The 140,890-nt window shown below is 49.1% G+C and overlaps 6 protein-coding genes across 15 annotated transcripts; 3 read left to right on the top strand and 3 right to left on the bottom strand.

The window, feature by feature from the left end:
* Positions 1-6,150: 6,150 nt before the first annotated feature.
* TMEM54 (transmembrane protein 54) lies at positions 6,151-13,047 on the top strand. 4 transcript variants are annotated; one of them, XM_082612638.1, is made up of 6 exons: positions 6,151-6,415; positions 8,689-8,882; positions 11,270-11,329; positions 11,488-11,676; positions 11,806-11,940; positions 12,365-13,047. In XM_082612638.1, exons 1-6 carry the CDS (start codon positions 6,400-6,402, stop codon positions 12,437-12,439), a joined length of 669 nt encoding a protein of 222 aa, XP_082468764.1. In that variant the 5' UTR covers positions 6,151-6,399; the 3' UTR covers positions 12,440-13,047. The 4 variants fall into 4 exon arrangements, with proteins under 4 accessions (XP_082468764.1, XP_082468765.1, XP_082468766.1 ...); XM_082612639.1 differs by lacking the exon at positions 6,151-6,415 and having other exon boundaries at positions 7,641-8,882; positions 11,877-11,940; positions 12,282-12,436; XM_082612640.1 differs by lacking the exon at positions 6,151-6,415 and having other exon boundaries at positions 8,646-8,882; positions 11,877-11,940.
* A 403-nt stretch (positions 13,048-13,450) lies between these two features.
* HPCA (hippocalcin) lies at positions 13,451-18,391 on the bottom strand (the record flags this gene model as incomplete). Its single annotated transcript, XM_082614762.1, has 3 exons — positions 13,451-13,548; positions 13,686-13,791; positions 18,014-18,391. 3 exons carry the CDS (start codon positions 18,389-18,391, stop codon positions 13,451-13,453), a joined length of 582 nt encoding a protein of 193 aa, XP_082470888.1.
* A 16,617-nt stretch (positions 18,392-35,008) lies between these two features.
* On the top strand, positions 35,009-41,048 carry FNDC5 (fibronectin type III domain containing 5; the record flags this gene model as incomplete). Its single annotated transcript, XM_082616285.1, has 6 exons — positions 35,009-35,096; positions 36,662-36,777; positions 37,242-37,440; positions 37,800-37,889; positions 39,972-40,105; positions 41,010-41,048. Exons 1-6 carry the CDS (start codon positions 35,024-35,026, stop codon positions 41,046-41,048), a joined length of 651 nt encoding a protein of 216 aa, XP_082472411.1. The 5' UTR covers positions 35,009-35,023.
* Positions 41,049-48,196: 7,148 nt separating this feature from the next.
* Positions 48,197-77,744, bottom strand: S100PBP (S100P binding protein). 5 transcript variants are annotated; one of them, XM_082611907.1, is made up of 8 exons: positions 77,535-77,744; positions 73,983-74,116; positions 71,277-71,393; positions 69,722-70,563; positions 68,977-69,062; positions 67,367-67,470; positions 50,679-50,766; positions 48,197-48,462 (listed from the first exon to the last, which is right to left on the bottom strand). In XM_082611907.1, exons 4-8 carry the CDS (start codon positions 70,559-70,561, stop codon positions 48,321-48,323), a joined length of 1,260 nt encoding a protein of 419 aa, XP_082468033.1. In that variant the 5' UTR covers positions 70,562-70,563; positions 71,277-71,393; positions 73,983-74,116; positions 77,535-77,744; the 3' UTR covers positions 48,197-48,320. The 5 variants fall into 5 exon arrangements, with proteins under 5 accessions (XP_082468033.1, XP_082468035.1, XP_082468032.1 ...); XM_082611909.1 differs by lacking the exon at positions 77,535-77,744 and adding an exon at positions 77,379-77,525; XM_082611906.1 differs by lacking the exon at positions 73,983-74,116.
* A 78-nt stretch (positions 77,745-77,822) lies between these two features.
* YARS1 (tyrosyl-tRNA synthetase 1) lies at positions 77,823-109,401 on the top strand. Its single transcript, XM_082611898.1, has 13 exons — positions 77,823-78,042; positions 80,941-81,087; positions 81,224-81,399; positions 90,334-90,463; positions 93,566-93,646; positions 97,715-97,807; positions 100,243-100,378; positions 100,856-100,941; positions 104,046-104,181; positions 104,954-105,051; positions 105,918-106,111; positions 106,654-106,795; positions 108,546-109,401. The coding sequence occupies exons 1-13, from the start codon at positions 77,878-77,880 to the stop codon at positions 108,654-108,656; spliced, it is 1,695 nt and encodes a 564-aa protein (XP_082468024.1). The 5' UTR covers positions 77,823-77,877; the 3' UTR covers positions 108,657-109,401.
* A 281-nt stretch (positions 109,402-109,682) lies between these two features.
* On the bottom strand, positions 109,683-139,014 carry NHSL3 (NHS like 3). 3 transcript variants are annotated; one of them, XM_082611896.1, is made up of 7 exons: positions 138,650-139,014; positions 116,252-116,422; positions 116,111-116,166; positions 115,695-115,818; positions 115,002-115,118; positions 112,375-114,909; positions 109,683-111,944 (listed from the first exon to the last, which is right to left on the bottom strand). In XM_082611896.1, the coding sequence occupies exons 1-7, from the start codon at positions 138,879-138,881 to the stop codon at positions 111,922-111,924; spliced, it is 3,258 nt and encodes a 1,085-aa protein (XP_082468022.1). In that variant the 5' UTR covers positions 138,882-139,014; the 3' UTR covers positions 109,683-111,921. The 3 variants fall into 3 exon arrangements, with proteins under 3 accessions (XP_082468022.1, XP_082468021.1, XP_082468023.1); XM_082611895.1 differs by having other exon boundaries at positions 116,252-116,425; positions 138,650-139,013; XM_082611897.1 differs by lacking the exon at positions 138,650-139,014 and adding an exon at positions 137,629-137,710.
* Positions 139,015-140,890: the final 1,876 nt, after the last annotated feature.

Below are 140,890 nucleotides of genomic sequence, written 5' to 3'. Positions count from 1 at the left end.
TATCAGAGAGGTGAGTGGGGACCTCGGCATGTTGGACATTGTAAGCTGTGGTGAAGCCCTACATAGGCCACTAAAGGGAGGTGTTTATTTTGTTTTGTTTTTAATTTCTCTTTGGCCATGCTGTATGGCTTGCAGGATCTTAGTTCCCTGCCCAGGGATTGAACCCGGGCCCTTGGCAGTGAGAGCACCACCAGGGAATTCCCAGGGAGGTGTTGATATGACCTGATTTATGTTTTTGAAAGATCACTCTCTTTGCAGTGTAGAAAATAGATTTTAGGGGTAGATTAGAGGGGCCAGTTAGGAGGCTACTAGACGCAAGGAGTGACTGTGGAGATGGAAACAGGCTGTTTGATTTAAGATATATTTTGGAGGTAGGACGACAGGACTTGTCGACGGAGAGAATATGGAGAATGAGAAAAAGGCAGGAATCGGAAATGCATTTTATGTTGTTGCCTTGAGCAACTAGGTAGATGATGGTGCCATTTATTGAGATGGGGAAGACTGGAGGGAGAATGAATTAAGGGGAGTGGAACTAAGGGCTCTTCTTGGGTATATTCAGTTTAGATGGCCATTAGATGACAAGGAGGCATTTGGGTACACAAGTTTGGCACTGAGCGAGTGGTCAGAGTTGAAGATATATATTGTTGTTACTGACATTATCATTGACACATTGGTAGTATAAAAGCCAAGAGACTGGATGAGATCACTCAGAAAGAGGGTGCAGATGGAGAAGAGACCTTTGCCCACATTCTTAGGCACGCCATCATGAAGCATCAAGAGAGTGGAGGCTCTTAAGGAGCTGAAGAATTGAGAAGGCAATAGAGAAAGTAATCTGGAAAGATAGGAGATAGGTGTCAGGGAGTAGGGTGCTGAAACGTAAGGTCTTAGAGGTAGTATAGTTACTGAAGATGACAAGGTCAAGGGTTTGACCTTAGAATGGGTAGTTGAAAACTACCATGCAGGGTCTTAGCAAAAGGACCTCCCAGTCCTCAGCTCAGGGCCTCCAGCTTCACCTCTGCCTTGAAGCAATTGTGAACACCAGGCATGCGGGGAAGGCACAGCTGGCTGCCCCTGACCACTAGGCTGCATCCCACTGGAAGGCTCTTTACATGGGGTCACTGTCCTCTTAGTGGGAACAGGTAGGAAGGGTTTGGGAGGGGTTGTGCTTCCTACCTCCCTGCCTTTATTCCCACTCACTTTAGCTTTGACGTGAACAGATGAGCTTTTTCAATCCTGCAAAGCATGTGACCGTCAGACTCTGCATCAGCTTGGATTGCTGGCTACGGGCTACCTCTCTTAGCAAAACTGTAGGTACATAAGCTCAGAGGTCATGTTGCCTGGATTCAAGTCATAGCTCTAACCCTGTCTAGCTTTGTGATCTTGGGCAAATTCTTTCATGCCTCAGTTCCTCAAATGTAAAATGGGGAATAACAATGGTACTATTGTTATTGTGAAGATTAAATGAGTTCATATGTGTAAAGCACTGAGAGCCTGGCCCACGACGAGTACCTCAGAAAGACCCACTGTGTTGGATCTTCATTGCTGTGCGCAGGCTTTCTCTAGTTGCGGCCAGTGGGGGCTACTCTTCGCTGCAGAGCGTGGGTTTCTCATTGTAGTGGCTTCTCCTTGCGGAGCACAGGCTCTAGGCGTGCGGGCTTCAGTAGTTGTGGTGCGTGGGCTCAGTAGTTGTGGCTCGCAGGCTCTAGAGTGCAGGCTCAGTAGTTTTGGTGCCAGGGCTTAGTTGCTCCATGGCATGTGAGGTCTTCCCGGACCAGGGATTGAACCCGTGTCCCCTGCATTGGCAGGCAGATTCTTAACCACTGCGCCACCAGGGAAGTCCCTGTTTCTTTTTCAAGATTGTTTTGGCTTATTCTGGGTCTTCTGCATTTCCGTATGAATTTTATGATCAGCTTGTCAATTTCTGCCAAAAAAAAAAAGGCAGCTTGGATTTTGGGGAGAATTGCCATCCTAACAGTATTAAGGCTTACAATCCATGAACACAGGATGTCTTTCCATTTAGTTATGTCTTCTTAAATTTCTTTTATGTTACTGATTTTAAGCAGAAGAGTGACGTGATCTGATTTATACTTTAGGAAGATTACTCAGTAGTATGAAAAAACAATTGGGGAAAGAGATGCTGCGTGAACAAGGACAATAGTAGCAGAGACAAAGAGGAAGCACTAGTTACAGAAATATCTATGATGTAAATCGGCAGGACTTGACGACTGACTTTACGTAGAAAGAGAGGAAAGAGGGCTTCCCTGGTGGCGCAGTGGTTGAGAGTCCGCCTGCCGATGCAGGGGACACGGGTTTGTGCCCCGGTCCGGGAAGATCCCACATGCCGTGAAGCGGCTAGGCCTGTGAGCCATGGCCACTGAGGCTGCGCGTCCGGAGCCTGTGCTCCGCAACGGGAGAAGCCACAACAGTGAGAGGCCTGTGTACCGCAAAAAAAAAAAAAAAAAAAAAAGAGAGAGGAAAGAGTAAAGAATGAGTCCCAGGTTTTTGGCTTGGGTACCTCATGATGCCAACCCACTGAGGTAGAAAATACACAAGAAGCAATAGGGGGTAAAAGTTGGTACATGTTGAGCTTGAGGTGACTGGACACCCAGGTGGAGAGGTAAGATCATTGGATATTTAAGTCTGATCCTCAGGGGAGCTGTCTAGTCTGGGAGAATCATCCTATAAAAGGGGAGCCATGAGACTACATGAATTAACCAATGGGACCCATGAAGGAAGCAGCAAGGATACAGAGGAATACCCATATTTAAAGTTGAGCTGTTGACAAAAAGTCTACAATGGAGACTGAGAAGGAACGGCCAGAGGTAGGAGGAAAACCAGGAAGGAGGTGTGTTACAGGAGTACAGAGAGAGTGGCTGATAATAATAAGTTAGGAACTGAAATGCTTCGTTGGATTCAGTGTGGTCAGAAGTCACTGGTGACCCGGAAGAGGGCTCTTCCAGAGGAGGGCTGAAGCGCACTGCTGTGGAGTGTGGAGGGGGTGGTAGTTGAGAAGATGGAAACAGCATGTAAAGATAATTCATTTCAGAAGTTTGGAGGGGAAGGGAAAGGAAGTACAAAAGCAGTAAGTAGAAATGTAAAGGGAGCCAAGGGTAGGTGTGTTTTTTTAGGGTAGAAGAGACTTGGGTATGTTTATAGGCTGACGGGAAAGACTTGGCAGGAAGGAAGAGGGTGAGGAATGAAGTGTGGTCCATGTGGAGCTGTAGGAGTGACTGGGAGAGAGAGTGAGGTGAGTGGATTTAGAGCCGTGCTTTCCACGTTTTAACATGCAGACTAATCACATATCTCAAACCTCCCCTCTTCTCTCCATCTTCGTAGTCACCATCCTGTTCCAAGTCCCCTACATTCCTCATTTCTCACCTGGACTAGTGAGCTGGCCTTCATATGCTCAACCTTGTGATGTAGGCTTGGTGGGAAAGAAGCCAGGAGGGGGTTAACTGAACAGAAGAAAGGAGAATGGGCTGGTGGCCTCTGGGAAGTCAGAGGATGAGGTCATGGGAGTCAAAAGACCAGCATGGTGCAAGAGAAGTCTTTGTGGGATGCTCAAGGCTGGGATTTCAGAGGGGACCGTTCAAGGCATGAACCCAGACAGGATGGCTGGGGTCATGATGAAGGTCACTGAGGAGGTCAAGGAAGAGTATTGGAGGGTCCTTCACATGGATGAGCAGGACAATTTGGAATGACTGCCTCACCAAAATCTGGAAACCCAAGTCCTTGATAGATGGAAGGGGATGGCAGAGAGGGCAACAGATCAAGGTGATGAGAAGGGGTGACAGAGTAAAGCCAGGAGTCAAGAGTCTCAGAGGAGAAAATTACATACACACATAGGAAAAAACCCTCCAAAATGTGAATGCTGATTATCCGTGGGGATAGGGAGGATTATGAGTAGTTCTGATTTCTTCTCTATACTTTCCTGTTTTGTTCCTCTGTTTTCTACAATAAGCTTTTTTTTTAAAAAAAGAAAGAAATGTAAAAGATAGAAAATATACAAAGAATAACAAACTCCCCATTCACACCATGTAGAATTTGTCATTGTAAATATGCCTAAATCCCCTTCAACCACCTCCTCCTCTCAGCATGACCACTTGGCTTTTCGTTTTATGTATGTGTGTGGAAAGACACAAAATTGAATATGGTAGGGTCCGTGTGTGATTGTTCTACTTAGAGGGAGGAAGTATTCTAATAATCAGGGAGGAAAAAGCCTTTCTCAGGTGAAGAGGACTTGCACAAGGACTGGAAGCCTGAACCCCCTTCCCAGCTGAGCAGCCCGGCGGGGAGGCCATGCCCTTGGAAGACCCAGAGTCCAATTTAAGTGTACTGGGCCACACCTGGTTGTTAAGTGTTCCAGGAAGAAAGAGAATTTCTATTTGTATTTCTCTGGCTAGGTTTCAACCAACTCTCATATCTCTCAAGTCTTTTTATGGCTCAGAAATCTGGGAAGGCAATCACTATCTCCATTTGACAGATGGGGAAACTGAGATCTGGGGAAGGGCTGTGAGCTGCCAGGGTGTCACAGTGAGTTGGTGGAGCACAAGGGGCTAGTGCTCTAGCCTGGGGTTCTTTCCAGAACCCCAGAACCCTAGCCAGTGTGCAAAAGGGTGAGGCGCAGGCAAGGGACACTGGACAACTCAGACGAATGGACTTTGGTCACTTGGCAATAAGCAAAGAGAAATGGCAATAACTTCAGGGCGCTTAGGCTGGACCATGGCCGAGAAACTGTCAGAAGAGAAACAGGTGGGCCGTTCCCTCCTCAGAGGGCCCAGAGAGTAGGCCCACTCCCTGGAGACTATGGCTCCCCTGTCCCCCACCACACTCAGGAGCAGCCTTCACAGTTAAACAGATCTGGATTCAAGTCTCAGCTCTACCAATGATACATGCTGTGTGCTCTTTGAAAAGCCCCTTTACCTTTCTGGGCCTCAATTTTCTCATCTGTAAAATGGGGTAATAATCTTTAACTCTCAGTATTGTTCTAAAGATAGAAAGAGAGAACCCTCATTTATTCATCTGAAAGCAAAGACATTTAAAAGGTCTGGGTCCCCAGCCTAATTCCAGACTGCCCCAGTTGGGGTCAGTGTCAAGGGGACAGCCTGACACTGATAGAGAAGCCACATGCACGCACATGCATGAGATTTGACATTGGCTTTGCAGTGACCACACGTGCTCTCCAGGGCAGCCCTTGGGAGGTGGACTTGGTCATCAGTAAGTTGTGTGCCCCACACACAAGGCACATGCATTCAGTGGACAGCTGGTGTTAGATGCATCAAGCCAGCCCCTACCCTCAAGGCCACTGACCAAGTGGGGTAGGGGGTGCAGACTGTGAATTGATGCTGCCCAGATACCACGGAAGTGCCTCCCAGAGGCCTGCCTGAGGGCCAAGAGCCCAGGCTGGCAGCCACAGCACGGCCACATTAGAGAAAGGGCACTGAGACCCCTACTCCACCTCTTCCGCTGGACATTCCTGTGTGAGTCCATTTCTACATGTTGAGGATGAAACAAAGGGTCATTCTGGCACATTAAAGGGGCACAGTAACCAATAGCCAGGAATAGTAAAGCTCTTGTTACATGCTCCTGCTAAGTCTGCACTTTGCAAAGATACTCTAGAGGGTTTTCAAAACATTTTCTTACCTCACTTTTGTATCTCACCATGACTTTAGGGGACAGGAATTATTATCCCTGATTTTCTGAGAAGGGAACAGAGACCCCCCCCATCCCCACCCCCACAAGTAAAGCACCTTGCTCAGCATGTGGCCGAAGACCCTCAGGCCACGGCAGGGAGGAAACCTAAGGTCACGGCGCAGGTCAAGGACAGAGCCTGGCTCCCGAGGTAGTGCTCTTTCACCACCCACTGTTGCACTTCCCCACCCTCTAGAAAGAAGTGGATTCCCAGCCCTCACCCCGGGGCTTTCGTGTCCAGCTGCCCACCAGGTCGTGACAACCACGCATCAGGCCCCCATCTCACTCCCTAGCCGGGAAGATCGCAGCTCCTCTAGGCTTCAGTTTCTATCTGTAAAATGGGCATCACTGGAGTGGGGTGGGCTGCGGGGAGTTGCTGGCCGGGTGCCGGCCGACATCGAGGCGGGTGGGTGAGACCAGCGCTGTGACTCAGCCGGGCGGGCCAGGAAGGGCTGCCCAGCCGGTCAGACCGGCCCGGGATGCAAACGAGCCGCCAGGGCCCTCCCGGGGCCGGGCCGCCCAGGGGGTGACGGGAAAGGAGGCTGGCCGGGCGCCGGGCGCTCCGGGCTCGAGGCGGGAAGTGGGCGCGGCGCGGGCTCTGCTGGGCACTCGGCAGCTGCGGACCAGTATGGGAGTGGGGCCGCCCGGCCGCCCGCAGCGTCTGGAGCCCCGCTGAAGCCGCCGCGGAGACCCCGCTCGGGAGCCGAGATGTGTCTGCGCCTGGGTGAGCCGCGGGGGGACGGCCCGGGAGACCCGAACCCGCCCCAGATCCTCTGGCAGGGGCGGAGCACTGTCGTGGGCGCCCGGAACCCCGGGGTCCAGGCCGCCTTCTCTGCAGGTCACTTTCTGCTCTGGGCCTCAGTTTCCTCAGCACTGAGCTGGCGAGAGGAGGGCTTCTGGTATCTTCCGATGTGGGGTAGCACCACGGCCTCTCGCCCGCCCCCACTGCTCCCCGCTCTCCTTTCTTGCGGAGGAGGCACCCCCAGGTGGGAGGAGAGCAGCCAACCCCCACTGCCCACAGAAGGGAGAGCACAGGGAGGGCATTCAGTTCCGAACCAGAGGCTGCCTGCCCTCGGCTTCCTCAGCCTCCCAAAGGGCTCCGGCTCCCACACCCTCCACTCCCCCAAACCGGGCCAGGTGAGAAGGGCCACTGGCAAACACGATCCAGACAGAGGAGTAGGACTGATGTGTCCCCTCCTCTCACTCCCTGGACACAATGATGCTGCTCTTGGGCATCAGACAGACCTGGGGAGTCCCTACTCTCTAGCCAAGAGAACTCGTGAGCCTTGGTTTCCTCATCTGTAAAGTGGCGAGGGAGCACCACCTCCTAGATCCCTCCTGAGCCAGGGACTGCCCTGAGACTCTGTCCAGTGCTCCAGGCACAGCCCCACGCTGGCACTGTACCTCCAGTTTGACAAGTCTTGGTCCTGGGATGCTGTTGTTCATGAGCTCAGCCCTGAGCCGGGTGGTGTCTGGGTGGCCAGGTAGGTGGGTGGATGGGGTGAAGTGGGTCAGGCCCCTGGGACAAAGCTGCCATGCCCCTTCCTGTTTGGCCAGCAGCTAATCTTCATGATGCCATCCAGTCCCACGGTGCCTGTCCAGCCCATCGTCTGCCCTCTGCTTCTCCTCGATCTGGTACAGCTCCAGAGGGTCCTGAAGGCTCCAAGGATCTCAGAGACCGGCTAGACCAACCCCTTCCCATTTTACATATGGGGAAGCTGGGGCCCAAAAGGGAGAGAGGCTGGTGTAAAGTCGCACAGAGGGTGTGTGTGTCTGAGTAGCCCCAGCCCTCTCTGCTCCCGGGGGTTCCTCTGGGCGCAGCGCCCCCAGGGACATCCGGTCTAGGGATTCCTTCCTTCCTCTCTCTCTTTCTCTCTGGCTGCAAAACTCCCATATATGAAATATGACCCAATCCTTGCTGCCACAGATGGGGACACTGAGGTCTAGGAAGGGACTCACAGGTCCCACAAGGAGCAGCTAAAGGAAGAAGGGGGTGCTGCTTAGTTCTAGGGGCCAGGCCAGTCTTCCAGTCTCACAGAGCTGGCTAGAGTGAGGGGGCTGGTGGGCCTAAGGGGCCAGCATGGTGCAGAGCCAGGACCCAAAGGGGACATTCTGAAGAGCAGATCTGGAACAGCCGGAAGGAGGGCTCCTGATCCTGGGGGTGTGCAGATAGGGGCCGAGTAGCCACTTGGACACTCAGAGGGGATTTGCGTATGAGTCCCTGATGTTCTTTTGACCTCAGCCTCCTGCACCTTGCCGTGTCCCTGCCTAGTGCCCCTGCACCAAGAGCTCGCTTTTCCCAACACCCCCCGGGTATGCCCCACTTTCCCATCCATCTCCTCATGGGACCCTCCTTCCCCACTGGGAAACAAGGGTTATTCTTCCCATTTTACAGATGGGGAAATGAAAACTCAGAAGTTTGAGTACTTTGCTGGAGTCAGTTCAGCAATTGTGAGTTGAGTATCTACTGTGTGCCAGGCTCTTTACAGCAAACTGAATCCTGAATAGAACCTGATCCCTGCCCAGTGAACTAGGGGCTCCTTGGGGCCTGGGCAGTGACCATCAAGCTCTCTGTGGTACCTCAGGGCCTGGCATGGAGCAGGCACTCAGTGAACATTGATGTAACAAATGTATGGATGAAAAAAATCAGTGGATGCAAAGCTTAGTGGAAGGATCATGGGTCTAGAGCTAGAGACCTGGGTTCAAATCCTAACTGTGCCACGCATGACCTTGAACACTAACAAGGACTACTACCCTTTATTAAGTACCACCTGTATGCTTTTCCAACCTTAGAGATCCAAGGACTCCCATGAAAGCACTGTGAACCCCTTTTCCTGATGAGGAAACTGAGGCACAGAGAAGACAAGTTACTGGCCTCGAGTCACCCAGAAATAGATTTAGAAACCAATGTCCATCACTCCTGCAGGGGCCTCAGTTTCCTCCTCTGCCCAGCAGGATAAGCCCTACCCATGGCCCTGACATGGCTGTCCCTCACAGGTGGCCTGACTGTGGGTGACTTCCGGAAGGTGCTGATGAAGACGGGGCTGGTGCTGGTGGTGCTGGGCCACGTGAGCTTCATCGCAGCCGCTCTCCTCCACGGCACGGTGCTGCGCTATGTGGGAGCCCCCCACGATGCTGTGGCTGTGCAGTACCTTGTGGTCAACATCCTCTCTGTCACTTCCGCCATCGTGGTATGGCCAGGCTGGGAGGGTGGCTGGCAGGAGGGGGCTGGAGGGTGCTGGAAGGGGCTTCGATGAGCCCACCCACAGCCTGGGGTGGGCAGGCAGAGAGCCCCAAGTACTAACCCCTGTTCCGCCACTTACCGACGGCACCAGTCACCCAACCTCTCTTTGCCTCAGCTTCCTCATCTATAAGATGGGGATGGTAACAGTGTCCATCTGAGAGGGTCCTGATGAGTATTGAATGAGATCATCCACATAAAGTGCTGAGCACAGTGCCTAGCACATGGTTCACACACTACTGTGAGCTTGGATTATTTTTACAATAGGGAAATAGTCAAGGCACTGTTGGCCAGAAGGAAGGAGCATCAGCTCAGCTTGGGAGGGTTCCCAGAGGTGGAGGCCCCTGAGGTGGGTATTGATGGATGAATAGGAGTTCAAAGATAGGCTGCAATTACCATATCCTGGGTATGAAGCCTGCTAGGGCCAGCAGGTAGGAGAGGAAGCTGGGATGGCTTTCAAGTTTGGAGAATGGCAAATGCAAAGGTGTGGAGGTGGGAATGGATAAGGTCTGCTCTGGAGACACTGAAAAAACTAATTTGGGGGCTTCCCCGGTGGCGCAGTGGTTGAGAGTCCGCCTGCCGATGCAGGGGACACGGGTTCGTGCCCCGGTCCAGGAGGATCCCACATGCCGTGGAGCAGCTAGGCCCATGAGCCATGGCCGCTGAGCCTGTGCATCTGGAGCCTGTGCTCTGCAGCGGGAGAGGCCACAACAGTGAGAGGCCCGCGTACCGCAAAAAAAAAAAAAAAAAAAAAAAAAAAACAATTTGGCAGGAGTTTAGCATTAGGCCTGGACTATAAGTGCTCAATAAATGGTAGACATGGTTATGGCTGGATGTCAGTACCTGTTTGATGAATACCTGAATGAAGGGGCCTGGTATTCTCAAGTTCGTAAAGCCCTTTCCCAACTGTCAGAAGAGGTGGCTACAGCCTTTGGGGAACATCTGCACATCAGTGTCTTGAGTTCCATCCCTGCCACCTCCTGGCTGAGAGATTTCTTTCTCTCTCTAAGCCTGTTTCCTCCCCTGCAAAATGAAGCTCAGACAGCCTGCTGGCCCTAAAGCAAGGATCACGGGCCCCGGCAAGTAGGAGAGCCTCAGTCAGTGGGACAGAGCTAGGCTGTACAGACATGTGCAGTGTCCCTTGGGGTTACTATTATTGTTGTTTATTCGTCTCACCAACCTTGTGAGGAAGGCAGGCAAGGCAGTGAGCTCGGGGTGAGGAGGTCCACCACGGATGGGCTCTGGGCTGCACCACTTTAGCTGTGCTCTTATTTCCTCAGTTAATCCCCACAGCTCCCTGCAACACGGGGCCATTATTTTCCCCACTTTACATAGGGGGAAACTGACTCAGGGATTCACCCAACCTCTTGCTGATACAAAGAAGCCAACCTGGATGTGAAACAATCTGTGGCTGACACCAAAGCCAGTGTCCTTTCCCTGAGCTCATTCCTGCTGAGTGGGCTTAGCCCAGAGAGTTTGAGGCACTTACTAGTGGCTGCACAGTGAATTACAGACATTGCTGGGCCACCTATCATCTCACCTGCCTCCCGCGGGTCCAGCCCGTGCCTGGTAAAGTGAGGGAACTGAAGGAGGGAGCCCAGCTGAGTGGAACCCAGAAGATCCAGAGGGCAGCTGGTGGGCTTAACAGTGAGGTGGGCCCGCCTCTTGGGGCTGGGGGTGGTTAGGGGGGCCTGCAGGAGGGAGAACCCAAGCAGGTAAAGAGGAGCAGGAAAGGCCTTCCTGAGAAGGCGCTGTGTAGGCGGCATCAAGCGCAGGCTCTGTGTGGGTGTCCGTATCCAGGGCGATGAGGAAAGAGCCTGGCCCAGGGTGGAGTTGAGAAACTGATGGGACAGGGGCCAGGTCACTGAGGGCCTGCGATAGTTAAAAATACTCCTAGGGATTTTGAATTCTACTCCATAAAGTATCCTGGTTTATTTTAAAGTAACAATTTTGTTTTTAGTTCCCTGCCAGTTGAGTTACTGAGTTTCTTCCAAAATCTTTTCCACTCCAGGAAAACATGTCATATATATCCTGTGACATGGCTCTGTGGCCCTGGGATACACAGGTCCCTGCTTGAGAAATGCAGCTGTAGGCAGTGGGGAGTCATGGAAGGTTGTAGGCAGGGAGTGACTGTGTTTTAGAAACGTCACTTCGGGGCTGGACCATGAGGAGGCAGTGTCCCCCTGCAGATGGAGGTGATGAAGCCAAAGCTAAGCAGGGGGTGCGGGTTTGGAGGGCTAGAGTTGGTGTTGCTGGAATCTTTGCTGGAGAGGGGCCCTGACCCCCGCCCACTCTCCTCCAGCAGGGGGTCAGAGCTGACTTGAGCCTCCTCCACAGGTCATCACCTCAGGCATTGCAGTCATCGTGTTATCACGCTACCTCCCCAGCATACCTCTGGTATGTGGTACCTCCTGGGATGGGGCTGTGCGGGTAGGGGCAGCAGCCACCCCCAAGGGCCTGGCCTGCTTGGAGGGGGTGAGGCTGACCCCATGGGGGCCAGAGCTGCCCATGGGGCCGAGCCTGATGTCCACTGACCAGTGGCTTCCTCCATCCAGCGCTGGGCAGTGTTTAGCTCGAGCGTGGCCTGTGCCCTTCTCTGTCTGACCTGTGCTCTCAGCCTCTTGGCCTCGATTGCTGTGACCTTTGCCACCCAGGGCCAGGCACTGCTGGCTGCCTGTACTTTTGGGGACCCCGAACTACTGGAACTGGCGCCCAACTGTCCCTTCGACCCCACTCGCATTTACGTAAGTGCTCAGGCCTGGGATGGGGTGGGAGGGCCGCGAGGTGCTCATCAGAGGTGGGTAGGGTTCTTGGAGTCCTGCCCTCCATTCCCCAACCCCAGGCAGCCATCACTGCCCCCTGTCCCCCTACAGAGCTCCAGCCTGTGTCTCTGGGGCATCTCGTTACTGTTCTGCGTGGCAGAGAGTGTGTTTGCTGTCCGCAGTGCCCAGATCGCCCACCAGTTGCTGGAACTGAGGCCCTGGTTGGGGAAAAGCAGCCATCACATGGTAAGGCCTGCCATCCCCCCAAGCCCTGACTCTTCATACTTCCTGGGAGCCCCTGCTGGGGAGCTCAGGCTGATCTGTCCCCACCCCTCTGTAACGGGCCCCCACCTTGAAAACTGGGGCAATAGTTTTCTCCCCAGGACCAAAAGGAGAGACTTGGAGGCTCAGAGAACTCAGATCTCCCAGCTAAGTCATACAGCTGACACTTGGCTCTCCCAAGGCCCAGGATGAGTCTTGGGGAGGGGGAGAGGTATCTGGGCTGGAATTGGGGGCACTCCAAGGGTATGGCCTGACTCTTGCATAGTGGAGAGTAATGATGTTCCTTCACCCAAAAATCCTCCCAGACCCCCACCCGTCCCACTTTCTGGATGTCCTGGAGGAGGAGACTCAGACCCAGTGGGCCTGGTAGCCTCTGACGTCTCCACAGATGCGGGAGAGCCCAGAGCCTGTGGAGGACCATGACCTGCCGAGCTGCACTAGCTCTGGGCTGATGACCCTTTGACAGCTGTTGCCTCACCCAAGCCCTGTGGCCACTGGGGCCCTCCAGCCAAGTCTGCACTGTGATCAGGCCAGGATTCCTGGAGGCAGCCAAGAGGGCTCAATGCCACTCCAGGACCCTGGTGGGTCTTTCACCCCTCTCCTCCAGCCACCCAGCCCACTGCACTGAAACGAGACTTTATTCTGAAGATATTAAAAAGAACAGAGATGTTCCACGTGGATGCATGCAGCGGGGGAGGGGGCTTGGCCGGGGGCCTGTGCTGCTCTCCCACACAGGACACTGTGGGTGGCGCTCTAGGTGTGTCTGCCCATCTGTCTGTGGGCCTGTGTGTGTATCTGAGAGAGACAAGACACACAGAGGGGTCCGTGGGTCTGTGTTCATCAAAATGCTGAAACGCAGGCGGGGGTTCATGGGACTCACAGCTGGGGGGCTGGAAGCAGGAGGTTTTCCTTTTGCATCATGGCCTCTGGGCCAACAAGAGCAGGAGCAGGCAAAGTTGAGGCCCTCCTGCAGGGAAGGATGGCTCAAGGAAGGTTTCTCCTCAAGCCCCCAAACCTCTGGAATCCTTCTCTCCGTTCCAAATAAAAAGACAGGCATGATTCCCAACTCCACCAAGTCTGAGATCTACAAGGGTTGGGGTGGAGGCAGGGAAGCTTGCCCCGTGGGTGGCGGAGGGAAGTCTGGCCTCATGGCTGGGTGTGTGCGGGCGTGGGGGAGGGGGAATGGCTGACGTTCTGATAGCTAGGTAAGGGAGGGCTGACTGAGGGGCAGACCAAGCCAGAGCCTGTGTCTCTATCATTGCCGAAGGGAGATATTGCCTCCCGGATGGGGGGTGCTAACCACTTGCTGGCTTGGGACTTGGGGGGGCTGCAGGGTTCCTTTCTCCATAGGCCCCTCAGAGTGCAGACCCTGGGGGTGGCAATCTGACCCCCAGCCTGGACAGACACAAGGGCGAGGAAGCTGAGAGCCGGGAGAGGGCCAGTGAAGGCAGGGAGGGGAAACCTGGCTCCTCGCTCAGAACTGGGAGGCGCTGCTGGGGTCGCACTGCAGCAGACGCACGATGGACGGGTCGCTTTTGGCCCCGCGGATGAACTCCTCCAAGGACAGCTTGCCTGCGGGGTGAGGGAAACAGTGACGGAGGAGAAGGCAGCAGCAAAGCGAGGGGCTGAAGAGCCGAGCCGCGGGAGAGGAAGAGGGGTGGCTCCCGCCCCGGGCTGGCTCCCGCCCCGCCCCGCTCCTGCCTCCTCACCGTCGTTGTTTGTGTCCATTTGGCGGAAGATCTTCTCAGTCCTCTTTTCCGGGGTCGACTCGTCCTCCGGCATCTTCATCACGGACGAAACCATCTTGTAAATGGCCTGGGGGGCGGGTGGGGAGGGAGTGAGGGGGAGCCTGCCTGATCCCTCCACCCCCAACTTTCCAAAAACGTCCCCAGGTGCGCTGATGATCGCCGCTCCCGCCAAGGTGAGGCGGAGAGGGGGTGACGGAGGAGTGGGGGAACTGAGAAGTTCTGAGACTGAGAAGGTTTCCAGAAGAGGGGGCTATTGGAGAGAGCCCTGAACAAGTTCCCCTGGAGCGCTCGGTGGGAAAGGAATTGCTGGCAGAGGGATCTGCATGTACAAAGGCCCCAGAGCGGGCAGCCCTGAGTGGACGCCGAGAACTTGGGGATGGCTGAATGCAGGGGGTCAGGAGAGATGTTGGAGGACATTGGGGCCCAGATGGAGAAGGGCCTGGAACGCCCGGCCAAGGAGCTTGTGCCGGACGCCCCAGGTTCCCAGTTAAGTCCCAGGTTGAAAGAGCTGCTTCTCAGAAACTTCGGGGCTCCGGGCGGCCCGCCCTCGATGGCCGACAGGGGGCGCTGGGCGAAGGGGATGACACTGGGCTGCGATGCCACTGTGGCCGGCAGGGGGCGTAGAGCCGCCCTGAGCGCTGGAGGGCCGGAGGCAGCTGGGTCCACAAGGAGCGGGAGATATTATGCAAATAAACGCACGTGAGTACCTGCCCGGGGCGGGGACAGCCTCGGCTGTGCTGGGCCGAGGACGGCTGCCGCCAGATGCAGGAGCTTCGGAGGCGACTCGAAGGAGGGTTTTTGCGCTAAGCGTACACAGAGCACAAAGGACTTGGCCTGTGGGCTGGGTCCCGGCGCCTCAGTCTGCCAGCTTTTTGCTACTGACACCTCCTCCGAGAAGCCTTCCTTCTCCCATCCCATAAACTTCCCTAGCCTCAGATCCGGCTTTGGCCTCCGCAGTGGTCTCTTCCAGCCTCTCTAGGGTCTGTCCCCAACGCTGCCTCTGAGACCTCTTTACAAACACAGATCTCCACCGCCACGTCCCCAGCCCAGGGGCCGCCCCCTTGTTCCCAACATCCACAGGCCTCCCTCCGGGCCTGCCGTGCACCCAGCTCCTTCTGGATGCTGCCCCACGCTCCTTCTGCTGCCTCCCACTCCTTGGTGCTCAGCTTACATGGCGCATTCTTAGGGAGGCCTTCTCTGATCCAGGCTGGGTCAGGGCCCATATGCTGCCCCAGAGCCTCCTTTGGGGACAACTCTCCGGAAGTAATTATGCCTTTGTAGGATTGCTCCTCGGCCCCAGCATACAGATAAGGACCATGGACATCTAGCTAGTGCCCAGATCCACAGAATTTAGCACAGTGCCTGGCATCTGACAGGGACTCCCCTGTTTAAAAGCCACTGGCACCTCCCACTGCCCTCTGTTATCAAGTCCAAACATTTGGCCCTTGGCATTCAAGGCATTTCACACTCTGGTCCCTGCTGACCTCTCCACCATCAGGCCTCCCCTAGTAGTTGATTCTGCCATAACCAAATACCCCTGCGCCTTTCAGGTCTCCCAGGGTTTACAGTCTCTGCCTGGAACAATAATACTAACTACCATTTACAGACACCCACTATGTGCAAGGTCCTTTACATACATTATTCTCACCCTTGCAATAGCCCTGAAAAGCAGGTACTGAGATCCCCATTTTCCAGATAATAAATTGAAGCTCAGAAAGGAAATTGAGGGCAGACACCAGATTAGAAATTGCTCCCTCTTAGCCACTGGATAGATGCTTGTGGAGTGCTAATGACCCCTCAAAGCAGGGTATATGAAGTAAGGTGGCCTGGTTCCATTAATCACTTGTTCTGTAGCCTTGGATAAGTACTTAACCTCAGTTTCCTCATCTGTAAAATGGGGGTAATCATACCTCCCTCATTTGGACTGTCTAGAGTATTAAATGAGATACTGTGTATAGCTGGCTAGAGTAAGTGGTCAGTAAACATGATCATAGTATAACCATTACTCAACCACCAAAGCCTCAGGTCTTCCCTGCCCTTCAGTCCCCTGGACTCCCAGATGTCACCTTTACACCCCTGTCACCGAGCTGGTCAGTGTGGCCTGCACACTTGTCTCTCCCAGCAGACTGGGAGCTCCAAGAGGCTGAGGTGAGGTCTCTTCCCTTCCAGTGTGCCCACCACCTGGCACAGGGCTCCGTCCTGAGAAGGACTGAGCAAGTGACTTAGGGAGTGACTGCTCCCCTGTGACAGCCCTTCTCCTGGGCCTCCTAATTAATTGTCTGGAATTACTGCTCACTCATTGTTTCAGTGGAGACGACTTGTAATTAATCGGTCACTAGGGTTTGCAGAGTTCTGTCTGCACCGGTCGTCTGGAGCCGCTGGGTTGCTGTAAAGGAACCCAGGGCTTAGATAGCAGAGGCCAGCCAGGAAGGGGTCCTAAAGATGCCCAAAGAATGGTACTGGCTTGACCAATGCCCTGGGTTTGGAGCTTCCAGCAAGGCTGACATTTACCAGTATACACCAGGCAACCACACTAAGTGGTAAAACATGAACATCCATACAGATTAGTTGGTATCCAGCTGCTGTCCAATCCCTGAGTGATCTTCCACCACCCTGGCTACCCCAACCCTTCCACCAGGACCCCCAGAACCCCCCATTATCCATCAACTAGAGAGTTAAGCCCTGGCCCATGGGAGTCATTGATAATCATTAAGTCTTTTCCCTAGTGATAGACATAGGGAGAGCACCACATCCTAAGGCAGCCCAGTCCACTCTAGCTGGAGAGAGCAGACCCAGAAGCCAAAGTCAAGAGTCCACTAGTGGCTGGATGAGTTGGGAGGGGGAGCAGACAGCAGAGCTGAGGGACCAGAAGGGAAAGAATTCAGAAAGGCAGAAGGAAAGGGAGCGAGAGCCTGTACAAAGTGGCACATTCCGCGGATGTTGAAAAGGCCATTCTGGCTGGAGCAGAGAATGTGCAGAGGAGAAAATAATAACTGACAATCGCTGATGTTTACTGGGTGCCAGTTATATGCCAGGCCATCTACTAGAGTCTTTATCCTGCTTTATACCCACAATAGCCTTGGAAGAAGGGGTTAACACCCTCACTTTATAGGTGAAGAAACAAAGGCTTAGGGAAAAAGTGAACAAGGAACTGGTAGGCAAAATAGGACCAGATCCCTGATGGACCTCAATGCTTCTGAGGGGATGGGCACTCTGGAAGGTTTTTGAGATAAAGCTAACGTACTATGCTTAAATTTGTTCTAAGAAAGGACATTCCTATCAGGTCCTTAAGTCTCCCTGTGAGATCAGCCTCACCATCCCCGTTTTACAGATGAGCAACTGAAGAGTTGAAGCCAACTCCAGAACTGAAAGCCAGACCCCTTTTAAGAGACAGCTCTGAGTGTTGACCAAGTTGAACCTGACTCCACTTAGATGCTGCATGACCTTGGGCAAGCCACTTCACCTCTCTGAGCCTTATGGGGTTGTTGTAAGGATGCACTGAGCTCATGGGTATAAGCATCTCACAGTACTAGGCTCTTAGTGGGCTCTCAATCAATTAGTTGGAAGGTGGCTGGGTATCCAGCTGGAATGTGGGCGACAGAGCCAGGTGGCCCATTCACAGGCTGTGTGATCTCGGGCAAGTGTCTTTACCTCTCTGAGCATCCATTTCCTCATGAGTAAATGAGGATCAGTGAAACATAACTGGCCTGTACTCTGCAGAAATGTCAAGTCTTGAAAGACAGAGAAAGGCTGAGGAACTGTTACAGATTAAAGTGGCCTAAAAAGATAAGATGACTAAATACAATGTGTGATCCTAGACCAGAGCAAAAAATGCTATAAAGAACATTATTGAGACAGTTGGCAGAATTCAATATGGTCTGTAAGTTAGATAATAGCATTGTTTCCATGTTAAATGTCCTGACTTTGATAATCATATTATGGGTTATGTAAGAGAATGTCCTTGTTCTTAGGAAATCTGTCCTGATGTATTCAGGGGTAGAGGGTCATGTTCAGAACAACAAAACATTACACACACACACACACACACACACACACGATGATAAAGAAAATGTGGTAAAATGTTCATTGGTGAAGATGGGTAAAGGATATGTGGAAGTTTTCTCAACTTTAAATTGGAAATTACTTCCTATTAAAGATTTCTTTAAATGGGTCGTAAGAATAGCACCTGTCACTGCCTACCCACAAGGGCTGTTGAGAGGGTAAAGAGGGCTGGCAGGTGCAAGCTGCTGGGCCCTGTGCCTGCCATTCTGAGGGGCCCAGGGGCCCACCTGCACGATCTCCAGCATCTCCTCCCGGCTGATATAGCCGTTGCCGTCCAGGTCGTACATGCTGAAGGCCCACATGAGCTTCTGCTCCAGGCGGCCACGTGAGGTCACACTCAGCGCGATGATGAACTCCCGGAAGTCGATGGTGCCATCGCTGTTGGTGTCAAAGGTGCGGAAGACATGCTCCGCGAACTTGGAGGCATCACCGTAGGGGAAGAAGTTGGCGTAGATCTTCTTGAACTCATCCACGTTGAGGATGCCCGTGGGGCAGTCCTTGAGGAAGCCCTTGTACCACTCCTGCAGCTCCAGCTCTGAGAACTCTGTATTCTCCCGCAGGTCCTGCAGCATCTCGGGCCGCAGCTTGCTGTTCTGCTTGCCCATGGCCACCGAGCCAAGTCCCACCTGGGTCCCCGAGGGCGTCAAGGGACAAAGAGGAGTGGTCAGGCCCTTCTGGCCCCTTGACAACACTCCAGGAGGGCCCCCAGACACCAGCCACCCCAGCCTCTCTTTTGACCCAGTGAGAGAGAGGAGCTGGCCCAAGATCACATAGCTTACATATACCCAGGCACCCTGCCACTGTGTCAGCTCCACACCATTTCTCCAGACCTTCTACTTCCCCAGGGAACAGACCTGGAGACAGAGGAAGAGAAGGGGGCTCACCTTTACTGAGGCCCTTCCCAGGGCCAGCCACTGAGCCTTCCCAGGGTATACCATTTCACCCTCACAAAGTGAAGCCTGGGAATTAGCCCATTTTACAGATGAAAAGGTAGGCTCAAGGAAGTGAGGTGACCTTCATAGCCATGAAGTGACAGGGCTAACTCCCAGAGTTGCCAAGGGAAGTGCAGAAAGGCCCTCTGGTCTTCCTCCCTCCTACCCCCTGCCCCCTTACTGCCTCACATACACCTGCTCACACAAAATACACCTGCAACCCAAACACTGACCTGTTCTCCCTCCCACCATGTGTGCTTGACAAGAGGCAGAATAAGGTAGGTGTTAGCCTGGGCTCCAGAGCCAGATCACATGGGTTTGAATCCCAGCTCTGCTTCTTACCAGCTATGTGACCTTGGGCAAGTTCCTTAAACTCTCTCTGCCTCATCTGTAAAGTGGGGGTATTAGTACCTACCTCATTATTGTTGTGAGGATTAAATTAGTTAATACATATGAAGCACTTAGAAAGATGCCTGCACATATAAGTGCTACCTAAGTGTTAAATAAATTTAAAAGATTTACATGTGTCCAGATGCCAACAGTAAACAAATGAATACATACTGACACATATTATGCTACACAGTGCACCAAATCCACACATGGATCCCATGCCACTCACATACCAGCACACACACACCCAGGGTCTCCGTGCCTCCACACACAACAACATTCTCTCTGTTCCACAACTCACATGTACTGACACAGCACCATGCACGCACAACTCCCATACCCTGTGCATCGAGACACACCAGCCCACAACCCCACATGTCTCACACATGCCATCACAAGCCAGCTCCCATGCCTACACCTCTCACATGGCCAGCTGCACGTGGGACCCTCAGACACCCTTGCCATCTTTCTTTCTTTACCCAGGGGTGCTGCCAGGTGCCAGGAGAGGGAGCTGCAGCCCTTCTCAGGCTTATGACAGCCCCCTCTTCCAGGGAGACCCCTAGCCAGTCAACCCTCCCCCAACACTTACCTTTCATCTAGTTCAGAAAGGTCCCCTCAGTGCAGGAGGTTAGACTGTGGAGGGCTGAGGGGAAGGTATTGGAAAGGAGACAGCCAGGCGGTTCTGGACAGGGATGAAGGGATGTGTGTAGGTGAATCTCCCCCCAGCTGTGAGACAGAGTGAGGGGGTTATTCCTTGTGTGTGCATGTGCACATGTGGGTGAGCGTGTGTAAGTGCATGTGCTCATGTATGCGTGTGTGTCCCCGGCTTCTGCCTTGCATTTGTCTCCCCGTGTATTTCAATTTATATCTGTGCATGTGCATATATGTGCATGTGACTAGGTATGCACCCATTACAGTGTGAGGGGCATGTACCTGTGTGGCCATTTGGGGGACCTGTGTGTGTCCTCAGCAGTGTGTCACATGCATGTTTCTGTAAGTTGGTTCCCCTCCTTTCTAAATCAACCTCTTTTGCCCCAGGCTGAGGATCCACTGAACAACTGTGTGGGAGGGCACTGAGGAAATGCCTGGGGCCGGGGTGGCCGAATGTGTCCCTTAGTCCCCTCCTCAAGGTCCAAGGAACTGGGTCATCTGGGCGGAGGCAGAGAGACGCGCTGGGCAGGAGAGATCTTCTAGTGCCCCCTCCTCCCTGCCACCCTCTGAGTCCGTCCCCCTGCCCCCAGTTGGAAGAATGGGAAACGAGGGCGGAAGAAGATTCTGCTGTCTCCGCAAAGACCCCGTCCCCAAAATGGGAAGGACCTAAGCTCGGTCTGAGAAACCCGCCTCGGGGACCCTCTCCAGTCCTCTCCCCAGCTCTCGCCCTGGCCCCCGCCTCAACCCTTACAGCACTCGGGGAGCGCCAGGCGCGTGGCCCTTCCTGGAGGGGGCGTCCGGAGGCGGCCGGAACGCGACTCCCCAGGCTGGCCACTCGGCGGTCAGGACCCTGGAGAGCGCCAGGCGTTTCCCGGCGGGAGCCCCACTCCCTGAGTCCCCGGAGGGAAAATTCCTGGGAGGCACGGGAGCGGCGGGTTTGGGGAGCCCTAGACGTGGCCCCCTACCTCCGGGATGCCCCTTCCTCGCACCCCCTGGCCCCGGCCGAGCAGCCCCCACTCACCCAGCGACGCGGAGACACCGACTGCGCAGGGAAGGTGGCGCTGCTGCAGCGCGCGGCGGCAGAGGCGGCCGGAGGGGCGGGCGGGGGGCGGGGGGCGGGACTGCGAGGGAGACGCCCCGCAGCGTTAGCCCGGTGCCCCTCCCCTGGGGGGGTGTCCCCGTTCCGCCCTCTGCCCTCGAGCCCTGATAGTGCTTGGAGCAAAGGGTTAGGCCCGCCCCCGCCCCTGCCCGGGAAAGGGAAGGGGACGCCCTCACCTCTCCGGCCCCCCTCCCGAGGGAGCACCCCGCCGGGGGAGGAAGGCAGAGGTCCCCATCTCCTCAGCCTCTGACTCAGGTAGCCCGAATACGGTGGACGATGGGGGTAGTCAGTGCCCAGACACCTCTTTCCTAAGCCGGGGACAACCCCCGACAGCTCCACCCTCCTGCCTCCCCCATCCCTACCTGGGCTTGGAGCCGCAAGTCACAACGAGGGCGGAAATCGGATCCTGGGCGGCTCGATAGGTACCCTCCCTGAACCTGCGCCTCAACTCCAGAACTAACTGAACTCTTCAGAGAGGGGGCAGCGCCCACTCTTCCAGTCCCTGAGGTCTTGGGGGGCAGACACGCCCCCTACCCCGCCTCTGCCTTAGAGAGCCCCACCCCCTTTTCCCGCCCGCCACACCGGGTCTCTTGCCCAGGACCCCTCTCAGAATGAATTCCACCTCTTAACGTGGATCTAAATTGCTCCTCCCATTCCCCCCCACTCCAATCAAGAAGCCCTCTCCCTCCCTCCCCAGTCTCCCCAGTGCCTGTACTGGATTGCGATAAGTGAGGGCTGGGGAGCATCTCCAGCCTGGGGGGTTCTGAGGTGTGTAAGCCCCCTGCCTGCAGACAGGTCAGCCCCTTTCCAGAGTCGCTGAACTCTATCAAAGCTTCTCCTGCCAGGATGGGGGATGCATCCTCCTTCCCACAGCCTCAGCAACAATCCTGACCTCCTGGGCTTGAATTTTGCTCTTTCTGTATTTCCGGGGGGGTGTGGATCCTTATTGTCCCCACTTCACAGATGAGAAAACTGAGGTTCAGAGGGGTTAAATGATTTTTCCAATGTCTGACAGCAAGCGAGTGGGCTTGGACTTGAACCCATGTGTCCTCATCCATTCATTGCACAAACGTTTATCAAGCATTAGTTCTGTGCCCAGCACTGTTGTAGGCAGTGGGGTTACAGGAGTGGACAGTAAGGCATGAATATAATATACAAGTCAGTTCTGTAGTGTATTAGATAAGTGTCTGGGGAAAAGTTGAGATCAGTGTGCGGAGGTTGGGATAGTGGCAGTGCTTAGGACCATGCCAAGGACTTTAGATTTTATTCCAGGTGAGATGGGAAGCTCTTGGGGCTTTGAGCAGACTGGAAGCTTACTCAGATATTCTGTCCTCAGAGGAGTGGGGTCCAGGATGGGATCAGGGGGCCCTCTCAGGGTGAGAGATGACCAGGGCGGCAGAGATGGGTCTGGTTTCTGGACCTACTTTGAAGGTGAGCTGAGAGCACTTGTCACTTGACTGGACAGCTCCTCCCACTTCCTTGGCAGCAGCTAGGACCCTCCTGACTCCCTAGGGCTCAGACCTCCAGGTTCTCAGACCAAGCCTCTCAGGTGGTCCAAATCTAACCTTAATCTCTCCTGCTAGAGGACAAGCGGAGGGTCTCAACTGGAGGAATTGGGGAGCCAGGCCATTGTGGGTGAGGGCAGCTGGACCCTCCAGAACATTAGTTCCTCTCTGTACCTTGGCTCTGGTGTTGGGACCCCCAACACCAGGGAGGCGCCAGACGTGTGTGGGTGGTTCCCAGCTGCCTCCTGCGAGAGGACCTGGGGGTGGGGAGAGACTTGCCACTCAGGCCCCTTGAGTGACAAGCTCCCTCCCCTCTCCCCCCCAGGTCTGGAAGACCAGCTCAGCTTGGGGCTGGGAGAGGGACCTGCCCTTGGGTCCTCCTCACTCTCCTCCTCTTTCCTCTATCCCCTGCCAGCAGCCTGAGAATCTTCCCAGCCAGGATGCTCCTCTCCATCCTTGTGGGGTCTCAGCTTTCCCTCACTGGGGACTGCTCAGCCACTCTGCTTCCTCCCGCTTTCCCCCTCCCCCCAGCTTCACCTCCAGTGGGCTGACTCCCTGGTTCAGCCTCTCGGGAGCCTACCTCCCCCACCCCACTGTTTTTCTTCTCTGTACGAGTGACTCTGATGCCCTGCCCTCAGGACCTCCAGTCTGCATTTCTGTCTCCCCAATAGATGGGGCTTCTGAAGACAAGGCTATGTCTTGTCCTCACCCTGGGTACCCCACACCCCTTTGACTTTCCATACCTCAAATGAGTAGGGTGGATGGCAGGGACAGGGCAGAGTTTTGGCTCTGGGAGCTCTGCTGGTTACTTCCCATCAGCCACCTCTCCTCTCCTGGGGGCCTAAGAAGTACTGGGAGCCCCCCCTGAGCCAAAGGGGAAGGCTGGGGTCTCCCCATACTGTACCCCAAGGCCACTGGCCCACGAGGTATAGCCCAGAAAAGGGGGGCAGAGGGCAGTTGTCAGAAGGCCTGGGTCCCTCACTTTGAACGACCTGGAGCAAGTCTCTTCCTCTTTGTGAGGAGAAAGGTTAGACAGGTGACCTGGGTGCTCTGACATCCCTTATGAAAAACCCTAGCCAGAGCACAGACAAGACAGGCCTCACTGGCCCCTGGGGGAGTGTGGGGACATGAGTTTTACATAGATGAGATCCCAGTGGCCCAGGAACCCTGCAGATTTGAAGGATTCTGTGAAGGCCTGTTGCAGGGGTGGAGGTGAGGGGTGCCTTTGCTGATGATACTCAGCGCCCCAGCCCCCAACCCAGACTGAGGCGTCTAGGAGGGAAGGAAATGCAGAAATGAATTATTGAGAGAATCAAGCGAGGGATGAGTGGAGAGGAGACTGCATATCTCTTGAGCACCTACTGTATGCAGAGTGCTTTGCCTATGTCACCTCCTTTGATCCAAACTAATCCTGAGGAGGCAGCAATGTGACTGCTGTTTTATGGATGTGAAGACTGAGGCCCAGAGAAGTGAAGTCACCTGTCTGAGGTAATACAGCAAGAAAGTGACAAAGCCAGAATTTGAGCCCAGTTCCATGTGACTCAGGAGCCCAGGTCCCTCTCTGGAACCTCTCAGTGAGGTAGGTGGATGTAGCCCCTCCCCATCCCCCTCAGAGGCACAGCCCCCAGCCTCCCTCTTAGGTCCCAAATGGTTTGGAAAATCCTGATGGGAGCAGATGGTGGGGACAGATGGAGGGAAAAGCATCTCAGGGCTGAATTACACAAACAAACATTGATAAAGTGATTAAAACCTCAAGCCACCCCTTTCCAAAGGGCCCTGCCCACCCCAGCCTGGAGCACAATGGACCCAGAGGTGGAGACCTGGGGGTCTCTGAATGCCCGGCATCTTAGCCCAACTGATCCCAGCTTCTGCTCACCTCCCTCACTGCCGGGGACCACCCCCGGACCAGAGCCCAGGGCGGCAGAGCTGCCAGGAGCACAGCCGGAAGGGGGAGGGGGTGGGCCTGGCTGTTCCCGAGGGAGCTGGGCTGAGAGGAACAGAAAGGGGGGAGGGTGGGGAGGGTGGGAAAGTCATGGGAGCTGGGAACGCAGACCTGAAGTCAGTGGCGGGCATGGGCGTGTTGCGGTGGAGCTGGCGTCCCTCAAGCAAGCCACACTTTACAGATGGGGCTCAGCTCCCACTGAGCAGGGCCGAACCCGGTCCCACCACCCACCCCCATGGTGGAGGGGGGCAAGACCCTTCACTTGCAGAAGGTCTGGTCAGTTTCTCCATCTGTAAAATGGAAACTATAATATCAGCACCTCCCTGGAAGGGGCTTGTGAGGATTAAGTGAGATGGAGCCTGTAAAGTTCAGGGCACTGGGCCTGCACACAAGCAGCACTCCAGGCTGCTAATAGGGCCTCCCTGCTGTAGGAGGATCAGGAAGGCCGGGGCTGGTTGGACAGTCCCTCTCCAGAGCAGCAGTCAGGGCTTGGAGATCCCGCTGCAAGAGCCCCTGAGGCTGCTGGGCTCTGCAGCAGGGGGATCCTCCTGGGTAAAAGCAGCTGAAGAGCACCAACTCCCTCCTGAGTAAAGGCAGCTGATGACTCTGCCCAGCCCAGAATCCAGGACCCCCAGGGAGAGAGAAAGGGGCTGCGTCTTTGCTGGTCCCTCACTATGAAGGAACGGACTTCAGAGGGCAATAGACCCAGGCTCAGATCTTGATGTGGCCGCTTCCCAGACTTGGGAAAGTTGGCAAAAACAACCCCTCTGACCCTCTGGCTCCTTCTCTGCAAAACCTGCATTTTCAGCTGCTTTTTGGACTTGCTCCCACAAACCCACAGACACCTCAGACTCAAGCCAGTCAGTATCCAATTCATCACCTTCCACCACAGCCTGCCCTGTGCCTGGGTCCCCCTCCATCACCAAACAGGCCCGAGATCCACCATCCAGGACCCCTCTCTTCTCCTCACCCCCACACCTGCTTCCTTTCCAAGTCAGCGTGTCTACTAGGTACATCTCTCAGGCCTGACCTCCTCTCCCCTTGCCGCCTCCCCTTCCCCACGTCCTCATCGGATTGGCCCTGTATGATGGCTCTGGCCCTTTTACAGCTCCTGCCTTCAGTTTCTCTAAATCTAATCCCCTTCCTCCCTGCTTAATAACCTTCCACGGCTCCCCACTGCCTACCAAAGTAAGTGGACATTCCAGGCTCTCCATGACAGACCCCAACCCTAGCTTCCCATCTCAGCTCTTCCCGTCCACCTTCCTTCAACAACTCACCACCAGCCAGCAATCCTCTACCAGGCTGTTGGGATCTCCTACACCAAGAGAAGAGATCTAGAGTCAACGCTGGGGAAAGGGGGCTCCCCGCTCCCCGACCCCCATAACGCTGCACATGGGTTTTAACCTAGTTGGGGGTGGGGTGAAGTGAAGCAGGCAGCTGGGATCACGTACCAGCCAACCCTTGTCTGCACAATAATCCCTCTGCTGGTTAAAGCAACTCCTAGCTGGAAGGGCCTCCGGCTCAGCCAGGGAGAAACAGTCACTTGCTTGAGGTCACCCTGCCAGGGCACCCTTTTGTCCACTCCCCAAGTAATAAGTGACCCCTTCTGTGGCAGCTTTCCTGACAGATAAGCATTCAGATCTTTCTCACACATTTCCATTGCTGGTTTGCTTCTCCTGGTCCATCTCTGACTGTCTGAAATTTGTTGCTGGGTTCACAGCAAATAGAATGGTTACTCTTGGAAGTAGAATAAAGGGCAAGAGGCTGGGTGTTCACTTGTGACTTCATAAGCAATTCTGCCTGGACGTATTACAACCTGCATGCAGGACATTTGAGACTTGAGTCAAAATCTAAAGAGTCAAGATTTCTTTTTTTAATTAATTAATTAATTTAAAAAAAAGTTTTGGCTGCGCCGCATGGCATGTGGGATCTCAGTTCCCCAGCCAGGGATCGAACCCGGGAACCCTGCTTTGGAAATGAGGAATCCTAACCACTGGACCACCAGGGAAGTCCCAAGAGTCAAGAGTTTTAAAAGATGGTTCGGGCTTCCCTGGTGGCGCAGTGGTTGAGAGTCCACCTGCCGATGCAGGGGACACGGGTTCGTGCCCCGGTCTGGAAACATCCCACATGCTGCGGAGCGGTTGGGCCCGTGAGCCATGGTCGCTGAGCCTGTGCGTCCGGAGCCTGTGCTCCGCAACGGGAGAGGCCACAACAGTGACAGGCCCGCGTATGGCAAAAAAAAAAAAAAAAAAAAAAGATGGTTCTTCCTCCACTGGGATCTGCTTCCCAGAGGTCTTCCAGCAGCCCAGCTCTGCCCTAGGGGGTTGCCCAGGCTGAAGGCTGCACGCAGCACCTGTGGCCAGTGTGACTCTCCTCCCAGCAGACCTGACCCCACCACTGGCCAGCTGTGTCCTCCTAGAGCCCCGGTTCTACTACTGGGAAAAGCCTCCTTCCCAGAGTTGCTGTGAGCAGCCCACGAGACACTGGGAGGGTCGTGCACATGAAGGAGGCTGCTCTGTGACACTCCAGGGCTCTGGAGTGGACACTCATACAGCCTTGAGGGCGGGGGCCCCCAGCGAGAGGAAAGGTAACATTCCAGCTCAAGGATTCTGCTGGCACCTGCGATTATTCCCATTTTATAGAAGAGGAAACAGGCACAAAGAGATTGAATTCCCTGCCTGAGCCTGTGCATGGGGTTAGAGCCAGATTCAAGATGGGACCCGGCTCTGTTTCCTGAGCTCTTTCCAGTGGGCTGGGATGCCTTAGAGAAGTGAGAACTTCCTAGAGGATTCAGAGGGACGCAGAATCCCAGAACCCAACCCCCAGAGGCTGAGGTTGCCAAATCCCAAGGCCCTCATGCTCTGGATCTGTCTTTCTTGCTGGGAAGACTGGGTCAGCTCTCGTTTCTGGCACCTTAAGCTCTTCCCGAAGCTGGGGATTGCCTCTTTGTTTCCATAGTAACAGCGAACAGGGGGGCCTCCCGAATCAGTGCAGGGATACTGCACAGGTACTGGCAGGTATGCATGTGTCCTGGGAATCCCTGGGATGGACAGCCTGAGGTACACGCACACATACCCACGCACACCCTTGCACATGCATGCACACCCAGTGCATGTGTGTGCACACCCACTCCCCCTTGCACATGAAGGCACATGTACAATGTGCCCACTAGCCGAGAAGTGGGTCAGGACATCACCCTGCCTGACACGATCCACTCTCACAGCCACCCTGGCCCACTCAGGCAGGGGGAGGGTTTGGGGGAAATGAATGACTTCTACTTTATAATAATACATTTATAGATACTTACTATGTGCCCTGTACTGCATTTTCCTTTTCACATATAACATCTCCTGTACTCCCCACACCACTCTGAGAGAGGTGCCTGGTGAGGAAACAGGCTCAGAGAGGTAGAGTGATTTGCCTGAGGTCACACAGTAGCCAAGATTTGAGCCGAGGACTGTTTGGCTCCTGCCCTCCCCAACAGACCCCTTGGTGCCAGACCCAAGAGCACTCACCCTGGGACCCACAAATACAGATGGGGGTGCCTGGCAGCAGGTGGAACCAGAGCTGAGGCCTCCCAGCTAGGATGCCAGGGTTCCTGGCCTTGTGGCTCTGGGCACTAGGTTCTCTCTCTGGCCTCCAGCCATTCTTGAGACTGAGGAGAGAAGGGAAGCCCAGAGGGCCGCGAGGGCTTTCCTTCCACTGATTTCTCCCAGTCAGCAGAAAAGGAACTTTGAACAGCCAGAGAAAGACCCACTGGGAATCTCCTGCTGGTAAAGCCACCTGGGTTCACTTGTGAGCTCCCTGCCCTTCCTCCGGAGACAGGGATCCAGCTGCCAGGGACCTGGCTTCTCGACCTCTCGGGTCTCTCAGGCAGAACTTGGGGAAATGAGGGGGCCTGAGGCTGGAGGCTGGGCCAACTGAATCATCCTGAATAGGAAGCTGGGAGGTGGGCTGTCTTGCAGGAGGCAGCTTTCAGCAAAAAGATGATGTGACAGTGAAAATGGGCTGCTGGGGAGGGAGTGAGCTCCCTGTCACTGGAGGCATCCCAAGATGGTAGGCACTGGATGCTCCCCATTTAGGAAATACAATATAACCAGCAACTGAGTGCTGCGTCGTTCTCCTCATCACTGCCGTCACAGCAACACTGATTAGACACCCTTTGTGTCAGGCACTTTAAGATACAACTGCCACCACTGCTAATAAAAATAGCAGCTCCTGTGTAGTCAGCCCTTTTGTGCTTGATCATCATTGACTCCTCACAGAACCCTGTGAGGCAGGCGCTATCGTTAGGCCCATTTATGGATGAGGAAACTGGGGCTCAGAGAGGCACGGCAGCAAGATTCAGCCTCTGCCCGGCTGCTGAGTCTGTGGTCTGCTCACCTGGGAGTTGGCCTCCTGGCACCCAGGAAGAGGGAGCAAAGCGGGAGGCAGGGCGGCCTCCCCAGCTAGGGCTCTGGGTCCCCCCAACCCCAGAGCCTTTCCTGTTCTGGGCAGCACTATGGCCCAGGTGGGCGCCCTCTGCTGGCCATGCTCTGGTTCTGCAGAGCCATGTTGTTTTCAGGCTGAGGGAGACCCTGGGATGTGGGAGGTGGGTGGGCTCTTGAACCTAGACCCTCACTTTACATGGTGGTACCTGAGGTCACCCAGCCAGTCAGGGGCTGAGCTAAGGCTTGAACCTAAGCGCTGTCTGATTCTCAGCCTCCCGTCCTTCCACCCCTCCCTGGTGGGGAAGGAGTTTTACTCCAGCAGCCTGCGCATCCTGCCACCCCCTCCCCGCATCTGGACCCCCTAAAACAGAGCCTCTAGCCCCACTTCTCCTGAGGGATCTTAGTGACTGTGGTTTGTAGCTGAGAATCTGTCTCCAGAGGCAAATCTGGGGTCCACGATTTGAGGCAATTTGAGGCATGGAGATGCTACTGACTAGCTGTGTGACATTGGGCAAGATTCTCAACCTCTCTGAGCACTGTCAGATGGGAGTCAGTTCCTCTGTAGACTCTGAAGAACTGAAGAAATTGGAGGAGGTCTCTTTTACCCATTTGGAAGGCCTTTGCTCAGACCTCTCCTCTACCTCTTCCCTCCTCCCCTCCCTTCCCCCTCCTCCTCCCTCCCCCCTTCTTTCTCTCTTCCTCCTCTTCTCCACTCCCCACTATCTCTTCCACCACTCTGTGGTGTGGATATTATCTTTCTTTTCAAGAGGAGGCATTTGAGGCTCAGAGAGGTGGAGTAACTGGCCCAGCGACACCCAGCCAGGTGTTTTGGCTTAGAATCCAGACTTTGGCAAGCTGACCCCTCCCCTGTTCCCTCTTCACCTCCTCTCTCCTCACTCATCGCATCTCATCCAGCAGCTCCTCCTACAAAACTTTCCCCAAATCCTCCATCAACTTCTCTCCTTGTCCCAGGCCAAGACCCATCTTTTCTGGCCTGGTGACTGCAGCAGCCTCCTTGCTTCCTCACAGGTCACTCGGCCTGGTTTTCTGCAGTCTGGCTTACACCCTGCAGCAGGTGAAGTGACCCTTTAAAAATGTAAATCAGATCATATCACATCTCTTTTTGAAAGTTTCCACTGCAAGTGGAATAAATATAAGCTCTATTCCACTCCCCCAGGCCCTGTGCTATTGATCCTAGCCACCTTTATTTCCTCCTTCTCCCCATGAAGCCCCAGTCTCACTGGCTTCTTTAAGTTTTCTGACCATGCCAAGCCTGCTCCTGCGCCAGGGCCTTTGCACTTGCTGCTCCTGTGGCTGGAGCACCCTTCCTGTGATGTGTGTTGTGCCTGCCCCCCTTTCCTTCTTAGTTCAGATGTCGCCCCCTCAGACCACACTACCTAACATTTTCCCACTCAGCCATTCTCAACCATATGCCCCCATTTTTGCCATGTGAGTCTCTGAACATATTTTACTGTCATTAGCTCCCTTGTTTCTTGCCTGTCTCTCCCACTGGAACATGAGATCCATAGGGGCAGGGACCTTGTCATCCTGTCCACAGCTGTGTCCCCAGGACCTAGCATAGGACCTGGCAGTTAGTAGGTGCTCAATATGTGTTAGTTGAATGCAGAAAGCCCTCCCCAGCCCTGACTTCTTTTGCAAGCTCAGAGCAGTCTTTCAAATCCAATCCTATTTTTCCTGCTCCCACTGTCACAGCCCAGAGCTTGTAGCAACCCCTCCCATCCCTCCCTGCCACCCTACTCTGCTTCCCTTCCTTCCCCTCCACATAGACACTATGCTCTCCCAGGCCTCAGGCTAATGGTTCTTTTTTCCCTCTGCCCTTTTTGCCTCATTTGACTAATTCCCACCTGACTGTCAATACTAATTAACTGAGGCGTCACCTCCTCCCAGAAGCCTTCCCTGCTTTCCTTTTAAGTTAATACTCTCTCCTGGCCCCTGTAGATCCTTGGTCCCTCCTGGTCCATAAGGTAGTCCTCTTCTTGTATATTAAGAATAGCTCTCAGGGGCTTCCCTGGTGGCGCAGTGGTTGAGAATCCACCTGCCAATGCAGGGGACGTGGGTTCGGGCCCTGGTCTGGGAAGATCCCACATGCTGCGGAGCAACTAAGCCCGTGCACCGCAGCTACTGAGCCTGTGCGTCTGGAGCCTGTGCTCTGCAACAAGAGAAGGCTGTGACGGTGAGAGGCCCGCGCACCGCGATGGATAGTGGCCCCCGCTCACCGCAACTAGAGAAAACCCTCGCACAGAAACGAAGACCCAACAAAGCCAAAAATAAATAAATAAATTCATTAAAAAAAAAAAGCTCTATTAAAAAAAAAAAAAAAAAAAGAATATCTCTCTCCTTAAGGAGCTCCTCAAGAACTTGGACCAATCTGGTTCATCACGATGTCTTTGGCACCCAGCCCAGGCTGCCTGGCACAAGCATTCAAGAAACATTGAGCTGGGCTGGCCTCATCCTTGCTGTGATGAGGACTTTGGGGGATTAGACCAGACCAGTGTCTCCCAGCTGTATGACCCATGGCAAGCTACTTCCTCTCTTTAAGACTCAGTTTCCTCATCTGTAAAATGAGTATAACATTCCCAACTTCTTAGGGTTGTGAGGATTCAAGAGAAGCTTCTCTAGTGTATGTAATGCTCTGGCACGTGGAAACTGTTGGGTGAGTGGTGGGTCCCTTTTCCAGTATGGACTTGGGCCTGGGCTTAGCAACTGCCTCTGTGAGCAGCCAGCCCCCTCAAGCCCTTTAGGGGAGGAAAATGTATATCCTCTAGTGAGCCCTGGGCCCAGGACCTCTGAGGAGCCCTCAGAGCTGAAGGGAAGATATAGGCAGACTGGATCAAGCCCTGAACTTGAAGCCGCATCACTGAATCTAAGACATGGCTCCATAACTCACTGGCTGTGTTAACCAGTGTGAGTCCTCACACCTCTCTGAGCCTCAGCTTCCTGATCTGGAACAGGAGCTAATAACTTATCAGCCAAAGACTCAAAATAACATGGACAAAAAGCCAAGTCTGGGTAGGTGCTTGATTACTGGATCCTCAAAGCAGTCTCCTTCCCTTCTCCTAATTCTTCCTGTGATTTGGGGTTTGTGTATCTAGGGGACCCCCTAGACAGGGCCATGACCATTCTAGGTGGCAAAGAGGAGCCTTCCCATTCTAAATGCTTACCTGCAGCCTGGGTTAGGGCCTGGGACTCTGGACAGCTCTGGACACTCAGGAGGATCCAAAAGCTGGTGACCTCACCAGGTGCCAATGTGTAAGTGACCAGTCAGCCCCCTAAGAGGTGTCTGTGGAGTCCTCCAAATGCAGATCATCTTTGGATGACAGAGGCCCACCCCTCACGCCCCCCACCCAGATCCCCGTTCATGCATTTAATCATTCTTCCACTGCTGTATTTCCAGAAGGTTGCACAGAGCCTGGTACATAATAGGTCTCAATAAATATATGTTGGAAGAACAAGTTTTTATGTTCAACACACACTTATTGTCTACTGCTCTTAGCCCTGTGCTAAGAGATGGCATACAGATGGTGCACACAAAGGAACTGGTCCTGACAGCTCTCTCCCAAGATCACCCAGGGGGCCTCTAAATCCTCCCAGCTCTTCCCACCCCAGACCCAGCTTCCACTGGTTGCCAAGCTCCAGGCATCAGGACTTTTCCCAGAATCGAGGTAACGCCCAAGCACCCCATGCATCATGGGGCCTGGGAAGGCTGCACGCCTGCAGCCACAACTCTCCAAATCCTCTCTGTCTTTCATGACCCGTCCTCCAGCCACGCTTCCCCATCCCTCTCAAAGCCTCAGACACAGCCATCTCCGCCCACCCAGTGCCCTACATCTACCTGGGGTTATACCCAACGTGGCCAGCGGGTGGCGCTGAGACTCCCCTTTCCCCCTCGCTGGACTGGACTCCACACCCCACCAGGACCCTGTCCCTCACTCATTTTCTCCCCCGCACGGACAGGAGCGGACTCTGTGACCTCTAACTGACCCCTCTCTTTCCTGCTGGCTCCTGCGATGAGGCCTGAGGAGACTCCAGTTGCTCCTGCAGGCCCCGGGTTGTCTTTTCCTGCCTGGTGGGTGAGGGGGGGTCCCCAGGGGCCAAGCTGCAGCTGGTGGGGCGGGGCTGGGCGGGGTGAGGCTGAAAGCAGCTGCCGGGAGAGAGAGAAAGGAGAGAGAGAGAGAAAAAGAGAGAGAAGAAGGAGAGGGAGGGAGAGGTGCTCTGGTTCCCTGGCTCCTATCCCAAACAGGTGGAGGTCCCAGCTGAGGCTCGCCCCAGGATAAGGTATGTGGCTGAGGAAGCAGAAGGGGCCGGGGTGTCAGCCTGCCAAGCAGAGCAGGCCTAGGGGTACTGAGGGGCTAGCGGGTTAGGTTCTGCTGCTCAGCAAGAACCCCTGAGCCCCCTCCCATCTCACCCCTCCCAAGGTGACCAAATAGAGACTTGGGGGCAGTACAAGGAGTCGAGGGGTGGGCATTAGGAGACGAAGGCTCTATTGCTGCTCTGGACTCAATACGTGAATTTGCACCAAGCTCTTCCCGTCTCTGAACCTCAGTTTCTTAATCTAAAATGGAGGCAGAGGCCAGGGGCTCTTGAAGATGTTTTGTGGGATAACCTTGCAAGGTATCCCTTTTTCAAAAAGAATTCGTTCTTTCAGGGGCTTCTGAAGACCAGAAGCCTTTTAAGACCCAAAGGGATGCCCTCCTAGTGGTGGAATTTCAGGCAGTGCGGGGAGGGGGTCATTTAGAAAGATGGGTGATCCCTCCATGTCAGGGGCCCTGAGGCCCTGGTCTGTGCCTCTCTCCTCAACCTAGTTTCCCTGACTGGGACTCAGGGTGGAGAGTGACACAGGGTGGCGGGTGGGAGCTTCCCCAGGTGTCTGGTGCTCCAGAGGTCCTCTCATTAGGGAGAGGGTGTTGGGCGCAGGGTGAGGGTATTTCTCTGCCACTCCAAGATCAGAAAAAGAGTGGATTAGGCAGCAGGGTGTGTGGCACCAAGGTAGGGACAGTGGTAGGCATATGGATGTCCCCAGGGTAATGAGGGAGGGGTCACCCGAGCCCTTTTGAACTGTGGCTGCTGGCCACATCTCCAAAGTCCCCTGCACTTCAGAGTCATTAGCTCATTCACTGCTCATATCCTTCAACCAGTCCAGAAGGGTGGGGGCAGGGGGGCTGGAGCCATTCCTCCCTCACCCTGCTCTTGGGAAGAGATTGTTCCAGTTTGTTCTCTGGCTGGGGAGAAGCTGGCACGGGCAAGTGCCAGCTTGCTAGGATCTCAGGGATCCCAAGGTGGGAGACAGTCCAGTCAAGCACATGATGGGGAGTCAAATCAGCCTGTATTCAAATCCTGGCTCTGCTGTGGGTCCTTGGGGGAGTCAAGTAACCTCTCCCAGCTGCAGTCTCCTCCTGTGCAAAATGCGGACAACAGAGCGGGCCCTTACAGGGTTGCAGTGAGAAGCAGTCGACATGATGCAAGTAAAGCCCCCAGCGTGCAGCTGGCACCTAGGAGATGCTGTTGCTCTCATTATGGAGGGAAAAATGGAGGCCAAGAAGGGAAGGACGGGCCTGGGGTCACAGTTAGGCCCTCCAGTGAGTCAGAGCACTCTCTTCTCAGCCCCATGGCAAACGCTGAGCACCTACTGTCTGCACCCCAGCACCTACGGAGCACGCTATAGTCACCCCCATCCCTACTAGGATTGCTCCCCTCTGCTCACTCCTGCCCCAGCCTGAAAGGCCTCGGGTCTGGGGCTGGGGCGGAGCGAGGGGTGGGGGCCCCCAGGAGCGGGAGGGCAGGTCAGCTTTGGGGCGGGTGAGATGGGAGCCCAGAGGAGCGTCTCCGTGGCACTTGTCCTCCCTTTCCCTCGGGAAAGGGCAGCGGTGGCGGCCCGGTCAGGGCTGCGCGGCGGGGAGAGAGGCTGCGTGCGAGGCTGGGGCTGAGCACAGTGGGGCACGGAGAACCCCGCTCGGGCTCCGGCACAGGCGAGAGGGTGGCAGCGCGGGTCGGCGAAGCCCCGCGGGCCGGGTCATCGGGGGTCGGGGCGGCGAGGGGGTGCCCTCCGCCCCTCACCCCGCCCCCGCGCCTCTCCCCGCAGCGGGGGCGCCCCGCCCCTCGGGCGCCCGACGTGGACGCGGCCGCCGCCGCCGCCGCCGCCGCCGCGCGGGAGTCGCTGTCCGCGGAGCCGACATGCAGGCGGCGCGGGGCGGCACGGGGCGGCCGGGCCGGGCGGGCCGCGGGCCGGAGCGCCAGCGCGAGCGGCTGCCGCACGCCGAAGCCGCCGCCATGCACCCCGGGCCGCCCCGCGCCGCGCTCCGCCTGTGGCTGGGCTGCGTCTGCCTCGGGCTGGTGCAGGCGGGTAAGGGGGCCCGGGCGCGGGGCGCGGGCGGGCATCCTCGGGTCCCTTGCCTGCCCCCTGGGGACCCCGTCTCAGGCCCGCTCACTGCTCCCCTCGCCCCACGCCCCAGCCCCTTTCCTGCTTGCTTGACCCCAAGACCCGACCTCCAGCTCTCAAACCCCTTCCCACCACCCCTGCTCTGGGATCCACGGTCTTGGGATTCCCCAGCCCCCGCATCCCATTGCCCTGACCCCAGGCCTTTCCTTCAGGAGCCCTAGCTCCTTTCTCTGGCCCAGGGAGCAGCTGAGGACACCGGTCCCCCCACCTTGGGCCTCTCTCCTTGACCCAAAGCCCTGCAGGACAACTCTGCAGGTCGAGCGGGATGGGGTCCCACTGTGTGAGGGGGATGGGGACCGGCACCCGAGGGCACGGGGACAGGTGGGGTGGACCCGAGCCTGGAGTCTGGCCTGCCCCCGGGGACCTGGCCTCCTCCTCACCCTGCCCCTCCTGACGCCCTGTCCCCGTCCCTTCTGGCTGCTGCCACCTTGCTCATCTCTCCTCCGACCCAGCTCTCCTTGGCTGCTCAGTGCTGTCTCCCTGCTTCCGTCCTGTGTCTGTCTCTGATACCCGACTTGTCTGTTCTCCGGTTTTGCGTCTGCTGCCCCTGTCTGTGTCCCTCTGTCTCTCTCTGCCTCCACATCTGGCTTTGTCTCCCCAGGCCCCAGACCTATGAGGTGAGGGGTGAGGTCTTAGGCTTAGGTCTTCTTCCCCTTTAAGCGCCTGCCTCTTCGGGATACAGAAGCTGTGTGAGTCCGCTGCCCCTCTCCTAGAAAGTTCTTCCTTCCCTGACCCCCACCATCCTCATCACTCTCCTCTCATCTGGTCCCCTTTGTCCTCTCCTCCCATCCAAGAGGCCCTACCCTGTTCTCTTGACTCCACTGAGGGGCCGTGCTCTGAGTGACCCCATCTTCTTCTGCCGCCTTCCCACCTGCCTCTTGGGGCTGGTGGGGTGTGGAGAAGAGGCCTTTCCCCAGGCTTCATCCTGCCTGGGTCTCCACAGTACTGGGGCTTCTTTTCTTGGTCCTCACTCCCATCCCAGGGCTCACCCAGCTAGGCTCTTCTCGACCTCTGGGTCTTTCTCCTTCCCTCAAGGTCACTCACTTGACAGTGCAGTTCTGTAGAAAGAGCACTGGACTGGGGAGCCTTCTGATTGCTTTGCACCAGACTAACCTTGAGCTCCTGCAGCCCGGCCACCTATGTCTCCCCCATGCCTGTCTCCCCACCTCTCATTCCTCCTCCTTTAGACCTGGCCCTGGCTTGGGCTCATCAGTTTTAGCTCGAAACCTAGTGGGGCCAGTTGTGGCCAGCAGGGGTTCCCACCCTGTTTACAAGGAGCCTGGGGCCTCTCAGGCCTGGCTCTTCAACCACTAAGGAACTGAGACCCAGGTGCCAATCCCACTGGAAGGCCTGGGTTTCTTCTTTCCCACCTCATGGCCATCCGCAGGTTATCTTGTCATACTGACGAGACCATGGGCCTGGACCTCACAACAGGGGGTGCTCAGGCTCAGGTGCCTCCCCACCCCCAGATAGCCCCTCGGCCCCAGTGAATGTCACTGTCAGGCACCTCAAGGCCAACTCTGCAGTGGTGAGCTGGGACGTCCTGGAGGATGAGGTCGTCATTGGATTTGCCATCTCTCAGCAGGTAACCCTTGAGGGTCCCTGGGAGGGAGGAACACATCAAGATAGAAGTGGTGGATGGGGGAGGAAGGGGTGCTGAAAGAGAAAGGAACGAGGAGCAAGAGAGTTGGGCAGAAAGCTGCACACGTGGCTGGGAAGGGAGGCCCCAGAAGGGAATCCTTTGGTTGGAATCTGGGAATTAAGGGCATGATTTTGATCTTAAACAGATCTGAATTTAGGACCTTGCTCCAGTTCTTGCTAGTTGAATGGCCTTGGGCAATTTCCCTAACTTCTGTGAATCTGTCTCCTTACCTGTAAAATGAAGATATCAATACCTACCTGCAGGGATGATGGGATGCTTGAGTCAGATTGTGGATGTCCGGGGTTTAACATGGTAGCCAGGTGAGGCCTTATCACCGCTGGAGAGGTGGGCAGACGTGGGGTGGGGGCCTGGGCACTGAAACCTGGGGCCCGGCTTTTGCTCCACAGAAGAAGGATGTGCGGATGCTGCGCTTCATCCAGGAGGTGAACACCACCACCCGCTCGTGCGCGCTCTGGGACTTGGAGGAGGACACCGAGTACATCGTGCACGTGCAGGCCATCTCCATTCAGGGCCAGAGTCCGGCGAGCGAGCCCGTGCTCTTTAAGACACCACGGGAGGCTGAGAAGATGGCCTCGAAGAACAAAGGCAGGCCCGGGCCACCTTTAGCAAGGGACGGGGTGTGGGGAGGGGCAGTCAGGGCTAGCCCGGCAGGCGGCTGGAGGAGAGCGTGAGCTCCCCATCCTCCCCCAGCCCCTGCTGCCTAGCCAAGCAGCCCCTGAAGAGGGAGGTCCACTCTGGTCCCCCAAGCTATGGGATACAAACCTTCAGCTCTGGATTAAGTCTAGTCGCTGCCACCCAAGTAGCCATCAGCATGTTCTAGAATCTCTTTTTGTTAGGTGTGTGGGCACCTGTAGAAATAAGCCCTTAATATTTTGCACTTGGCCCTAGAAACGTGGCTGGCAGGGGCCCAGGGAGTCCTGGAGCTAGTATCTCTCTCCACACAGATGAGGTGACCATGAAGGAGATGGGGAGGAACCAACAGCTGCGGACGGGCGAGGTGCTGATCATCGTCGTGGTCCTGTTCATGTGGGCCGGTGAGTCTGGCCCCAAGCCCTTCTTCACTTCACCTCGGGGAAGTGGAGGACCCTCACCAGACCCTTTACTCACAGAAACGAAGGGTAGGGGGCTTGGAGGCAGTGAGAGGACTTAGGAGCCTAAGTTCTGCTCTGGGGGCCAGATCTGATCCCTTCTCTAACTGACCTCTCACCAAAAAACGAGCAGTTCGGTAGCTGCCTCGTAAGATTATGAGTGATTGCCCTCTCTAATGAGTGGCCAAAGCCCCTGGCCTTCCAGCCCTGGCTGCAGCAGCCTCTCCGTATTCTTCCGGGTTGCTGTGCCTCCAGGTGCTTCAGGCCTGGGCAGCTCAGGCTTGGGACACCCTCTTGACCCACTCATCCGTCTTGACACAGCTCGGAGACCGGCTGCGTGAAACCTCCCCAACCCATCCATTAGAATGTTCCTCCTGCCTCAATGCTCCTGCGGCACCCTGTGTGCTCCTCTCTAAATTTAGCCCTTCTTAGCTAAGTTACTTGGGTTCCTGTCTTTCTCTTTTCCCACTTGTCTGTGAGCTCCCTGGGGATAAAGACCATCACCTTTGTACTCAGCTCAACCAGAATTTACTGAACAGCCACTCCGTTCCAGAGAGTAGGGCTACAGTCGTGACTCAGAAGAGCCATGTGCTTGTAAGGAACTCAGTCTGGGAGATGCCAGGCCCGTACTTAACAATAATTCAACGTGACGAGTGCTATAATAGCACCATGTATGGGAGCAGAGGATGGGGAATGAATGAATTCTGGGGCTAGGAGTAGAAATCAAGAAAAACAGAGAGGAGGTAAATGGGGATTGAGCTTTGAAGGATGAGTAGGAGTTCACCAGGCAGCCAAAAAAAGGAAGGGTATTCTGGGCATGGTGTGTTCAAGAAGGAAATTAAGCTCAGTCTGACTCAGTGCAGCTGTGACCCAAGAGAGAAGATAGAAAGTGAGGGGTAAAGGCTGTTGAGGCTGTCAAGTGGACTGGAGTCCTTCTTGAGGGAATTAAACACCATGTCGAAGTTATATGAGCATCGTGGTTGAGAGGACAGGCTCTGTTGTAGAAGCATATGGAAGAATATGTTCCGTAGACACAAAGAAAAGCAGACACTTGAAAAAAAAAAAAAGCTGGAAAAACAAAGGATTGTACAAAAGGGGAGGTTTGCTTCTGGTGCATTATTAGACTTGACACAGACAGTATTCACATCATTGTAACAATATAAAATAGTGAATTAACTCGAAATTGTGATGTAATTCTGCTAGGATGATGAGGAAGGAAGTAGAGGGAGTGGTTAGGCTCTATATGCCATGGTGGGACGTCAACAGATAATCTCTAAAACAGATCAGGAAATAGCACTATAGAGTTCCCTGTGGCCTAGTGGTTAGGATTCTGGGCTTTCACTGCTGTGGCCCGGGTTCAATCCCTGGTCAGGGAACTAAGATCCTGCAAGCCGTGTGGCGCGGACAAAAATGAAATAGCACTGTAAATCAAGTATAGAGGTAAAAATGGGGAAAACACCTACGAGAGTTGGAGGTGGTTGCCTTAATACTATTGGACTTTCAAAAAATATTAGTTTGATAACGATAAACATTTAGGAGAGTGCAGGCCCTGGAGTGCACACCCCCACTCCACCGTGTGACCTTGAGTGAGTTATCTAAGCTCTTCATCACTGTCCTCCCTCGTAACCTGGGGATGGGAATAACCAGTGCTCTCAGAGAGCTATGAGGGCTCAGTGAGATGGAATGTCAGGGCCCAGCACAGGGCCTGGCACATGCTAGACAAATGCTATTGTTGCTCTTTGCCCTAAAGGAAAGGGGAGCCCTCTGAGGTTTAAAAGAAGGAAAGGGAGGAGACACGATCAGAAGCATGTTGTAGGAAGATCAGCCCAGCAGCAGTGAAGGGGCTGGTGGGGAAGGGGACAGGTGGACACAGGAGCCAGAGGCCAGAGGCAGCCTCTTGCAGTAGTGCCGGTGAGAGGCCATCTGGAGCCTGGTACCCACAGGAGCTCAGCCTGGTCTAGTGGGCATGAAGTGGAGAGGCAAGGACTGGGGCTCTGGCCTCTGACTGGTTTCCCTCGTCCCCTGCAGGCGTCATCGCCCTCTTCTGCCGCCAGTATGACATCATCAAGGACAATGAACCCAATAACAACAAGGAAAAAACCAAGAGTGCATCAGAAACCAGCACACCAGAGCACCAAAGCGGGGGCCTTCTCCGCAGCAAGGTGAGGGCAAGACCTGGGCCCGGGCGGGGGCCCCATGGCTGGCACCCTGGTAGTCCCCGGGCTGCAGAAGGGGTCAGCTTGGGGCCTGGCATGGCTGCAGCTGGACAGAGCCAAGCTTGGCCGCTGCCTGTGTGACACCGGGGACACTGCAAATCGATTTTGGATCCTCTCCTTTTGCAGGGTGCCAGGAGCCAGTAGGGCTTTAAAAAGAGGGCAGTGAGTGGGGCGGGCAGAGCTCCCGGTAGGTGCGGGACAGCAAGAGTAGGGGTTCTGGGCTCATTCATGCTCCTGCTGTGCTGTATGACCTTGGGAAGGTGCTTCACCTCTTTGTACCTTCATTTCCTCTTCTGTAAAACAGATATGAAAACCTTTTCAGTGCTTGCTTTGAGCAGCTCAGAAGAGAGACATAGAGAATGGAAGAGAATCTCATGGTTCTGACGATGATTATCCAACAAACAAACATCTGGCTCTCTCTACATCTCCTCCTTCCTCCATCTCCACCCTCTGGCTTACTGTCCTCTCTCTTGGCTTCTCTCTGGCGCTCTCCTGAAGCCTCTTATTAATCCACCATCTCCAGAAGCACCTCAGCAATGTCAGTGGCTGAGGCTACGCTCAGAGGCAGATCTGCAGGATGGGAGAGAACCAGCCAGCGGGATGCTCGGCTAGGGCCCAGGACCCAGTCCTGGCCATTCAGCTGAGTGAAGCCGAAGGCTGGGTTTGAGAGGCAGAGAGATAAGACATCCAGGCAGGGCTCCTCCTTTCTTTCCACCTGAGACAAGAGCCTGGCTTTTAGGCTGCAGCCCTGCTGCTCCCTTCCTTCTGGTGTCTTCTCCCTGTTTCCATCCTTGCAAGAAGTCTGTTCAATTTAGCCCTGGCCGCTTCTCTCATTTTTTTTTCCTCCCAGTTTCCAAACAAGCCCTCGGTGAACATCATCGAAGCATGACTGCCTGTCTGCAGGGAGAAGGATTTCATTTTTCTTCTCTGCTGGTCCCCAGGTCCATGGGCACAGGGAGGAAGCGGACTGCCATGGCGGGGAGGCACAGCTAGCTGCACAGTTCTCCCTCTGCCCCCCATCCTAGTCTGGTGAAGAAGGCTGAACTGCAAACCCAAATTCTGCAAAAAAATAAGCCACAAAACGAAAAGGCCTGGCCCTGTTCTGGAAAAGGCAAAGCTGCATGAGACACAGCCTTCTTTCTGCCTCCTCGCCTCTCCTGGACTGGCTTCCTCTTTGAGAAAATGCACAAAGCTCCTGGGAGGTGACAAGCACCTAGATTGACAGAAGCTGTGTCTTTCAGGGACGCTGTGGGGCTGCCTGCCGGGCAGGGGCCTGGCTGCCATCAAACATTTGCTGGATCCAGCCATCAGGGACTTGTTTGTGGCGCGATGCACAACTTTGCGAGTGTGTAAGATGTTATCTGTTCTGTCTCTTTTGGAAAACACAACCGAAGGGCTTCACTCCAGAGGGCAGAGGGATTCCCCGAGCTGGTTGCCTGTGTCCTCTGTCTTCTTTGGCCCTTATTTTTGACTGTAAGATCGTCAGTCTGAGGTCTGAAGGAGACAAAGTGGGAAAGAGACCTGGAAGGTACTGGCCCCATTTCTTTAGGAAAAGTCTCTTGGAGTTGCAACAGTGCTGGCTTGCACAACTGAAAAGGTACATCCACATGGGACACCCTGGGGGCTGCTAAATCACCCCCTCTGGGGTGGACGCTGCTGGAAGGCGGGCCCGAGCCATTCACCATGGACAGTCAGAGCAGTCCTGACCTCTGGGGTCTCCATATCTTGCCATCTCATCCAGGGTTTGTGAAAGCTACCCAGGGTCCTCATGTCCTTCCCTAGAGCCTGAGTGGTGTGAGGTGACAGGTCTCTCCCTCCACTGCCTCTTTCTGGTTTAAAAAACAAATGGTGCTTGCTAAGGAAGGCAGACCCTTCCCTAGGACTGACACGGCGCGGCTGCTGAATGCCTGCCTGGGAAGAGACGGACCTCTGCGTCTTCCATTCGTGGCTAAGGACGACAGTGTGGGCAACTGCGCTTGGCACAAGCCTGGCACGCAGTCGGCGCCCAGTGAGTACCTGCTGAACTGAATGAGAAGCGCGGTGACCCCCAAGCCAGAGAGCTGAAAGCCATTCCCCAGTGACCACGGTCTACAAGAGCTCTCGGGGCTGGGGCAGCTGCCACTCTGCTTTGCCCGAGTGTGGAGCACAGAGAGGGAGGAGAGACAGGGTGAAAGGCAGATGTCAGCAACACTAAGGGCTTCCTCATGGGAGGGCATGAGGCTCCACTCATTGTCTTGTGACTTCCATCCCTGCTGAATGGGGCTGCAAGGCCAAGGCTCCTTAGGGGAGAGAGGTCCTTACCTCTGATCCAGTTAGAGCAATAACCACTTTTTAAATGTAAAATAAAAAGACATATGAAAAGGCACATCCTTGTCTTCTGGTAAATGCCCAAGTGTTGCCCTCTTTTTCTGGCAGTTGGCAGCAAATCAGGACGTGTGGAGGAGGGAGTCAGTTCTCTCCATTTTGGCCTGCAGCTTCTTAGGGACAAGCCTGCCAGCCAAGCTGGAGTTGGAAGGGAAATCTCGAACAGATGGGGGTGCACGTGTAGGAGGAGAAAATAGTTGCTCTATCATCCCATTACTGAGCCCCGCCCCCCCCCCCCAACTGAGCTTGGGCTGCCTCACTGCATAGGTATGCAGGCTGGAGCTCAGTTTTTAAAACAAAGGGTTTTCCCCTCTGGATGGGGTTGGTGCTTTTCCTGGCCAAAGGGAATGCAGTCCTGCTTCTCCCAGCGTGAGGGGGAAGTAAAGAGGGACTGCAGAAGCTGCTTCCTGCAGCTCAGGATTCACAGCAAGCTGTTCGGGGGGGATGTTAAAGGAACATCACTCTGATCCCGCAGCAGGCTGAAAGGTAGAGGAATGATGCCGTTACCCAGTGAGCAAACCAGTAAATGGGGCACCTTGAACATTTCTGTCCAGAGCCGGGAGGAGCTTAGGAAATGTCAGGTGAGTGGGGCTTAGTGTAGGCTGTTCTGGAAGGTTCTGAGAGCAGAGGGGAGCAGGTCTTACAGGCTGGGTGGGAGAGTGGGTAATCGATTAGCACGCAGAACTGCCAGCCAGACCTCAGAGAGGTACTTCCCAGGTCCTCTGTGCCTGTTTAGTGCCAGATGATGGAGAAACTCCAAGTCAGCATCAGGTATAGACAGCTGTCAGTGGGGTCCAGGGACTGCCGCTAATGGGAGTTTGCTGTCTTTACCTTATCTGTGCCTGTAGCACATCATCTTAGGGTATGAGGGGAGTGGAGTGAACAACACGCCTCACTAAACTCCATTCCCTTTAATCACCTCCCTAAACCCCCAAGTTCTACAACAACTGAGCTCTTCCCGAATCAACTGTAGTGACACAGTGGAAGCCTACGGCTGTGACTTGGGCTGTGGTCTTTTCTTCACCCCTCACTTAGATCTGCAGATTCTCCACAGCTTGGGAAGGGCCCAGGCAAGTTGTCTGAGACTGAGAGATCCGCCCTGCAAGACCACAGCAGGTCTGTGGGAGGAACGGTGGACTGAGGCAGGAGACCCTCAGGCCAGTTACTTCTCTGATGGGGCCCTGGACTCCTTATCTGTCAAAAACCAAGGGGTAAGAACAGAGGATTCCCAGACCCCCACCACCACCACCTAGAGTAGGAGCCAAAGGGCTTCCTTATGGGACAGGAGGGAGACCCCGGGGTCTACAGAAAGGAGGACTGGTGTTTCTATGAGGCAGGAGTCTTTCCTCTCTCCAGTCCAGTCCTCTCAACCCCAGCTTTTCAGCGTGGGCCTCCTTTCGAACCCACTTTTATGATCTCTAGTTCAACGCTTTACAGAAATATTTAACATCTCACCACCCCAGTCACGTAATGTTTCAGACTTCTACTTTCTCACCCTCTTTAAACCTATTTGACAGATTTTGGATTTTCCTTTTAAAAAGTAGCCTCCAAGAACAAAATGCTTTTGTAAATGGGACACCCCACCCCCCAAGCTCCATCGGTACAATACTCCCAAACCTTCAAATGTTATTTGAAGCTGAACTGAAGGAGATCTTTGTATACAAATAATTCCTTAGTGATACAGCATTTCAGGACTAGATGGTTTTAAAGGTTGTCCAAAAGATTACATTCCACCGCTTCCCAATGGGTGCTGGGAGGGTCAGATTTTTCTGTCTGTGGCATGTTCCAGTTGTCATAGGGGGAGGACAGGTGGGGAGGAGTGACAGGGTGGGAGCTTTTAGTTAAGGAATTCCACTGTTGGCCAGCTGATACTTCCTGTGACAAGTGGACATTTTTTTCCTGACAGGTGCTCTGACCTACAAAACAAGCATACCCTAGAATCAGCTTAGGAATAACTGTTTTCTCTTAGAAAAGCAGGAAACTCTGCTTTCTAGTTTTAGGTGGTTGAGACTTTTTCTTCCCGTAAAAGTTCACAACAGGCTGGTTAGAGAATGAGTTGTTAGAGAAGGTCCATTTCTCCTCCTCCTCCTTTCTCCACAACATAAAACGAACTGAGGGTAAAGGACACCACCACCAGCTCAGAGAATCCAGCCTGGTCTCTGAAACCTTTGAGGCCTACGATAACACATTGCTAAAAAGGAAATAAGCAATTACTGGACAAAGGAACACCTACACCTGAGAGGACAAAATGGATATGTGTATGTATAGGTCAAGAGACCCTTGGATTCAGACAAGGATATTAAACAGCTGAGTATTTAGAAAATTTATGTTGAGGCTTTCACCTGGACTGTAGGCTACATGTTAAAAACTTACAGGACAGCAGGACAGAGAAGCCTATCCAAATATGTTGCTACTCAATGTCTCAGCACGAGCTGAGACTGTAAAGCATTGGCTAATACAGGTGACAAGCTCTTACTTCCTTCCTTTTCATCTTTGCTCCTGGGGTGAGTCTAAGAAGCCTAGGTTCACAAAAGGGATCTAAGGAACGCTGTCTCCCACATCTACCCACACTTATCCAACCTTCACCCCAGGTTCTAGGAACAATTTCTGGAGAAGTTGGGTTAAGAACAATTATCAATTCTCGTTTCTCACATCCCTTTCAAAGGGAGAATGCCCCAGGTAGCTCAGTTTCTTCCGTTATCAGTGCTGGCTCTGGAGAGGCAGAAAGACACAAGGGTCAGCCATCAGCCACAGGAAGGAATGCGAGGCAATGCCTGTGTGATGGGGCTGAGCCATTCTCCCCCTCTGCAAAAACAGCAGCACAGTGATATTTAAGGCTCTCCCTATGTCACGCTCCTGATGTGCACTATATGTAGCTGCAAATCCCAATCAATTTCAACATTTCTTAACTGCTGGAACACCTTTCTTAACACTGTAATTTACCCTCAAAAGAACAGGGAACACACACCCTCGCCTCCCCGGTACCACATTCCACTAACTGCCGCCCCTCCCACACCCCACTAACCTACCTGCACAAAGAAGGAAGGAGCCCTCCTTCAGAGCCCGCAGTAGACGGCCACGGTGCAGAAGCCACCGACAAGAACTTTTATTTCTTTGTAATGACATTAAACACAACTGCTACAAGGGGAAAAACATGATAAAGAGGAGGCACCAAACTTCAGTTTCATAACTGATCCTGACAACAACCAAAGTAAATTGGGGTCTGCATTAGATGCAAAACTACGGTTATTTCAGGCTCTTTACTTACAAGTAAACTATGTAAACAGCACATTCCTACTCTGCATTGTCAAGACCCCCGTGTCAAGAATGTCATCACAGATAAAGAAAGCTAGGTAGGCGGTTAAATGCACACAACCCTTATGTAAATAAAACAACAGGGCAAGAATTCTACATGAAAATTAGACTTACAGGCCAACACTAAATGTGAGATATGTAGCTTTTAAAAACAGATTAAAACTCCAGATTCTACCCACTACCATCTTTAAGGCGAACATGCCTGATAATGAGTTTTCTTTGGCTTTGTTTTTCTTCTTAAAGAATACCACGTTAACCGCTAGGGAACAGTTCTCTCCTCCCCCAGTCCAACAGATTTAATTAAGCTGCTAAAGCTTGAAAAACAGAATTATTTGAGCAAAGAGGAAATGTGATTGTCACATTTTCTCGTTAACCTGTCACTCATTTGATTTGGCAAAGGCGAAGCTCCCATTACACATCAGTCTTAAACCCTCCAGTACCAGGGAGGCAGGAGCATCAGTCTTAGACTTTTGCCTAAGCAAAAGGCTGTCCCTTTACTCCTTGGTTATCTGTGGGGAACAAGACAACTGCAATGCTAATTGTTCCAGCAACAATGAATTCGAACTATGCTATAGTTCCAAAGGTGGATGTTTGTCCCACTCCATCAAGCTAATTTACGGAAACCTGGAGAAGTGACTGATATAGGCAATGCCAACTGAAATAACAGATTTCGACTCTTGCCCTTGAACAGAACTTCTCCTTTGCATTTTGGTCCCAGACTCTAAACCAAATGTCGAAGGAAAAGAGAATCCGTGACTGGATAGACATAGTTAACACTTAGGGACGTCCATCTAAGTTCACTGGTAACTATGACCACGTTTCTCCCAAGTCAGTTTCTAAAGCAGGGTAGGGTGTTTAAGACGGGTTACTGGCATACAAAGATGGGGCTGATGGAAGAACAAGACCAGACGGAGGCAGTGAGCCCAGTGTCACAGGCTGTGCTATAGCAACCAGGTACAACCTTCACACAGAGTGAACAACAGCACAAATGCCAGACTGCAAAATCTCCCAAGAGGTGTCTAGAGCTGTCGGTAAAGAGAATAGCAAACTCCTAAGACATCCATTAAGACAGCTGCACACAGCATTGCCCTTAAGATCAGGTAACGCTTTGTGCACAGGCTTAATCAAAACTATTTTAGATTCACTTTAGTAGTTGTGTAAAACTGTACATCAGAGGTGTGACCAAGTAAGGAGATCCTGGATCAAAAGGCACCTCTTATTAACTAATAATGGAGACAAAAGACAGCTTCTCCAAAGTCTCTCCCACAGGATGGAAGCTCACTAACACGTCAACTCATACTTGAACTGGAGTTCAGCAGATGAAACTGAAGACCAACTGACACCTCTCAATAGCACTGCTTTCTGGCCTGTCCTAGAGTCAAGACTCTGGGTGGGCGGCTCTTCAATAAAGAGCGCAGTAAGGCTGTTCTTAAGAGGCATATCTATGTCTAACAGGATACAGAAATATGCCGGTAGAGCCCTAAGGTCACTGGGGAAAAAAGAAGGAATATCCTTGAAGAAAGGCAGAGAAGGCAGACAGTCACAAGATCACAAATCAACAGGGGTTGTTAGTCACCAGTCTTCTGTTAGAGTTAAGACGTACAAGATTTGTAAACACTACTGTGCAAAATAAATTTAATGAAGAATGAAAAAAACAAAAGCCAAAAAATAAAGGCAGGGCCTCCCTGGTGGCGCAGTGGTTGAGAGTCCGCCTGCCGATGCAGGGGATACGGGTTCGTGCCCCGGTCTGGGAGGATCCCATATGCCGCGGAGCGGCTGGGCCCGTGAGCCATGGCCGCTGAGCCTGTGCGTCCAGAGCCTGTGCTCCGCAACGGGAGAGGCCACAACAGTGAGAGGCCCGCGTACAGCAAAAAAAAAATAAAAAAATAAAAAATAAAAAAAAATAAAGGCAGCTAGTAGGTACAAAAAGAAGAAAAGATTTACACTTCTGATTTGTCCTTTCAACTACTTCAGATGTCCTGGATTACCAACTTTAAAATACTGACAGGTATTCAGAGATTCAAATAAAAAAGGTAAGAGGGGTTGTTAAAAGTGACTTGTATCCATTTATAAGTCATCAGCAATAATTAACACTGGCTTGCAGCCTGATAAAGAATCTCTTCCTCATAGGAGATGAAAAGATGATTTCTTTTGGGCACCAGAAGTAGACTTCACCTCTGCACAGAGGTGGGTGTTTTGCTTGAGCCTGGGTGTTTTGACTTAATGTGGGCTTTCAGGCGGCAGCCACCTTCAATTTAAATTAAAAAATTAAAACTATTATCAACTCAACACTGCTTAAATGCATACACACACATAAACAGGAAGGACCTTATACAAAAAATTTCAAGTCAGCAATGGTCATTTCCCAAAGGTGACAAGTTCTTTAAATTAAAGTGTTGTGAAAAATAAATTTCAAAATCTACAAAGCACAAAACAGCAGAAGATGAGACGCTGCTCTGGACAGGACCCTGGATAGGGACCTTCACTGCTGATGGGAGGAGACAAATGGACTGTACGGGATATCTGGTAGACGCTGGAACCGATGGTGGCTTCGCATGTTCTGGTCAACCCACTGAGTCAGACTGTATCTTTGCAGAGACTTCTGTCGGAACCGGGCGTAGTTTCTATCAGCAGAGAGGGAAAATAAAAAGAGGATAGATGAGGGTTTCAGCTGGAATGGTTATTTGTATACAAAAAAGGCCAAGAAAACTATTTAAAGAATATTGTTACTTTTGGAAATTGGATATTCATTTTATATTTCGATTCTCATAATTTTAGAAATTTTATATTATTTTCCTTATATGAAAGTTACACTATAAGTTCTATTTCCTTCCACTTTCCAAAGCCACCTAATTCCCACACAGGTATTATGGTGATATGGTCCATATACACGAATGTTCTAAGAAAACCCAATGTATAATGTATAATAATGTTTAAGCAGGAAAAACCCATTTTCTCCCTCTGGAAACATTTAGAACAGGATCTATATTTTATTGCTTGCATCAGACCTGTACCTCCAACAGGACTTCACTGTCTGACACAGCTCAAGGTTGCTCAGGACACAGCAGTTAAAATTAGAATAAAATTCCCAGAGAAGGTAAGCATCACGTGAGAATCACACTGCAAGTTTAGAAACTGAACAGACTCAAAGTTTCTTGAGAGCCTCCTTTAGTCGTGTACTGGGCTGGGGTTCTGAGCAGGACCCTCTGAGATAATTTCATCCCATTCTCAACTCCAGCTGGTCCTAATAACCACCTGGGAAGCTTTAATGTAAAGATATAGATTCTTGGCCCCTCTCTCCACCCTTAGACTTAATAACTTAGAATCCCTTGAGTCAAGCCCTGGACATCTGTATTTTTAGACATCTCCATAGGTGATTATGGGGAATAGCCCAGGTCGAAAATAATCTTAACAGTACCTGGTGTTTATCTAGCCCTATATGCAAATACTTGCTGAATTCTTTAAACATCTCACACCATTTAATCCTAATGACAATCCTACCAGAAGTACTCTCATTAACTCCTTATACAGGATAGGAAACTAAGCCTCAGGTAAAATAACTTCCCCAAGGTCACAGAATGGAGTAAGTAGAAAAGCCTGGATTTGAATTCACATCTGACTGCAGAATTTAATAACTATTACACAACACTGCCTTTCCGAGTACTGCTGTCAGTTTGGCAACTATAGAGAAAACACTAAGTTTAAAGGCCCTGATGTGGGAGCACGTCTGACATACTTGAAAAATAGCAAGGAGAGACTTCCCTAGTGGCGCAGTGGTTAAGAATTCACCTGCCAATGCAGGGGACACCGGTTCGATCCCTGGTCTGGGAAGATCCCACATGCTGCGGAGCAACTAAGCCCGTGCACCACAACTATTGAGCCTGCGCTCTAGAGCCCGTGAGCCACAACTACTGAAGCCCGTGCACCTAGAGCCCGTGCACCATGACAAGAGAAGCCACCGCAATGAGAAGCCCAAGCACCGCAATGAAGAGTAGCCCCCGCTCGCCACAACTAGAGAAAGCCCGCGCATAGCAATGAAGACCCAATGCAGCCAAAAATAAATAAATAAATAAACTAAATAGTATGAAAAACAGAAATAGCAAGGAATCCAGTGTGACTAGAGCAGAGTGAGCAAGGTGAATAGTAGAGGAGATGAGGGTGGTGAGCTAACCAAGTCAGCCTACACCAAAACATATAGGCACTTGTGATCATGGAGATGGGAAGCCACTGGAAAACTCTGTGCAAAGAAGAGAGAATCTGACTTATGCTTTAAAAGAATTTCTCTGGCTGCTTGAGTTGAGAACAGTAGACAGGCAAGGGCAGAAGTAGGGAGACCATTTAGGAGACTTGCAACAATCCAAGTGAAAATGATTGAGAAAGGATCAGGTTTTGGATATATTATACGTAGAGCTTATAGAATTTGCTAATGCACTGACTATGGAGTAAGAGAGAAAGGAATCACAGATGACTCCAAGGTTTCTGAATAATTGGATCAAGTAACTGAATAAATCTGTAAAACCATACTGCATCAAGAAACCAGAAGATTTCAGGACTAGAAAGGCTCTTTGACATCAATTAGTCCAATATCTTAATTTTACTGTTGTGAGGACCACAGAAGTGAAGTGATTTGATCAAAATCACATAGCTAGTTAAAAAGTGCAAAGCCAGTATTAGAACCCAGGTTTCCTGAATTTCAGTCCAATTCTTATTCTATTATACTATATCACTTCTTTTTCTACCTCTGGAATTAAACAACAATTACAGCCCTACCAAAGCCCTACCACATTTCTCCTGTAGCAAAATTCTACCCTTTTCTTCCTTCTTCTAAACACCCACTCACCGCCTGGTGAGGTCCGAAGGATGCTGCCATTTTGGGTTCTGCATGTGATGAACTTGACCCATCAAGGCACACAGCTCCCCCAAGGTACCTGTGATACAGAGAGATCAGTGGTTAGGAAGCAGCTCAGTGAACTACCATGTCAGCCTAGGTCAAAACGTGTGCTTTTCTCTTTCAGGGAAAGAGAAAACAGGCACTGGTCCTAATCCTATCTATTTATGATTATCACAAGCAGTCAGCACAAAAACTATAAGCCAGAGAAGGGAGCTTGCTCTTGGACGATATGATGATATCATATGATGATATGAAGCAGCAGCAATAATGACAGCCACCATTCATTCATTCAACATTAATTTATTAGCTCCTATAATGTGTGAGAAACTTTACTGGGTCCTAGAGTATGGTACAGACAAGACACTGGACCTGCCCAATGAAGTTTATACAGAAGACGGGCAATTCCAAAAACTTTGATAAGTAGTGACAGGAGAAATACATGCTGCTATGAGTACAGAGACTGGGGAGTGGGGGTTAGAGAAAGTCCCCTCCAGGGGAAGTAAATTATAAGCAGGGATCTAAAGGATGTATAGACGTTAGTAGGAGGGGTGGGAGGTAGGGGTATCCAGTAGAAATAGCTAATATAAAGGCCCAGAGACACAAGACAGCAAAATACATTCAAGAAACAAGAGAAGTTGAGAATAGAAGGCGGGTAGGGGCTTTTTGCTTAACAAGAAAAATAACTGGAGGCAATTTCTCAAACACCTGGGAGCCAGGCAAGGTGCTAGGTACTTTACATGTTATCTTACTAATTCTGAAAAAGTACCTTGTAGGGAGATAGATTTTTATTAACATCATTTTAGAGATGGGAAACTATGGCTCAGGGAGGTGAACTTGCCTTAAATGACTATTAAACTGGACTCAAAACTGGCTCTTGTTAGATTCCATGCTTTTGCCACTATTTGATAATGCTTATTGTGCACTGAAGGGCTGAGACTTCGGCTGAAGCTCACAAAACCAAAAATTATGGTTAGAGAGAATAATTCCCCTAGACCAGTGGCTCTCAAATTTTAACATGCATCATAATCAGCTGCAAGTATAGAGCAGGCTGCTGGGCCCCAACCCCAGTTTCTGATTCTGTACGTCTGGAGTGGGACATGGGAACTTGCTCTTGTAACAGACGCCCAAGTGATGCTACGGCTGCTGCTGGTCTGGGAGCCACATTGTGAAAACCACTGCCCTAGACAGTGGAGACCTTTCTTTCAGCTGGTTTACATACTTCTCATTATCGTATCTACTCTGCTCTCAGGAACCAAGAGCTGTCAAACTAGGCGACAGACCATCTTTTCATGTTCTGGTAAAAGACATTTACTTAACTTTTAGGACCAGTATAATTTATTTGAAGCCTCAAGAAGCCCAACTCTGTAGAAAAAGTATATACTTTGGAGTTTAGGCAGACTTGAGTCAAAATTCCAATCCAGCCACTAACTAGCTCTGTAGCCCTGGGTAAATCATTCCTCTTATCTGGACAATAATAGTATTTTGCTTGAACTTAAATATTAGGGATATAGTACATAAAAGACCTAGCATATCTTCTGGCACTCAGGCAGTGTGCAGTAAGTGGTAGCTATTATTATTATGGTGTTACAGCCTCGGGACTATGTTATCTTTTAAAGACTCTTCAAAGCCTGTGACAATCAATCACCTATTTATAAGGAAAAAATGCTTATTAAATGGATCAGTCTACATATAAACTATGACATGCTTTATAACACTCAGCAGAAATTCTCTAACCATAATGAGATGATACTTTTCAGCAAAAATTTATAGATTCACTACATTAAATGTTTCTATGCAGTTAAAGTAAAAAAGCACAACCAAGGGTAAAAGAAGACAACTGACAAAATGAAAAATGTACCTGAAACATATTTGCAAGGGTTTACTGTCCTTACTCTGCAAAGATAAGTCTCCTCATCAAACAAACAGAACAAAAGAGGTCAAGGACATGAATAGGTAATTCTCAAAACTAATACAAGTAATCAATAAATGTAATGAAAAGATGCTCAATCTCACTAATATGGAAATAAAACATATTAATCTCACTTCTTGAGAAGGAAATACAAATCAGAAATGAGTTTTCCCGGTCTTCCCGGGTGGCGCAGTGGTTGAGCGTCCGCCTGCTGATGCAGGGGACATGGGTTCGTGCCCCGGTGCGGGAAGATCCCACATGCCGTGGAGCGGCTGGGCCCGTGAGCCATGGCCGCTGAGCCTGCGCGTCCGGAGCCTGTGCTCCGCAGCGGGAGAGGCCACAACAGTGAGAGGCCCGCGTACCGCAAAAAAAAAAAAAAGAAATGAGTTTTCCCTTTAAGAGAGAAGTAGCTTTTGATTAGAAAATCCCTTGCCTATTTGATTTGTTAAGCTAAAATCAAAGGTCTCTACTCAAATTGCTTTTCCTTTACCATACTTTCATATCACTAGCATCCCCCTCCCTCTAGCCCCCACAAAAAGGACATTTCAATGGTGAAGAAATCAGCTTTCCAAGAATTTCAAGATACATTTTTCCTGCCAAAGCATCACCAAAGGAGGGCTGGCAAGATATGGAAAGTCTGGTGTCCAGTCTCAAATGGGACAAGATTATCTGCAGACCATGTCCTTCAGCTCACTCATCTCTTACCACGTAGACTCTATAAAACTGTCCTGACGATGGAGACTAAAGATATACCTATAAACCTCCTACAAAGAAACCTATTCACTTTAAACTAAAAGAAGAAAAAGACTGATCGATTAGGCCCAATGAGGCTTCAAGTATTCAACTGCTAGGCGTCATAATCTAGCAGCAGCAACTTACATATAGCATTTACCATGTATCAGGCAGTATCCTATGTGCTTTACATATATTAACATATTTATTCCTTACAATAATCCTACGAGGTATTTCCTCCAATTTACAGATGAAGAGGCACAGAGAAGTAATTGGTCCAAGGTCACACAGCTAGTGACAGAGCCCAAATTCCAATAACAGAATACCATCACAAGGCTGAGTTTCCTGAAAAACGTACGAGGACTGACATTTCACTGTGGGGACTAGAAAGCAAGAATCATATTGCAATATGTCTTGTATACCCAGTGCACAGCGCTGAGTAAACAAAGGCTCAATAACTATTGTCTCGGCTTATGTACCAAGAAATGTTAGTTTTCATTAGCACTAAGAACTTACTGATGTACCAGGGTAACCTTTATTATTAATAAGAGTTAACGATCTAGAGATAATGGGAGCTAATATTTATCAAGCATTTATTATGTGCCAGGCACTTTGCTAACTGCTTTGCATGTATCCTATCACTTAATCCTAACAACCACATGAGGCAAATACCATTATCTCCATTTTATTCATGAATAAACTGAAGCTTAGAAAAGATACTCATCTATCATCTAGTAAATGGGAAAGCCAGGATTCAAACCCAAGTGGGGCTATTAATCCAAAAACCTTATTTCAGCTCATAGCTTCAATCTCTTCTTCCTCCAAATTTAGAGATGCTAACAAGAATAGAAACATTTAAATTTTCTCTTTTCATAGTTTCCAACAGATGGGCTTTCTTGGACCAACAATCAGTACCACGGGTTTATTTTAAGTTGTGGCTAAAAGGTGGTGAAGACTGTCCTTTGTTTTGTGGCTAAGAATGGAATTCATCTAAGAATGAAATTAGGAGAAAAAAACCCTCAACATTTCAGAGATGAGATCAGCAGTTCACCGAAACAATCTATAAATATGCAGCTGACTGATTTGGGGAAAAATCCAGTCTAGTAACTATCCTTAATAGGTTAAAAGTTAATCAATTTTTATAAAGGAGGAGTAATGATAACGCTGAATGCTTGCTATGCCAATGGCCCTTCTGACAGGTCTTATACATCACCATACTTTGTACCGCATGACCAAGAACAGAGACTCTCTCTGCTGGCTAATGACCTAAGATCTGGCCTGGCACCAACAGGTCATTAAGTGAATCAATCAGATACTCTCCCTTGGAATGTGAATGTGAGCTTTAATAATGAGAACAAGAGAGAGAACAGCACACAGAGGCAGGGCTCTAGGAGAGGACAGACACTTGAGATAGCTAATAGAGAGCAGCAGAAGCACTAGTCATAGAGATAGATAAGATTACAAGTACCAGAATCACTAACTCAGCAGGGAAAACCTATTGAAAAGGAAACAAAGGCATCCATTTCTGAGGGGGCCTGGCTCTATGGTTGATTCTTTTTATTATGAGGCCGAGCTATGTTGTTGAGCCTCTAATCTTCATCTTTTCCTGTAAATCCTTAAACTCGGTTACTTAAAGGCAATCACAATGTCTTTATTCAATGCAATCAAAAAACTACCTAATACAGGGGAGGGAATGAAAAGAGAAGGAAAGAAAAAAAAATGTGCTACAGGGGTATAGGCTATTGCTTTTACAAAAAGATTAATAGAATAGGAATAGGGAATTCCCTGGTGGCCCAGTGGTTAGGTCTCCATGCTCTCACTGCTGATGGGCCAGGTTCAATGCCTGGTCGGGGAACTAAGATCCCACATCCCACAAGTCACACAGTGTGGCCAAAAAAAAAAAAAAAGGAAAAAAAGATTAAGTAGAAAGCCAGAATGCAAACATCCAGGCCAACAAAAGTGTGATGATCTAGTACAAATCTTGACTTATTTTTTCCATGCATATAAGGCAAAAAACAAAAGAAAGAAACAGGAATTATTATATAACTCATTTCTGCAGTTTGTATTGTATAGGGGATATTGAACAATGTATGAATGTTCACAACAGTAATGGCAAATGTAGAAACAGAATTTACATAACCACTGCTGCTTATGGTCTTCAGTAAAAGTCAAAGCAGACTTCCACTTCTAATCATAATGAATGGGCATACCTCCACTGTAAGCGACTAGAGACTGGGCAAAATGTATGAAACAACTGTATTCAGACTGCTCAGAACTGTAATCCCTAAGGGAAGGGAAACAACTGAGGTGAGACTCAAAACTTCTTATGAGTCTATGAGTTTATAATTTTTCAGAATAAAAAGGTTTTTTTAATGAAGGCAAAACAAATATAAAATAAGTAAACAAAAGCAGAGAGACTTCACAACAGCAGACCTGCACTGTAAGACACTAAAAGGAGTTCATCAGGAAAAAAGAAAATATGAGATGGAAAGGAATCAAGAGCACTGGAAATGGTAAATATGTGAATAAATACAAAAGCCCTTTTCTCATTTAAAAAGTGTCTTTAAAAGATAACTGTTTAAAGTAAAAGCAATCATCAGGGACTGCCCTGGTGTTCCAGTGGATAAGGCTCGGTGCCCCCAATGCAAGGGGCCCAGGTTTGATCCCTGGTCAAGGAACTAGATCCCACGTGCATGCCGCAACTAAGAGTCTGCATACTGCAACTAAGAGTCTGCATGCCACAGTGAAGATCCCACGTGCCACAACTAAGACCCGGAGCAGCCAAAATAAATAAATAAATTAATTAATATTTTTAAAAAACAAAAAAATAAAGTAAAGGCAATAATGTATTGAAGAGTTTATAATATATGTATAAAAACAGTAACAAAAAATGGAGATTTGGAAGGGTACTATTGTTAGGGCCTTACAGTATATGTTAAGTGGTATATTATTTGAAGGTAGACTGATTAAAGTTAAAGATCTGTATTGTAAACTATAGAGCAACAGTTCTCAGAGTATGTCCCAGGATCCGTGGGAGTCCTCAACACCCTTCTGAGGCTTCACAAGATCAAAATTATTTTCATAACAGCACTAAGATGTTATTTGTTTTTACTACTTGCAGTCTCTCAAAAGCGTACTGGGGAGTTTTCAAGAGGCTACACAACATGATATGGAATGCAGAACCACATATGAGAATCTGGTAGTTTTCTATTAAGCCAGATATTAAAAGAAATTTGCAAAAATGTAAATCAATGCATTCTTCTCCCTAAAATTTTGGTTTTGTTTTGAAAATTATAGTTATTTTAAATAAAAACATTATGTTAACATGCAATGAATTATCTTAAAATATATTAATAAATATTTTAACAATTTACCAGTTATAACTTTTAATATGGTTGCGTATAGATAGATACAATGCAAACAAACAGAAACATTCTGGGGTCCTCAATTTTTAAGAGTATGAATAATCTGTAAGAGTATAAACAAGTCCTGAGACTAGAAACTGTGAGAACTACTACCCTAGAACAGCCACTGAAAATAAAACAAAGAGGTATAGGTAATAAGTCAAGCATGGAGATAAAATGGAATACTAAAAAATACTCAAAAAAAAAAAAAGCAGGAAAAGATGAAAGAAGAAACAATGAACATATAGACAAATAGAAAACAAGTAGTAAGATGGTAGATTTAAATCCAACCATACTGATAATTACATTAAATGTGACTGGACTAACACTTGAATTAAAAGACAGATTGTGAGACCAGGAGGAAACAAGACTCAACTATATGCTGTCTACAAGACATCCACTTTAAACATATAGATAGTTTAAAAGTAAAAGGATGAAAAAAAATATCATGCAAACACTAGTCAAAAGAAAGCTCAAATGGCTATTTAAATCAGACAAATTAAACTCTAAAACAAGGAATATTACTAAGAGTAAAAAGAGACAGTTCATAATGATAAAGGGGTCAATTCTTCACGAGAACATAATGTTCCTAAATGTATATTCATCTAATGGCAGCGTTTCAAAATACATGAGGCAAAAATGACAAAACTGAAAGGAGGAACGAAAACATCCACAACTAGGGTTGAAGATATGAACTTTTCTTTTAATGAGAAAATCCGTAAGGATATAGAATTGATCACTACCATCAACCAACAAAACCTTATTGAAATTTATAGAACACTCTACCAACATCAGAATATATATTTTCAAGTACACATGGAACATTCACCAAGATAGACCATATGCTGGCCTATAAAGTAAGCCCCAGTATATTTAAAAGGATTGAAATCACACCAAGTATATTCTCTAACCACAACAGAATTAAACTAGAAATTAATAATAGGAAGATAGCTGAAAACTCCTAAATGTTTGGAAATTAAGCAACACACTTCTAAATAACCCATAGGTCAAAGAAGAAATCAAAAGGGAACCAAATGAAAATGAAAACACATCAAATTTGTGAGATGCACCTAAGTAGCACTTAAAGGGAAACTTGAGACTTAGAAAGGTCTCAAATCAATGACATAAGTTTCCACATTAAAAATCTAGAGAACAAGAACAAATTAAACCCAAAGTAAATGGAAAAGAAATAATAAAGTGAAGAAAAGAAAACAGCCAACAACATAGAAATATGAAACTAAAAACTTACTTTGGGGAAAAAATTAATAAAATTGATAAACCTTTAACTAGATTTGTTTAAGAAAAAAAAGACAAATTACCAATATTAGAAATGAAACAGTGAACATCACTACAGATCCTACAGTAATTAAAGGAATAATAAGGAAATTTTTAATGCATAATTTTATGCCAATAAATTCATCAGCTTAGATAAAATGGACAAATTCCTTGTAAGACACAAATTACCAAGATAAAGAAGATAAAGAAATTCTGAAAAGCCCTGTATCTATTACATCTGTAGTTACAAACCTTGCCAAAAAGAAAACTCCAGGCTTTATTGGTAAATTCTACCAAACATTTAAAGGAAGAAACAATACCAATCCTGCACAAACTGAGAAACTGAGGAGAAAATTCCCAACTAAATTTATGAAGCCAGCATCACCATGATACTTAAACCAGAGGAGGACAGTACATACAAGAAAAATTGAAGACCAATATTCCTCATAAACAAGACATAAAAACCCTTAAAAATACTAGCAAATTGACTAAAGGATAATTCATCAAGACCCAGTGACTTTACCCCAGGAATGCAAGTTGGCCTAGCAGTCAAAAAAAATCAATAAATGTAGTACACCGTGTTACAAAATAAAGGAGAAACACAATATGATCCGAATAAATGCAGAAAATTCATTTGACAAAGTTCATCATTCATTCATGATAAAAACTCCCACCAAACTACAAATAGAAGGGGAACTTCCCTACCTGATAAAGAGCATCTATGATGAATCTACATCTAATATCATACTTAATTTACTAGAGACCCTAGTCAGTGCTGTAAGGCAAGAAATAAAAGGCTTATAGATTGAAAAGGAAGAAATACACTGTCCTTATTTGCAGATAGTCATGTTAACATAGGAACTTCTAAGGGGTCTATTAAAAAGTTGCCAAAAGTAATAGAAAAACTTAGCATGGTTGTAGGACACATGGTCAACATAAAAAGTCAACTGTATATCTATATGCTAGCAATGACCAGCTAGAAATTGAAAATTAAAAATTATCACTTAAAATACCATAAAAAAGCATAAGATACTTATGAATTAATTTAACAAAATATGTACAAGACCTGTACAAAAAACTGCTGAGAAATTAAAGACATAAATAAATTGAGAACTATATCCTGTTCATGGATTGGAAGGCTCAATATTGTTATGATATCAACTTTCCCCAAATTGTTCTACAGATTCAACACAATCCCAGTGAAATACCCAACAGGTATTTTTTTAACAAATTGACAAGATGAAATTGATTTTAAACAACTATGGAAATCCAAAGGACCAAACATTTTAAGACTTACTATAAAGTTATAGTAATCAAGACAGTGTAATATTGACATAAGAAAACACACATATATTAATAGAACAGAATAGAGAAGTCAGAAATAAACCCATAGAAAGAATAATTTTTTCAATAAATGGTGTTAAAACACCTAGATATTCATATTTAAAAAAAAAAGAACCTAAGCTTTGCCTTACAAAAGCCATAAAATAGTATAATCACTTTGGAAAACAGTTTGGAAGTTTCCTATACAGTTAAAAAAACACATACTAAATGACTCAGCAATTTCACTCCTAATTATTTTCCCTAGAGAAATGAACACATGTTCACACAAAAAAACCCATATATGAATGTTCATAGATGCTTTATTCATAATAACCAAAAGCTAGAAACAGAAATGTCCATCAACAAATGACTAAACTGCGGTATATTCATACAAGGAAAAATTCAGCAGTGGATGTGTAGAACATACATGCAACAACATGGAGTTGTTTCTTGTTGTTTTAAAAAACTACTCCAAGTAAAGAAACCAAACACAAAAGAGCACATACCGCATGACTCCATTTATATGTAACTCTAGAAAAGACAACTCTAATCTATAATGACCAAAAAGAAATCAGTGCTTTCTTTTTTTTTTTTTTTTTTTTTTTTTTTTTTTTTTTCTTTTTGCGGTATGCGGGCCTCTCACTGCTGTGGCCTCTCCCGTTGCGGAGCACAGGCTCCGGATGCGCAGGCCCAGCGGCCATGGCTCACGGGCCCAGCCGCTCCGCGGCATATGGGATCCTCCCAGACCGGGGCACGAACCCGCATCCCCCGCATCGGCAGGCGGACTCTCAACCACTGCGCCACCAGGGAGGCCCGAAATCAGTGCTTTCCTAGAGCTAAAGTGGAGGCAGGGACAGGTTGACTGGGATGGAACACAAGGGAAATTTTTAGGGTGGTGGGAATGTTCTATCAAGCTTGATTGTTGTGATGATCTCACAAGTGCATAGTTCTGTCAAAACTAACCAAGTACACTTAAAATGGGTGCATTTTACTGCATGTAAAACATACCACATTAAAGCTGATTTAAAAAAAGAAAAAAAGTTAATGCATACTTCCAGATAAATATAGCAGGTTGACTGCATGAGTTTATCTCTTCTTGCTCCTAACATCCCTCACTAAATTAGAAAAGAAAGGTCTCAAATGAATGATCTTAGCAACCGTCTAAAGAAACTAGAAAAAGAAGAGCAAATGAAACTGAGTAAGCAGAAAAAAGGAAGTAATGAATATCAGAATGGAAATTAATGAAACAGAAAAACAGAGAAAAATCAATGAAAAAGCTGTTTTTTTAAAAGAAAAATAATAATGTTGATAAAGTTTAAGCCAGACTGATTAGAAGAGAGAAAACACAAATGACCAATACTAAAAATGGGAAAGATGGTATCACTAGATGCTATATAAAAGGTTAATAACAGAGTATTATTAACCTTAACACCAATAAATTTAACAACTTAGATGAAATAAACAAATTCCTTGAAAGACTACCAAAGCTCACCCAAAAAGAGATACCAGTTTATCTATACAAATTCTTCCAAAAAATTGAAGAGGTGGGAATACTTCCCAATTCACTCTGTGAGGCCACCATTACTCTGCTACCAAGACCACACAAAGAAATTACAAGAAAAGTACAGACCATATCCCTTATGAAGATAGATTCATAACAAAATTCATAACAAAATTTTAGTAAATCAACCCAACACTATTATTACAAGGATAATACTTTAAGACCAAGTGCAGAATGCATAAGACCAGGAATGCAAGATTGGTTTAATACTGGAAAATCAAATAATACAATTCTCTAACATTATATGATTATCTTAGTAGATGCAGAGAAAGTATTTAATAAAACCCAATATCCGTTTCTAATAAAAATGTACAAATATCAATTGAATTTCCATATACTAGCAACAAACAATCTTGGCAAAGATGGGAGTAACTGGAATTCATACACTGCTGGTGGGTATATAAAATGGTACCACTTTGGAAAACAGTTTGGTAGGTTCTCAAAAAGTTAAACATACCTACCGTATGACCCAGTCATTTGAAAGCATATCCATACAAAGATTTATACATGAATGTTTATAACAGCTTTATTTAAATAGCCAAAAATTGGAAACAATCCAAATGCCCATCATTAGATGAATGGATAAACAAATTGTGGTATATCTATATAATGGAATACCACTCAGCAATAAAAAGGAATAAACTACCAAGAAAATGATTAACTGCAAAATAATTATGTTTAAAGAAAGAAGCCAGGCTCAAAAAAGAGCATACAGTGACAGCAGCTCAGCAGTTGCCTGGGGAGTGGAGGGAGCAAGGAAAGGCAGGAGGGAGGAATCACAAAAGGGCACGAAGAAATTCTGGGGTGTTACAGTATGTTTATCTTGATTGCAGTGATAGTTTCATGGGTGTTTACATATGTCAAAATTCAACAAACTGTATACTTTAAGTTTGTGCAGTTTATTGTATTTCAATTAAAACTTAAGAGAGAAAAAATATCTTGAGAGAGGTAAGAAATTAATTCATAAAATAAGAACATAAAAAAAGAGAACAAAACAGGAAAGAATTTTTTTTTTTTTTTTTTCTTTTTTGTGGTACGCGGGCCTCTCACTGTTGTGGTCTCTCCCGTTGCGGAGCACAGGCTCCGGACGTGCAGGCTCAGCGGCCATGGCTCACGGGCCCAGCCGCTCCACGGCATGTGGGATCTTCCCAGACCAGGGCACGAACCCGTGTCCCCTGCATTGGCAGGCGGACTCTCAACCACTGCACCACCAGGGAAGCCCGGAAAGAATTCTTAGAAGTCATAAATGTGAATGTAAAAATAAAGAAGTTAATAAGAATAGAAAATATCCCAGAAAATAGAATAAAGAGACAGAGACAGAAAAGGGAAAGAAAAGGTTAAGAGACGTAGAAGATCAATCCTTGGAAGTTCCATATCTAACTATTAGGAATTTCTTAGAGAGTAGATTATACAGAGAAGAAACAATTATCAAAGAAATATAAGAAATTCTCAGAACTGAGAAATATATATCCAAATTAAAAAGGCCCACTGAGGACTTCCTGGTGGTGCAGTGGTTAAGAATCCATCTGCCAATGCAGGGGACACGGGTTCGAGCCCTGGTCTGGGAAGATCCCACATGCTGCAGAGCAACTAAGCCCGTGCACCACAACTACTGAGCCTGCACTCTAGAGCCTGTGTGCCACAACTACTGAAGCCCGCAAGCCTAGAGCCCGTGCTCCGCAACAAGAGAAGCCACCGCAGTGAGAAGCCCGTGCACCACAACGAAGAGTAGCCCCCACTCGCCACAACTAGAGAAAGCCTGCACGCAGCAATGAAGACCCAATGCAGCCAAAAATAAATAAAATAAATAAATTTATTTAAAAAAAAAAGTAGAATGGTGATTACCAGGGGCTTTGGGGGAGTGGCAGGGGAAGGCTAGTTATTTTTTAACGGGTATAGAGTTTGGGATTCGCAAGATAAAAAAGTTCTAGAGATCTGTTTCACAACAATGTGAATAAACTTAACACTACTGAACTATACACTTAAAAATGGTTAAGATGGTAAATTTTGTTACTTTTTTTTACCACAATTAAAAAAAAAAAGACTAATGGGGTCATGTCAGAAAACATAGGAGCCCGTTTGAAGGATTTCTCATTGGTCAAAACTGGGACAAATTGAGCATCAAAAAGAATACTGACTATAATTGATTAGAAGACACTGATTTTTTTAATTCATGAGGTAATAGTGATACTAAAAAAAAATTGAAATCATCATATAAGTATGCTAGCTAGTAACTGTAGAAGAAATGATATATTTAGAAAACAAACATTTTCTATGCAACTCTCTGTGTAGTAGCTGATTCAGGCAGAGATCACCAATGAATGCTCAAACCATTAGGTGAACAATTGTTGTGGAACAGAGTATTCAAATGGTACCAAGGAATCACCCCACAGATGACTTACTAATTACAAAGGGGAAAATGTACCTAAGAATGGAAAGATATGGCAGTTAACACTTTAACAAAGTGATCAAACTTAGCATCACTATTAGTAGAACAATCTGTCATTAGGTGGTGCCTCCTTATTTGATATGGGATGAACACACAATGGTACCTATGAATTATTCCAGCTTATCTTAAACGCTTAGTCTGAATCTAATCCCTCCTCTAGACCCAACTTCCAGTTTACAGGAAATACAGGGGATGGGAGAACAAGTTAAACAACGTCACAAGGAAACAATCAGACACAATTCAGAAGGTGGGACAAACTACAAACCAAGTGACCTAGTTTAAGAGAGACTAAAGAGACAATAACTAAACACATGAACCTTGATTAGATCCTGTTTGAACAATTTACAAGAAGACATTTTTGGGAAAACGGGAAACTGGAATATGGACTAGATATTAGATAATTTTAAGAAATTATGATTAAATATAAATTGCCAAGAAACATGTGAAAAATGTTTAACCTCATTAATTATTAAAAACAAAATTAAAATTTACCTGTCAAATTGGTGACAAAAATTAATACAATTTTTTGGGGCAGGACAATCTGGTAACGTGTAACGAAAGTTTTAAAAATGTTTATATACTTTACCCAGCAATTCCACTTCTAGGCATTCATCCTATAGAAATAAGAGTTGTACATAAACATTTATGAACCAGAATGTTCACTGCAGCATTACTAATGAAACTGGACATAAGCTAATTATCATGATGGAATAATAAATGATACTTCATAATCATTAAAAATCTTAATTTGAGATATTTAACATGGAAAGGTCCCTAATACATTAAGTAAATGGAAGAGAGTAGTTATTTTTTGTGATCCTAGAGGGCAGAACTAGGAGCTACCATTGGAAATTATAAGGAAGCACAGTTTGGCTCAATGTAAGGACTAATTTTCTAACAATTAGAATTTTCTGAAAAGAATCTAAAAAAGAATGAACATATGTGTATGTATAACTGAATCACTTTGCTGTACACCTGAAACTAATACAACATTGTAAATCAACTATACTCTAATTAAAAAAAAAAAAAAGAATTTTCTAAGCAATGAATGGTCTGCTTCATGAGGTGATGAGCTCTGCACTATTAGACTCTAAGCAAAGGCTGAAGGGTCACTTGGCAAAGATATACAGAACAGATTTATATGCTAGGAGATTAAGGAGATCTTAATGGTCCTTTCTTACTCTAAGAATTTATAATCCCATATAAAGTTAACCATTAGCTGGGATGTCAGAAAGGAAGTGGTTGGTATTTCTTTGTAAATGCTAGTAAAGACCCATGTGGCACTAAACTAAAAAGAGATTATACCTATATTACAATAATAGAGTTGAAGAATGATTTACATTATTGTATTCTGTTATCAATAATATATACATTATTGATAAAGTAAAAGAAGATGATTGATTAATCTAATGGAGAGGATTCAAACTGAATGGATAGGAACTAATTTTGAAACTGCCCCCTATTAATTTCTCTGTGTCTAATAAGGAACCTGAAGAGTTATACTTTTCCAAGGTGAAACAGCACTAAACATCTCAAAAAGAAGGGCGGGAGACGCTCTGCTCCTTCTTTTTGCTTCTAGCTGCCCAGTAATTCATATATAAAGAGAGGAGAGAAAGAATATGCCCACACACCCCCTGCAATATGGTTTATAAAATCTTTAAATGCTGGATGTATGACTATTAGGCAGTGGAAAGTGACACAGCATTTACTATCACACTCGGTTCCTGGAAGGCAGAAGCAAGCACTGGAGGCCCATGAAGGTTTTAGAGTAACTCGTAATGTTGAAAATTCTTAGATGTAAAAAAGAAATACCCTAAAAGATGCACTTAAAAAACCAACCAAACAAACAAACAAAAACCAACCTTTTATTATGGAAATTTTCAAATATACACAAAAGTAGAGAATAGTATAATAAGCCTCCCCCTCCCCCCCAATCACTCAGCTTCATTTATCAACGTTTTTGTAAGGCTGTTTTCTCTAAACTTCGGGTTGAGTTTTTTCGTTTTGTTTTGTTTTTAGATTTAAAAGCAAACACCTGACATCACACTATTTTTACCTATAAAAACTTCAGTATGAGAAGACACACCTCCTTGCTAATAATACTAATTATTTAATAAATGTTAGTTGCTATGGCTAGGTAATGTTCTATGCATTATACTACTACTTACACATATAATTTTCACATAAACTAAGCCTCATTGTTATCTCCATTTTATAAACGAGAAAACTGAGTTTTTACTGGCTCAAGGTCACAAAGCCAGTAAGCAGTGGTGCTAGGATATGAACCCAGAAGTTAACTCTAGCCCAGACTTTGTTTTCCCGACCACTAAAGCAGGCTGACTTTTCTCTATTCTAGTTATTCTAGCCGTTCCTTATGGCATATAGATTGTTGTGATAAAGTGGAAGAGGGACTGCTGAATGAGGAAGAGACTGGAAAAGATGCAATAATATGAGCAGCTGTTCACTGCTCTTCTTGTGAAATTTTCTTTTCTAAATGCCCCAAATGAGAAAGAAAAATGTGATTGGATATCATCATTGTCAACTGCCTAGGATACAAAAGAAAGTAAGTCACCACACGGTGGGAAAGCAATGATCAAGTCTCTTCCACAGAGGCTGAATACAGACGAACTTCTTTTAATTTGCCCCCCTAATGACAGCGGGGGTGGGGGTGGGGATGTCTCTAGTTCCACAAGACCTTTAGTTCAAGCAAAGTAGAGGCCGAGCAATCAGTATGAGTAGTATTTGATTGCTTAATGAAATCTCTGGGTAAAAAATAAAAGGACCCCGGAATATAAAATTCTTCTGGCTGATGTCTCAGAGTTCTAAACCTTTCACTCACAGCCTTATAAAAAGAAAAAAAGAAACTACTAAGTAATTCAAGATTTGTCAAAGAAAGGGGAGTTCTCCTTTGATCTTCAGCCAAAAATTCTTCTAAAACCCTCCCTACTGATTTACAATAGATCTTACAGTAACTGAACTACATCATCTTCTCTGTGGAGCCTACCAAGGGCACCCTCCTTCTCCATCTTCCGCTCTGCCCAAGCACAAGCAGAAGGGCTCCTTCCCTGCTCCTACTGCATTTTACACGTAATTCTACTAGAGCACTAATCAATACTGCAGTGTAATTATCTTTTCCTCTCTGGATTATCAATTCCCAGAGGTCCAAGACCCTACCTTACTCTTTACATTTCCAATTCCTAATCTTCAAACTGAGCACCACTGAAAGTACTCAAGAAAGGTGTGCTGAATGAATAGAGAAAAAAGCTAAAGATGATAGAATATGGAGTGATGTTTATAAGAAGGAATTGTTTTACCAGTATTTTCTAATCTCTACACCTTCAGTACAGTTCACAAGCTTCCCTTTAGGAATTTTCCCATCAGCCAATAGTTTAGGATGAATGAATGAAAAAATGGACTATAGTCTCTTGAGGGCTGGAGAAAGAATTCAGCCATTTTGGTTTGCAATAGCTTTTAATGAACTAGGGAGAACTCAGACTGAAGGATCTGGAAGATAGTCAAAGCCTTTCAAGAGCTTTTATTCAGATGCCAAGATGCAAGATGGTATTTGAAATGCCTGCTTTTTACATTTAAATGCTGAAGGCAACAGGGAAAATAAATCCAAATAAAAAACCAATGATTACCAAGCAGTGCCTGGTCGTCCACTTCTACTAATTTTTAGACAAAAAAATCCGAAGCAAAAAAATCCCTAGCAAAAAAGGTCTGGTTACAGCCCTCAGCCATGGGGGAGACACTTTTCATGTACTGGTATGAGTCTCCTTGGACCCCTCTCTAATACTGATTAGCCAAACCACTTTGAGGATTATCTGGTTAGGCAATCCCTTGAAGTAAAAATCTTTGGATAAGAAGTTATCTTTCTCACCAATTTACAAAAATTCAAGACAATCTCTCAGTTTAAGCTATATTACACTGGAAAAAAAAGTCTCATCACATTTTTTATATGCCATTCTTTGATTACTGTGTTACCTTGGTTAGAGTCCACTGGGTCTTCTATATGAGCAAAGACATTCCTGAGGTAACTTTGCTTCTGCTTTTCTAGATCTGACGGTGAAAACGTCGGAATATTAGTCCTTGAACCAAGCAAACCAGGAGGAAAAACAATCAGTTAGAACCATGAATATAGTGCTTTGTACAGAGAAGACACATACAGCTGATGGATTAGAACAACTAACTCTCAAAACACTCTCTAAGATCCAATGACAAAAGACAGTGTTAGTCACGTAATATGAAGCTGCAACCAAGTATGGAGTTGAGAGAAAAAAGAAATAGATATAACCTGCTGTTAACAAGGCATAGGGACTTCCCTGGTGGTGCAGTGGTTAAGAATCTGCCTGCCAGTGCAGGGGACAGGGGTTTGAGCCCTGGTCTGGGAAGATCCCACATGCCGCAGTGCAACTAAGACCGTGCGCCACAACTACTGAGCCCGCGTGCTACAACTACTGAAGCCCACGCGCCTAGAGCCCGTGCTCCGCAACAAGAGAAGCCACCCCAATGCGAAGCCCGTGCACCGCAACAAAGAACAGCCCCCACTCGCTGCAACTAGAGAAATCCCGCGCACAGCAACGAAGACCCAACACAGCCAAAAATAAATAAATAATTAAAAACCCAAAACAAACAAGGCATAGCAAAGCGAAGACTGCCTACTCCATAGAGACAGAAAGCATTTGTTGAGTAATTCAAGGTTAGTCAGGAAATAGCTAACTTCATAGAGGCACAGAAAAACTGAGTAAGATAAAGACCAAAAAGAACCAGCTGGATCTGGCAATTAAAACATTGGTGACCTTGGCAAGAACAATTTCTGACCCTCGCTCATGCTGATTACACTGTACTAAGGAGTCTGTGGATGAGACAGTGAGTTTATTACTGCTCCAAGTAGCCTTAATTTCCACTGTATGCAATTCACAAAGTTCCTTCAAGTAACCAAAGCAAAACAAGGAAAAAAAACCCAGAAAACTGGGATTAGGGGTGGTAGGAATAAATTTAGTATCTCTGTAATCAAAATTTTTAAAAGAATCTCGTTGTAAGGAAGCCAATCTGACTCAACCTAAAAAACAGCTTTGCTAATTGAAAAGGCCCATGTAGGGATACTGCCATCTCCTGGCAACAAGAGAACAGATTGAAAAGGTGACCCAAATCTGCAAACTCTATAAAATTTTCTCCCCAAGGACAGTTATATGCAAGTTGGGAGAGATGACTAAATGATTTTCTACATAGTTATATCTTAACATTTTGTAAGAATTATTCTAACTTCCTATATCTGTGACCAAGCTTCCCCACACGCAGGGAAAGAAATCTTACATTTATACAGTGCTTTCACTAATATGTCTTTTTTTCGCTTCAAAATAACCCTGTGAGGCAGCAGGGAAGGCATCATTAGCCTCATTTTATTGACAAAGAAACCAAGGTCAGAGAATATTTGACTTGTTCAAGGTCACACAGTTATTGGTAGTCCCAGAACTTCAAGTATGCTTACTTCTGGTGCAGGGCTTTTTCCCCACACTAAGGAGAAACTCAGGAGAGGAAGAAAGCAACTGAAGAGAACCAACAGAAACCAGAATACTTCACTATACCATTACCTTGTTTTGGTTTGCAGAACAGGAATGACTTTGCCTAGTCTTTTTTCATGGACGTTCAGCTTCCCAGAATCCTTGTCAAGAACATCCTGCATTTTTTCAGAGCAGAAAGAAGAAGCAAAGATGGCCCTTAGTTATAACAAAACATCATTTATGGAAATATTCTTGAACTAACAGCTACATAGGCATACTCGTGAACCCTAGTGTGTACTGGGCACTAAGGGAGGTGCTTTAAATGAGATAAGGACAGTAATCTCAAGAAAAAAAAAAAAAAGAAACCCTAAACGGTATGGACTGTTAGACCCATTTGACAGATAGGGAATCAGGCTCAAAGAGGTTAGGTAAATTGTCCAAGATTTTTCAGCTCTTCAGTGGCTGACTCAGAGCTGTTTTATCTAATATATACAGCGTGGCAACCAAAGATTGAGACTTAGGCTGAAACCCAAAGAAAGGAGAAATAATAATAAAATCATCATCATCTTAGTCTATTCAGTAAATGGTTAATTTAGTACTATGTACCAGTTACTGTCAATACATTATTTAATTAATCTTTACTATACTGTAAAGTATCATTTACTCCAATTTATAGATAAGAAATTGTGAGGAAACAAAGAAGCTAAATAATTTGCCCAGGGTCACAGTGCTAGTCAGGATTTAAACCCTAATTTATTTGAATACAAAGCTCTGCTATACAGCTTCTGAATGAAAATAATTTCATTCCTCTCTTCACCTTGAAATATATACTTACTTTGTTTGATGAACTGGAAACAACCGGAAACCTCATTTCAAAACTTGATTTATGTGATCCATTTCTCCAGGCTGACCCCGTATTAGAAGTCTCTGAATGGTCCAAGATCTGAGAGAATACAGGTGTAGGTTTCTTACTGTCAGACATATTTTTATCAGAGACAGTTTGTTCAAAGTTACTGTTTGAAGAAGGGAGTGGGGGCCCATCATAGGCAGAGTTACTGAGGCTGATCCCTTCAGATTCTGTGCAAATTGTGCTCTCATTTAGGCTAAGACCATCTTCTCTCATCTCTTCTCCAAGGGAGGAGGGTTTTTCAGTAACTTTGGATGTATCAGTCTTGTCCTTATCAAGTACAACATCACAAACTGTTGGATCAAATGGTGCAACTGTAACTTTTATAAGACTCTTTTCTAGTGCAAAGCGTCTGTTCAATGGTTTAGTAGGAGTTGGTCCATGACCAACTGATGTATTTAGTTGAGGTAGTTTGAAGAGGCTAGGGGTCTCAGCTTCTGGTCCCGAGCTGTACAATGAACTTTTCTCTTGGGGAGTATCAAGTGGAATTTGACTCCCTTTCCCCCCCTTCTCAACATTCCTGCTGTCATCGTTAGGCAAGCCTCCTCCCCAAGAAAAGTGCTCATTTGATAGGTCATCATCCTTCAAGAGTTCCTGAATCTCTTCCTCCGTGAAACTAAAATGGCCATCATCTTCCCCATCAGACAGCTCCAGTAAGGAGTCATCCAATCCGTCCTCATCCAAGGAATCCCAAGAAAATGGGGCATTGTCTTTAGGCAAAAGAGAGGTACCAGAAGACTGTTCAGAGGGCACTAGTGAGCACGGCATATCTGGAGAAATAAAAGGCAGTTTCGCTGAGGAACAGGAAATACCCTTATATCAATTCCAATCTTCTCTAGAGAGTGGTGGTGTCTTAGTATTTCAAATTCTTTGCACTATGACTTGTAACATGAGACAGTTTTAAGATATTTAAGCTTACCAGAATCATGGAAATATATATCAGAACAATGAGATACTTTTTTTCCTATCAAAGTGGCAAAAATTAAGATGACACAGTAATCTTGTTTGGTGAGAATGTGAGAAACAAGGATCCTCGCACACTATCAGTGAGAGTATAAGTGAGTACAATATTTTGTGGAGAGAAATTTGGCAACAGCATTTGACCCAGCAATTTCACTTCTGGAAATTTATCTTGCAAAAGTACCTGTACAAAGGCACATAGATACATTTACAAAGCAGCATTATTCAAAACATCCAAATATTGGAAACCTAAATGTCCATCACCAGAACTGTTCAGTAAAATCATGGTACATGCATGTTATAGAATACTTTACTATTATTTAAAAACACAAAGAAGTGGATCTGTATATACTATCATGGAATAATATCTATAACATACAAACAAAATAAATATGTATGTAAAATGTTTGGATTTTCACAGTTTACACTTTTTAGAAAGCAAACATGTATTACTTCTGAAAATGAAAAACAAACAACAAAAAATCTTTAAGCATACAATAAGATAAAGAATTGTCTTTCATACTGTGTGGAGCTGCTGGTGTGATCTCTGCCTTTGCCACGAGACCAAATGGAAAAAGGGTTCAGCTCCTGCTAGCTGTTCGTTTCAGGAGACTTGTCAAAATGATTGACTCCCACCTTCCTGCAGACACAAAGAAAATTAGAGGATCTTCTCATCACTTTCAACTCTGCTAATTACAAAGTCAACTGCATTATGCTTTTAAGGTGCTCCATCTATTAATTTTGATCTTGATTTTTTTTAAATACCACAAAGTTGGATTTCGAGTCAAGAACACCAAAGAAAAATCTTTAGAGGAAAAATTATGCAACTAAGGAACTAATTTTCCTCCTCCCAACAATTTATACTTTCTGAAGAATATCATTTGCTCTAGTAGGATGAGTACTGTCGTGAGAGTCCAAAGACCTGGGTTGTTGTCCTGGTTCTGTCAATAACCAGCTGTGATAATTTGGGCAAGCCACTTAACCAGGGACTTGTTTCCTCATTTACAAAATAGGGAAGGGATGGAGAACAGGGATTAGGTGATGTCTAAGATTCCCCCAAGATCTAAAAGTTATTATTATGACCATACATATAAAAGTTATAATTATGACCATACATAATACATACAATATATGTATTATGACCATATATATATACATATATAATTATGACCATACATTTTCAATACATATATAAACGCAAAGAACAGGTCTGGAAAAATACAACACAAAATTGATGACTGTCATAACCTGCAGGGGAATCCTGAGAGGACAAGGGGAGACTTTAGTATTTCACTTTTTTACTTGAATATTTATATATTACTTGTATAATTAAAACCTAGTTCTTAAATAGCTAATGACGGACCTAATCTCTAATTATTTTCTAGATGGCAAAGGTGATAGAAAACTGATATTCACATATCACATGTCAACGGCTAAGAAGCTATATAAGAAACACTTAATCACCGAACTCAATAATTTGGAAAATTCTTGTAGCCTTTTAACTGTGAATTCTCCCCCACCCCACTTCCCTCCCTGAATTTTAGTTTTGGTTCATGCACTCTTTCAGGAAACATTTTCTGAGCTACTATCCTCACACAGCACTGAGCTAGATAATTTGTCTCTATAAGATTTCTAAGAAATAAAGATATGATTTCCACCCTCAAGGAATGTATAATCTTCCTACAGAGACAACACTGAAAGTTACGTACCAATATGAGAAAATACAAAATGCTATGGACAATAAAGTACTAGAGAAAGAGGGAATTCCCTGGTGGTCCAGTGGTTAGGACTCCATACTCTCACTGCCGAAGGCCTAGGTTCAATCCCTGGTCGGGAAACTAAGATACAACAAGCAGCGCAGTGTAGCGCAGCGGGGCAGGGTGGGGCGGGGGGCGGGGGGGGGTAGTACTAGAGAAAGAGCTAGAAGGAAATGGGAAGGATTATAGAATTTTAGAATTAGAAGGGACCTATGTAACGTATAGCATGGTGACTATAGTTAACAATAGTGTATTTTTTATTTTAAAGTTGCTAAGAGAGATCTTAAAAGTTCTCATCATTAGAGAAAAAATTCCTGTGTGAGGTAATGTAAGTTAACTAAACTTATTGTGGCAACCATCTTGCGTTATGTACATATATCAAATCACGTTGTATAACTTAAACTAATACAATGTTATATGGCAATTGTATCTCAAAAAAACTGGGGGGAAAACAAGTTAAAAAAAAAAGGCTTGTCCATCTTAGAGATGAGATGGGACAAAAAGGGAAGAAATATTAAGCACCTGTTATAAACTACGCACTGTGAGACATATTTTACAACTCTAACCCCTCAATATAACTATAACACAGATCTTATCAAAGAAACTAAGCTGTTATATTTAAACTTAAGAGTTGCCATGGCTTTTAATCTTATTTTACCAATATTTCAGCAATTGGGGGACAGTTCTAGGCACTGAAGCAGGTGTCTCTATGAAAAGTAATTTCTCTGCCCAGTGACTGGGTTATATTATAGAGTGAAGTTAATTCTTCAGGCAGCAGTAAGAGAAAAGTTTACTTTTGGAAAAATTTTTCTTTTACTTAACGAAGTTTGTGGGTGTCAAGCACAAGTATCACAGGCACAGGGGTTAAGCAGCCACATTTCTGAAAGAGAAGCTCTTTCTGAGCCACCACCCCCCCTCTCCAACTCCTTCCAAAAGGTCTAGTCCTGGGAGTTCCCAGGCAGTCCAGTGGTTATGATTCTGCACTTCCACTGCAGGGGGCACGGGATCCCAAATGCTGCATGGTGCCGCCAAAAAGAAAAACGAAACCAACAAACAAAAGGTCTAGTCCAAGCACTTGCTTAATCAAATGAAGAGTTCAATACATTTTCACTTTTGGGAAACTAAAGTTCACAGGCATTTAGTATACCAAGTATACAGAGCTAATATGCTAGAACAAGGATCCAAACCCAAGTCTAATTCCAAAGACAATGTTTTTTCTTGTTTTTTTCTACCACCCTTGTGATAGACTTGCCCTGGATCAGTAAGCAAGTGGCAGAGCCTTCTACATTCAGTACACTCTCTAATATACTACGAAGGATGCAGACATCAAAGAGGGCTTTTGGTCCCTTGGCAAAAATAATTTAAGCCACCTTATTTTGCACAGGCTTCCCTTGATTTCCCAAGTGGAATGGAATAACATGAGAAATAACCGTGAATGTGGCCAAACCTCACTGGAAGAAAAACATCATTACTTGCAAACTTTACTGTGCACACAAAGGACCACTATTCTTCGTAACCACTGAAAGTATCAATTCCTATGCCACATGACATCCACAGGCACAGAGCTGGCTCTTCTGAGCTTCTCTCATAAAATGTTCCAATAGGTCTAGGAGCAAAAGCATGCAGAACAATACCATAACCATATAAAATTTAACTTGCACAAATCATTCTGTTCACAATTTTATTTCCTCATTTTTAAATATACTTTTTATTATAATTTAAAACATATACAAAAACAGCGTAATAGTATAATGAATTCCCACATACCCATCACACAGCTCCAACTATCGACCCATAGCTAACCTTGCCCCATCCACTTCCCCCTTTACCAGATTATTTTGAAGCAAGTCCCAGGAATCACATCATTTCATCTGTAAATAACAAGAATTCCTTATCGTAAAATATCCAGTTCATACTTACAGCTATTTTATAAATGTCATATTTTTTAAGATTAAAAAAAAAATCAGGGGCTTCCCTGGTGGCACAGTGGTTGGGAGTCCGCCTGCCGATGCAGGGGACACGGGTTCGTGCCCCGGTCCGGGAAGATCCCACGTGCCGCGGAGCGGCTGGGCCCGTGAGCCATGGCCGCTGGGCCTGCGCGTCCAGAGCCTGTGCTCCGCAACCGGAGAGGCCACAGCAGTGAAAGCCCCGCATACCGCAAAAAAAAAAATCAGTATCCAAATAAGGGCCATATATTGCAATCGGCTGATAGGTCTTGTGAGTTTTTTAATCTACAGATTCCCATCTTTTTTTTCCTTACAATTTATTTGTTAAAGAAACAATAACATAAATTGTGTATGGATACGTATATATATCATTAAATAGGAATAAGGAACACCAAGTTCAGGATAGTGACTACCTCTGGTGGTGGGGAGGGAAGAGGAATGGCAAGGGGGTGTGAGTAGCTTCAATTCTATCTGTAATGTTTTATTTCTTTAAAAAACATAAATAAGAAAAGACCTAAAACAATAAAGCTAGGTGGTGGGTATAACAGTATTCGTTATTGTTACATGGTATAATTTTTATATGCTTGAAATACTTAGTAATAAAAACATTTTAAAATTAAGAAGTCAGTGGGGAAAGATACAATGATTACATTCTGAAGTTTCAAATGTCCTCCCTTGTAAAATAGGGACCATCACAGTACCTACCTCATAAGGCTGTTGCAAGAATTAATGAGATCGTGAACATCAAAGTACTTAGAATACTACAGGCACAACGTAAAAGCTAAATAAGTAGTGGTTGGTTATTATTTTACCCCACCATCATCAGCTCCCTGACCCCTGAAGAGTCAGTCAGTCTTAAGAGAAGCACAGTAATGGTAGGAAAAGATTGTTAAACCGACAGGAAACTTCCCCTGGTCCCTGCTTGTCAAGAAATTATTCAGTATGCTCTAATCCCTTCTAATTTAACCCAGCATCTTGTCAACCACACTGTCACAATAAATTGGTCAAAGATGAGGCCGTACGGACTTTTGAAATATCAGGCAAATTCTGCAAATTAACGGTCACTGAAGTGAGACACTGGACTAAAATTCAGAGACCTCGGTATTTCACTTGAAGTCTCTGAACCTCAATACAGATGAGAACACCATTCTGAAAAATGGGGGATTAGTCACTGTTAACTTCAAACAGATTATCATGAGGATCAAATGAGGGGATGTTTATGGAAGCATTCTAAACCTAAAAGCCTTATACTAATGAAAGTTGACATTTAATAAATCTGCAAGGGAGGAAAAAAAATCTCGGATAAAACTGAAGTTCTAAAGTGAAGTTCCACAAGACAGCCTTAGTACTTCCCTGTCTGCGATTCCATCATCACCTGCCTTTCTTGGCACTTGCTTTGTAGTGATCTGAAATATGAGGATCTCCTTATTTTTAAAGGAAAAATATTTTCCCCATCTCCCAAGTCTATCTCTTAATTCTCTGCTCCCCATCCCTTCTGTGACCCTATTCTGTCCTTCCATGTCTCTCTCACCTGTCCACCCCCCTCTTCACACTTCAGTTTACCACCCCCTCCCTCTGTTCTCTAACCTCCTGGTTGCAACTTCAGAAATTGGCTCCCTTTCTATTTTTACCGTACCTAAGAAAACCTACTGCCTCAAAGCACAAAGCCTTATTTTATTAAGGCCACGAAAACTGCAGCATCAGACACAACCCCACATCCCTCTTTCAAGGCTCTAAAGCCAAGACCATTATCAAGCTGGATCTGACAGGTATGGCCAAGGGAAAGGATTATTTCCAAGAGACCGGACTTCCCCAATGACATTTGATTTCCAACCTTTCCTACATGCAATACACGTGAGACATACAGCACTAAAGGCACTCAGTAGGCTTTATCACTCCAGAAAACGGCCATAAAGTTTAGTCAAAATCAAACTGAACTGAAATTATCTGTGAGAATTCTGCAACGCCCTTTGCCGTAAACACTACAGGACAGAAAAACGACGCAGGGCTGGAAATCTCTGCTTGAGGTAACGTTTCGCTTAGATAAGGGTGCCAGGACTTTCCTCCCACATGGGCATAGAGACAAAACACTTCCCAGCTGCAGCAACAGGTTTCTTTTTTAAAAGAAAATGCCTTTGAAATGATTTAGACAGGTTTGCTAAAGCTTGAAGCTTCTAACAAATCCACAGGAAACTGGAGGTCAGGTTGGGGCAGCAGGAACGCAACTCAATCACTTCCTCTCCGGGGCCCACCCTGCAGTGCCAACTGCCCGCCCTCCAGCCCAGGAAGTAACCGGTGCCGCCTCCAGTCCTCGAGCGCTAGGCGGAAGGGGGATCGCAGTTCACCCTTCGTAGGATACGGCTTGGCCGCCCCCAGCTCTCCCTCAGAAGCGCTGCGACACGGCATCGCCCTCGGGGCAGGGCCTTCGCACTTCCCTCCTCCTGCTCCCCTCCTCCCAAAAGACCAAGAGTTCCCGCCTCCCGCGAAAGGCGGGAGAAGCGCGGGGCTTGCTGCCCACCCCTCCCCCAGCAGGAGCAAAAGCGGCCCGCCAGCAGGGCAGCACAGTGCACCCTCACCCTGCGGATGGCTGCCCACCCCACACCTCAGCTGGACCCGGGCCTCCGCTCCCCCCTGGGGCGGCTCAGCCTCTCCACCCCCCAGCCCCCAGCTCGCAAGGCGCGGCCGGAAAGACTGCGATCTTCTGCCTACCGACACCCTCCCGGCCCCGTGGGGTAGAGGGCAGAGGCACTCCCTCCACCTCCACCTCCAGCCCCCCCACCCCCACTGGGTAGGGAGAACGGACCTCACTCCCCCTCTCGGGTAACCAGACGGCCTCCCTTTGCCTCGGCAGGGTGAGGGGCATCTATCGCCCGCCGACGTGGAGGTGGGGGGCAGAGACACTCCCCCCGCCACCGCCATCACCTCAGAAACGAGAACGAGCCCTTCTCCCGCCAGGGTGAGGGCCTCTCAACCCCTCAACGGGGCGGACGGCTTGCGCGGCCCTCTGGAGAAGCAACAGGCGCCCCCATCCCCCTCCCAGCCGAGGAACGCCGACCCCCTCGTCCCTCAGCTGTTCACCTCCACAAGCCGGGCCCAAGCCTAGGTGAACGACTGCACCTCACTCCGCCCCCTGCGCCATTTTATCGCCCCCTCACCGACCTCCCCCGCCCCGAGGCTGCCGGGCCAGCGCCAGGGGGAGGGCAAACAGGCAGTGATTGGCAGGAAACAGCCCCGCCTCTCAGAAGGTTGCGCCCCGCGCAGGCGCCGCAACCCCGCCCTCCGCACCGCTTACCCCACCTACTGGCTCCACCCCTTTTCGTCTCATCGACCCGCTCGACTTTTCGCTGCTCCTGACACTTTCCTGGCTGCTGGTAGGAGGACAGGGGTCCAGGCCGAGCAAGCCGAGCGACGAGTTCAGCTGATGCAACCTAACTGGACCTGCGTGACAGTTCCCGGCACGCGGCGGCGGCGGCGACCGAGAAAGGGGCGCGAGTGCTGGGCTGAGCGCGGGAGACGGAGGGGACAGAGCATGGGGGACGCTCTGAGCCCTGAAGAGAAGCTGCACCTTATCACCCGGAACCTGCAGGTTGGGCCTCGGGGTTGGAAGTGCGCCGTTGGGGACTGGGGGCCGGAGGTCCTGGGATCCTGAGCCCCGCTATGGGGTCATAAGTGTGTGAGGCCGGGGACTCCGCGCCGAGGCCGCTCTGAGAGAGATTGCAGTCCTCACTGCCCGTCGGTCAGTCCCACAGAAATCACAGTAGGCTCACCTCCTGTGTGCAGTTACTTGTGTTGAGCCAGGCTTCGAATCCAGGGCTCCCACCCCACCCACCCTATTATGTGCCAGGCGCGGTGCTAGGCGCTGGGGGATACGTCAGGACCCTGCCCTCCCAGAGCATGTCTGGAGGAAATCAGACGTTTAAAATGACCCATAATCCAAACATTTAATTACAGTCGAAACAAGTACTGGAAGGTACTTCACGCGGAGATCTTTCTTGAAAGGAAGTTACGGGGGAGGGCCGGGAGGAGTGTCAGGGAAAGCTGAGGAAGTGACCTCTAAACTGCGCCCTGAAGGATGCGGATCACTTCTTCACTCCACATATGTTCCTGCTGGTTCCAGGCACTGCAGGAGTAGAAGTTAACCAGAATACTGGGGGCTAAAAACGTGTCAGGTAGAAGGAACCCAGGTCAAGATCCAGAAGGGAGAAAGAACCCTGTGGTTCAGAGAGAGGGCTAACTTGGCTGGAGTAGAGGAAGCAAAATGCAGATCAGGCACTTAGGAAATATTTATATTGCTCATTCCCTTGACTCTTTCAGGCCTCTGCTGTCACGCTGTCTGGAAGGCCTTTCTTGGCCACGTTACTTAAATAACAAACCCCTGCCACCAGAACTGCCACATCCCTTGCTCTGCCTTTTTTTGTTGTTGTTTCTCCATAGAACTTACCACCATCTGACATCCTATACATTTTACTTGTTTGTTTAGGAGGCATAGGCAGGGACCAGGTCATGAGGGCCTTGTAAGCTATGTTTAACATTGGGGTTTTAGAAAGGGCAGTGGTTACATTGGTTGGGCCACAGCTTGTTTTTCTCTTTTTATGAGATACAATTAACATATCATAAAATCCACCCTTGTAAAGTGTGCAATTCAGTGGGTTTTGATGTAGTAACAAGGTTGTTCAATTATCACCATTATTTAATTCCAGAACATTTTCATCATCAAAAATAACCTGTACCCATTAGCAGTCACTGCACATTCCTCCCATCTCCCCAGCCCTAGGGAAACATGAATCTGCTCTCTGTCTCTAGTTTGCCTGTTCTAAACATTTCATATAAATGGAATCATAATATGTGGCCTTTTGTGTCTGGCTTATTTCACTTAGCATAATGTTTTCAAGTTTCATCCATGTTGTTGCACTTATCAAAACTCTATTCCTTATGATGGCTGAATAATATTCCATTATATGAATATACTACATTTTGTTTCTGCATTTGTCAGTTGATGGACATTTGGGTTATTTTCACTCATAATTTGATCTTAACCAGAGACTCTTGCATGCTTCCCCTTAGCCAGATCCTTTGTTTCCTAACCTCTCTCCATAAAATAAAGAGAGGTTGGGAAGAAATGACACACAAAGCTAGTGGCATTGACTTACTCGGGTTTTAAAGGGTAAGTGATATGACCTTTCCTTGAGTAGTGAAAACTCTTCAAGTATCCAAATAGTCAGGGGCTCAGAGGATCAGCCTCCAGCTGGCTTGAAACACAAGATTTTAACAAATCCTACTAATAGGTGATTCAAACCAGCAAAACAATTTTTGTCTTTCGTGGCTTCCAACAGCCCCCACAAACCGTCACCTGAAGAAACACTAAAATCTCTTATCAGCAGCATATTAGCCTATTAGGATTTTTCCAATATTGTCTTAGGGCAAAAGGAAATTATTATTAAAGTATTTAAATAGGTGAATGAGTTAATCAAATTTTGGTTTTTAAAGACCTCTCTGGCTTCCTTTTGGGACATGGATTGGAGAGAACAAGAGTAGATATGGGAGACCTGTTAAGAGGCTATTACGGTTATCTTGGTGTGGATGGCCAAGACTAGGTTGGTGGTGTAGAGGCGGAAAGAAGTAGGAGGACTTAAGAGCTGTTTCAGAGTAACTTACGCAACTCAGTGACTTATAGTACCATTTATTGCACTGGGGTGAAACTAAGTGAAAAAGATGGCTGGGGAGTGAGGTAAGAAGGTGAAAGCACGAGTTTAATTTTGAACATGTTGTGTTTGAATTAACTGGGTTAATAACAAGTACATGTATATAGGTGTGAGCAGGAGATTTGGTAGTTACTAGCTCATAAGTAGTAATTGAAGCAACTGAAGAGGATCAGTTAGGGAGAATGTAGAGTAAGAAGAGAGATAGGGCCCCAAGGATTGCTATTATTTAAATGATTAGGAAGAAGAACAGCTGCAAAGAAATCTGAGTCCCAGCAGCCAGAAAAGTAGGAGGAAAACTAAGACAGTAAAATAGAGAAAACCAAAAGAGGAGATTGTTTCAGGGGGAGTGAGGACTAAAAAGTATTCACTGAATTTAGCAACACGGAGGCCATCTGTGATCTTAGCAAGAGCATTTTCAGTGGTGTGATGCTGTACGGAATTCAGACTAGAAGGGGAGATAAGGAATGGAGAGCAGAAGAAGAGACACCTTTCAAGAAACTGGCTGTGAAAGGAAGGAGCATGAGCTAAAAGTAGACGGAGGGGAAGATATGGTTAGAGACATGCTCCCTTCCCCTAACGTCAGTGTCTCTGCAGTGGAGTGGTACTGGCAACAGCACCGGCTTCATTTGGCTCTCACTCAGCACTGAGAGCCTGGCTAGACCTCCCTGCTGGCTCTGAGCCTGGACCCTCAGTGAAACATACCTTTGTTTTCCTTGTCACAGGGTAAAGGATGAGCAAGGTGGGGCACTGGCATTAAACCAGCTCTTCTGTTTCCACAACAGGAGGTTCTCGGGGAAGAGAAGGTGAAGGAGATACTGAAGGAGCGGGAACTTAAAGTTTACTGGGGGACAGCAACCACAGGCAAGCCACATGTGGCTTACTTTGTGCCTATGTCTAAGATCGCGGACTTCCTGAAAGCAGGATGTGAGGTAAGAACTAATATTATAAAGCAAGCAGTTGCCCTTGGGCAACGGCCGAAAGAGAGACTTAACAAGACTTACCTCACTTGTTTGGAGGTACTTGGACAAATTCACATTTTGATGGCCCCTTATCTCTTATGCCCAGGTAACGATTCTGTTTGCGGATCTTCACGCGTACCTGGATAACATGAAGGCCCCATGGGAACTTCTAGAACTCCGAACCAGCTATTATGAGAATGTGATCAAGGCAATGCTGGAGAGCATTGGGGTACCCTTGGAGAAGCTCAAGTTCATCAAAGGCACTGATTACCAGCTCAGCAAGTAAGTGCTCAGTCATCCACCCTCCTTGTGGCTCTGGTGCTCCTAGCTAGTTACAGGCCTGGGGAGTCAAGGATTAGAAGCTGTTGGGCTCTACCTGTTAAGAACCATTAAAAATTGTATACACTTTGTCCTTTTAATTCATCCATCAAAAATCTACTGACTAGTAAATGCCTTGGTACCATACTGTTTGCTGGAAATATAAGTGTAACCACAACAAAGTCCTTGGCCTTGCAGACCTCACAGCATATGGGAGAGTGATGAAAAACTCAGCCTCACTTTCTCCTTCCAGCCTCAGCAAATAATGATAAAAGAAATGTGAAAGAAACATTTAGATTTGTAACATTAACATACATATAATTGGATGCCCTAAATTTTTAATCTACAGTTTCCTAAGTAACTGCCGCCCACTCCCCCTATCCCCTGCCTGCTGCCTCGTAGTTTCTACGTTCTTTAATTTTTTTAACCTCTCAAATAAGCCATGTATCACTCTAATGGTCACTTTTGCATTTAAACCCTTAGAACAACTTTTTAAGGTAAGCATTGTTCTATCCTATTTCACAGATAAGGAAATAGATTCAGACTTAACTTTCCCAAGTTCATGCAGCTAATAAGTTAAAGGACCATGATGTGAACCCAGATCTTGCTTACAAATTGATTTCTCTTTTTACTTCATCTAACTTAATTTTCTTTACATTCCCCACTGTTGGACATTTAGAGTTTTAAATAAAGCATATACCTCAGAGATATTGCAGGTTTGGTTCTAAACCACCTCGATAAAGTACATATCACAATAAAGGGGGTCACATGAATATTTTGATTTCCCAGTGCATATAAAAGTTATGTTTACACTATACCGTAGTCTGTTAAGTGTGCAGTAGCATTGTGTCTAAAAAAAAAATGTGTGTGCCTTAATTTAAAAATACTTTGTCATGGGCTTCCCTTTTGGCATAGTGGTGGGGAATCCACCTGCCAATGCAGGGGACATGGGTTTGAGCTCTGGTCCGGGAAGATCCCACCTGCCGTGGAGCAACTAAGCCCATGCGCCACAACTACTGAGCCTGTGCTCTAGAGCCCACAAGCCACAACTACTGAGCCCGCGCACGAAGAGCCTGTGCTCTGCAACAAGAGAAGCCACTGCAATGAGAAGCCCATGCACCGCAATGAAGAGTGGCCCCGCTTACCGCAATTATAGAAAAGCCCGCACGCAACAACAAAGACCTTAACGCAGCCAAAAATAAAATAAATTTTAAAAATAGATTAATTAAAAAATAAAAACACTTTATTGTTAAAAAAATCCTGACCATCATCTGAGCCTTCAGCAAGTCATAATCTTTTTGCTGGTGGAGGGTCTTGCCTTGGTGTTGATAACTGCTGACTGATCAGGGTGATGGTTATTGAAGGTTGGGGTGGCCGTGGCAGTTTCTTAAAATAAGACAACAGTGGAGTTTGTCACATCGATTGACTCTTTCACAAACAATTTCTCTATAACTTGCAATACATTTTCATAGCGTTTTACCCTCAGTAGAACTTCTTTGAAAATTGGAGTCAGTCCTCTCAAACCATGCCACTGCTTTATCAACTAAGTTTATGTAATCTTCTAAGTCTTTTGTTGTCATTTCAACAGTCTTCATAGTATCTTTTTTTTTGAATTTTATTTTATTTATTTTTTATATAGCATGTCCTTATTAGTTATCCATTTCATACATATTAGTGTATACATGTCAATCCCAATCTCCCAATGCATCCCACCACCACCACCCCTCACCACTTTCCCCGCTTGGTGTCCATGTGTTTGTTCTCTGCACTTCATAGCAACTTGACCAGGAGTAGTTTCCATATCAAGAAACCACTTTCTCCTCTCATCCGTAAGAAGCAACTCCTCATCCGTTTAAGTTTTATCATGAAATTGCAGCAATTCAGGCTCCACTTGTAGTTCTAGTTCTCTTGCTGTTTCCACCACATCTGCAGTTACTTCCTGCGCTGAAGTGTTGAACCCCTCAGTTTCACCTCTGAAGGTTGGAATCAACTTCTTCCAAATCCTGTTCGTGTTGATATTTTTACTCCTTCCCATGAATCACAAATGTTTTTTTTTGTTTTTTTTGTTTTTTTTTTTTTTTTTTTTTCAGTATGTGGGCCTCTCACTGTTGTGGCCTCTCCCATTGCGGAGCACAGGCTCCGGACGCGCAGGCTCAACGGCCATGGCTCACGGGCCCAGCCGCTCCTCAGCATGTGGGATCTTCCCAGACTGGGGCACGAACCCGTGTCCCCTGCATCGGCAGGCGGACTCTCAACCACTGCACCACCAGGGAAGCCCCACAGATGTTTTTAATGACATCTAGAATGGTGAATCCTTTCCAGAAGGTTTTCAATTTACTTTTCCCAGATCCATCAGAGGAATAACTGTCTATGGCAGCTATAGCCTTACGAAATGTATTTCTAAAATAATGACACTTGAAAGTCGAAATTACTCTTTGGTCCACAGGCTGCAGGATGGATGTTGTGTTAACAGGCATGAAAACAACATTAATCTCATTGTGCATCTCTATCAGAGCTCTTGGTGACCAGATGCATTGTCAATGAGCAGCAATGTTTTGAAAAGAAACTTTTTCTGAGTAGTAAGTCTCAACAGTGGGCTTAAAATATTCAGTAAACCATGTTATAAACAAATGTGCTGTCACCTAGGCTTTGTTGTTCCATGTATACATCACAGGCAGAGTAGATTTAGCATAATTCTTAAGGGCCCTAGGATTTTTGGAATGATGAATTGGCTTCAAGTTAAAGTTACCAGCTATATTTGCCCCTAACAGCCTGTCCTTGAAGCTTTGAAGCCAGGCACTGACTTCTCTCTTGCTATGAAAGTACTAGATGGCATTTTCTTCCAATATAAGGTGGTTTCGTCTTCATTGAAAATCTGTTGTTTAGTGGAGCCACCTTCATTAATTATTTTACCTAGATCTTCCAGGTGACTTGCTATAGCTTCTACATCAGTACCTGCTTCTTCACCTTGCACTTTTATGTTACGGAGATGGCTTCTTTCCTTAAACCTCATGAAGTCTGAAGCTCGCAAAACCCCTATTGATTTCACTATGGCAAAAACTTTCAGCTTGTTGAAGGCTCAGATGATGGTTACCGTTTTTTAACATTTATTAATTAAGGTATGTACTTTTTTTTTTTTTTTTTGCGGTATGCGGGCCTCTCACTGTTGTGGCCTCTCCCGTTGCGGAGCACAGGCTCCGGACGCGCAGGCTCAGTGGCCATGGCTCACGGGCCCAGCCACTCTGCATCATGTGGGATCCTCCCAGACCGGGGCACGAACCCACGTCCCCTGCATCGGCAGGCGGACGCTCAACCACTGTGCCACCAGGGAAGCCCAAGGTATGTACATTTTTTTAGGCATAATGCTATTGCAAACTTAATAGACTACAGTATAGTGTAAACATAACTTGTATATGTACTGGGAAACCAAAAATTTGTATGACTCACTTTATTGCAATATTCAGTTCCTTGCAGTCTGGAACTGAACCCACAATATCCCCAAGGTATGCCTGCAGTATGAAAGATCACTGATCACAGATCACCGTAACAAATATAATAATAATGAAAAAGTTTGAAATATTTAAGAGTTACCAAAATGCAACACAGAGACATGAAGTGAGCAAACACTGTTGGAAAAGTGGCGCCGATAGACTTGCTTGATGAAAGGAGTTCGCCACAAACCTTCAATTTTTAACAAACACAGTATTTGCAAGGCACAATAAAGTGAAGTGCAGTAAAATGAGGTCTGCCTCTACTAAGAAATTCACCCAGAATACAGCCCAGAGAGATGGATAAAAAAACTGTAAGCGTGGTTGAGATGTGGATAAGAACTTTTGTTTCCAGCAACCTGGCAGAGTAGGTACTCTGATCAACCTTCCTGCTGAAAAGCATTTTTTTAAAAAATTATTTATTTATTTATTTTTGGCTGTGTTGGGTCTTTGTTGCTGTGCGCAGGCTTTCTCTAGTTGCAGCGAGTGGGGGCTACTCTTTTGTTGCGGTTCACAAGCTTCTCATTGCGGTGGCTTCTCTTATTACAGAGCATGGGCTCTAGGCGCACGGGCTTCAGTAATTGTGGCTCTCAGGCTCAGTAGTTGTGGCTCGTGGGCTCTAGAGTGCAGGCTCAGTAGTTGTGGCGCACAGGTTTAGTTGCTCTGTGGCATGTGGGACCTTCCCAGACCAGGGCTCGAACCTGTGTCTCCTGCATTGGCAGGTGGATTCTTAACCACTGCGCCACCAGGGAAACCCTGAAAAGCATTTTTTAAATGCTGGATAAGGGACTTCCCTGGTGGTCCAGTAGTTAAGAATCCATCTTCCAATGCAGGGGACGAGGGTTCAATCCCTGCCTGGGGAACTAAGATCCCACATGCTGCAGGGCAACTAAGCCTGCTGGCACTTTAGAGCCTGCATGCTCCAACTACTGAGCCCACTCCCTATGGAGCCCACACGTGCTCCACAACTAAAGAGAAGCTGGCGTGCTGCAGCTAAGACCTGATGCAGCCAAATAAATTAAAAAAAAATGCTGGATAAAATATTTTTAAAGCTTCCTAGATGCTTCAAATAAATGAATTGGCAAATTAGTCAAGAATACTCAGTGGCGGGCTCCCCGGTGGTGCAGTGGTTAAAAATCCTCCTGCCAGTGCAGGGGACACGGGTTCGAGCCCTGGTCTGGGAAGATCCCACATGCCGTGGAGTAACAAAGCCCGTGTGCCACAACTACTGAGCCTGTGCTCTAGAGCCAGCAAGCCACAACTACTGAAGCCCACGTGCCTAGAGCCCGTGCTCCACATCAAGGAAGACACCACAGCAAGAAGCCTGCTTACTGCAATGAAGAGTAGCCCCCACTGGCTGCAACTAGAGAAAGCCCGTGCACAGCAACAAAGACCCAACTCAGCCAAAAATAAATAAATTTGTTTGTTTGTTTATTTATTTATTTATTTATTTTTAAAGAATACTCAGGGGCTTCCCTGGTGGTGCAGTGGTTGAGAGTCCGCCTGCCGATGCAGGGGACACGGGTTCGTGCCCTGGTCCGGGAGGATCCCACATGATGCGGAGCGGCTGGGCCCGTGAGCCATGGCCGCTGGGCCTGCGCGTCCGGAGCCTGTGCTCCACAACGGGAGAGGCCACAACAGTGAGAGGCCCGCGTACCGCAAAAAAAAAAAAAGAATACTCAGTGGCCAGAAATGAAAGTGAAAGTGGAAATACAAAGAGATTTGTATTTGTATTTCAGTTAAGCTAAGATGCTTTAAAAAAATTCTGCTAGGGCTTCCCTGGTGGCGCAGTGGTTGAGAGCCTGCCTGCTGATGCAGGGGACACGGGTTCGAGCCCTGGTCTGGGAGGATCCCACACGCCGCGGAGCGGCTGGGCCCGTGAGCCACAACTACTGAGCCTGCGCGTCTGGAGCCTGTGCTCCGCGACAAGAAAGGCCGCGATAGAGGCCCGCGCACCGCGATGAAGAGTGGCCCCTGCTTGCCACAACTAGAGAAAGCCCTCACACAGAAACGAAGACCCAACACAGCAAAAAAATAAATTAATAAACTCCTACCCCCAACGTCAAAAAAAAAAATGACCTTCTTAAAAAAAAAAAAAAAAAAAAAAATTCTGCTAATTAGGGACTTCCCTGGCAGTCTAGCTAAGACTCTGCACTTCCACTGCAGGGGGCACGGGTTTAATCCCTGTCAGGGAACTAAGATTCCACATGCCATGTGGCATAGCCAAAAAAGTAAAATAAAAACAACAACAACAACAAAAAAATATTGCTAATTAATCTATGACATGCCTTTATTTTAAAAAGTCACCTAGGCGCAGTGGTTGAGAGTCCGCCTGCCGATGCAGGGGACATGGGTTCGTGCCCCGGTCCGGGAAGATCCCACATGCCGCGGAGCGGCTGGGCCCGTGAGCCATGGCCGCTGAGCCTGTGCATCCGGAGCCTGTTCTCCGCAACGGGAGAGGCCACAGCAATGAGAGGCCCGCGTACCACAAAAAAAAAAAAAAAGAAAAAAAAAGAAGAAAAACACTAGCGAATGAATTAGTAAGTGAGTGAGTGATGTCGTGTCCTGTGATGATTCTTCTTAAAAAAAAAGTCACCTAGATTTCAGAGATGCTAAATGTTTAAAAAAATGTGTCTTAGAATCTGTAAAATACAAGAAGAACACTGAAGACTACATGTACCTTGAGGGAGCTCGTTGAATTGTATGTGCTTGAATTTTGATTTTTGTGGCCTCACAGACCACAATGGGGAAAAAAAAAGGAAAATATAAAACTAGAGTACTAGGCCAAAAGGTCCAATATTTGAGTAATAAGTGTTCCAGAAAAGAGAACAAAGAGTCAGAGGGAAGGAAATGAAGTACTAATTTAAGGACAATTAAAGAACATGAGTTTCCAGATTGAAAGGGCCTGTCGAGTGCCTAATAAAATGAATGAAAATAAACCCACACTAAAGTACACTGTCTTGGGACTTCCCTGGCGGTCCAGTAGTTAAGACTGTGCCCTTCCACTGCAGGGGACACAGGTTCAATCCCTGGTCTGCGAACTAAGATCCCACATGAAAAATAAATAAATAAATAAATAAAGTGAATTATCTTGACATTTTAAAGCACTGGGGACAAAAAAATGTATTATACAAACTTCCAAAGGGACAAAAGAAGTCCCATACAAAATGTCAGGAATCATAATAGTTTTGCGTTTCTCCAAAGGAACAGTGAAAGCTAAAAGGGGATGAAGCAAAACCTTTAAAATTCGAAAGGAGAGGAATTTCCAACCTAAAAATCTGTACCCACCCAAACTACCTTTCAAGTGTAGTGGTAAAATATCTGAAAATATTTACTGAAAAAAAATATTTTCATGTTTTTGTTGGCTATTTGTGTTTCCTTTTCTGTTAATCAAGTATCTATGCAAGTGTTTTGGCCCGTTTTTTAACTTTTTTTTTTAAGAGTTCCTTGTGTGTTCTAGATACCAAGTCCTTTTTCATTTATGTAGCATGAGGATAGAGAATTAACTACTGGAACAGAATAAAGAGTTCAGAAATAGATCCTCACAAATATGGAAGCCTGATATATGCCAGAGCTGGCATTGCAGGTCAGCAGAGCAAGAATAAACTTTTTAAGAAAAAATGGTGCAGAGACAATTGGTTAGCCACATAGGGAAAAATATGATCCCTTCATTCCAAGTAGATTAAAAATTTAATTATAAAGGCCAAACTAAAAAACATAGACAATGTATAGGGCTTCCCTGGTGGCGCAGTGGTTGGGGGTCCGCCTGCCGATGCAGGGGACGCGGGTTTGTGCCCCGGTCCAGGAGGATCCCGCATGCCGCAGAGCGGCTGGGCACGTGGGCCGTGGCCGCTGGATCTGCGCGTCCGGAGCCTGTGCTCCACGGCGCGGGGCTGGGGGTGCACAACAGTGAAAGGCCCACGTACTGGAAAAAAAAAAAAAGACAATGTATAAAGCTGTCCTATGATCACAGGTCAGGGAAAATTAAACCAGACACACCAAAAGCACAAATCACAGGAAAAGATAGATGAATTTACCTTCATTACAGTTAAGACCTTCAGTACATCAAAAGTAAGATAAAGTAAAAAGACAAGCCACCAACTGGGAGAAGATATTTATAACATATATAAATGACAAAGGAGTAATGTCCAGTATTATATGTCAAAAACTGCAAAATCAGTTGTCAAAAATGAATCAATCCAGTAGGAAAAACTTAAATAGGCATTTCACAGAAGAAACCAAACAACGAGTACATTTTTGGAAAAATGCTTAACCCCCTTGGTTATTATTCAAAGAAATATAGGTTAAAATTACAGTGAGAAATTGGCAAAATTTAAAATAGAGTATTAAGTAATAAAATTGATTAAAAGCCACTCTGTAAAATAGTTTGACATTATCTTGAACTGAAGTTCAAGATGCAAATTCCCTATGATCCAGAAATTCTACTCCTAAGCATATATAAAGGAACTTGCACATGTACACCAGGATACACATATGAGAATATTTATAGCATATTGTTTAGAGATACAAACATAGTATAAAACAGGAAAGAAATACAAAAGTTCAGGCTCGTGGTTGGTTACTCTGGAGAAGGAAGAAGTGGGATCGTGGAGGGGTGCAAAGTGATAGGTCCCTTTTCTTAAACTGAGTGATGGGTATTCTATTCTTAATATTGTTCAGTATTCCTTACATGTGTTTAAGTTAAAAGAAATTTAAAAAGACAAGGAAGATAGACTGAAGAAATTCTGATATTTATTTAATAGGCATTCCAGAAGAAAAGAGTAGAGGGGAATGGCAGAGAAGCCCTATTTCAAGAGATAAGCAAAGAAAAAGATTAATTAAAGCCATCTTCAAAAAGGAAAAACAAAAATATAAAGTAGTATTTTTTTTTATTTTTTTTGCGGTATGCAGGCCTCTCACTGCCATGGCCTCTCCGGTTGCGGAGCACAGGCTCCGGACGCGCAGGCCCAGCGGCCATGGCTCACGGGCCCAGCCGCTCCGCCGCATGTGGGATCTTCCCGGACCGGGGCACGAACCCCTGTCCCCTGCATCGGCAGGCGGACTCTCAACCACTGCGCCACCTGGGAAGCCCTAAAGTAGTATTTATTTTTTAAAAGAATATCCTTTTTTCTGGCTGTGCCACATGGCATGCGGGATCTTAGTTCCCCAACCAGGGATCAAACCCGGGCCCCCTGCAGTGGAAGCTCGGAGTCTTAACCACTGGACCGCCAGCAAAGTCCCGATAAAGTCATATTTTAAAGGAGAGGATGGACTGCTCACGTTTTAGAAATTACCAGGCAGTATGCTCTCTGAATGTCTTAAGATTGGGAGAGTAAATTAACACCACACTTTAGGATTAAACTGAGGCCTGGGCCCCGTCTTACAGCTGTCCCCTCTTGTCTCTTCTCAGAGAGTACACGCTAGATGTGTATCGCCTCTCCTCCGTGGTCACACAGCACGATGCCAAGAAAGCAGGAGCTGAGGTGGTGAAGCAGGTGGAGCACCCTCTGCTGAGTGGCCTGCTGTACCCAGGGCTACAGGTACCTGGGAGGGATGGAGTTGCCTGATGACCTTTTCTGCTCTAACTACTGGTCACAAACCTCTTTCTCAGCCCCAGTCAGACCCATATACTGGCTGTTCCTTCACCTTGCCGTAGGCCTTCCTTCCTGTCTTCCTTTCTCCCACTGCCCCTCCCCCAGGCTTCCTGGACCACTCTTTTTTTTAAATTTATTTATTTTATTTAGTTATTTTTGGCTGCATTAGGTCTTCATTGCTGCACGCGGGCTTTCTTTAGTTGCGGCGAGCAGGGGCTACTCTTCATTGCAGTGTGCGGACTTCTCATTGCGGTGGCTTCTCTTGTTGCAGAGCATGGGCTCTAGGCGTGCAGGCTTCAGTAGTCGTGGCACGCGGGCTCAGTAGTTGTGGCCCGTGGGCTCTAGAGCCACAACTTGCGGGCTTACTTTCTCTGCAGCATGTGGGATCGTCCCGGACCAGGGCTCGAACCCGTGTCCCCTGCACTGGCAGGCAGATTCTTAACCACTGTGCCACCAGGGAAGCCCCTGGACCACTCTTTGACTTCTTCCCCTACCTGTCTGTCCTTTAAAACACTGCTCATCTCACATGTCTTCTTTACGGGTAATCATGATCCCTTAACTGAAGAACATTAATTTCAGAGTGAAAAGTGAAAATAAATTTTAAGCATGATCTTATTTCCCATTAAACAAAACAAACACATCATATTTCCTGTGTGTGCATATTTGTATGAGCATGGAGAAAGCATGGAAAAATTCAAACCAAGCTATTGATACTGGTTATTAGCTCAGGAAGGTAGGATGAAAATGTCGATAGACTTAACTTTTCCTTTGTATATTTCTCTAATGTTTGATATAAGAAAATCAAGTCATACAAACTACTGTATATAAAATAAACAAGGTCCTACTGTATAGCACAGAGAACCAGATTCAATATCTTATAATAAATTATAACGGAAAAGGATCTGTAATAGAATATATGTACATATATATATTATATACATATGTAGAATATATATATATTTTATATACATATATAAAAAACTGAATCACTTTGCTGTACACCAGAAACTAGCACACATTTAAATCAACTAAACTTTAATAAAAAATTTCTTTAATTTAAAAAATAAATTTTTTAAAAAAAGTTGAAAGAAAGAAAAGAAAATCAAGTCTTCCCTTGGTCAGGCACTCTAGATCTACAGTGTCCACTATGGTAGCCTCTTGTCATAGTCATATGTGGCTATTGAAGTAACACTGGCTGTTATTTCAGTTTGCTTACAAGCCACGTGTGGCTAGAGGCTAACCTGTTGGACAGCACAGATATGGAATGTATTCATCCTCACAGAAAGTTCTGTTGAACAATGCTGTTCTCACATTCTAACTGCTTGCTTACCTTCTCTTCCTCTCCCCCTGAATCCAATCGGACACTAAATGTTATCAATTCTATTTCTTTTTTTTTTTTTTTTTTTTTTTTGCGGTACGCGGGCCTCTCACTGTTATGGCCTCTCCCGTTGCGGAGCGCACGCTCAGCGGCCATGGCTCACAGGCCCAGCTGCTCCGCGGCATGTGGGATCTTCCGGGACCGGGGCACAAACCATGTCCCCTGCATCGGCAGGCAGACTCTCAACCACTGCACCACCAGGGAAGCCCTATCAATTCTATTTCTTAAAAATCTCTTAAATTCATTCTTGCTCTACATCCTCACCGACTTGGTTCATTGTTATTTCTCACCTGGCCTCTCACAGCAGCCTTCCGGCCGTTTTCTTTATCTCTAGTCCTCAGGCCACCACTCCACACTCTGCCCCCTTACTGGTGTGATTTTTCTGCAGTGCGTGAATCATGTTTCTTCCCTCCTTAAAATCATTCACTGTCCAGGATGTTGCTAGGCACCCTCACATGACATTCAGGGTCCTTACCAACTTTTCTTTTCTTTTTTTTTTAAATTAATTAATTAATTAATTTTTTGGCTGCGTTGGGTCTTCATTGCGCGGGCTTTCTCTAGTTGCGGTGAGCGGGGGCTACTCTTCATTGCGGTGCGCGGACTTTTCATTGCGGTGGCTTCTCTTGTTGCGGAGCACAGGCTCTAGGCGCGCAGGCTTCAGTAGTTGTGACACTCGAGCTCAGTAGTTTTGGCTCACGGGTTCTAGAGTGCAGGCTCAGTAGTTGTGGAGCACGGGCTTAGTTGCTCCGCGGCATGTGGGATCTTCCCGGACCAGGGCTCGAACCCATGTCCCCTGCATTGGCAGGCGGATTTTTAACCACTGCGCCACCAGGGAAGCCCTTTACCAACTTTTCTAACCGCATCACTCACCACTTCCCACATCCCTTGGAGTTTGTGCTTTTGCAGACTGAATCACTCATAATTTGCCTAAACACTTCACACCTCTGTGCCCTCTCACATTCTGTTTCCTCTGCATGGTGAAAAACATCTACATATTCTTCAAAACCAAGCTCAGCCCACAATCTGATTCTAGGAAGCCTTCACCACCACCAGTCTGAACAGAGATAATAATTTCTTTCTTCGTGTTAGCATGTTCCTTAAATGAACATGTAAGTTAGCCCTTGGCATGCTGTATAGAAATTACGTATTCATGTGTCTCTCTCCCCAGCTAGTTAATTGGCTTCTTGAAGGCAGAATCTGGGTCTGATTCATCTCTGCATCCACAGGACTGGCACTAGGCCTGACATCTAATAAGTGATAGTAACTGTTTGTTTATACTAGTTCAGTCTTGCCCCTTTTTTCTGAGCTCTCACAGGACTTCCTTCTTATGCCAGTTATTTGACACTTGTCACAGGCTGCCTTATTCATTGGGTACCTTTGAAATGACTATGATATGTCTTCTCTCCCTTCCTCACTGGATTGTGAGCTTCCTGAGAGCAGAGACTCTTCTTATTTTTTTACCCCATGACCTCCGCATCGAATATTGTTCACTGCAGGCACTCAGCAAATGTGTATCTAGCTCTTGAAGCCAACAGGAAGGCTGAGTGCTGCTTATTTGCTTCCTGGTTCTACCTTCGGAAAATTTTAGTGGTTTTCTAAAGTTTCTGATTTCTTAGACCCATACAGAGGAAATACAGTAGGAGTTTATGCTCATGTGTTTCTTTGCACAGGCCTTGGATGAAGAGTATTTGAAAGTAGATGCCCAGTTTGGAGGAGTTGACCAGAGAAAGATTTTCACCTTTGCGGAGAAGGTTAGTGTCCTCTTTTTCCTATCATTTTTTCTTTTGACCCGCAGAGGTGTGCATTAAAGTTTCTTGAATGTGCCAGTGCCAGCAATCATATGGTATGGTAGGTATTATTCTCCTTGTTTTGCAGATGAGAAAGTTGTCCAGTATCACACAGTTAGTGACTGAGCAGGAATTAGCATTCAGATCTGTCTGACTCAAAAGCCTGTGCTCTTGCTGCCGCCACCAGGAAGCTGCCCCCAAAGCTGCTGCATTTGCTTCTTTTTTTTTTTTTCTTCTTTTTTTCTTCTTTCCTAATAGCTCAGTTTCCAGGGAAAGGCAACACCAGTCAGAACTACTGTTCTTTCCCAGACCATTTGGTCCATATTGCTCTGGATCTTAAATAAAGGACTCATCTCTGAGATGAGGTTTAACAGGGTTTAAAAGAGGAAATTAGCACAAACCCATAATACTTCTTTTCTGGGAAAGAATTGAGTAAGTTGAAAGGGGCTATTGAGAAGTGGTTGGTATTTTTGAAAGCTTCTCAAAACCTCGTATTGGTAAGGGAGTAGAGAAAACACTGCTAGTAAAAATGTAAATTCCTGATGGGTGACTTGATGACTCTATAATGTTTCTACCCTTTGTCCTAATAATTACACAAATATGTCCTCAAGATATAATTTTAAAAGTGCAACTTGGGAGTTCCCTGGTGGTCTAGTGGTTAGTATTCGGCACTTCCACTGCCATGGCCCAGGTTCAATCCCTGGTGGGGAAACTGAGATCCTGCAAGCCATGTGGCGCAGCCAAAATTTAAAAAAAAATTTTTAATTTTTTTAATTAAAAAAAAATTAAAGTGCAGCTTGACTTACGTATAAAAGTATTTGTTATGTTATCAAATTAAATCAAAATCTAGGAAATAAACTTACATTCAATGGCAAGGGATTGGTTAAATACGTTATGATAAGTCCTCACAGTGGGATTTTTTTTTTTAATTAATTAATTTATTTATTTATTTTTGGCTGAGTTGGGTCTTTGTTGCTACGCGCCGGCTTTCTCTAGTGGCGAGCAGGGGCTACTCTTCGTTGCAGTGCGCGGGCTTCTCATTGCAGTGCCTTCTCGTTGCGGAGCACGGGCTCTAGGCACGTGGACTTCAGTAGTTGTGGCTCATGGGCTCTAGAGTGCAGGCTCAGTAGTTGTGGCGCATGGGCTTAGTTGCTCCATGGCATGTGGGATCTTCCTGGACCAGGGCTCGAACCCGTGTCCCCTGCATTGGCAGGAGGATTCTTAACCACTGCGCCACCAGGGAAGTCCCCTAACAGTGGGATATCATATAATATTTCAAAATGGTTTTTGGATATATTTAATAAATGGGGAAATGTTTACAGCCCATGTATTTTTATTATTATTCAAGTATTTCTCATTCCATTTTATCTCCTCTATTAACTTTTTAGTTGAACCTTTTATTATTCTAGCAAAGATATGGCCTATGGCCTGTTTTTGTATGACTCAGAAGCTCTAAGAATGGTTTTTATGTTTTTTAATGGCTATTAAAAAAAAATGAAAACGAATATGCAGTGGAGACCACATGTGGCCCACAGAGCCTATAATATTTATTATCTTTTGGACCTATTACAGAAAAGTTTTACCCAGCCCTGCCCTAGAGATTGCAACATCTGTCTTTATAATTTATTACAGTTTGTTAGATATTTTTACCACTTCGCAACAATGCAAGAACCTACAACAGTTTTACCCCATTTAACGCCCTCCTGCCCTTTGTGCTGTTGTTATATATTTCATTTTTACATATATTTTAAATCCCAAAGACTTGATTATAATTGTTTTTTAAACAGTCCATTTTCATGTATATTTACCCCCACTTACCCTTTCTGATACTCTTGATTTCTTCCTGCGGTTCTGTGCCTCTGTGCTTCCCTCTGGGATCATTTTCCTTTGGCCTAAAGACTCCTTTGTGTTTTGTGTTTGCAATGCAGGTCTCTTGGTAATGAGTTCTTTCGGCTTTCTTTTGTCTGAGGACATCTTTCCTTTGCTTTCTTTTTGGTTTTTGGTTTTTTTCCCTTGGCTCTCAATGGGTATAAAATTCTAGGTTTGCAGTTATTTTCTTTTAGCATTTTAAGGAGTTGTCCTGTTGCCTCTGGCTTTTATAGTTTCCATTGAAAAGTCACCTGTAAGTATCATTGTTTCTCCCTTGCAGATACTATATCTTTTCTCTGGTTGCTTTTAATGTTTTCTCTGCCTCTGATTTTTAGCAATTTGACGATGGTGTTTTTAGCTTTAGTTTTCTTTGTATTTATCCTGCTTGGATTTTGCTGTGCTTCTTGAGTCTATGGGTTGATATTTTCATCACATTTGGAAAATTGTCCCCTACTATTTCCTTTAAATATTGTTTCTGTCCTCTTCTGTCTCTCCTCTTTTTTTTTTTTAATAAATTCATTTTATTTATTTATTTGGCTGCGTTGGGTCTTCGTTTCTGTGCGAGGGCTTTCTCTGGTTGCGGCGAGCAGGGGCCACTCTTCATCGCAGTGCGTGGGCCTCTCACTGTCGTGGCCTCTCCTGTTGCGGAGCACAGGCTCCAGATGCGCAGGCTCAGTAGTTGTGGCTCACGGGCCCAGTTGCTCCGCGGCATGTGGGATCTTCCCGGACCAGGGCTCGAACCCGTGTCCCCTGCACTGGCAGGCAGATTCTCAACCACTGCACCACCAGGGAAGCCACTGTCTCTCCTCTTGAGACCCTAATTTTACACAGATGAGACCTGTTGATCATGTCCCACATGTCTCATAGCCTGTTCTGTTGTTTCCCTCTATGCTTTAGTTTGGTTATTGTCTATTGATTTTTCTTCATGTTCATTAATCCTGTCTTCTGTTAAATCCATCCAGTATTGTACTGTGCCATTTTAGAACTTCCATTTGATTCTTTTTTATAGATTCCAATTCTCTTTTATAGTTCTACATCTTTTATCCATTTTGTCCATCTTTTCCTCTGTTTCCTTTAACACACCAATCGTAGTTATTTTAACATCCTGATCTCCTTATTCCAGTATCTGGATTATTTCTGCGTCTGCTTTTATTGACTGTTTCCTCTTGACTATTAGTCATTTTTTTTCTGCTTCCCATTTCTAGTACTTTTCAGTATATCAGAGACACCATAGATATGCTGTAGAGGCTCTGAATTATATTTCTAGAGCGCATGTTTTCTGTTTAATTACTGACTTGTCACCTTGATTCTGTCAAGGGTGGGTTTTAGGCTTTGTTAGAATAGGTCTATTTCAGTTGGCTCTTACTCCTATAATATGGACCTTATCTTAGTATGTGGCCTTTCTGGGGTCTCAACCTGAAATCTCAGGGTGTTCACAAAGCCCTCTCTGCGTTGATTGGACCTAAACTTCAACTTCTGTCTCCCCAGCACTGTGGAGCCCCTAAACTTTGTTCAGGTCTCCAGCCTCCCAGAGCCTGTTCTCTGCTGGGTTTCCTGCTGTCTCTCCGAATGAACGCACAGCTATGAGTCAATCAAGAAAGCAATGGAGAACTTTGACCTAGATTTTTGGAGGGGGCTCCCTTCTCTCTGGAACCCTCCCCAGATCCTAGCCTCCTGGTAGCCCTGAATTCCAATCTCTTATCTCCTCTGCTTAGTCAGACTGCTGCTCTCTGCTTGGTCTCTTTTTTCTCAGCACTCAGTTTGAAAAAAATGCCCTCAAGGAGAAAGCCAGGGTGGATGTAGGGTCACCTAGCTCCCTTCTCTCAAGATTTGTAGCCCTACACTTGTTGCTGTCTAATGTCTGCAAATGGTTATTTGCAGCTTATAGAAATGGAATATTTCTATATTTCCAGCTTTTAGAGTTGTTTATGGCAGTAGGGTAAGTCCAATAGCCTCACAATGTAATACTAATAGAAAAACAGTAGGAAAAAAAACCCTTGTTAATATTATGATCACCACTGAAAAGTTATATATTCAGTAGAAAAAAAAGATTGGCACGAATATATCAAACTGTTACATGGCAGGCCAGGTTAGATGAGATCGGGGCACCGAGGAGGAATTCATACTAGTATCTGCTTTCATGTGTTTCTTTCTAACCCCCAGTACCTCCCTGCACTTGGCTACTCAAAACGGGTCCACCTGATGAATCCTATGGTTCCAGGATTAACTGGCAGCAAAATGAGCTCTTCAGAAGAGGTAGGTTGCCAGCTCTGACTTGAGTTGAGAAATCTTCAGCAAGAGATGAAGTAATTGAGGACTAGAAAGAACAGTAACCTGGCTAACTAAAATTCTCAAATATCTGAGCTATAAGAAATCTTAAGTTATCCAATTAATTCCAGTGGTTCTTGAGTATTGAAGGACCCAGGGAGCAGTCTTGATGAGATCCAGTCATAATTTTAAGTTTTACCGCTGCTGATGAAAGGTACAAGCAAAGGGACTTCCCTGGTGGTGCAGTGGTCAAGAGTCTGCCTGCCAATGCAGGGCACACGGGTTCAAGCCCTGGTCCGGGAAGATCCTACGTGCCGCAGAGCAACTAAGCCCGTGCACCACAACTACTGAGCCTGTGCTCTAGAGCCTGTGAGCCCCAACTACTGAAGCCCACACTCCTAGAGCCTATGCTCTGCAACAAGAGAAGCCACTGCAATGAGAAGCCCACGCACCGCAATGAAGAGTAGCCCCCCGCTCGCCACAGCTAGAGAAAGCCCCCGTGCAACAACAAAGACCCAACACAGCCAAAAATAAATTTAAAAAAAAAATGTACAAGCAAAAGTAGTTTCTTCACCCATAGAATTGTGATAAAAGTCAGCCTTATTAATGAGAAAGCTGTGGTTGCATTTCACCAATTAGCATCTTTTTTAAAAAATATTTTATTTATTTATTTATTTATTTGGTTGGTTGGTTGCGCTGGGTCTTAGTTGCAGCCGGCAGGCTCCTTAGTTGTGGCTCACCGGCTCCTTAGTTGTGGCATGCGAACTCTTAGTTGCGGCATGCATGTGGGATATTGTTCCCTGACCAGGGATCAAACCCAGGCCCCCTGCATTGGGAGCTCAGAATCTTAACCACTGTGCCACCAGGAAAGTCCTGAGCATCTTTTTATTTTTAATTTAATTTTTATTTTATATTAGAGTATAGTTGATTTACAATGTTGTGTTAGTTTTAGGTGTACAGCAAAGTGACTCAATTATACATACACATATATCCATTCTTTTTCAAATTCTTTTCCCATATAGATTATTACAGAATATTGGGTAGAGTTCCCTGTGCTATACAGTATGTCCTTGTTGACACCAGTTAGCATCTGGATTCTTAGGGTGATGTTTAATATAATGATTTTGATAAATATGTTTTTTAACATTTAAAAGTCCTGGTTGGGGAAAGTGCAGTTTTGTTCTGATCACTAAGGTACAGAATAGAAGAATTAGTGGACTTTTAAGAGAGAGAGAGAGAGAGAGTTGATTAAGGCTCTGTCCTTAGAGATTCTGATAAAGTGGTTCTGGGGAACAACTCAGGAATCTGTATTTTCTTTCAAAGCTTACTAGTTGATTCTGATTGGAGTCATTTTTGGACACTCATCTAGTGCTTTAAGTCTGATTTCTAGATCTTTGTCTGATCATGGATTGGTAAATATAGGCATAGAAACCATTATTGTTATTTTTTAAGGAATAGACTCGTTCCTTTTTCTCTCATTAAAATGCCCTATGTGTCAGTTGTTTCTCTGACAAAGTCTATCACTCACCCTATTTAGTAACATTCACCATATCTTCATCCTGGAAATCAGTGCCAGCAGCAGTTCCTAAATGTGACTGCAGCAGAATCACGTTCAGAGCTTTCTAAAATACAAATGCCTGGGCCAACCCCAAGAAATTTTGATTTATTAGGTTTGGGTGGAGCTGGTAATTTGTGTTTTTTAAGCACCCCAGGTGATTCACATAGTCGTATGTTGACCAGAGCTTGGTAACCACTGGACACAAATGGGCGTTGAGTTCACTCACTCCAAAATAAGAAACAAAGCCTGTTACCCTAAAAAGGACAAATGGCTCTAGATAATACCTAATACCTGGTGTTGGTGATGGCTGTGAAACAAGTATTCTGACACGCTGCTGATGGCAATGTCACTTGATATATGCCTGTCAGAAAACAGCTTGGGGCCTAGCAGTTTTTGGTAGCTGTAATCCTAGAGAAGGCAAAAGGACCTCTGCAAAGATGTTCATCGTAGCATTGTATATAGTTTGTAAAAATGAGAACATAATCTAACAGTTTAGAAATTGCCAAATAAATTATGTTGTCACTAATAATTGGGAATATAATACAGCATAAAAATTATAAGCGAAGACTAGGTAGCCACTCAAAAGTACTTACGATGCAGTCTCAAGTGAAAAAACACAGGAGGTTTATTCTCCAGCTGCAAATTTATAACGATTCCATATGCTGCAAATAAGGCCTGGGAAGAAGAGAGAAATATTAAAATATTTTTATTTAGTATTGTGAGTGGTCCTTCACTCCGATTAACTCTGCTTTTGTTAAAGTCATTTAATGTTTAAATCTTTGTCCAAAAAAATTAAAATACAGATTAGTTGAGCATATTCTCATTTTCAACCACAAGAGGTCCTCCTCTCCTCCCTGGCTTCTAGGAGTCCAAGATAGATCTCCTGGATCGGAAAGAGGATGTGAAGAAAAAACTGAAGAAAGCCTTCTGTGAGCCAGGGAACGTGGAGAACAACGGCGTTCTGTCCTTCATCAAGCACGTCCTCTTTCCCCTCAAGTCTGGTAAGATACTGCCTGTTTTCTTCTCGGAGGCCAGGCTGAAATAGCAAAACCAGTGCTGTGATCATACTTGTGGTTTGTCACAGAGTCTTCCTCCAGGGGCTGGCTTCCCCCATTCTCTGCTCTGATTTCTCATATATTAATGGGTGATTGAAGTGGGGATATCGTTGAGTTGTCTGTGTGTTTGTTAACAGGGTAGGTTCTAAGTGGGGTGTCAGGGTGAGCAGGGGTGCTAGAAATGAAGGGGTCAGGCAAGTGGACTAGAGGAATACAAAAGAGATGAAAGACACGATCGTTCCCCCAAGCTTGGATGCTAGCTGGGTATACAACATTGCCACTCATCCAATTTAAAAACAATAAAATGCCATATGATGAAGTTCAAAATATATGGCAGAAACTACAGATACCCATACATTTGGGCCAGGAATGCTGACTTGCCATTATCAGTGAGTTTGTTGGCACGGATCCTTTTTCTTATAGAGTTCGTGATCCTTCGAGATGAAAAATGGGGTGGAAACAAAACCTACACAGCTTACTTGGACCTGGAAAAGGACTTTGCTGATGAGGTAATACCAAAGGAGGAGTAATCCCCACTGAACTCATTCTGACAAATCTCTCCATGTGGCCTTGCCAGGTTTCTTGTTACGTGCCACAGGGCTCTGTCTTCATGCTCTTGGGTCCATATATTTTGTATTAATGGCTTAGATCCACGTGGTTCATGGATTAGAGTAGCAAATGGCACAAAACTAATATATTGGTGTCCTAATCACACTCCAAAGGACTTAAGCTGGAATGAAGGACCGACAAACTCAACAAGATGAAGCATTTCAGGGAAAGGTACAAAATCAAGGTTCAGAAAAGAGACACAGCTATAAAAGCACAGAAAAGAGAATACTATTCATTTCGACAAACAATTTAACAAAAGACTCACTAGGTTCACATGTGTTTGGCACCATGCTAGGGGCTGGCATTACAAAGAGGATTAAATCCTCATGAAGCTCATAGTCCATAGGAGAGGCAGACATGTAAATAAATAATCATTTACTGGTTACTGTACCAAGTATACATGGTCCAGAAATAGAACAGGAGGAAGTGATTACCTGGCTGTCTGGGAAAGCTTCGTGGAGGGGACAACATCCAAACACCGTTTCACTTGAGGATTAGGAGTTCATGAGGAAACCTGTGAGGGAATGCATTGTGCACAGATGTGGTAAGATGAAAACAGCATGGTGTCTAAGGAATCACAAGTGCTTTCGTCTGACTAGAGTCTACAAGGTGATGGGGGGCACTGTGGGAGAGGGAGATAGGCCAGATCATGAAGGGAAGGAGTGATAACAGTGTGTATGGGGAATGAAAGGAGGGGTCTTGACTGACTGAATTTGGGCTGAAGCGGCAATGTGACGGGGCTGTCAGAAATGTTCATGAGGTCTAGGCCTCAGTCATCAGAAATGTAGAGTCTGGAACCAGGGAGTTGATCATCCGTTCAGTTCTGCATTGTTCTGAGTACCTTTGGGGTTGTGCATTCAGCCCTGGACTTCAATTGTGTGAGGTTTATTTGACAATCTGGGGTGTGTTGGTGGGGAGAGGAAGGATGCCATGATAGGGAACAGACTGCAAACTGTGTCACAAAGCACAGCTGAAAGAACTGGGCATGTTGAGCTGGGAAGCAAGCATGTGTTCACCCATCCTTGAACACAGGGAGGGCTCTCCTGGGTGAGGGGTGAGGTTCCTTCTTGTGGCACCAGACGGCTGAACTAGGGCTGCGGGTGGAAACCACAGGGTGGCTTGTTTAGGCTTGAAGAACTTTCTAGTGGCCTCAATGGTGTGGTGATGGGCAGGGCTGCCTGGCCTGACCTTGCATTCCCCATCACTGAGGTGTTCAGGCAGAGGCCAGAGGACCACTGGAGGCAAGGTATGAGGGTTTGAGCACCAAGTGGAAGAAAAGACTCAATGACCCCTGAGGTCTGAGGGCCCTTAAGGCCCATTTTTTGGACATTTGGCAGCTACTGCTCTGAAACCCATCTGAGGCAGAGGCCACAGAACCCACACCCCACTCCTCCTGTGAACAGTCCTTTATGGGACTGATGAGACGGAATAGAAGAAACGCTTCTGAAGAGCCTGACAGCGTAACCAGCAGCACTTTCTGTGATGGTGGACATGTTCTGTCTGTACTAACACAGCCACCACTGGCCACATATGTCTGTTGAACCTCACAATGTGACCAGTAAACTGAGGAACTGAATTTTAACTTACATTTAAATATGCACATGAGGCTTGTGTCTACCATATTGGACAGTGCAGGTCTAAATCTTTTCTATTAAAAATGAAACATTCGGGGGCTTCCCTGGTGGTGCAGTGGTTGGGAGTCCGCCTGCCGATGCAGGGGACATGGGTTCATGCCCCAGTCCGGGAAGATCCCACATGCTGCGGAGCGGCTGGGCCCGTGAGCCATGGCCACTGAGCCTGCGCGTCCGGAGCCTGCATGTCCGGAGCCTGTGCTCCGCAACGGGAGAGGCCACAACAGTGAGAGGCCTGTGTACCGCAAAAAAAAAAAAGAAACATTCGGGACTTCTCTGGGTGGCACAGTGGTTAAGAATCGTCCTGCCAGTGCAGGGGACACAGGTTCAAGCCCTGGTCCTGGAAGATCCCACATGCCGCGGAGCAACTAAGCCCGTGCACCACAGCTACTGACCCCACGTGCCACAACTATTGAAGCCCTCACACCTAGAGCCCACGCTCCACAACAAGAGAAGCCACCACAATGAGAAGCATGCCTACTGCAACGAAGAGTAGCCCCCGCTCGCCATAACTAGAGAAAGCCCACGTGCAGTAATGAAGACCCAACGCAGCCTAAAATAAATAAATTTATTTTTTTTAAAAATGAAACTTTCCCGAGGAAACAAAGGAATAACATCAGAAACAAAAACATAGGCATTTTTTTATTACATGTATTCATACCTAGGGGACGTCCCCTCAGAATATCTTAGAAGATCCTTTGGGGCCAGATTTGGGATGTAAAAGTGGTAGTCACAGGACACGAGAAGAAAAAATGGAATTACTGAGCTCCTACCATGTACTAGCACTACTCACCATTTTTACCCATGTTAAGTGATTTAATCCTTATTCTGACTCTAGGAGGTACAGGTATTGTTATTTTCATTTTTTAAGCGAAGAATCCAAAGCTCAGAGGGGTTAAGTGCCTGGTTGGAGGTCACCCAGCTAGCTGGGACTCTCGCCCCAGGCTCTAACTCCAAAGGCCTGTTCTTCCTCCTTGCTCACTCAGCTCCCCCCTCAGACTGTCTCTAGCTCCTGGGTTCCCTATGTGAATGTTTCCCTACCTGTAAATAACACATGCTTTACGCCACTACTCTGAGCATAAATGGAGGGACTAGAAGAAGTCAATTAAAAACATTCAGCCTCTAAAAACCCTCAAGTTAGTGTGGAATTCAGTGTCAAAAGACCTGGGTCTTGGACATATTAGATAACCTTTTGAACCTATTTCCCCTTCTCTGCTCTACCAGCTTCACAAGCTTGTTCTGAGGTTCAAATAAGACCCTGCTCAGGAAACACCCTGCATCCTATATGCATATTATTCTTAGTAGATTCAGGTGTCCTATGCCCAGTTCACCTGTTCCAGTGCCCCTTCTCACCTGGCCTTGTACACTTGCAGGTTGTGCACCCTGGAGACCTAAAGAATTCTGTTGAAGTCGCCCTCAACAAGTTGCTGGATCCCATCCGGGAAAAGTTTAATACCCCTGCACTAAAGAAACTGTCCAGTGCTGCCTACCCAGATCCCTCGAAGCAGAGTAAGGCCAGCTGGGGAGGGGTCGGGCTTGGGGGAGGGGTGACATCATCAGGTAGAGAGCCTGTCAGTGGGCCTCAGAAGAGGGTCTGTCTTCAATTCAGGCCCGAGAAGCCGGGGGCGGGGGGGGGCGTGGCCTGAAGTGCAGGAGTGTCATGCCCCGTTGACTGGTGGGATGGAACTCCAGTCATCTTGAATTAGGTCTGGTCGGTGCTGTGAAGTGATTACATCCTGCTGTACCAACACTGCTGTGGGTGCTGGTTTGAGACATGTACTTTGATCCTTCCACAGGATCCGCCTCTTCAGTTAAGGAGACCAATTGGGTTCGACCATGAGGGTAACACAGCTGCTTGGGCAGGGTCTGTGCAGCATCTCAGGGAAGCTCATCTCTAGGTTTGCCCAGTTCCCTTCCACGTGCTCCTGACTGGTTCTTAGTTGGCCAGCCACGCATCCACGATGCTGAGATAACATTAAGAGTCTTGTGTGGCCCTGCCGGAAAAGGAGGAAGGGCTGAATATATGTGGAATGCCCGAATGGTGGCAAAGCTACACTTGGCCCCTCCCCTCCCCTCCAGCCCAGTACCTGAAGGAGAGAGAGATGAAATCTGGCATGTCACTTCTCAAAGGCTGCCGGCCCTGTTTTAAAGAAGGTATAATCAGGGGGTAGATTCTGGGGATTCTGCACTAAGTCCTGCTAGTGTCATTTGGGGGGGATCAGCAGCTGACCTGTCATGGGAAGGAGGAGAGTTCTGAGCCTTGGGTTCTTCTTATCTCCAGAGCCAGTTGCCAAAGGCCCAGCCAAGAATTCAGAACCGGAGGAGGTCATCCCATCCCGCCTGGATATACGTGTGGGGAGAGTCATAAGTGTGGACAAGGTACTCATTTTCCACCATGTCCCGGCGAGGCAGACAGGGGTCAGGTTTGTCTGCTTCCATCTGGAGGAAACCTGGCCTGGGATGGGAAGTAACATCCCTGAGGTCATATTGCGAGTCAGAACCCAGGCATCTAATTCCAGGCGTCAGGCTTTTCCCTTTGCTATCTCTGGACCTTATTCAAACAAACACAGCCAGGAACTCAGAATACGGAGGGATGTTAGTCAGAAGGAGCTTGTTTATCCATCAAATCCAGTCTGATTGACTCACCTGGTCTCTCCCAGCTTGTCTGGACTAGCCACAGGCCTTATCTTGGATCAGGTACTTTGTCCTTCCCTCTCCCCACCCCAGAAAATGGTGAAGGGAGGACTTCCTTTCTCCCAGAGGCAGATGGCTATGCAACCAGTGGCCTGGGACCAGTGGTCTGGGTATTTTTTTTCTCCCAGTATTGATTTGCTTTTCACCATATTAGACTAACCACCAAAACTACCTTGAAATAGCTGCTGATGCTCTTGTTCCGGATGGTGAAGCCAGCAGCTGCCTCCCGTCTTCCAGTCCCCCTAGGACTGGGATTGATCCGGTGCACACATGGCCATAATGGTGGCCACCCAGGCAGTCCAGGCCATTTTAATCTCTGTTAGAGGTTCCTTCCACTTCTAACACAAGTAATTAGGCTCATGTTACTCAGATCTGCCTCTTTGGGGCCCCTTCTCATGTCTGCTGCCTGGGACCTGGAGAGTTAGCACTAAGAGGGTTCCTCCAGGGCCTCAGTAAGGAGTGGATGCCCCTTTCTGGAGTCAGAGGGTTCACCAGGCCCCATGATCCATTCCATTATGACGTTCTCTGGGCCTGACATCTCTTGCTGGCAGCACCCAGATGCAGACAGCCTGTATGTGGAGAAGGTTGATGTGGGGGAAGCTGAACCACGGACTGTGGTGAGCGGCCTGGTGCAGTTTGCGCCCAGGGAGGAGCTGCAGGACAGGCTGGTGGTGGTGCTGTGCAATCTGAAACCCCAGAAGATGAGAGGAATCGAGTCCCAAGGCATGCTTCTGTGTGCTTCTATGTGAGTGAGGACTTGGGGGGTGGGGAGCGCAGGGCCTGGGGAGGCCCGGAAGAGGGGGGATTAGCCCACATGCTGCCCTTCCACATGCCAGGTGGAGGCCCTGAGAACACTACCCAAAAGATGATGCATGGAGGGATTATTTATTGCACAAGAGCCGTGGATGAAGCACTTTACCTAAAGTTAACTTTATTAAAACGGAAATTGAAGATTCTAAGCTGTGTGCTTGCTCAGGTCTCTCTACTAGTAAGAGGTGAAACCAGGATTCAGACCCAGTTCACTGACTGTTATGTCATATACTTCCTCCCCTAAAAGCCCAGATTTTGGAGTCTCTCCTGATATAGAATTTTAGTTCAGCCCTGGTTAACCCAATGCGGTTGATATCCAGAGACGTAGTACAGCAGTGAGGAACTCCTAGGGCCCTGGCATTGAGGGTTCCCTAAATCCCATTAGGCCCCTAGGAAAAGGCCCCAGTGCTTTGGCCTCCATGGCAGCTGGAGACAGTCCATAGCCTCACTCTTGTCTTGTTCTGTGTGTCTTCCCAGAGAAGGGGCAAGCCGCAAGGTTGAGCCTCTGGACCCTCCTGCTGGCTCTGCTCCTGGTGAGCGAGTGTTTGTGAAGGGCTATGAGAAAGGCCAACCAGATGAAGAGCTTAAGCCCAAGAAGAAAGTCTTTGAGAAATTGCAGGTAACAATCTGCACTTTTCCCCTCATACCAGGGCTGCCTGGACTGTCTCCAGATTGCTCTGTTACTGAATCCACACCTGCCCTTTTCCCAGCTGGGCCTTCCTGCGTCTAAGCCCCTCTCTTCCTTCTTCATTCCAGACCTGTCAAATGAGGTGCCTGAGGAGCCTGTGGGCCCTCGCAGGTACTGAGCACTGACAGACTGTTTGAGGCACTGTGTCAGGGACTTGAGACATTTCCTCATTTGACCTTCCGTCTGTGATAGATTATCCCCAATTTATCTGGCAGGATACCTGCCAAGGCCACACAGGGTCACCGGAAATGATGGAGCCAGGATGAGAGCCCTCCCAGGGTCCCTCCTGCCCACCTTGATCTGAGAGCACTCATTCTCTTTGCTTCAGGGGCATTGACTCACATGGCCTGCCCCGAATTCATTCATTCATTCAGCACCCTAATATATGTGTCCGACACTGTTCTAGGTGCTTGGGCTACATCATTGAATAAAGCAGCAGAGATTCACTCTCCTCGTGGAACTAACGCTACACGTGTGACTCTTCCTAGTTAGTACCTTGTCTCCTCAACTAGACAGTATTTCTGGAGGGCGTTTAGAGTGGTTTCTACCTCTCCATCCTCCTGCAAGTGGCAAATGGCTTTGTCCCCTCCCTCCTTTCCTAGTTTTCCAGGCCAGTTTTTTGAATCCACTCTTTTTTTCTAGCTATAAAATAAATTTTCATTGTAGAAATGGCTAAAATGTAGCGGAAAGTGAAGAAAAGAAAACCTCCATAGTCCTGCTACCTAGAGATGTTGAAAAATGTCATTAGTGATTATTTCTTTCTGGGCTTTCTCTATGCATAGTGATAATATATTTATAGTTTGAGTCATACCATGTTTGTTGTTCTTTTTTAAAAATATTTATTTATTTGGCTGTGTCGGATCTTCCTTGCGGCACGTGGGATCTGCTCATTGCAGCGCGCAGGCTCTTCGCTGCGGCGCAGGCTTCTCTCTAGTTGTGGCCTGCGGGTTTTCTCTTCTCTAGTTGTGACACGGGCTCCAGAGCGCATGGGCTCTATGGTTTGCGGTACCTGGGCTCTAGTTGAGGTGCGTGAGCTCGGTAGTTGTGGCGCGCAGGCTTAGTTGCCCCGCAGCATGTGGGATTTTAGTTCCCTGACCAGAGATCGAACCTGCATCCCCTGCATTGGAAGGCAGATTCTTTACCACTGGACCACCAGGGAAGTCCCTCTTCTTCTTCCTTTTTTTTTTTTTAATTTAACTTTAGGCCTCAAAGATTTCCCCATCTTCTTAAATACTGAGGCAGGGGGAAGAAACACACACACACACACACACACACACACACACACTCTCTCTCTCTCTCTCTCTCTCTCTCTCTCTCTCTATATATATATATATATATATATATATATGTATGTATGTATATATAATAATGATCATAATTTACCCCAAACCTTATTAGACATTGAGGTGGTTCTCAGTTTTTCACTCTTAGAATGTTACGATCGATGTCCTGGTACCTAGCTCTCTGTATTTATTCATGATTATTTCCTTAAACTAAGCCCCTAAAATGAACTCACCTTAGGCAATGCAAAAGATAGAAATACCTTGAAATGAAAGCTTTTCGCAAACTGCCCTTAGAGACGCTGAGTCGATTTACACGACTAGTAGCGTAAGAGTCTTTGTTTCCTTGTAGTCCTGCCACCATCGGTAGAATCACTTTTGTCGTTGTTTTTCTTATCCAGGCTGACTTCAGAATTTCTGAGGAGTGCATCGCACAGTGGAAGCAAACCAACTTCATGACCAAGCTAGGGTACATCTCCTGTAAATCACTGAAAGGGGGGAACATCAGCTAGCCAACCTGGCGTCTTCCTCCCTTCTCTCATCATCCTGAGTCCCCTGCTGTCTCCTTAATTCGCTCCATCCATCATCTGCTTACCCGTCTCCCAGGACACTGAATTAGGAAGTCTGGGGCTCTGTGAGGTGCAAGACTTGGTGAGGGGCAGCTCAGCCTCCCCAGGATCCAGGATCACCGTCTGGCTGCAGGGAGAGGCTGACCTCCCAGGTAGTGATGAGCGCGAGGCAATGCAGGGAGTGCACCCCTACCTTCTTCCCTTGGCAGCTGACCTGACAAATCTGGTTTCAATATGATGTAACTCAGAAAAAGTTTATGCCATAATCCTTGTAACTGGAAAAATATTGGTTTCCAGTTTTCCTAGCGTTATCCCAGCAGCTGTGCCTCTGGCTGGGATCTGGTGCCTGAACTGGGCTAATTACAGCCTCTCCCCAACAGGAAACTGTGGGATTTGAAAAGGGAAGGGAAGGGAAAACAGAGAACCTAGTGGTCTACCAAGTGGTTGGCACCTTTCCCCAATGCCTGCCAACCCTGAGGCTTGTCGCTGGGGGCAGAGCCTGCCCCGGGACTCCTGGATTGCCCTTTGATCCTGCTGGGGGGACACTCCCTAAACCAGCTGCGTGTTACTGGATGGCACAGCCTGGTTCTTTCTTCAGGGAGGGTGTGGTACTTCTCCATAAGGCATCTCAATCAGGACCACTAAGTATCATTGTCATAATTTCAAATAAAATGTCTGAACAAGGGTGTCTGGACGGGACCTGTCTGTGAGCTGCACCATCTCAGGAAAGGAGAACACAGTGTGTAGCAGCTTCTGGGCCCCTCACCCAGCCTCGGGCTGTTTGTATCTTGGACTTTTGACCCTGTAATGGGAGCGGGGGTGGACTAGGCTGGATGGCAGACACCTTGACTTCCCCTTTAGCAGTGTTAAAAAGAAGAGGCTCACTTTAGGGTCCAGAACACTGTCCCTTCTAAATGTGGGCCCAGACCACGACCTTGACCCACCCCATTAAGAAGCAGCAGCCACAGCCAAGTTTTAATCATTTAATTAACATCTTCGAATGAAACCCACACAGAGCTTTTTCCATGTGTATCACTCCAGCTTCAGAGCAGAGGGAATAGATTGTTTGTATAGACATATCAAAGACTCAGAAACTTAAAGAAATATATATATGTGTGTGTATATACATACACACACACACACACCTCTCTCGAACATTTTTTATGGAAATTAAAAATCAGAGGCTTTTGGTCTCTCCATGTGCACTAGGTCAAGCTCATTTACCCAAGAGGACAAAAGGATTGCCTCTTGGAGATCCTCCCTTCTCCTTTCTACTCTGTCCCACCCAGTGGGGAAACAAGCTCAGAAGAATCTAACTGAAGACAAGGGGCTCCAGTAACATAGGGAGGGGAGGGAAAGAAACACAGAAGGTGGGCTCCCTCCTACCTCCAGCAGCTCCGAGGCTGCTGCCAGGGCCTGGTGTCATGGAAGCTTTGGCCTGGTCCTGGTTCCTGGTTCCTGGTTCCCAGGGGGTTGAATCAGGAGCTCTGAGCAGAGGAGTGCCTACTGACTGTCCTCTTTCCCCAACTCACTGGGCAGGCACAACACATACCCAGCAGCAGCTCTCCATTACCCAAAGGGCAGGGAAGAACATTGGTTTATAGCTACAGAGAGAAGAGAATAGTGAGAGAGGGCCATAGGAACCTGGGATCTCAGACCACATCCCCTGTGTTCCCAGCTCTTTTTCTGGGAGGGGGTCAACCTTTCTCCTGGGTGGAGGAGAAGCAGCTAAAAGCAAGGTCCCTTGCCTGGCTCAAGCCTGAGTCACTGTTGAGGGAAGAGGATCAAGACAGAAGGGGTGACCTGGTGACAGCCATGCTGCAGTGGAAGGAGGTACTAGGGCCACCCCTGTGGAGCCACCGGGCCCAGTGAGGAAACCAGCTTACCAAGATAGGTGGCACAGGTTGAAAGTGGAAAGGTCAGCAAAATTCCTGGAGGAGAGAGCAGTAGCAGAGGCTGATGTCTAGGGGGGAACCACCCAGCCCGCCCCTAGGAGCGCTGAGCTCCCCCTCATTGACTAGGGAAGAGTCTGTCATAGAATGCTCCTTTGGCTTCCCATCCTGTCACTCAACGTCAGCTCCCCCAAGTGGAACCACCTGTGCTGCAAGGCAGCTGCAGAAAGGACGTGCTCGGAGCAGAGTAAAGGTCAGAGGATGAAATCCATAGGGCCGGGTCTGGGCCCGCTGCCCAAATAGGCTCTTCCCTGCCAGACCCACCCCTCCATCCATGTCCTCAGTACTTCCTGTTGAGGTGACAGGAACCCAGATTTGCCATGGCCTGTGGCTCCGGCCTCTGTGAAGAGTCGTGCCCGCCCACCCCAACCTGATCAAGTAAAACAGGGCCAAGTGCCCCATGACGTGACTCTCTACTCTGTTCTCCCACTCTCTGAGGACAGAGAGAGCCTGTGGACCTCCCCTCTGGTTCTTTCTCCCCCACCCATTTGGGCCCTGGCAGTCTCCCACTTCCTGTCCCCTGCATGGAGCACCTGGCAGAACCAGAAGGCAGGAGGCTGGTTGGTGGTAAGTTGAGGCACAGGAGGGCTAACCCCCGCTGCACCTTTTGTGCTTTGGAATTCCACAGTCCCACTCCTGCCTCCAGCCTGGAGAAGCCTGTGGGAATACAACGACTTGCCTACCTCCAAGAACTAAGAAAAGTTGCAAACGGGATCGGAGGAGGGGGACAGATGAGTCCCAGCCGTGGGCTGGCTGCTGGGGACTGATGCTGCTGCCATGTAAACAGGCCCCTGGAATGTGGCTTCGCGGGCCCTGGAGGATGGACATGCAGCCACTTTTCAAAAGTGCTTTGATTCTGGACTACAGCATGTGCATGATTTGGACATTTTTTAAAAAAGGAAAAAAAAAAAACCTCAAGTGAGGTGTTCTGTTCCCAATTCTGTGGCCTTGAGGCCAGCAGGGGGCACAGACACCCACTCTCACCAGCTACCTCCTTCAAGATGAGGCTAAGGCCAAGACTGAGGCGGCAGCTGCCAGAGGTGAATCCATTCAGGAAAAGGCATGAGAGCCGGATGACTTGGAGGACAGGAGCCACACCAGGCTAGCGTAAATATTGAAGGCCGTGGAGGTTAAGGCTGCAGGCGTCCTCCCTATTAGGTTAAGTGTCTGCCGTATCCTCTCATCCTTGGAGCCGCTCAGGTCCCTGAGATTGTATTCCTGGGATGGGTCAGCAGTGCCAGCAAGGTGCCTGGTGGTCAGACCAGCTCTTTCTGTGGGTCTGTGGAGAGAAAAGAAGGGACACTCAGCAAGGGACCCCCCAGCTTGGTTCTGACCACTAAGAGCCCAGGGCACATCCTCACCCCCTCACTTTACTGATCACGACAGCAGCTCTGGGCTGGACATTTTACAAACGTGCCCTCTGCCACTATAATGTATCGCTGCCTCACACTTTACAGTGAGGAACCCGAGGCTAGGATGGGTAGATAAAATGGCAAGGTTGGAATTCAAACTTCAAATTTCAGTAGGTCTGACTCCAAAGCCCCACAATCCATGTTCCTTCAGTGCAGCTCATCAGAGGTGACAGGTCACCCTTCCCAGGCACCCCGAGACCAGAATCCAAGAGCAAATCCCTAATGGCAGGACTTCTGATACCTGTTTCCCATGACCAGTGATGGGACCCACACCCCACCCCTCCCTGCCCACCGTACCTGTGCCAGGCAGGCCCAGCTTCTCCTCTGGACCCACCCGCTGCAGGACACCTCCATTCTCTGCCAGCTCCTCCTTAGTCCTGTCCTCGGCATGGGGGAGCCCGTTGGTGGGAGGAGCAGGAAGGGGCTCAGCCCGAGGAAAGCTGGGGGAGGTGGGGGGGGCGACTCCCCCAGAAGGCTTGCGGGCCACAGGCGGGGGCGCCTTAGGTGGCTTCTTTGGGGCCTGGGGTGGCCGTTGCTCTGAGACGCTCCGAAGTTCAGCTATCAGGTTCCGCTGGAGGTCAGCCTGGGTCTCAGGGGACACGGGCCGCTCCAGCTGCAGCTTCTTGGTGCCCTTGGAGAAGATGAAGCTGGCCGTAGAGGCAGGGGACCGCGGCTCTGCCTCAGGGGGTCCATTGGGCTGGGCACTCACAGGGCCCACACTGGCAGCCAGATTGGAGGCCTTGAGCCGAACAGCAGCGTGGAGCCCTGAAGAGGCAGGCGCTGGGCTGGCCCGCCCTGACAGGGCCCTTCGCAGTGGCTTCTGGGGGGCCAACGGCCCTGACGCTGGAGTTGGAGCCGCTGTGGGAGTGCCTACAGAGCGCAGCCGAACCATCTGCAGGAGTGAGGGTGTGACCAGGGGTGCACCAGCATCCTCCCTGGGAAGGCCACCACCCTTGCTGCAGCCCCCCGGTTCCCTCCGAGGGACCTTGGCCTGAAGCCCCGGGACAGAACCAGCAGCAGATGGGGCTGGCAGAGCTGGAGAAAGATCTGGGGTACCACAGGGCTGGCTCTGGAAAGAGACAGTAGCTAAGGAGGGCTCCGGGGGCCGTGAAGGGTCTGCAGGCTCAGGGCCGGCCACAGAGAAAAAGGCCTCCTCGGGTGGAGGGAAGTCAGCCATGGACAGGTCCTGCTCCTCCGGTGCAGGAGGCGGGGGTGGGGGCCAGGTGGGATCTTGGAGGGCCTCCTCAGCAGTCTCCGGGGCAGACAGGGCCTCCTCAACCACCTCTGGCTTCTTAGTGGGTGGCGGTGGGGGGTGATAAGATGGGGGTGGGGATGGTGGGGGTGACTGGTCTTTGGAGGCACCGGGAGATGCCTGAGGTGGGGTTAGGGATGTCTGGGGAGTAGGTGGGGACTCAGGGCTGGCAGCAGTGGTAGAGATGGGCCCAGGGACCACAGCAGGGGCAACTGGAGCAGGGGCAGCTTGGTTTGGGCCCTTGGGCTTAGAGGGAGGGGGGGATAAGGGGGCAGGCACCTTGGGGTGAGGAGGTATGACAAACCTGTCACCCAGGGCAGTCGACACGTGCGGACCAGAGCGGTCTGAGGGCGCCGGATCAGAGGAGGAGGAACACAGAGACGTGAGGGAGGAGGAGACCGAGGCCCCGGGAGATCGAAGGGAAGTGACACGCTCTGGTTTAGGGGGTTGGGCCTTGCCTGGGGAAGCAGGGGCCCCTGTTAGACCCTTGGGAGGGAGGGTAGGGGTACCACTTTGGCTCGAGTATCCACTGGAGGGTGAGAGTGTCCGTTCTGGGGAGCGTGGGGGACGCCGGGAGCCACCTGGAGACAAGCCAGGCACCCAGCTCCCTGCTGAGCTGGATGGACAGGGTGCTGCCCCCATCCCTTCTGACCCGCCGCCAGTGGTGGGCGGCCGGGGCAGCTGTTGCTGCTGCTTCCGCTCGGGCTTGGGAGGCAGCCCCAGGGGCCCATCATGTGCTGCTGAGCTGCGCTGATGGAGCGAGTGGGTCCGGCGGGGAGGTGGCGGGGGCCGCTTCAGCTTCCGTAGGGACACACTCCGGCCGGACAACTGGCCACCGCTCCGAATGCTGACAGTGTCCGAGGCCTCGGCAGTGCTGCCCCCGCTGGGAGAGCCCCTCCCGCTGCCCCCCAGGGGAGGGGGCGCCACGTTACTGTTGGCCACAGAGCCCTCTGGCCGGCCCTCTGAGCCACCCTTAGAGGAGAGGGTGGAGCCGTCAGATACAATGGTCTCAGAGGACTGAGAGTGGCTCCAGGTGTCACTGGAGGAGGAAGGGTGGCGGCTGCGGGGCCGCGGGCTGGAGACCGAGGAGAAGTGGCCCAGCGAGCGGTTGGAGGCCGGGCTGGCTGAGAGCAGGCTGCAGCGGCTCAGCGTGCGCAGGCTGCAGCGGCCCAAAGCCACCACGTCCACTGTGGGCGGCAGCACGGCGTGCGGGATCAGCTTGGACAAGTAGGTGGCCTGGGGCGAGATGGACATGGCCGGGCTCAGGGGTTCTGGAGGCCCTGCCCCTCCGGTCAGTCCGGGCACTGCTAGGGACATGGGCCGGGTCAGTGGCAAGGGCCGGGGCCCCGTGAACCGGCCAACGAGCGTGTCATCCCGGTAGATGCGGTCGATGTGGCGCTGCAGCATGGCCTCTGCCTGGGCACCGGCTTCGGCCTCCGCTTCCAGCGCCTGCAGGGACACCCTGGCCCCTGGCCCTGAGGCCGGGCCCGCCAGATGGCCGTCCACCGTGGGGATGCGTACAGCGTCCCGTGGACCGGGAGGCCGAGGAGTACCTGGTGCCTCATGTTCATTCCACAGGCCTGGAATGGACAAGGAGGGCGTGGGAGTCAGCAGAGGGGGCGGCCGGGGCGGCCAGGGCTGCCCGCCCACAGCCTCCTCATCAGGCGCTCACCGAGTTCCTTCTGCACGTGCTGTGGCAGTCCCAGCACCGTGCTCCGCCGCTCTCGTCGCCGGCGCCCTGACTTTCCAGATGATTTGGGAAATGAGTCATGTGGTCGGAAGGTGGAGCCTGCGGGCGAGTCCAGGGAGAGAAACTGTTAGAGCAGGTCTCGGGGCACATTCTGCAGAGCACAACTTTTACAGAATATTAATAAGAACTCTGTGAGAAAAGGTTTCCACAGTCAAGTAGGCATGGGCAAAGCTGGGTTAAACAAAGCTAGACACTTTTCTGCAAGCCTTCTGGAAGCCTTTACTAGGTCAATAATGATGATTTCCATTTAGAGAACACTTATTAAATGTGTTAGCATGCTAAACACTTGGCATTCATTCCAATAAGGTACGTATTCTTATCCTCATTTTTCTAGAACATCAAACAGAAGCACAGAGAGGTAAAGTGTTGGCCCAAGATCACACAGCTGTAAATAGCAACACTAGGCTCAAAACCAGGTTTCTCAACTCTTCACTGTCCTGCTTTTCGGTTAATGCTCATTATGAACCTCCAAGAGGACACAGGGTACTATGTTTCCTGAATCCACTGAATCACAGTCTTGGGAAACACTAGATTAGGAGGAAAAGGGAAAGCTGCAGGTGCTGGGTGCCCACCACCCCCTCTCCTGCCCAACAGTCCTGGCTGGTGAGTGGATACCTTTGCGCTGGATCATCTCAGAGCGGACGGAGAGAGCATCCTCTGCCGTGGAGCTCTCAGCTGTGTAGGACGTGGTCTGGCTGCAGAAGGAGATGCTATCATCATCCGGCCCGGTCCGGGAGGACTATTGAGGGAAGAAGGATCAGCCCAGAGGCGTGAGTGGGGCTTACCTTTGCCTCCTCAGGCTCCCCTTTGTAACTTCTGACTCAGATTCACCCCCCACCGACCTGCCCCAGCATCACCGAGCACTGAGCAGGCATCAGCTAGAGCTACCCTGGACCAGCCCTCAGGGGCATCTCGTCTAGCCTTTCATGATACAGAAAGGAAACAGATCCAGAAGGGTTCAAAGACATACTTGTCAGAGGTCAAGCAGGGAGAGAGGAATACATCAAGACTGAGCTGGGGGCAGGGCTCACCTGGATGCTCTGTGTGTCTCCATGGTCCCAGGCACCCTTGTTCAGTTTCTGTTTTTCTGAAAGGCATCAGAAAGGTATGTTGAGCTAGGCCCCTGACTTTGGGAGCTGAAAGTAGCGCTGGAGAGAGGAGGAGGAGGTTACCTTGGTGCTGGAGGGAACGGAGCCCCTCCTGGGCCTGAGTGTGCAGCTCTTCCAGGTGAGGCGGTCGCCCACTGGGGAAGAAGACATTGTCCTGGTGCTCATCCACTGCAGACCCTAGCCCCTGGCCTGGCCCCACACTTAGTCGTTTGTCACTCTCAGCCTTGGCAGAGCCTGCTGGGAATGGAGGAGGAAGGAAAGTGAGGCCCAAAGGTATCTGGGCCCTGGGAAGGCACAGGCACTGCAACAAGGGCGCCCACAGTCCCCAGAGTGCACAGGGCACCTGCACATACATGCAGTGCCTACTTCCCCCAGTCTGTACTCACAACCCACAGTCCTGGGGTATACACTCAATATACACAGCCCCCAAGTACATACACAAGCTATAATCCAAGTGTACATATATCTGAGCACCCACACCACACAAAGGGCCCCATACAGGGCACCATACCCAGGGCACACATGCCCACCATATATGCACACAACACCCACAGGCTTCATTCAAGTATGTATACAAACACATAGCATCCAAGTAAAACCACATCTGTGTACCCACACCAAGAGCACACCCAGCCGCCACATATACACATGACACCCACAGTCCCCATTTTGTATATACACAAACAGTACCCAAATATACACACAACTGTCACTCAGGGCCCCATGCAAGACACTCCAGTGTACACATAGCCCATAGCAAATACATTTCTCTTGTCTCCAGATCCTGAGCTCCACTTTACAGGAAAACAAACCACCTCTTTGTACACCCCATTGGCCCAGGTCCAAGAAAAAGACACATGGGACACTAGGAAGGGGTGGGCACCAGCAAAGGTCATAACCAGATTCCCAGGAAGTCCTGGGGTGTGGGCTAAGCCAAGGATATGGCCACTTGGGTCCCCTAATCACCCATGCAGCTGTCCCTTAGTGGAAGGGTAGGCTGGGGAGGGGAGAAGAGGGACCCCAGCCACTCCACTCCCCCTGAGGCAGCTCCAGCCTCTCTTGGGGAACAGTCCCAGGTATCCCCCTCTCCTGGAGGCCCAGGGCCCTGGTGCAGAGGGGTCCATTACAAAGGACATTGTTACAGGCCCCGCCCATGGAGGAGCTGGGCATCTAATCCTGGGAATAGGGGCTGTGTCAGCACTTTGCAGCCCCAGCCCCCCTTTACACGGAACCCACAACATAAGCAAAAGCTCTGGGAGGGTCACGTGACCTTGGCAGCACCTTGTGGAGGGACAGGAACAAAACAAGCCCTTTAAAGGGCCACGCCCCAAGATCAGGGTCTTCAATTCAGACACCTGAACTGCCCCTTCTGCCTTCCTCAGCGCATTCTTCAACAGCCAAGCTCCTGCCCAGGGAATCCTCAGGAATCCCACAAGGTCAGAGCTAGGAGGTCTCTCAGTGATCCTCCTCTCCGCACCCTCCTGATTTTACAAGTCCACAAAGAGGCTCAAAGAGGAAAGGTCTTGCCTAAGGTCACCCAGCAAATTGGAGTCAGAGCCAAGACTGAACTCCAGGTTTCCCGCGGGGACTCCTGAATCACACTCAAACTGGGGGCCCTCTGGCCCCCACATCTTAATCCAGGCCTGAAAGCCCAGTTCCTAGGAAGAGGAGGGCATAGGCCCCTCCCCTCAAAACTTCACCCCCCGGCCTCTAAACACGATTCCCCTGATCTGCTCCCCAACTTCCAGGGGTGCTACTTTCCTTTCTACCCTGCTCCCCACATCCCATCCTCCCACACACACACTGAGTTGACCCGGGAGGGGGTGCACTACCTCTTGGAACTGAGGTATTGGGATGTACCCAGTAAAGCGTGAGTACCCCTGGAGGAAGGCAATCTTGCCCGAGGACTGCAGGCTTCAAGGTCAGAGACACCTAGAGCCATCCTCTGAAACACAAGTAGAAATAAATCAAACAAAGGCAGTAGGAAAGCGCTGGACAAAGGCACCGCGGCGGACAGGGGAGTCTGGCCTCATTACCAGCCCTCATCCCCCACCCCATTGCCTTCCCCGGCCTTGATTCCCCATTCTACGTAAGGGTCTGGCAAATGGGGGTGTCGGGGATCCCTTATCTCCCCCCCAGCCACACCCACTCACCCTTCTTCTTGAAGAGCCCGAGAAGCGCCGGGAGGTGGCGTCCCAGGAACACCACCATGACTGCCGACGCCACTCGGACCGTCCCCTACGGTGACCTCTCCAGAACGCCGCGCGATGCCTTCACCATAACCCAGCGCTGAGGGGATGAGTCCGCCCGCCCAGCAGCAGAGCGCCGGCTCCAGGCAGAGGAGGGGGAGGGGCTACTCTCCAGGTCCTCCTCCCACCTTCACCACTGATCCCGCCCATCCACCGACCCCGCCCCTCGAGTGCAGGGCAGGAGCAGGCACCTTCCCAGACTCTAACAGGGAAACTGAGGCCCGGAGTCTCTGGGTGCTCGGCTCTTGTGCAAAGGATGACTAGGAGGGCCAAAGATACTCAATTCCAGGGGCAGCCCACTACCCCTGTCCCCAAGTCCTTTTCTAAACAGTCATGAGCCAGTGCTAAGGCAAGGGTGCCGGCTGCCAGATGGTGGGTGGAAGAGCCACTAGACTTGGCATGGTGCCCACCCCCAAGTCCTCCTGGCTGGTGAGGGTGATTCCCTGGGGAAGGGGCTCTCAGCATGGAGCAGCCCGGCAGAAGCCCAGCACTGCCTGGGCGGATGGCAAGGACACTGGCAGAGGTCCCTGGAGGAGCAGGAGCCAGCCCAGGACACAGTGCTGGGAAGCCGGGGAGATGCCCAGCGCAGAATCACAGTGGCTGGTGCTAACAACCCCTCACGTGTATGTCCAGCCCCAGACTTTCCAAAGGATTATCTTCCCACTTCAGTAATGTAACATCAACAGCCAGAAAAGCACTGTGAACTCGCCAAGGTCACACAACAGAGGCAGGCCTTCAACACAGACCTCTTGCTCCTCCACAGCCCAGGATTCTTCTCGCTGGTCTCACTCTGTGACTCAGTGACTCTCTTGGATCACCAGGCAGGGAGAACAGAATTAGCCACAGGTGAGGGCAGTAAGAGTGGGGGGCAGGAGGGAAGGTACTTGGAGGGAAGTCAGGTCCAGGTTCAAATCCAGCTGCATCACATACAAGTCATGACCTCACATGGAGACAAGGCTAAGAACTCCTCTTTAAAAGATTGTTGTATCCATTCATTTAATCAGCAAATATTTATTAAACTAGTACTAGGGGCTACAGCTATTGGAAAACTTTTATCTTGTTCACCAGTATATCCCTAGTGTCTGGCACATACTATGAGTTCAATAAATATTCGATGAGGGGCCTCCCTGCTGGCGCAGTGGTTAAGAATCTGCCTGCCAATGCAGAGGACACGGGTTCAAGCCCTGGTCCGGGAAGATCCCACATGCCGCGGAGCAGCTAAGCCCATGCACCACAGCTACTGAGCCTGCGCTCTAGAGCCCGCGAGCCACAGCTACTGAGCCCCTGCTCCGCAACAAAAGAAGCCACCGCAATAAGCCCATGCACCGCGACGAAGCCCACGCGCAGCAACGAAGACCTGACACAGCCAATAAATAAATAAATAAAATAAATTTTATAAATAAATATTCGATGAATACACGAATGAGGTAAACTAGCAAAATAATTTTAGATACTGAGGGCTGAGGAGACGTGACAGGAAGTGGGTGACTTTAGGGGGCATCAAGGAAAGGCTATTGGAACTGAGACCTAAAGAAGGAGCCAACCAGGGCAAGTGCTGGGCATAGAACCTTCTAGAAAAAGGCAACAGCAGGGACTTCCCTGGTGGTCCAGTGGCTAAGACTCCACACTCCCAATGCAGGGGGCCCGGGTTTGATCCCTGGTAAGGGAACTAGATCTCACATGCCACAACTAAGAGTTCGCATGCCGCAACTAAAGATTCTGCATGCCGCAATGAAGATCCCGTATGCAGCAACGAAGATCCTGCGTGCTGCAACTAAGACCTGGCACAGCCAAATAAGTAAATAAATATTTTTAAAAAAAAGAAAAAGAAAAAGAAAGAAAAGAAAGAGGCAACAGCAAGCATAAAGGTCTTGAGGCAGGAGTGGTGGGGTGGTTTTCTCAGAACAGACAGTAGGCCAGTGTGGCTGGAATATGATGAGCAAGGGAGAGAATGGCAGGAGATGAGAAAAGGCAGGAGCCAGGTCAGGTAGGGCCCCAGAGGCCTTGGCAGAGTCAGGATTTTATTCAAAGAACCCCAAGAGGTCAGTACTAAAGGTCCAGCTGAGTATTGACGGTGTTAAAAGAGATTCCCCCTGGCAACTCCAAAAAGAGTAGTTGAGGGACTTCCCTGGTGGTCCCGTGGTTAAGATTCTGTGCTTCCACTGCAGGGGGCATGGGTTCCATCCCTTGTCGGGGAACTAAGAGCCTGCATGCCATGCCACGCGCTGCAGCCAGAAAAAAAAAAAAAAGAGTAGCTGAGACTGTGGAAGAGAAGGTCTGTGAACTATAAAGTGCTGTCCCCCAGACTCACCTGAGGACACCCCTCTCTCACAGCACCTTTCTCTCTCTCTCTCTCTCTCTCTCTCTCTCTCTCTCTCTGAGTCCCTAGGGATCTAAGAATTCACAATGGCTCCCATGCTGCAAGATCCTCCTACTGGTCCTTCCCCATTTGCTGTGCCACTTCTCAGGGACCACTCATGCAGATAGCTGAGCCTTCGCTCTCTAGAGAACAAAATTCTGTGGGGCTAGATAGTATATATCCTCAGATCATTGAAATCTAGACAACACTCTTAAGAAGTAGGCACATTTTTTTTCTTGGCTGTGCTGTGCGGCTTGCAGAATCTTAGTTCCCCAACCAGGGGTTGAACCCACGCCCCCGCAGCGACAGTACCGAGTCCTAACCACTGGACCGCCTGGGAATTCCCAAGAAGTAGGCACTTTTATCTCCGTTTTACAGATGAGGAAATGGACACCAGAGAGGGCAAGCATTATAAAGCTGGTAAATGGCGGGACAGCATTCACACTCAAGACCACTTGAATCCAAAAGCCACGTTCTGCCCACTGTGCCAGCTACAAACCTGATCTCCCTCTGAAGAAGGTTTGGATGACCCTACCATCCCCCCAAATTTGAGGTTTCTTGACCACATCCTCCCCTCTTCCCTCCCTCTTAGGCCAAACCCATCCATCCCTCTTATTAGTCCCACTCAAACAGAAAAGAGCAGTAGACCGACACTTGTAGGGTGATTAATTCATGCCAGGCACCATGCCAGGCGCTGGTGGAAGGCAGTCTCTACCCTCACAGATCTGACAACAGTCCTTCGAAGCAGGTACTCAGAGATACTCTCCTGGTAACTGACCTGTGAGGCTCACAGAGCCAGGTGACTTCCCAAGCTCTGGCTGGTTCCACAACTGGAGCCTTCAACCATGCAGGACAAAGGCATGCTCAGCTTCTCCCAACCAGGGAAACTAAAGGCTGAGCTCTGCTAAGTCGGGGTGGGGGGGGGGTGGGGGGGGTGGTAGGAACATCAGTTCATCAAGGTCCCAGGCCCATAGCTTGCAGTCAGGGTCACAGCTGCAAATTCCCCAGCAGGATCCAAGGCTCTCACACTTGATAGCATCTGGTTCCCCCAGCAACACCCGTCCCCCCGTCCCCCCGCCCCCCATCCGCGCCTTGGCCAGAGCCTGAGGTCCCTCTGAGCCACCCCAGGCGTAGGTCTACACACCTGTAGCTTGTTTGGGGAGAGGCTCAGCAACCCGAGTCTCGGATGGAGAGCATGCACCTCACAAGGAAACTGAGGCCCAGAGAGCGGAAGGACCTTCCTTGCCTAAGGCCACACTTGGAGTCCGTGTTCCAGGACCTTCAGCCCCAGCACAGTCCAGAGGTGCAGCCTGGGACTGAGGCTCACCACGCAGCCTCTGCCTCCCCTACCTGCCCAGGGGAGGAGGCTTCCCGGATCTGAGAAGATACCTTGCTCCAGGCCACGCAGAGCACACCAGGAAGCACACCTGCAAGTTCCGGAGGGAGCTGAGATACAGACCACCAGCAGAAGTGTGCAGACCGCACCTCCAAAAAGCCTCACTGGGGCCATCCCCCACTGGCTGGCGCTCTCACCACCAAGTCCATAAAGCACACCCACGCCTCCCTAGTCCACGCCCTCCCCCACACCCGAGCGCCACTGCGCAGATTCACGCAGGGCCCTGCTGGGTGGCTGCATGTACACAAGGGCAGATGCATGTACCCACTGCTCTGGGGCCCCCCTGAGCCTGGAAACAGAGAGGAATAGGAAAGGGAGCCCCTGCCCCCGCCCCCCAAGGGCACGTGCACCTGTGCGCATGCGTACGCACTGTCTTGGCAACATCCTCCACGGGGTGAGGCCTCAACCTGCCCCATTCCAGAGCAAGGGGCGGGGGCTGCGGCGCGCCCCGTAGCCAGGCCGGCCTGACTCAGGGGAGAGGAATGAAGGGGGAGGGCACAGCTGCCCAGGTGGCCTTGCTCTGGAGCCAGGATTCAGGGTGTTTGGAGGCCCCTAAGTCTCAGCCCCTCACTCTTGTACTGGTGGGCAAACCAAGGCCCAGAGGGGACCCGGGCCTTCCCATAGGAGCAGAATCCAGAGCATAAGTAGATTTTATTCTCTGAGAGGCAAGACAAAAGTGAATATAACTCCCAGGCGGAGGCGCTTTACAGTTCTCAAAACACTTTCCTCTGCTACTGTCGCGAAGAAAGCAAATGAGAAACCTGAAAGGGAGGTGTGAGTTCCCTTCTTACAAATGAGCACAAGGCTGGAGGGACAGTGACTTGCTCAAGGTCACCCAACCAGGAAGTGGCCGAGCCCAGAACCTGGGTCTCACTGCAAACGCCTTAGTGACCCTAATTCTCAGGAAGTTAAGGGGTCGGCGTGGGAGGGAGGGGGCCATAGCCTCAGTCACTGCCCAAAGTGGGGGAGCTCTGCACCCCACTTCTGCACGAGGGGAATCTCCCTCCTTCCTCTTCTCAGTGCAAAGCCCCAGCCTAGCCAGGGCAGAGCTGACAGGCCGGTTCTAAGGTAAATAATGGGGAGTAGGGAGCGCCTGGGACAGGAAGGGGAGGATCCCATCCTACAGGCGCCTGGGGGAACGGGCAGTAACACAGGGAGGAATTAGCTACCATAATATTAGTAAATGTCGTAATGAGTTTCCCGGTCAGTATCTGCTGCCGACAGTAACATAATAATCTCTTTCGGCCAGGGTGCGATCCTGACTTTCTAAAGCCCTTTCCTTTGTTCCTTCAAGGCATGATTATCCTCATTTCATAGATGCCGGAGAGGCAGCCACCATGAAGCCAGGAGAGAAAAAGGCTGGGAGTCGGAAGGTCTGGATTCCAGGCTTTGGACAAATGAATCAGCCTCTCAGGGCTGCAGTGTCATCTGTAAAGTGGGACTAATACCCACCGCACAGAGTGCCTGGGAAAGTTAAAGCCACGCAACCAAGTGTAAACACAGTGTTGTCATCAGAGGGAGCCTCTGCCTATTCGGGCGTGGGGGCCTTTTCACTTTCAACGATGATAAGCCAGCATTTACTGAGTGCCAATTGACTGAGACACACATGGTCTCACTAAATCCCCCTCACCATACAGAGGCACTCCCCTAGGGTTAGTGACTTGCCCAAGGTCACACAGCTAATAATGGCAGAATCAGGATGTGAGCCCAGCTCATACTGGCTGCTGTGCTTCCCATGCCCCTAGAAGCCTCCTCTCCCATCCACTTCTGGAGCTCTCTTCAAATCTCAAGTGGAGTTGAGAACCATTATTAAGATAAGGTCTGATAAGGGACGCTTAACATCAGCTTCCTATCAGCTCCTCAGTGACCTAGCCCTATCTGGCAACCCTAACTGCCCCCTGTTTGGGAGGAAAGGGAATTCGGAGCCCACACCAGATATCCCACTGCCCTGGGAGTCAGAGGTCCTAGGCCTGAGCTCTCACTGCCCCTCAGTTGAAGCATGATCCTGAATCAGACACTGCCTGCTTCTGGGCCTCAGTTTCTTCATCTATGAGGTGGGACGGTTGGGGAGATGATCTCTAAGGAGCCCTTGGCATGTATGACTCTGCCGCTAGAAGGGGGGAGTGGTCCCTCACTTTGGGTCAGGACCTGGGGCAGCAAGGGGGTTCAGCTTATCTCAGATCCCTCAGACCAGAGAGGGCTGGGCCAGCCCCTTATCTGGAAGCCCAGGGCTCCCACAAGCAAGTCTAGACATACCGTTGGTCACAAGTCTCCCCACCCCCGTAAAGGAGAGGAAACAGGAAGAAAGGGGGCAAGGGAGGTAACAGGAGCAGGTCTTCTCCCAGCTGCGGCCACTGGTGCTCTAGGTCCAGAGGCAGGGCGGAGTCTGACTCCACCAATGACTTAGTCCCTTCCCTCAATCTCATCTGCAAAGTGGGAACAATAAACCCTATCAGGAGGAGGGCCATGTGTGTAAGCCTGACAGTATAATGCATGGGAACAGGAAGAGGACAGAGTGCTGGGGGTGCTCCTTGAGCTCCCAATTCACATCCTCCACCAATCCTCCATACCTCCCAGGACCAAGTGCCCAGATGGCCTGGGGCTGGGAGGGTTGAGTTGGATTCCTGAGAACCAAGGCCAAACAATCCCAGCAGGTTACAATGTCTCTGCAGCAGTGAGAAGGCCTCTCCCTATTCACCCTCACCCTTCTCTGTGGTCCAAGGGCATTTGTAACATGGGACCAACCCTTCCTTGAAACTCAGTTTCCCCTCACACTGCCCACCAGCTCCCTCTCTGAGCTCTTGGCGGCTTCAACGCTTAGTCTTCAACCCCTGCCCTTCCTCCACAGCGCTTCCTCCACCTGTGCACCACACAGAGTCCAAATCCCCCAGGGCCTCAGGCTTTCTCCACCGGGAGGACATGCAGGCCCCTCATAAGAGGATATCCATCTACACCTAAAATAATTAAGAACACAGGCTTTGGGGCTTCCCTGGTGGCACAGTGGTTGAGAGCCCGCCTGCAGATGCAGGGGACACGGGTTCGTGCCCCGGTCCGGGAAGATCCCACATGCTGCGGAGCGGCTGGGCCCGTGAGCCATGGCCATTGAGCCTGCGCGTCCAGAGCCTGTGCTCCGCAACGGGAGAGGCCACAGCAGCGCGAGGCCCACGTACCGCAAAAAAAAAAAAAAAAAAAAGAACACAGGCTTTGGAATCTGACAGGCTTGGGTCTGAATCCCTGTTCAGCAACCTCCTTGCTGAGTAGCCTTGGACAAGTGGCTTAACTTCTCTGAGCTCCAGCTTTCTCATCTGTAAAATGGGAAGAATAGCTTACAGCTTGTAAGACCGTTGGAGGACAAATGAATTAATCAAGGTAAAGGGTTTAGCATAGCATTTAACTCTGCTGCCACCCCCAGCCAAGCAGCCTCATGCATTAAGCCTTCACAGCACTCTCTGGCCCATACTCTCAACATCTGATTAATCCCAGGTCCTTCCTATCACTTCTGCCACCTCCTCCGCAGTGTCTCTGCAGCTGCCACTCCTCTCCACTCCCACAGCCCTCAACCTGTCCCCAGCCCTCACTTCATCAGCCTCTCCCCTGGATTACTGCAACAGCCTCCAGACTGTTCTATGAGCTTCCACTCTCACCACCCCACCCCCCAACCTGTCCTGCCTGCACCTGCCATCTTCCTAACATACCACTTTCATAGGCTCCTCACTTGCTCAAACACCTTCACTGGCTCCCTTTGGCCTGTAGACTCCAGCCCTCTCTGCTTGCCTTGCATCCTTTCCCCCATCCTTTCACAGACTAATCAAAGGAGTAAGTACTCAAGCCCCAGTCCCATACCTGGACCTGTGTCAGCAGAGGCTGAAGCCAGGGAAGCCTTAGAATCCTCAGCACAAGTAAAAACAAAGAGATTGACGGTTACATTCACTTTTTCTCCTCCCAGGCACAAGGAAGAAACCTCAACTACTTTGCTTTCCAGCCTCCACACTCAGTCTCAACCCCATGCCTTTGCTCACGACCATACCCCAGAGCTGAAATGCATCCCTGGCCAGGTTCTCTTGTCTAATCAACAATTCAGGACTAATTCCAACCCTACAGTTACTTCTTTAATACCAGCTCCCCAGTTTTCTAAAACTGACCGCAACCCAAAAGCCTTTTAACATATAGCCTAGAATATTCCCCCACGCTTTCTTCTATGTTGCCTTGACATTGCTTTCTGGGTTTTTAGGAACACCTTTAAAGCCTGGTTCACCCTTGAGTTGCAGCAGGAACTGGAAGAGCACAAGAGATGCTAGAAGCCCCAGGCCTCTTCCGTAAGGGCTGGCGGGCAGAAGATTGTAAACACAGCCCTCTTAATCTCTCTCTCCCCCACCACAAATGGTCACAAGTCTGGATCCACAGTTGGTTCTCAGGAAACCATCAGATTAGAGTGGCCATTCGAGGGCAGATGAAGATTCCTCGGCCCCAGCCCCACCCCCTTGGTGCCGATTCCAAGAGGAGAGACAGGTGGGCACAGCCTAGATTTCAGGATTACTGGGACAGGGAGACTACTGGAAGGTCCGGGAGTCTCTCATCAACCCAGCTTCTGAGGAACCTCAGAGAGCCTACCAGAATTTAATTAATCCTTTTCCTAATAATCATGATTTTTCCTCAAACCACTGCCGTCAATGACCTTGGACAAGCCCACCTTCTCTCTCAGTCTCTTTCACGACGAAATAGCCAGCCAGAACTGTAAGGGTCCCAAGAAGTCACCTAAGCTAAGCTGCCCTAATTTCACAGACAGGCCTCCCTCTAGGAGCCAGGGAGGTCCAGAGAAGTGAAAGCAATCTGCTCAAGGTCACAGAGCCCATAACAGAGCCACACTGAGAACCCAGACACCCTAAATCCCAGCCTAGGCCCTTTCTATTGCCCCCTGCATGGAGGGATGAGATCATCAGGCTCAATTCAGAACCTCTAGCAATGTAGGCCATCCTGGGAAGTCATGGGTGGATTCTCCCACCACAGGAGGGAGGCCCCCCAAGCCACCTTCTCCGGGATTTTCTCATTCCCCAAAACCAGCAGATACCCGACTCTGTTGGAGACCCCTTATCTTGCGGGGTGGGGGGTGGATCACCACCCTGCCCCCTACCCCATGTCTGGATTCACCAGGCGGAGGAAGTAGGCACTCTAGACAGCCCATCCTCCAACACCTCTTGGGACCCAGGGATACCCTGAACCGCCACACCCACTTGGGGGAACCAGGAATCCTGGCTCCCAGCCTTGGGGTTGGAGGCCTTCCCAATTCTGCCCCCTCCCCCCGACTTGGAGGATGGAATGTGACCCGCGGACAGATCCCGCAGCACGCCGGGAAGGGCTGCGTTCCAGCTCGGTGGCTGCACTGAAAGGGGGAGATGCGGCAGCGACCATGGGGACCGCGGGTGGGGGGAGAAGGGGGACAGAGAGAGGCAGCGGCGGTGCGGATGGGGGTGGGGAGGGAGCCCAGAGAACCAGTCCGACTCCCGATCAAGCCAGATGGAGGCGGCTCGAGTCTCCAGCCCCTGGTTTCCTGCTTCTCCCCTCCACCTTTGTCTCCCCTCCCGCCTGCAAACTTTCAGCCTGTGCGGGCTAAAGCCTGGGGAACAAATGTGCGTGCGTGTGTGTGTGTGTGTGTGTGTATGTATAAGTGCTTTAGGGTCTGGCTGGTTGTGCAGTTTTGTACCTGTGTGTACATACGTGTGCCTAAGACGTTGGGCAACTGTACCTACATGAATGTGTCTGAATCTGCGACTGTGGTGGTGTTCGTGTGGCTGGGTAAACCGTATACATAGGTATATGTACCTGTATCTCAGGATCTGTGCCTCCCACAGCGATCGTGTGGGTGTGAATGTGTATGTGATTTTGTGTCTGCATGTCCGTACATCTGAGTGGGTGTTGTGTATGTGACTGTGAATTGTGAACATGTACATGTGCCCGCCCGCGGGTATTCGTGCGTACATGTGTCTCTGTCTGCATGTGAGGGGTGGGGTCTGTGCGGGGGATTCCCGGCCCCCCAAACTCACACCCAACAAGCCCCAGGAGGGGGCAGCAGCGGCGGCGGCGGCTGCGGCAGGAAGACCCTCCTCCCCGCCTGCCCCGCCCCCACCCCCAGCCCCTACCTGCCGGCCGCTTCGCCGCCCGCCCGAACCGCCAGAAGCTGCGGGCCCGGGGGCCGCTTGGGGCCTTCCTCTTGTGGTGTGAGTTGCCCATGGTGGGCGCGGGAGCCGGCGCGGGAACCCTAGCGCAGCCCTACCAGCCCGGCAGCCGGGCCCGCAGCCACAGGAGGGAGGCAAAGAGAAGCGCGGGCGGCCACCGCAGGCGCCCCCAGCCCCAGCTCGGCCACGCCCCCGGGCTCTGCGGCCAATGGCCGGGGTGAGGGAGGGGCCGGCAGGGGGCGGGGCCTGGAGCACATTCCCGTAGGCTCCACCCCTCTGAGGACCTGGGAGACCTGCTGAGCCGCCCCGCCCAGTGCTCTGGGAAAGGCCGGGCCTGTCCAGGTGGGGCCGACGGATCGCTCGCTCTCCCAGGCCAGGGGTTGCCTCTGAGGACTGAAGTTGAACCAAGAGAACTAGGGGCCCAGGCTCCAGACAGGCTGGGTCTGGAGCCTTGCTGCTGCTAGGGCCCACCAACCACCAACCCGTGAGTGTCACGTGTCTGTGTATCTCCTGTCTCTGCTTGTTTGTACAAATACATCTATCTGACTGTATTTCTGTAGTAATGGTGTTCAAAATAACAATAGAACCCTTTTATATAGCGCTTCCTATGTGCCTGGCACTGTGATAACTGCTTTCATGCATTACTTCATTTCATGCACAAAACAATTCTGTAAGGTAGGTACTTTTATCATCTCCATTTTACAGATGGGAAAATTGAGGTTCCATGAAGTCAAGTGATTAGCCCAAAGTCAAACAGCATTAAGCTACAGAGCCAGTACTCAAACCCAGACTGAGTCCAATACCCACTGCTCCAGGCTACCTACCCCACCACTTTATCTGTGCCTCTCCATGACCTTGAAGGAGGGCATGTAATTGGGCATTTGTATTTGCGTTCTTGAATGTGGCTGTGTAGTTGTGCATCTGTGACCCTGAACATGTGGGTTCCTCTCTGTGTCATCACCTGTATGTGACTGCATGCCTGTATCCATATAACTGAGTCTGTTTACATAGGTTTGGATGTGTGCTTTTGTGTATTTGCCTATATAATTGTGACTCCCTCAAGCTGGCTGAATATCACTGCTTTTTGTGTATTTGAGTGTGTAATAGTCTGCTTGAGTGCATGTAAGTGCATGTAAGTGAAAATGTTTGTATATAAGACTGTAATTGCATGTGCTTTTCTGTATCAATATGACTGTGCAATTGTCTGCTGATATACCCGTATCTATCTACCTTTGGGGGTCGGGGTATGTGTAAGTAATGGAGCATATAGGTAAACATTCATGGAAGCACATGTCCGTGTGCATCTAACCCTAACTCTCTCTCATCTCCCATTAAATAAGTCTTTGTTTTTCAAAGCCCAGGCCGAGGTTCACCTCTTCTGAAAGACTTCCAGGTTGCCCAAGGCCCCCACATCTTTAGTTCTCACAAGTGCCCTATGTCCAGGGACCTGCCCAGGACCCCACATACTAGGCAAGGACTCTCCTTTACGATCACTCTGCCATCTCTCCAACCAGGGGCAGCATGGTATAGACAGAGAAAGAGCATGGGGCTGGAAGTCCACGGCCCTCAGTTCTAATCCCCTTAAGGTTCATCCTTTCTGCCACCGGGGCAAGCCCCTCCACTACACCATGCTGCCTCTTATGCCCAGTGGCTCCAAGACACCCTGTTCCCTCCCTGCAAAATGGGAGAGTTAAAGCTGAACCACACCCTCCCTGAGGCCCATCTCTTGCTGAGACTGAGGTTGACAACAGTGCAGTCCCTGAGGGGCTGGTATTTTATTCATCCACCCAGAAAATACTTGTTGAGCATACACTGTATGCCACGCTGTGTGCAGCAGGCTCCCTGCCTTGCATAGAGAAGAGGGTCCTAGTGGCAGAGCTGGATGAGACCTCAGAGATCTGCTGGCCCAATTCCCTTAATTTACAGGTGGGGAAACTGAGGCCCATAAAGGGGAAAGGTGATATGGGGGGGCAGAGAGAACACTCAAGGGTAAAGTCCAAATCCCTTGGCATGCATTCAGTGAGGACAGGCATGCAAAGAGCTTAGAAGGATGTCTGGAGTGTAGCAGGTACCTTGGCCTTCACAGGAGACCTTGCAGGAGCTGCCCCCGCTCACCAGTTCAGCCTCATCTCTGACCACACCCCTCTCATTCTCAGAGCTCCAGCCACACACAACTGCTTGCTGCTCCCCAGTGCACACCTACAGGCCTCACACATGCTCCTTCCTCTTCCACCTCTGCCTGTCCTCAAGGCCCTGCTAGACAGTGTCCTCCTCCACGTCTTCCTTGACCCCCCTCCTCCCCCAACCCAGTTCTTGGGGCTCCCACAGGCATTAATGCTGTCCGCTGATACAATACTGATCACACCTCAGGGCTCCCCGGCACCCTGTGTAACACCAACCCAGCACTTGTCTCAAGGCAACAGTTTGCTTTGGTATCTCCCTTTCCAACCAGAAAACAAGTTCCTCAAGGACACTGATCCTCTCACTCCTCCTAGTAGCCCCAGGTTCAGCAGTGTCTGGCACACAGTAGGTATCCCTACGTGTTGAACAGAAACTGGCAGAGGTGGTGATGATGGCACCTTGAGTGCTAATGGAGGTGAAGAGGCACAGGCAGGAGAGTCCAAGGCACTCTCCCAGTCTTACCTTCTTTCACTACAAAGGCTATGCTTGCTCCCAGATCCAGGAGGAAGAGTATTACCAACGAGTCAAGTGCATGGGAGAGCCTGGGAGAGCCTCGGGTAGGACTGGTGGGAAGAAGTAGGTGGTATGGTAGGCGTATGGACCAGAACTCCTGGAACCACAAAGGCAGGGCTTGAGTGTCTCGTGACCCTCCTGGAGGATAGTATTAAAGGCCTCGGCTGGCTAGGGGCTTGGAGGAGGGGGTATCCTAAAGCAGGCAGGAGGTCCTACTTGGAACAGACCCCACCAGCAGCCTCCTGGGAAGCATGCACTTTGCCAGAAGATTCAGGGTTTAAACCCTTGGCAGGCTGAGCTGTCTCTATCTCCCCTCCATGCCAGCACAGAGCACCCTGTGAGTGCAGCTGACAGCCTTTGGTGAACCGGCCCCCAGGACAGTGGAACACTAGAGCACAGAGTCCTGGGGAGTATAGTCATGGGGGAGGTGGACAACGAGTTCATCCCTCCTGCCCAAGGAAGCTGCTTCCACCCACTTCCTCCCCCAAGTCAGCCACAGGACTGGAGGTGGCCGTCCATGGGTTCTCCAGATGGGAGGCAGAGGTGCGTATACCTGCTCTCCCCACCCCGCCACATTCACTGCGGCCTAAACAATATACAATGCCTCCTCTCATTAGTTTTCTTCAGCATGTGACAGGCCAAGAGCAGCTGAGACAGCTTTCAGGGTTTGGGGAGAGGGGAATTTCCGAGGGGCGGGTCGGGGAGGGGAGGCACTCCCCCTGCCCTCTGCAGACAACAGATTAGAGATTTTTCTGGCCACAGGGTATAGCCACCCCAGAGCAGCAGACCTCGCTGGCAGCCCTGCTTCAGGGGCAGGAAAGGGAGAGTGGGGGGGGGGAGGGCCCCCCAGCCTGAAGGGGATTTCCAGGAGAATCTGGGCCCTGTGCCACCGGTGGGGATCCAGGGCCTCTGTGAGGAGGGAGGGGGAAAGGCAGCTGGACCCGGCCCCTGAAGGTGTCAGAGGTAAGGGAGGGGATGGATGAGGCCTTCTTGGCCTCGGCTTCCTGCTCCTCTCATCCTACCCCTGGTCGAGGCCCCTTTCTGGGATGGGATTTTCCATTTGAAGCCAGAACAAAGGAGTGGGGAAGCTGAGGTCAGCCTGGCAGGTGTGGGCTCCTGTTCCGCCTCCAACATTGGTTGGCTGTATGACCTTGAGCAAGTCACTTCCTCCTCTGGGCCTCAGTTGCCCATCTGTATGGTACCATGAGGGCTCCCTGTGACATCTCAGGCTATCAGCTCTGAGCGCCCAGGATCTGGAGATACCCATGCTCTGGGGGCCCATATCAGATTACCCACCTATCACCCAAAGCCACTTAGTGCCAGGCCCCGCGCTGGGCAGGGCAGAGGGAAAAGACAGTCAGCCCAGGGCCTGCCCTCAGGATGTTCAGAACAGTGAGGTATGGTGATGCCTGTGCCCACAGAACCTGACAGCCAGCTGGTCCCCACCCTCAGCAGGAGCCTTGCCTGGTTCCAGCTCTGCAAATCCCTCAACTCCAGCTTCCCCTCATTCTTCCATTTTAGCTCGTGTCACCTCTTGGGGAAGCTGTCTTTGATCTCCCCCTGGGATCACTCTGTTCCCTCCTTAGCCACACTTCTTGACCCTTAATTACTTGTTCAATGTCTACTACCCGCCTCAAACTGTGAGGTTCACGAGGACTGGGACCTTGTCTTTCATTCATCCTCAGGACAGAGTCTGGCACATAGTAGGTACTTATTACCTAATATTAAATACTTAATAAGTATTTGTGAAATAAATTAGTGAGACCCCCTCTCCCATCTGGACCCAAGGCAGACAATGCTCATCACTTCAGAGGGGCTTGGAGAAGGTGGACCCAGACTCCTTTATGGAAACCACTCCCCCACTGATGTATCCCACAGCAGAGGTAGCCCTGCCCATATCACATCAGTCAAGGCCCCAGGCTAAGGACACTGAGATGCCCCTCCCCAAGAAGAAGGTGACCAGAAAAGCATATCCTGGGACTTCCCTGGTGGTCCAGTGGTTAAGAATCCACCTTCCGGGCTTCCCTGGTGGTGCAGTGGTTAAGAATCTGCCTGCCAATGCAGGAGACACGGGTTCGAGCCCTGGTCCGGGAAGATCCCACATGCCGCGGAGCAACTAAGCCTGTGCGCCACAACTACTGAGCCTGCGCTCTAGAGCCCACAAGCCACAACTACTGAAGCCCGCACGCCTAGAGACCGTGCTCTGTGACAAGATAAGCCACTGCAATGAGAAGCCCGCACGCCACAACAGAGTAGCCCCTGCTCGCCGCAACTAGAGAAAGCCTGAGCGCAGCAACGAAGACCCAGTGCAGCCAAAAAAAAAAAAAAAAGAGTCCCCCTTCCAATGCAAGGGACAAGGATTCAATCCCTGGTCGTGGAACTAAAATCCCACAGGCCGCAGGGCAACTAAGCCCACGCACCGCAACTACTGAGCCCGTGTGCTCTAGAGCCCGTGCGCCAACTACAGAAGCCCGCACATTGCAACAAAAGATACTGCATGCCGCAGCTAAGACCCGACACAGCCAAATAAATAAACGAATAAATAAATATTAAAAAAAGAAAGAAAACCATATGTTGTTCAACTCCAAATCTCTTGAGCACCCTGCTCTAGAGTCTGGGGGCAATAATTTCCCCAGGAGTATCACAGAGATGATGACACTGGACTAGGCCTTGAGGCTGAATAGAAGTACTGGATAGAAAAGGGAAGGGAAACACATACTAGGTGGGGAACAGCACATGCAATGGCACAGAATGTGGAAATACATGGAGTGTTTATTGAAAGGCAAACAGATACCACCTGGACCTCAGAGAGGCAAAGTGACCACTAACCAAAGTGCCTTTGGGTCCTCACTTTGCTTTAGAGCTACACAGCCCCCTTCCTCAGCAGGGAGAGTTGGCATTATTCACCCTGCCTCCTCACCCACCTTCCTATGACATCCAGACCACTGGGTCCCGATGTCGTGTCCATCTGACTGGCCAAAGGTAGGCTCTCCTTCCCTGAACATAGCTCCCACCCCCAGTTCCCCCTTCCAGCTTGCTCCTCCAGACCATTCTCAAACTCACAGAATTCTAGAATGAGAAAGGGCCACTAATGGTCAGAGGTCATTAAACCCCATCTTTATTAAGACAGACAGTGTCTTGCCAAGAATGAGGCAGGACTTGGCAAAGCAGAACTCAAACGCAGGATTCTCTCCATAACCCCATGCCCAGCACAGCTCTCCCTGAGTGAGTGGCCAACGTGCGTGGGGTTAAATCTGCTGAGCCTGGCAGGGTAGCTCCTAAATTCTATCAGTATCGGAGCCACCCCCAGCGCCCACCCCCCAGCCACTGCCCACTGCCTGAGAGAAACCTTCGGGAGGGCTGTATACGCCTTTCCCCAAAGTTGATCCTAACTTTGATCTGGAGAACCCATGGACGGCCACCTCCAGTCCTGTGGCTGACTTGGGGGAGGAAGTGGGTGGAAGCAGCTTCCTTGGGCAGGAGGGATGAACTCGTTGTCCACCTCCCCCATGACTATACTCCCCAGGACTCTGTGCTCTAGTGTTCTGCTGTCCTGGGGACCGGTTCACCAAAGGCTATCTGTCAGCTGCACTCACAGGGTGCCCTCTACAGCAGTTCCTCTCCTCGAGTCAGAAACACATCCAACCTCATATTATCTTGTTTGGAGAGTATGGCCTCTGGAGACAGACTGAGTGGCTCTGTCAGGGCTACGCTATGTTCATCATGTCCATGCGAGTAAGAACCTTGCCTGTCTTGTCCCAAATATTTGCATTACACTGACCAATACCTGACACTATATAGTAAGGAATATGTTTTTTTCAAATGAATGAAGCTGAATGACCTTGACCAACTTACTTTCACCCTCTGGGCCTATTTTCTCACCTATAAATGTTTGTAACTGACCACCTCCCAGGGTGCTGAGGACAACAAGGGAAAACATTCATGAACATGCCTGGCCAGGGTCTGGCACATAGCAGCCTTCATGTTCCCCTTCAAATTAGCCAGCACCCTGCCCTCCTTCCACACTCTGCTCACCTCCTCCAGGAAGCCTCCCCCGATTATCTGCCAGGCTCCAGTTCTGGCATCCGTCCCAGAAACACTTCCTCCCCACACACTTGTCTAGAGTCCACATGATATTTCTGAAAAATATGGATTCCTGCTTGTTTGTTTGTTTGTTTGTCTGTTACTTTTTCTGTGCCTGAGTCCTCCGCCGGACAAAGGTAAGACTCCACCTTCTGTGGATCCCCCCTCAATAATCATCATCATCACGGGTATCTGAGGTATAACCAATGAGTTGTTTTCCAAACATGAATCAGGATAAACTTAGCTAATGCTCAAGTCCTCAGCATCACAACAGCAGCAACCTGCTGACATCTGGACCATGCTCCACAATTCACAATGCACTTGCATGTCTGTTTTCTAATTTGATCCTTGAAACACCCCTGTCAAGCCAGGATTTGTTATCTCTATTTTACAGAGAGCAGAACTGAGGCTTGGAGGGGTTAATAACCTGCCGGTGTCACATGGCCCGAGAGGGGCAGACCAGGGCCCAGGACGGAGTTGTCCTGTCAGCTTCAAAGCCCATTCCTTCCAGACTGGGTCCTTACAACTCCGGTGAATAAACTCACAAACACAATAACAGCGACCCCTCACATTTCTATGGTGACTTCACTTTCAAATAATTTTCACATCCTCTTTTGTAAGAATCTTGGAAAGCTCACAGACCCATCAAGGATATGTCCAGCCGGAAGGTTACCCCAGTGAGAAGGTCCCCTCTCTTCAAGAGACAGTAATGGAAACAGTGAGGCCACAGAGAAGTTACTTGCCCAGTGTCACAGGGCTTGCTAACTGCTGGGCCAGGATGTGAACTCTCATTAATTTGCCTGACTCTGATACTCTTCCTACTCTATCAAGTTCCCTCACTTTTCTCTGGGCCTCTTCCCATCTGTACAATGGGTTGGATGAGAAGATCTTTAAGCCTTACCCCCTGGTCTATGTCCTTGGGAGAATCATGAAAGCAGGACCAGTTCTGGAGTCAGATGATTTGAGTTCAAATCCCAGGTGGGCATATCAATCGCTCACTGTCCCTGAGCCTCAGTTTTTCCATCTGCAAATGGTTGTAAATGATAATAGAGGTAATGGATGCGGGGCGGGGCGGGTTCTGGCACATTCAGAATAATAAATAAATGTCAGACTTCCTCTCTTTCCTTTCTAAGTCTATGCAGGGCAGTGCGGGGAGCACGGGGGTTCTGGAAAACAGAGGCTCAAAATCTATCCCAAGCTCAGTTTTCCCTTTTATAGTAGGGGGCTCAGATGAAAGAAGCCAAGACCTTTGGGGCTTCCCTGGTGGCGCAGTGGTTGAGAGTCCGCCTGCCGATGCAGGGGACACGGGTTCGTGCCCCGGTCCGGGAAGATCCCACATGCCGCGGAGCGGCTAGGCCCGTGAGCCAAGGCCACTGAGCCTGCGCGTCCGGGGCCTGTGCTCCGCAACGGGAGAGGCCACAACAGTGAGAGGCCCGCGTACCGCAAAAAAAAAAAAAGAAGAAGCCAAGACCTGCATCTATGGGTCTTTGGTTCAGCAACTGGGAACAGGGAGATAACAACCTCCCTAGCAAAGGCCCCTGACCTCCCAGGAATTTTCTGTGTGTGCCTCCTCCCCATCTCCCCCAATCTTCATTCTAAACATTTTCCCCAGAAAGAGTTAAGCCTTCTTTGGGCTTCCCCTTCCTGACCAGCGGTGCCAGTGGAGATTAGAGAGATTGGATTTATTTCTCTTAATAAACAGAAAAGAAGCTTGGCCAGGCAGGTGACAAGGAAACAATTGGAATAATAGGAGGTTGGAGCAAAACGAAGCAGGACTTCCTCCAGACATACCTGCGGCCACCCCCAGACCTGGGGAAACAACAGCCAGGGGCAAGGAGGTGTTTCCCGTGCACGTGGTCCCAAATCAGGTCGACCTGCTGCCCAGAAAGCCCAGTGCTACCCAATACCAAACACAAGGCAGGGGGAGGCCTGCCACTGACCCAATGACCCTTAACCCAGACTGTCAGAGCAGGGACCTACAGAGTCAGCTTTTCCAGCCCCTGCCCCCAGGCTGATCTCCCAGAGGAAAAGTGTCCACTGCCCTGGGGTACGCCACTAGCCTTCTATCTCTAATCCTGACAGTCTGACCACAATCCATCCTGCTGCAATTCTGACCCATGCCCCCTTGAGTGTGGTAGGGATGACTTCAGATTGAATCCCAGTGGGGCAGCCCTGGGACAGACTTCATGTATTGTGGGGACTGCAGAGCCCTTGGAAACACCCCTCATGCAAACCTTCCCATGGGGCCTGGCCCAGTCATCTCAGCCCCAGCACCCAACTTCTGTTTGTGGCTGGGCTGCAGGGGAGCAGGGCCCATATCCAAAAGGAAGATCAGGCCGGATGCAATCACACAAGAGGCCTTTCACCCTCTTCCTGACCCCTAAAGTGTTCCATCTAATTATCCTCCAGAGGAGGTGGTTAAAGGACACTGGGCGGGTAAACACAGGCGGAATGGGATGGGCCTGCACACACCGCCATTTCCTCACCTCTAGCACTGCAGCAGGAGCACAGGAAAGGTAGACTTCCTAGGACGGCTGGCCCCATGGGAGCCCCACCCTCTTGCAGAGACTCATGCCCTCCACCTCAATCAGGAGACAGAAACAGAGAGGAAGATGAGGGAAGAACAAAGCAAGCGGCCAAAAGAAAAGTGATTCCAGTAGGGATGGGCCAGATCAGCCACCCCTCCCCTCAGGCTGCCCATCCATCAGGCCAGAGGGAGCCTAGAGGCAGGGAATTAGCTGTAGTACTTCAGGTAACCACCGCTGCCCCAGGTACAGCCTCTCCATTAACCTGGGCCTGTTTCCCCCATCTGCAAGCACACTTCCAACACAGGACCGTTTCTACCACGGCGGGGGGAAGGAGTGGTGGGTGGGGCAGTTGGGTCAGATCCTGAGCTCACCACCCCAGGAGGTGGATGTTTGCGGTTTGGCCCAGGTGAGTGGTGAGGGGGGCCAGGTAGGAAAAGCTAACACTGCTAAGAACCTAAAGCATGTTATGCTCCGTGCTGGGTCCTCTGTGGGGCTGGGAACCCAGATCCACCTCGACGGCTGAAACACCTTTTGAGTGCAGTTGGCTTTCCAGACCCAGAGGGACCCCCCCACCAGAGATGCAAGGCCACGTGCCTCTCCCATTGGCCCCAGGCCAGAGTCAAGACTCTGACCCCCTGACTCAGCAGCAGAGGGCAGAACCTGAGTGAGACTGGGGGAAGGGGGCACCGCCTCACCGTCCCAAGAGCCGGGCGGCCAGCACTTCCTGCTTAAGCCAGGGGATTCCTGCCCCCTTCGGGAGGTCCTCTCCATCTCGAGCGGGGCAGGGCTAAGTCTGGGAAATTCTGGGAGCGGGGCGGGCCAGACTAGGGGTACTCGTACTGAGCCCCGGGCTCTTCGCTCCCCAAGCAACGGCGCCTAGGGAGTCACCACCTCCGACACGCCGCGGACCCCCAGAGGAGCCACCCAGGCCGCACCCTCGGCGCCGCCCGGCGCCTGCCCAGGTGCCCGGCCGCCTTACCTCGGCCTTTACCCTTGGCCCTCCTGGCCTTGTCGTCCGCCTTCTTGGCCCGGGGGGCGGCCGGTTCGGCGCCCTCGGTCCCTGCCGCCTTCTTGCGCCGCTTGCCCCGCAGCCAGCTGAAGGCGCGGCGGAGGCCGGACACGCCGGAGCGAGACTTCTTCCTGCGCGGGGGGCCGCCCGGGCCCCCCGGCTCTTCGGCCGCAGGTGCGGCGGGGGGCGCGCGGGCCGCCATGGCTCGGCCGGGGGACCCGGCGCGAGGGTCAGGCCCCCTGCGGCGGGGCGCCCATGGGCCGGGGGCGGGCGGGCAGGCGGCCGCCGCGCGGAGACGCGCCCGCAGAAAAGTTTGGGCGGCGGAGGCAGAGCGAGCGAGGAGCGGGGCGGGCGGCGGGAGCGGCGCGGGAGGGGCCGCGGGGCGGCGGGCGGGGCGCGGAGGCCGGCCGGGAGGGACGGAGCCGGGAGGGAGCGGCCGCGGGGCGGGGGCGGTGCTGCCTTTGGCCCCTCCCCGCCTCCTCCGGCCCTCCGGCCCGGGTCCGGGAGGTCGGGGACTCGGGTAGGGAGAGGTCCGGTGCCGAGGGAGGGTGGTCCCGCGCCCCCAAGCCGCGCCTGCGGGTTGGGGCCGAGAGGGCGGGGTCGCGGGGCGGGGCGGGTCCGGGAGGGGGCGGTACCGAGGTTCCGTCCCTGACGGGGCACTGAGCAGAGCTGGGTTCGAACAGAGAAGTACGGGGCCAGGGGTTGGGGTGCGCAGGGAAATGGGGGAGAGAGATGTTGGGGTTGGACCCCAAGAGAACCTGGTGCCCTGAGTTTGTTCCGGGACGAGATGGGGGTATTCTGGAATTCTTCTTCTGCAATAAGGGAATTCTGAGAATGTTTTCCAGGACCCTGGCAGTACTGGAGGTTTTGCTCTAGAGACAGACGTCAGACCCACCTGAGACCTGTGACCGACAGTGGGTCTTCCTCTCCCATCTGGCGACTGGGAGTCATCCCTTCGCTCCTTTCCCCTTCCTCACCCCACCTTCCCCCAGCCTCCATCAGTCCTCGGTGTGGAGCTGGGACCATGCCTCCTGGGTTCCTGCTTCATCCTTAGGTGACTGGGATGAGGAGAGCCGTGCCTCAGTTTACCCTTGGGCCAGGCTGGGAGTCCCCAGAGCACTCCTGCCTGGGTCTGAATTTTCCACTGAGATGCTCAACACTGATTAGAGCTGATCTTGGATTAAACTCACAGCTTTATAAGGTGCTTTGAGATCCTCTGCAGGTGACAAGTGTGACTGAGGAAGCTGGTAGGGAAAGGAAGCCTTTAAGAATCATGAAAATGCTGTGCTTGTTTCCTCCAGGCCTCTGGCTCTTTATTATAGCTGATCAAGCACTTTCATATCATCTGATCCCACAACAAGCTCTGAGGGAAGCAGGGCAGGGAGTGATACCCCCATAGTACAGAAGGGAAACTGAGGCCAGAAGAGGACAGTGATTGCCCAAGAGCACAGAGGTGGTCAGCAGCAGAGGAGCTAAGATCGACAATCTAGGTCTTGTCTCTGCCTGGTCCCCAGGAGCTAGAAATTGCCCTAGGGTCCAGCTGTGGGTTCAGGGCTCTTAGACTCCCTCTCTGGGTCCCCAGAAGGGCATCATGATTACCCCACCAGTTAGAATTTGTCTTCATCACCCAACCTGACCCTGGTCAAATAGCTTTCTCCTGGTCCTCACCCAGCCTAGTCAGCCCTGCTGTAGTATAGACAACACTCACTATATTATAGAAGGATTAGTGTGCAGTGTGACCTCTCTTAACCTGCCTTAGCCCCCGAGTGCCCCCAGGGGCTCAGCTGTGGCAAACTTGGGCCATCACTGACACCTCCCTCCTACCACCTGGGGGACCTGGGGCAGATCACTGTCCTTGCTGGGCCTCAGTTTCCCATCTAACCACCATTCATTTGGTTTCTGCCCAGCCTAGCACTATCCCTAAGGACCCTACCTCTCCTTCCATTGGTGAGTATCAGAGGAAGAGTGTTATAGGCAGGGCTGAGACTTGGAGAGAGAGTGATGCACAGGGACTTGGCCTGTTGGATAGTCTGGATGCATTGGTAGGAAGGAAAGAGGAAAGCAAACATACTCTGGCTTTTGGAAGTGGCGATCACGAGAGGAATGTTGGGCAGTCTTGCCCCCCACCAACCCTTTCAGCACCTCCTTTCTTCCTGGTGGCCAGACTGGTTACACAGTTTTCAGAGCCCAGTGCAAAATGAAAATGCAGGG

The sequence above is a fragment of the Mesoplodon mirus genome (genome assembly GCF_964341445.2).
Source record: "Mesoplodon mirus genome assembly, chromosome: 3".
Classification (NCBI taxonomy): Eukaryota; Metazoa; Chordata; class Mammalia; order Artiodactyla; family Ziphiidae; genus Mesoplodon; species Mesoplodon mirus.
This window is presented reverse-complemented; position numbering and strand designations above follow the sequence as displayed.

Coding starts and splice junctions, on each gene's coding strand:
- TMEM54 (XM_082612637.1), top strand. CDS start 8,661: ATGGCCCTGACATGGCTGTCCCTCACAGGTGGCCTGACTGTGGGTGAC. Junction 8,883..11,269: donor CTGTCACTTCCGCCATCGTG/GTATGGCCAGGC, acceptor CCTCCTCCACAG/GTCATCACCTCAGGCATTGC. Junction 11,941..12,364: donor GGAAAAGCAGCCATCACATG/GTAAGGCCTGCC, acceptor ACGTCTCCACAG/ATGCGGGAGAGCCCAGAGCC.
- YARS1 (XM_082611898.1), top strand. CDS start 77,878: ATGCAACCTAACTGGACCTGCGTGACAGTTCCCGGCACGCGGCGGCGG. Junction 105,052..105,917: donor GAGTCATAAGTGTGGACAAG/GTACTCATTTTC, acceptor TCTTGCTGGCAG/CACCCAGATGCAGACAGCCT. Junction 106,796..108,545: donor AAGTCTTTGAGAAATTGCAG/GTAACAATCTGC, acceptor TTTCTTATCCAG/GCTGACTTCAGAATTTCTGA.
- S100PBP (XM_082611907.1), bottom strand. CDS start 70,561: ATGCCGTGCTCACTAGTGCCCTCTGAACAGTCTTCTGGTACCTCTCTT. Junction 67,471..68,976: donor GTTCTGCAAACCAAAACAAG/GTAATGGTATAG, acceptor GCTTGGTTCAAG/GACTAATATTCCGACGTTTT. Junction 50,767..67,366: donor CCCAGTGGACTCTAACCAAG/GTAACACAGTAA, acceptor TCTGTATCACAG/GTACCTTGGGGGAGCTGTGT.
- NHSL3 (XM_082611895.1), bottom strand. CDS start 138,881: ATGGCGGCCCGCGCGCCCCCCGCCGCACCTGCGGCCGAAGAGCCGGGG. Junction 116,426..138,649: donor GGCCAAGGGTAAAGGCCGAG/GTAAGGCGGCCG, acceptor CTCCATTCCCAG/CAGGCTCTGCCAAGGCTGAG. Junction 115,819..116,110: donor GAGACACACAGAGCATCCAG/GTGAGCCCTGCC, acceptor TTCCCTCAATAG/TCCTCCCGGACCGGGCCGGA.